This window comes from Salvia splendens, chromosome 2, assembly GCF_004379255.2.
Source record: "Salvia splendens isolate huo1 chromosome 2, SspV2, whole genome shotgun sequence".
Taxonomy (NCBI): Eukaryota; Viridiplantae; Streptophyta; class Magnoliopsida; order Lamiales; family Lamiaceae; genus Salvia; species Salvia splendens.
In genome coordinates, this window is record NC_056033.1 from 11452163 (window position 1) to 11595665 (window position 143503).

Here is a 143503-nt window from a genome sequence, read left to right on the forward strand (position 1 = left end):
GAGAGGGGACCTACATTTGCGAGGAGAGTAAGGAAATGCATCTCCATAAACAGAATGAAGATGATTCCTCGAGTGACCATTGGAAACTTTAACACCAAGTGCCTCAATTTTTTGAGGCTGAGAAACATTCTGGATGATGGATTGGATGAGGCGATTATGAATAGGGAGATTCTCTCTCCCAATTGTCTCTATGCAGCTCTTATCAAACTCAGCCTTGCTCAGCTTTGAACTCAGAAATCTCTTCAGCTGATCAAAGTAGGTCTCACCTCTTTGTTGGCCGATCTTTTCATAAATAAGCTCTTTCAGCTCTAGTGTGTTGATTCGAGTAAAATGATGGCTTGCCACCATTTTCATTCCAACTCTGTCTGAATCTGCTCAATAGACAAGATCTCACAATCTAAATACTGAAAAGGCACACACAATTGAAGTTCGGTTAAGCCAGAGTTTTTCCAATTTGAACACCACCCCATCTCGTCCCCAAATTAAAGATTCAATTTTTATTGCTACCATCAAATTGCATTTCAACTTTCATAATCAAACGATTAACTCAGCAGACAGCAGATTATCAACTTCAGAGAAATCGACGACAAAATAAGGGGAAACAAGAAATCGGGAAACATCATAAATTGCATAATTAGATCAAACCCAATCGACATAGGTGCGAATAAAACAATACCCAGAAATCAAATGGGCTAATCAAGGCTACCGATACCCAATTTACGAGAAATTTCGATCAAAATCACAGACCCCACTTCGTGATTCTACAAGGACAACAAATTGTAGAAACTGAAAATCAAATTCGAGTGGAAATAGAAGTATAAAGCGAGAATTGACCTGGTTTCGGAGAGTAGGAGTCGACGACTACGAACAGCGTGGTTTTTTTTCCCTTTTCCTTTCTTTTTTTGCTTTTGTTTTTGGTATATTTATGTATTGGAAGGGGTTTATAACTGTATCTTTCCTTTCCCCAAATGTGGGTTTGTGTTATAAGTCCAAAATTAAAACATTCAAATACAAATATTAACAAAATAGAGAGTCCATATTAATGGAAATTAGCAAAATAAAGTCCATATTCTTGGATATTTCTCACGTGTTGATTTTCAATGTCAGTTTGTCAACGTAGTGACGTATTTTAGTTTCATGTCTGTGCAGCTTGTTAGAGTTATATTCTCATGGAGGCAAGTTTTAAGATAGCGAATAGTATTATAATAAAAGTTGAGGGCGTATTATTTGGGTTTTGATGTTAGATCTCAATTGAGTTAGTTTTTTTACTTCTAATCCAAACACTTGGAACTGTATTAAATATGCATCTCACGCACATTTTCTCTTTTTCAGGTTTCTACGTTTTCGTTGTCTTAGATATTAAGGCGAGGGATAAATGATGCTATAGTAGAGAACCTAGTGGTGCAAGAAGAGGAAGGAACAATGCACTAACATATTTATTCCAAGTAAATTTATTGTTAGTTCCATAAATAAAGCTTGTTGGAAAGCATATGTTAAATAATTGTAATGAGTCAAAAACATATAGCTAAAAAGGTTAGGATCTTGATCATTATAGTCTTACACACATAGATACTAGTCAATAAATATATAATACACAGTTTTCAATTCCAAACATACGAATCCAATCCCTTCTAAAAAATCAGCTTTTTAAATAGATATACTACGCAGTTCTCAATTCCAAAACATACGAATCCAAATCCCATCTAGAAAATCAGCTTTTTTTAAGCATTTGACTAAATAGTACTTCCTCCGTCTCAAGGTAATTAAGACATTTCTTTTATCATGATATTTAAAGAAATGATTTGTTAAAAGTAAAAGTGAAGAGAGTAAAGCAGATGGAATAAAGTAAGAGAGATAAAGAGAGAGTAATATAAGATAATGAATAAAACTTTTACCAAAAAAAAGGAAATGACTCAACTATCTTGAGATGAGGGAGTAGTAAGTGAATGAATATCATATTTATTGAAGCAGAAGATGACAATAATAGTCCTTTATTCAAGTTCCACGTTTATATAAGTCTATTTGAATGGATTGGGATAGGCGACTCAAGTCTGGATGGAAACATGTGCATGTCACTCTTTAATTTGACACAAATTTAAATTGCTAACAGTTTGTATATAATGTACAGTTTTATAATTACATGAAATACTATGACATTCTTTGTTTCACTAGGTACACAGATTATAAGATATAACTATTTACTTAATTAAGTAAAACGATAATAAAGTAAGAAAAATACTAAAGTTATTAAGCGAAGAAAGACTAGAAAAAAAAAAAGAGAGAATACAAATAATTAAAGAGACATTGAAGAATAAATAAGAGAGGTCAAATGTGATTTTTGCCAAAAAGGGAAATGGTTCAACTATAGTGGAATGACCAAAAAAGAATACGGATCAACTTAGAGTATAAATACTCGAAAATAGTTTGAAATTATGGTAAAAATAATATACTAGTGGCCTTGTTTGGGATAGTCTTGGATCATGTCTTTTTTATCAATAAGCTCAGCCTTAACCCGTATAGTTTTACTTTTAGTTATTCTATAAAATTCTTGATTGGGCCGAGTGTTGGGGCCTTCGGGGTCAACACGAATGTATGATGCTCTATGCTCTACATGAATCGGGGGGCCTCCGTGCTCAACATGAACGTGGGACCCACCATGGTGACTCAAATGCGGGCTCCTACGAGGTCAATGGAATTGACTCCTATTATGGAGTGAGTTTGGATTTCTATTTTCAAAAGTATTACTCCCTCTGTCCCAACTAAGCTGGAGGCAAAACTTTAGGCACGGAGATTAATAAATTATTTTAAATGAAAATAAAATAGTATAAGAAAGGAAAAAAGTAGTAAAGATAAGAGAGAGTAAAGTATTTGAGTAAATAAAGTACTCGATTTGTCACAATGCTCACATTTTCTTTTTAGTTTGTCTCACTCAAAATGTCCACTTGCTATATTTGGATATAAATCACCCTCTTCTATCTCCTCATTATAATATTCAACTATATTTTTCTCTCTACTTACTTCACCCTATAATTCCTCCTAAAATCTCGTGTTACTCAAGTATGCAGACATCTTGAGTGGGACAGAGGTAATAAAAATAATTGAATATTTTGTATTTTATCAAAAAAGAAAGAACTCTATTTTATTAGTGCGTTCCAAAAAGAAAGAATTGGATTCAACTTAGTTTAGTTGAGGCAAAGGAAGTAGTATTCAAGTAGATCAAATATTTCTAGGCGTTTCCACTTCTTTTGTTGTTCCAAAACGTTTTACAGAGACCAAAATTTGATTCGCCTGTTAAAATTCGCGTTTGCATTTTTATTTATTTCAAATTTTTAGAATTGGTTACACGCCATCAACATATTAATTTCCAAGTCGGTACTTGATAGTGTAATTGTTGATTTACAGTCATGATTTAATATTAAGCACGTGAACTTAATAAATCAAATTGGCCTAGTAATCTGCTGCCTAAGTAATCCTTCAGAAAGTAAAAATTAAGGGGCAGAATGTGAAAAATATGAATTCAGAAGGCACCACCAACAGTAGCTTATGCGTGTTAATTTTCCGATGCTTCCCCCTCCGCTATTAATCTTTTGTCAAATATAAACAGAAAGGACTTGCCTCCAGAATTTCTCATAGCCTCTCTTCTTTCTCCCAGATCCAAACAAAAACTACCAAAAAAGCTATCTTTTCACTGAGTTAGTAACTTTGAGTCGCAGGCCACAATCTTGAGACAATCAACAGTTTCCTGGCCTTCCTCACTTTTCACCTGAGCATTTTGTAAAATGAAAGTCCACACATTGTCACAGAACCGGTAGGTATGAAGATGTCCCTGCAGCAACAGTCATAGAGAAATATAAAACAACCTACACATTGTAAACAAGATTCTAGTCCTACCAGAGAAGAGACACCCAGAAATGAGAACAACTCGCAAACTGAAAGATTGTTCCATACCATCTAGATGTTGACATCACATTGTCTTTCTAAATGGCATAAATAAATTCAAAAGTATAAACAAAGTCAACGAGCCCCACATAATTCCTATATACAAATCCCACAGAGAAAATAAAGCAGGCACTCCCTGATAGGTAGTAGGAGTACATGATATGATTCTGAGAGCCCAAGCAACCACTAGTAGCCCAAATGAACCCAATTCATTCTTCTTTTCAGAAAATAAAGGCCAAATCCTATATCCCAAAGGCAAACCACTGATAAGAAAATTAGTATTTCTTTGGTAGGCAAATTTCAGAGAGAATTCATTCTCCGGTAGGCAAATTTCACAGATATTATTGGATTACATATACCTGAGAGTGTTGGCAAATCTACCATGTTATTATAATGAATTGCATTCAGATTAATGCTGATAAATTCTTGTAATCTGTAGAGATCATGCTTACATACATGACAACCTCTGAAAATGACCAAATATCTTGACTATGTACATATTCTTTGAATTAATTTATTGTAAACCATTAGTTTCTGTCGAAGTAAGAGCACAGTCAACATGACATTTCATCGAACTAAGTAAACTAAATAAAACAAGACCACCAAGAACAAAATAATAACCACAATACAATAACAGTAATGGCACTAATACTATGGGCAGAGAAGCAGTGAACTGCTTTATGCTTCAACCAACAGATGCCCTTTTCGCACAACCCAGAAAACATATAATGTACATTACAAGCATAGAGTAACAGAAACTGAAAGTGTCAGATTTCCCTATTAGTGAATTTCACTCGGACAGTCATTTGCAACGCCCATGGAGAAACTACTGTATATAAAAAAATCTAGTCACCTTAATGGAAACCTTGTTCTTCACCTCGGTCTCTAGAGCTTCAGTCATTGACTGTAAACGAATGAGCAACATTAGATATAATTCCAGTGCAGAGCTGGCATGCAAATAACATATCAAACTATAGCTAGCGATATCAACTTGCAATCCCATTACTATGCATAGTTATCCAAGTATCAACTCCATCAAGAATATCAGATTCTGAATTCGTTCCTGACTTTAGGTAATCTCCACACGGAGTATAAATTTTACCAACTGGCAATTGATTTTTTATTGCAACTTAAAAACATTGATGGAAAATGTTTTACTACCTGTGATTAAATTAAAGTCTTTACCTGTCTCACCACACTGAATTACATGGAAAAAGTTAAACGAAAATAACAATCTTTGGAGGTGAAAAAATGTAGTATGAATGCTCACTTCAAAATCAGTCTTCCGACAATCAATTGAAATTCCTCAATATAAACTGATTCAGAAAAGAATCACACCTCTTATCTGACAATTGAATTAACAACCAAGAATATGATCCCAAATCAGTTGAGAACAGTCCACCCGTATCATAAATAATCATATTGACCAAGAAACAGATAACCTTGTCGAATTGAATTAAAACTTGAATGGCGAGTTCGGGGCTCAGAACTCCGGTAGAAACCATATGATCCAAAGTTTCCGTCAAACACATTCCAATCGTTGATCTCCGATATAGCTCGAAGGTCGCCATTCTTCTCCAACAACAGTACTACTACACCCACACTAACAGATTCATAGTGGAAAGAGAATAATCACGATCAAAATTCAGTCCTCGTCTAACAAATCAGAAAGTGAGAAAAATAAATAAAACTAACAAAACAAGGAAATAAACTCACCCGTGTTTCAGATTGATTGATCGTTGGCGATCCAGAAATCTTTACAGAGAATCTCCGCGTGAGAGAGAGAGAGTGCGAGATAGGAAAAATGAGAGGGAGAGGAATTGGGCCTTTTATACCCTAGATTTTAAGATTGGGGATTTTATAGCCAGCGGTGGAATAGCAAACATTGAAAAGACCATCTTACCATTCCGAATTTTTCCTACTTTTACTGGGATTTTAATCGAATCATGAGCTCTCGCCGGAGGGTATATCTGGACTTGCGCATTTATTGGTCAAATGTTTATATTTTAGTTTATGTTGTTTTTAACAACCTTGAGATAACATACATAACTATAGAAAACTGAAATTAATTAGATGACACAGTTATATAAATTGGTGCAATTTAGTTAGTGAAACACTTCTCATCCATTTAATAAGTTGGAAGTTTGAGTTTATTTGCTCTTTGTTCGTACATCTGTAATTTCTCCTTATTTAATTATTATGTTTTTCTCTATTAATTATATTTGGGAACTTATGTGTTTAGTTTGGACGTAGTAATTTTCTCACAAGTTTCTTACATAGTTTGTTTAGTTTTTTCAATATATATACAAGCTCGTTATATTGTATAAAAACAATTCATCTCAATAATTTTTATTTGAGTTATTGGTCTTTTAATTTACACTTGAGCTGAAATTTAGTTCTTTTTATAAGCTTAAAACTAGGTCGCAAAAATTATACACTTATGCAATTTAAACAATATCTTCTACTCCTTTGTTCAATTATATAATCTGACGAGCGACATCAAATTTAATTCAGAATTCAATAGAGCTCATGAAAAAATCACAAAAATGATTAAGTTTATGATATTAGCTACTAAATTTTATATTTGTGAGAATTTTTTATAAAATTTGTTCTTTTTGGGGTCATTGCCCCTCTAAATTTTGGGAAAATCGGATTTGGGCCGATAAAAATGCGAAAATAAGCCCAATATTGAATAAGCGCAATGAATAGTTGTGGTTGTTAAAATCGATTCGTATGTAAGTGGAGAAAAACGTTTTGGATTAATTGCATAATTTTTCGAACTGTTGGCTTCATTTCACAATTTCAATGGCGTCTTCTTCTCTCCTACTGTCGCCCCTCTCATCCACAACTTCCTTAGATAACCGTGACTTGCTCGGGAACTCTGCTTTCCTGCAGAACCCCAAGCTTATTTTCGCAGCTAAGGCCCGTAAAGGCGCGATTCGGAGATGCGGATTCAAGGCTCCGGCAGCACGGAACTCTCTCGACCATATACCCAAACAATTTCGCCAAGAGAATCTCAAAGATGGATGTATGTGAATGTGATGCTATTATCTTCCGTCCCATTTTTTCAATTTATGGCTGTATTTTTTTGCTTGTTAACTTTTGTGGTAGTTTAATTTTTAATCCTTGCTCGCTGGAGACTTTCGTGGTTTTTAATTCGGAGGCGAGAACTAGCGTATGTTTTGAAGATTATCGTGGAAAAACTAGAACATAGCTGATTCTGATTGCTACAAAATTTTTCCTCTTTTCTTTTTCCTAATGCATTGTGCTTTAAGCTCTTCCAAACTGCAACTTCTGTGAAGCTAAGTAAGAGCAGAAGATACTGTAGACGATATAGTGAGGTAACAAGGCCTTAGTTGGATGTATTAGACGATAGGCTGTGAAGTGATATAAGATGTTGCTAACTGTGTCGATGATATCTGGTTGCTGAGGAAGGAACTTATTTATATCCAGATCCTCTGAGCAGAAATCGGGCTATTTTGATGAGATCGCCTGTAGTTTAAGTTTTATTTGAGATGGAATACATTGTTGGATGCATATATGCCTTTACTTTGTTTCTCTGACGATAATCTTGATTTTGAAGTTTAAAGAGGGATTCCATAGAGCTCAGACCTTGAGATAGTAGAGTAGAGTGGGCTCCACGAATAAGTTACTAACATTTTTAGCATCCAGGCATTAACTTTCTGATTAGTCGATTAGTTAAATGTAACTATTTGAGATGTTAAAACAATTATGACCAATCACATTGGGTCATGCTTGTCTTTTGGTCATATATAGTTCTACTGTGCATTGCTTTTAGTTGAGCTCTTTTCTTTGACTTATTTCATCATTCAATGTTTTGTGGAAAAAAAACTTTTATCTTGCATTAAAATGTCTCAACAGTTATGCAGCATGTAACTGAGGTACCATATCTTTTGTAGTAATGCAAAATTACAAGAATGCGCCTCAGTATCTATACGGCCTTTCACCATCGCAGATGGATATGTTCATGACAGAAGATAACCCTGTCCGCCGACAGTCAGAGAAAGTCACAGAGGTACAAATCTTTGTGTGTGTTTGAAATATCATATACTCCTTGTATGTATACTTATGTCTCCTAATCATATTTAATATCCCATGCCATTTCCTTAGTCTGTAAACTGGGTGATACCTTCTTCCTTTCCTTTATTATTGATGTACTGCTTCATATGGCTGTGATTTGCAAAAATCGTGATTAGAAGGTAGAGGAAACACTTGTTCTGCTTGAGGAATCTTTCTTCAAGAGAATACTGATTAGCTATTGTTTACTCAGGAAAGCATTTCATCAGCCTGCAATTACTTGAGTAATGGTGGAATGTGGAGCACAACTGGCATGAGTGAAAGAGGTCCCTCCAAGTATAGCATGAGCGTAAGCATGTACCGTGGAGGGGCGAGAGGATATGGAAGGCCTAGAACTGCTCCTCCTGATTTGCCATCTTTGCTTTTGGATGCCCGGATTGTGTATTTGGGGATGCCGGTAGTGGAACTCTTACTTTAAGGCTTGTAGTCTTAATTCTTCTAAGTTACATTTCTTTGTTCTTACTGTTTAATTCTGTCTGTTGCAGATTGTACCGGCTGTGACCGAGCTTCTTGTTGCTCAATTTATGTGGTTGGATTATGACAGCCCAACGAAGCCAATATATCTGTATATTAACTCATCTGGTACTCAGGTAATCTGTAATCACCTGAATGTCTCGCATAAATTAGTATTCGGTATTACTTTTTATTTTTATTTTTTATATCTTACATTTTTCTTTTCTGGCCTTGTTTATTTTCCCAGAATGAGAAGATGGAGACTGTTGGATCTGAAACCGAGGCTTATGCAATTGCCGACACTATGGCTGTAAGATCCTGATTATAAATACTTACTAACTTAAGTTACTGACTTGGCAGTTAGCTGCGGAGACACCTCTTTTAATTGTATTCCTGGTGTTTGGCGTTTGACATTTCATCCAACTGCTCTGTCGTTAGTATTGCAAAGCGGATGTCTACACTGTAAATTGTGGAATGGCGTACGGGCAAGCAGCAATGCTTTTGTCTCTTGGAGCAGAAGGCTATCGCGGGTTACAGCCGAACTCATCCAGTAAGATATGACCTGTATATGTCATTGCTTATGAATATTATGTTTATTGGTGCTTCTTACATTTCTTGTGTCTCAAAGAAACTTTATTATTTATTATTATTATTATTATTATTATTATTATTATTATTATTTATTTAATAATTATTTATTATTATAATTACACATCAGCAGCTTATCTCTCCTGCCCTAGGAATCACAACCAAGCTGATGGTTGGCACTTGGCAGGCTTACTTGGCTAGGGTTGTGTGGTTATCTAAGGTTCCATAACAATATAACAGTGCGAGTTGATAGATGATGAAGTGAATAATTTTATCTTGGGTGTATTTTGAAGCCCCTAATGATTGATTCTATGGCCCTAGCTCCTTTTGTAGCAACATATGAATTACTTCATTCTATAACAACCATAAACCCAATTTCTTCAAGAAGAACAGGCTACATTGTGTTGCTACTGATTATACACATGAGCTTTTGTGCTCTGTGGTTTGTTTTTTTATTATTTGGATCCTGCTGGTTTGGCCTATATTAATAAGACATTTTGCATGTTTAACCTCTGTGTGTGTGTGTGTTATGTCAAACATTTCAAGCTTTACTATTCAAGATACAATGAAAATGTCATAGGAAACTGCTTGTGTGCTTTGCCAACTGAATTGGTATTACTAGTTGATTTATTTGATGCCTCCATGTTAGTTGTAAACTTGTATGCCGTTTAGGTTTTTACTGTTTTGCTTCTTGTTGCAGCAAAATTGTACCTCCCAAAAGTAAATAGATCAAGTGGAGCTGTCATTGACATGTGGATTAAGGTCTCTCTCTCTCTCTTTCACACACACACACACAGAGAGAGATGGTTGTTGCACTGCATGCTTAAGCACATGTCTCGTATGTTGCCTCAGGCCAAAGAACTAGAAGCAAACACGGAATATTACCTTGAACTCTTGGCCAAAGGAATCGGAAAGCCAAAGGAGGAGATTGAGAAGGACATCCAACGCCCAAAATATTTCCAAGCACAAGAGGCCATTGACTATGGCATTGCTGACAAGATCATTACTTCTCAAGATTCTGCCTTTGAGAAACGGGTAAAATTCGTAACTTTATGATTTGATGTGCATAGTTTTTAACTGCCTCTAGAAAACACACCATTTTGTTCTAACAATGAGTTCCCTTGTCAGAACTATGAAGAATTGTTGGCACAATCGAAAGCAATGAGAAGAGGAGCTGGTCCTCAAGCAGCTCCATCAGGGTTTAGGTAAACTTGTGAGAGTTTTGTGGCAAGGTTGGCATGCCCTTGCTATTCTGAATCTATGTCTCATGATATGTTGCTAGCCATTTAGATATTGCTTGGTACTTCAGGAAAAGCATACACTATGCACAAGTGTAGTGCTTTAGTGCTCATCCTCTTCATGGCTATGCACAAGACAAGTGTAGTGTGATTTAATGCTCATTTTTTTCAACTGTTGTATACTGGGACGAAGAAAGAAATAACAGAAACTTGAAGTATAGAAAGAAATGTTTTGGGCTGAACAATGTGTTTCAATTTTGCGTAACCATTTGCAACACTTGAAGTAGGGAACACTTTTTCGCTGGTTTTCTGTTAACAAAAATCTACTATACATTTGGATTTGGATTTGGATTTGAATTTTAAAAGTGATGATCGTTTATTAGAATGTCTAAATTTACTCCTGTAGACTCGTACTAAATCTTTTTAGCAACATGGGGTGTGGGTTGGGATGTTGGGACTGGATCGAATATTGCTGCAACAGCAGCAGCCTACTTTCGTTTTTACTAAAATCATCTGTTCGATTGTATTCCGAGTATGCTACAAAACAAATACTATCAGACATAATAATTCCATATAAACTAGTCATCAATGAGTAAATGATTTCAAATAAGGTCTTCGATCTCAGCTAAAATTAGAACACAGTACAAGCAACATCAGTCTTGCCCAACTCATGAAGCAGAGTTGGGAAGCATTTTCGGCTTTGGCTTGACTTCTACTTCGTTTACGCTGCGGACGAAGATGGCATCTGGCTCGTGGCTACAAATGTGATCAAAGTAAGAAATTAAAATGCATTAGAACAGAGAGAGAGTGAGAGTGGGAGAGGGAGAGAGGATTCTCACGTTTTATCTCCTTCTTCATATGTGTAACTAGATGCAACAGCCAGCAGTCTACCGTCTCTGCTAAAGGACAATGCTGCAATACTTGTCGGGTACTTCGAATACTTCACAATGTGACCAAATAGTAGCAGATAAGAGGAACTTAGTAATCATGTATTTTGAAACATGGCAACCTAAGTTAAAAATTAGAATTAGCATCTTCAACCTGATAAAGCCTTTTCTTGTTGTTTCCATCCCACACGTTAACATAACCGTCGCAACCTCCAGTAGCAAAGGTACCATAGCTACACGAAGCATTATTAAGTAAGAAAACTATGAACAGAAGTTACATACCACCAACAATGACCTTAATTAATCACTAATCAAGCTTCTTTTCAGGAGGACATATCTGAAATCTACAGAAATTTACAGATTGGCCAATACAAAATGCTTTAGTATAAAAGCACTACAAAACATTATTGTTTAAACTTCACTACTGTTCTGCTCGTAAGTTTACCCTTCTCCTAATATATAGTGCATGATGACAGACAGCAGTTTATACTCCTATTTTCTAAACTTTCTAGAAATTAACCTTACTGACAGCCTCAGCCTTATTAAGAATAAGATGAAGTCAGATGTACTGATCCAGGAGCACAAATAAAAATAAAAAAGCTTACATAGGGTGAAATGCAATGGCATTCACAGGGTATACAATATCTCTTCCTGCTTCAGACTTCCTATGGCACTTGAATGCATACCTGCAGATGAGAAAATTATCTAGAGAATTATGAAACAGTTAAAATTCTGCAGTTAGGTTAACACTTCAATTAAGTTTACACACTTCCAAGATAAAACATAGTCACAAAAGACTGATCCATAATTGGTTAGCATTTTATAAAGATAATGGAAAATGATACAAAGTAGATATACATAGAGATTTTCACCCAAAGTTATATTGTCATGTAGTTTTTCAGGAGGTTTTTTCCTACTTCCACATTATCAAGTATTGGGTTGTTAATAGTACATACTTTTTAGATTGGCCTGTCTCTGACAGGTCAAAAAACTCCATGGCTACTCGTCCTTCAACACTACTAAGAGCATAACCTGGAAAACATAAACTTAGAATCAAATGAACAGTTATGGGAGGACAATATCCAGAATTCAGAATTATCTACAAACTTAATGTAGAAAATCTTAGTTGAACCGAGTATCTGTTCCCAGTGGGATCTAAACTAAGAAGTAACAAGGTAGCATAGTTCCATCATTCAGATATAGTAGATTTGTCACGACTCAGTAGAAACCATCAACCAACAGCCACTGATATTATTTGATATTTTCAGATAAAAGATATTCAATCTGTTTAATAACTACTGGTCATTATGGATAAAACATGCTGGAACGACAACTCATTTTACCCACAGCAACCTATGACAAATTTAAGTTGATAAAGCAGCACCTGTCCCATTCGGATAACATCGGACACATCTTGTTTGGTATTTCAAAGAAGATTCCCTCCGTTGTTCAGGTTGAGACATGTTCCGAAGATCATACACGTTTACATGCCTTCCAGCAGTAGCAACCACTAAGTGATTTCCAACAACAGACATAGAATAAACACGCTCCGGTTGAGTATATGTTCCAACAGAGCGATCCTGGCCACTGGAACTTCTTGGATCCCAGCACTTCAAGGTTTTGTCCCAGCTACCCGTAATAACTTGACCTAAAACAAGATAATGTATAAGCATAACATAAATAGAACCATCAATGGCTCCATGCATGTGTAGTGAACCAAGCTGAAGTTAGCATTAGATAATCACTAAGAACTTCTATTTAAAGTTTTCTAACTTTTTCGCTTATAGCTTGTTCAAATTTGAGAATGAACTACAGCAACCTCAAGAGATTGTAGTAAATACCATATAATTCAGAAGTTAATAACAAGCATTCATGTGTAGACAATGGTCCAATTATCAGTGAAGTGATTTTGGATATGAAAGAGAGTATTAAGTCAAATGCACTGAACAACGTATGAAAATATTAGGCCTTTTATGCTTATATTATTGCTCTTAACAACTTTTGCATTTTGTCAGTTCTCACTTCTTCTGGCTAAATGTGCTTCAAATAATTAAAATAACTTTTGCTTCAAAAAAAAGTCGTTATTTAAGGAATTCTTTCGATGACAAAAATGTGAGAGAAAATTATATCGAAGTATAGCTACAAACAAATAAAAATTATAATGGTGATGAAAAACCAACCAGTTGCATATGAGTATTCAACACATCGCACAGGTCCATCATGCAGCCCCAAAACATCCTCCTTGTTGTAATTAAACACAAGCCTGGAGCATAACAACCACCAATTGCCACATAAGTCAACAGCAAGCAAAATACTCAATCAATGTGATACTATCGTTTGAGAAGAACTAAAATCCATCACATTATACTAATAAAGCAAATTAAACTAATAGATCCTGCCAGCGAAACTAAAACAAAATAGTGGACCAATTCATTAAAAATGACCATAAAATGTTGTCCAATGTGAATCAGAATAAAACTGGAAATGACCTTCTAACAGTATGATCGGCAGAAGCACTAAACCCTGAGGTATCATCATGGAAGCAACAATCCAGTACAGCGCCGCCGTGCATAAACTCCCCTCTGAGCGCATTGGCACTAGCATCGTACAATCGAACACTCTGATAACCAACCAGAACGATAGGGAAAAATAAATTAAATGGAGAAATCAGTCAAAATTAGAGTTCGCATTCAACGACTAAGAGAATAAAACTAAAAACCTTATCCCATGAGGAAACAAGGAGGTGGTCACTGTGGTTGGAGAATCGGAGGTTAGAAATTCCGTCAGTCGGTGGGCTCAATAGCTCCCTTCCCGTCGACGGTGGTGGCGCTGAGGCCATGATTACCGCAATTTGCAGCTCCTTGTAAGGGTTCGGCGGAGAGAGATGCGAAGGTGATCTGATGAGTGATGATTTTAGAGAGAGGAGAGGAGAGGAGAGGAGAGGAAAGAGAGGCGGAGGAATGAGGTATTCAAATTCAAATCTACAAGAGCGTAGCCGTGAATCTACAATTTTGGGTTGGGCTCCTAAACGATGAAATACGTGAAAAGTGTGATATTCTTTGGCTTACCATATTCAAATTCTAAACACTAAAGTCCAACCTTTTTTTCATGTTCAGTTTGAAGATTTTAATTTATAATCTTATGTTTACTAGTTTTGGGTTCTTAATTTTATGAATGGGCAATTGATCATTTTTTCATATAAAATAATGATTTCGTTAAATTTAACAGTTAAAATAATTTTGATCCGATTACTAATGTAAACATTAGGCTAAAGTTTATTTTTAGTTCCAAACATAAAAAATTCATATTTTTTGTCCTACACATTGAATAATTAACAATTTTGGTTCAGGCAATATGTTTGCTAGCTTCAGGTTTGAAATAGTAATTTATATATATATATATATATATATATATATATATATATATATATATTTTATCAATAATTGTCGAAGTTGTTAACTTTGTAGATGTTTTTTAGCTGATATTGATGGTGAAGGGCCGCAAAATATTAAGGGTTTTAAAATCCGTCATTCAAGCTTCAAAAACTCTCACAATGTCGAGCCATGAGATCATGCGTCGACAGTGAATTTTTCAAAGGCGAAGCTAAGCTATTGCCGACAACCTTCAGTCAATGGATGCTGGCAAGCAATACCTTCTATTCTTATAATTGGTCATGCCAACAGCATCCGAGCAATGGATGTTGCAACCGACTAAGACAAAAACGGTGGTCGGGGTTATAAAACACGGTGGTGGCACACTTATGAAGGGTTAAGGGATGAGGGCTTGGCTTAAACCTTAATTATGAAAATATTAAAATTTTGAATTTATTTTTATTTTCTTATAAATTTAAAAATTAACTAACAATGTTTAATTGTTTATCAATAATGTCCTAAAATTTGAAGAGAAACAACATCGTATGCGTGAAATTATTCACTGGATTCGCCTTCAAAGTGTGTCACTTGACTTACAATTTCTTGTCAAGTATTTGAAGAGTTTTGAAGATTGGATGATGGAATTTATAATTTGTCTGGTTGTCTTTCCACTACACATCCGACTAAAATTGATCGATTGGTCAATCAGAAATCACCCTACTAGACATATTCATTAGGCATATAAGCATTTAATGTACATATTTTAACATGCTACAATTTGTTAACAATAATGAAAATTTGATTTCTAACTTATTGTTTAAATGTTTAGAATGTTATAGGTATCTAATGTTTTGTTATAAAATTTACTTCATTCAATCTATGCTACATTAGTTTTTATAAATACAATAAACTAGTTAATTCAAACTTTATTTGAAAAATATTAACATAAAACAATTTCCATTCCTATATTGACAAAAGAGGGGAAATTTTCTATATTAAAAGCAAATCAAATGTAATCAAATGTTGAAGCCTACTTAAATGTGATTATTTATTGAAATTTTTGGGAAAATGTAATCGCACGGACTCATAAAAGCGAAAATAAATAAATACGTAATGAGGAAGTAAATTAATTGAGTTTTGTCGACGATTCCTAACCAAAATAAATCAGGAATTCTCCGACACGGCGAAGCACCGAATTTCATTTCATAAACTTGCTAAGAGCATCCGCAATGGCTAACGTCAACGCGGAATTCCCACGGACGTGTCGGAATTCCGTGGCGGACGTCCGCCATTGTGCATACCGGGCGCGGATACGGAATTCCGAGGAGGACGTCGTAGGTCAGCCGAGTTTAGCGAAATTCCGTCCTGACGTCCGCCATTGCGTGGACTGTCACGGAATTCCGCACGGAATTCCCGTGTGTTGCATTAAATGTTTTTTTTTCTATAAATACATCCCGTTGAACTTCATTTCATTCACATTGTTTAATTTTCTCCGTATATGTGTCGAACTTTTTAATTCCGTACATTGTTTAATTCCGGAAAGTGTTTAATTTGTGAATTTTGTTTGTTGTGGGAATTCCGTCGGGAATTCCGCAGGGAATTCCACCACTGTGCAGTGGGAATTCCGTATGACGTGGCAGAGCAGTGTGAAGTCCTTATAACGTGGCAGGAGGTGTTTTTGGGAATTCCGCGGGGAATTCCCAAAAACACCTCCTGCCATATCATACGGACTTCTCACTGCACTGTCACGTCATACGGAATTCCCACTGCACAGTGGCGGAATTCCCCGCGGAATTCCCGACGGAATTCGCACAACAAACAAAATTCACAAATTAAACACTTTCCGGAATTAAACAATGTACGGAATTAAAAAGTTCGACACAAATACGGAGAAAATTAAACAATGTGAATGAAATGAAGTTCAACGGGATGTATTTATAGAAAAAAAAAAAACATTTAATGCAACACACGGGAATTCCGTGCGGAATTCCATGACAGTCCACGCACTTTTTGATGGTCAGTTTTGTAATCTAGGCTCTAGGGTTTTCTTGATCTACTGGATTTGATGAATCATATTGTAGTCATATGTTGGTGTGGCCAAAATCTGAAAATCTTGAACGAGGCTACTAATAATTTTGGCTCTTACCCTTGTATATTTGCATAGGTAGCAATACACCTTAGGTGCAGTGGTGTGAACCCTTGATTTCTGTCCTGCAGAACTGAAGAGTTTGGTTGTAGCCTCAACCATAGGTTAAAGGTGTCTTATTATTTATTAAGAAAAAACAAACGATGAGTTCGCTGGGGACTCAACAAGCCCTAACTTCAAAGCTATTTAATGCGCTAAGAAATCGACTAAAATACGAAGCAATAGAATGGGAAATAACTAAATAGGAGATCCTTCTGCCAAACCTAAGGCCATGCACAACCAGCCCATCAATGCAACTCGGACCAGCCCCAGAGACCGCCTCCAAAACATTCTCACCCTTGCTTATCAATACCTTCCTTGTCACCCTCAATCTCCTATGTCCTGCTTTTGCAAATGAAGCCATTTTGGTTGGATACTTGGGCCTTTTACCAACTCCAGTTATTTTATGTTAATTTGTTCAGTTTTCATTCTACTATAACTAGAACTGGAAGCCACAATTAAGCATGCTACCTGGTTTTGTTACTATGATTTTTTTGTACCGAAGGTTCTTGGACATGGATTACTACAAGTCGAAAATCAATGGTTTTAATCAGGTTAAGTGAAATGAAACAATAAGAAAAGTTTGCGTAGGTTCTCTGACTTTTACATATAGCCTAGTTTTCACCTCACATCTAGATTGACTGCCCATGTTTGATAACTTTGATGATATAATTTTTATCCTTGAATGCACAGTGCTAAACCAGGCGTGTTGAATTATGAAATGTAGGTTCATTTCGCCACAAGTTCCTCAGGTCATTGCTGCCTTTCTGGTCTAGTGCATTGACGACTCTACCAGTGACTGCACCACCAAAGAAAGATACGTCCCATGGGGATGATGCCTCAGAATGTTGAGATTATCCACCTCACGTGGAAGCAGCCGCTATAGTTGAAAAAAAAAAAAGGCTTGTGAAGATTAGCCAACAAAAGTTGACTAAAATGGTGAAGAAGAGTTGCAGCAATTTATTGCAAATCTGCAGCCTTTGAAATACTCTCACAAAATGAAGCTATAGGACGGTTGTAGAGTTGGCTATAGGAGTTGAAATTTGCAGCTCATTCCTTCTATAAATAGAGCTGCAATTCATCGATGAAGAGCAGTGCAAGAGCTGAGAATCACAGCAGCCTGTGAGAGAGAGCAAGAGAGTTTCGGTGAGTACATTTTGAGAGAAGAAGAAGTGAGGAAAAATTCCTATCTCCCTTAAAATTGTAGTTCACTCCTCTTGTGTGTATTCCAAGTTATTCAACTTGAGATTTGTGTTTCCCCTATAGAGTGTAGGGAGAATTTGTAAGCCTACTATATACATAGTGGAAGATTTAGACTTCGGTCTCGTGGTTTTTTCCCGAATTGGGTTTCCACGTAAAATTCTCGTCTCACGTTTTTATTCTGCACCAAAATTTGCTTTCTTGGTTTGGTCCCATTATTTAATCCAGCAAGAGGGAAAAGAATTATCCTGGTTCCGCTGTGCAAGTATCAATTTATTTTTGATACTCCTTGATAAATATCACCACTTTTCCCAACAAGTGGTATCAGAGCCATCGTGGTTCTGAGGCGGATTAAAAATGGAGGAATCATCTTCGCTTGGTGGCATGTTCAAATTGAGCGGATCGAATTACTCAATTTGGAAGCCAAGCATGTTAGATCTCCTCTACTGTAAGGATCTCTATTTGCCTTTACAGGGAGATGAAGCCAAACCAAAGGATATGAGTGATGATGACTGGATCATCATGCACAGAAAAACTGTTGGTTACATCCGGCGCTTCATCGAACACAGTATCTTCCATCATTTCGCCAATGAGGAAAAGGCTGATGTTCTTTGGAAGAAAATAGAAGCTATGTTCGAGAGGAAAAATGCTTTGAACAAAGCATCCATCATCAGAAAAATCGTTCGATTACGATATGTGGAAAGTGCCAACATGACGGAGCACCTCAATGCATATCAGGGTCTTATCAACCAATCTATCAACATGAAGATTTCTCTTGATGATGAAGTGATAGCTTTATTGCTACTCAGTTCGTTGCCGGATAGTTGGGACACTCTTGTGGTGTCAATCAGCAACTCGGCTCCAGGGGGAGCACTGACCTTGCAGATGGTCAAAGATTGTCTTCTTAACGAAGAATCCAGAAGAAGGGAGCAAGATCATTCTTCTGAGACAAAGGCGATGGTTGCTGAAAATAGTGATCGAGGGAGAAGTAAAAATAGAAACTCTCAAAACACGAGAGACAAATCCAGGGGGAAGTCTAAACACAAAAAAGACTTCAAATGCCATTACTGCGGTGGTCTAAACCACTACGAGAGAGACTGCAGAAAGAAGAAAAGAGATCAAACGCGGGGAAATAATGAAAATGCTGAGAAGGACACAACGGCAGTTGCAACTGATGGCGATGTCGTCGTAGTTTGCGATGATGCCTGTGTGAGTTCGTCATGCCAACAAACAGACTGGATCGTTGATTCGGGTGCATCATATCACATCACACCATATCGTGATATGTTTGCATCCTACACCGGTGGCAGCTTTGGCAAAGTCAGAATGGCCAATCACGGCGTGACAGAAGTTGCTGGTATAGGAGACATTCATCTGCTTACTAACACGGGGTGTAAGCTCGTCTTAAGAGATGTTCGACATGTTCCTGATATCAGACTCAATATTATTTCCACCGGCAAGCTCGACGACGATGGTTACATCAACCATTTCGGCGAAGGAAAATGGAAGCTGATAAAAGGCTCCCTCATTGCAGCAAAAGGTAGAAAGCAAAATTCGCTCTACTTGATGCATGCAACGTTGTCCAATGGAGAGGTAAATGCAGTCGTCAAAAATTCCTCCATTGAGATATGGCATAAGAGGCTTGGACATTTGAGCCAGAAAGGTCTGGAGATCTTGGCTAGAAGAAGCCTCATCCCTGAGGTAAAAGGAATGCATTTGGAAACTTGTGTTGATTGTTTGGCTGGAAAACAACACAGAGTCGCATTCAAAAGCTTCTCTCCCTCAAGAAAAGCCCAGCCTCTTGATTTGGTGCACACTGATCTGTGCTACATGAAAGACAGAACTCTTGGTGGCGCATTATATTTCGTCACTTTCATTGACGATTTTTCGAGAAAAGTCTGGTGTTTTGCTCTGAAAACCAAAGACCAAACCTTGGAGGTCTTTAAGCATTTTCAAGCAAAAGTCGAGCGGCAGACGGGAAGGAAGCTGAAGTGTGTTCGTGCAGACAACGGCGGCGAGTACCAAGGCCCATTTGAGCTGCACTGCAAGAACCATGGTATCAAGCTTGAGAAAAGTGTCCCAAAGACTCCACAACACAACGGAGTGGCAGAGAGGATGAACAGAACGATTTGTGAAAGAATCAAATGCATGCTGTCGCATTCCAAATTGCCCAAATCCTTTTGGGGTGAAGCTATGAGGACTGCAGTTGACTTGATCAACCTTTCTCCATCAACTCCTCTGGGCGGTGACGTTCCAGACAGAGTTTGGTCCGGAAAAGATGTGTCTTACAAACACTTGAGAGTGTTTGGCTGCAGGGCGTTCGTGCACATTCCAAAAGATGAGAGATCCAAGCTTGATGACAAAACCAAACCATGTATCTTCTTGGGATACGCTCATGAAGAGTTTGGTTACAGATTATGGGACCCGGTTAACAGGAAGGTCATCAGAAGCAGGGATGTCGTATTCCTTGAAGATCAAGTTCCTGATGATGCGAAAGAAAAGCCTGAATCTAATTCAGAAGTTCCTGTAAACTTAGATCCAGTTCCTTCACCGACGGTTCAGGATTACGGGGGAGATATCCAACCGGAGCAAGGCGATCCGATTGATGATGGAGCAGGCGACGAGGAGACTCGGCCTGCACAAGATGAAGTTCCTCCAGTCAGAAGGTCAGTCAGAGAAAGACAACCTTCTACCAGATATAGCCCACATGAGTATGTAATGCTCACTGATGGAGGAGAGCCACAGAGTTTTGCTGAAGCCATGGCGCATGACCAAAATGAGAAGTGGTTAGAGGCCATGAAGGAGGAGATGAACTCCTTACATCAAAATCACACCTATGACTTGGTGCAGTTGCCAGCCGGCAAGAGACCACTGAAAAATAAGTGGGTCTACAGATTGAAGGCTGAGGAGCACAGCTCACAACCAAGGTACAAGGCCAGACTGGTTGTGAAAGGTTTCAGTCAGAGAAAGGGTGTTGATTTTGAAGAGATTTTCTCACCAGTGGTGAAGATGTCTTCAATCAGAGTCGTGCTCGCGATTGCTGCCAGCTCAGACCTGGAGATCGAGCAACTTGATGTGAAGACGGCGTTTCTGCATGGAGATTTAGATAAAGAAATCTACATGGACCAACCTGAAGGGTTCAAAGTCAAAGGGAAAGAGAACCTTGTGTGTAGGTTGAGGAAGAGTTTGTACGGCCTAAAACAAGCTCCCAGACTATGGTACATGAAGTTTGAGTCCTTCATGTCGACCCATGGCTACATCAGGACCACCTCAGATCACTGTGTTTTCTTCAAGAAGTTCGCAGGGGGTGAGTTTATCATACTGTTAGTCTACGTTGACGACATGCTGATTGTAGGCCATGATGCCAGCAAGATTTATGAGCTGAAGAAAGAGCTAAGCGAGTCTTTTGCAATGAAAGACTTGGGCGCGGCTAAGCAGATTCTTGGAATGAAGATCTCCAGGGATAGGAAGAGCAAGAAGCTCTGGTTATCTCAAGAACAATACGTTGAGAAAGTTCTTGAAAGGTTCAATATGAGCAGGTCGAAGCCAGTCACCACTCCACTTGCGGGTCATATGAAGCTCAGCTCTGCGCAATGCCCGACAAGTGAGACAGAAAAGAAAGAGCTGCGGAAGGTGCCATATGCTTCTGCGGTGGGCAGTCTAATGTATGCTATGATATGCACCAGACCAGACATAGCTCACGCAGTTGGTGTGGTTAGTAGATTTCTCTCTAATCCTGGAAAAGAGCATTGGACCGCAGTGAAATGGATATTTCGGTACCTGCGAGGTACTTCTAAACTTTGTCTGAAGTTTGGCGACAACCATATCCTACTAGATGGATATACGGATGCAGACATGGCTGGTGACGTAGATTCCAGGAAGTCCACGTCCGGATTCCTGATGAGACTTGCAAGGGGAGCTATCTCGTGGCAATCGAAACTTCAAAAATGCGTGGCATTATCCACAACGGAGGCTGAGTACATAGCTATGACGGAGGCTTGCAAAGACCTATTGTGGTTGAAGGAGTTTCTACAAGAGTTGGGCTTGAAGCAAGAGAAGTATGTGCTTTACTGCGACAGTCAAAGCGCAATTCACTTGAGTAAGAATTCGAGTTTTCACTCAAGAACGAAGCATATTGATGTAAGGTATCACTGGATACGAGAAGCACTTGACAGAAAGCTTTTGCAGCTGGAGAAGGTGCACACCGATGAGAACGGTGCCGATATGCTTACCAAGTCCTTAGCCCGAGATAAGTTTGAGATCTGCAAACAAGAAGCGGGTCTCGTTGAATCCCCACATAAGGTGGAGGGGGAGAATTGTTGAGATTATCCACCTCACGTGGAAGCAGCCGCTATAGTTGAAAAAAAAAAAAGGCTTGTGAAGATTAGCCAACAAAAGTTGACTAAAATGGTGAAGAAGAGTTGCAGCAATTTATTGCAAATCTGCAGCCTTTGAAATACTCTCACAAAATGAAGCTATAGGACGGTTGTAGAGTTGGCTATAGGAGTTGAAATTTGCAGCTCATTCCTTCTATAAATAGAGCTGCAATTCATCGATGAAGAGCAGTGCAAGAGCTGAGAATCACAGCAGCCTGTGAGAGAGAGCAAGAGAGTTTCGGTGAGTACATTTTGAGAGAAGAAGAAGTGAGGAAAAATTCCTATCTCCCTTAAAATTGTAGTTCACTCCTCTTGTGTGTATTCCAAGTTATTCAACTTGAGATTTGTGTTTCCCCTATAGAGTGTAGGGAGAATTTGTAAGCCTACTATATACATAGTGGAAGATTTAGACTTCGGTCTCGTGGTTTTTTCCCGAATTGGGTTTCCACGTAAAATTCTCGTCTCACGTTTTTATTCTGCACCAAAATTTGCTTTCTTGGTTTGGTCCCATTATTTAATCCAGCAAGAGGGAAAAGAATTATCCTGGTTCCGCTGTGCAAGTATCAATTTATTTTTGATACTCCTTGATAAATATCACCACTTTTCCCAACACAGAACGCCGTGCAAGGCACCACAAGACTTCACGAATGGACCCAAGGAAGTTGCTCTTTATTATAGCCATCATGTAAGATATCATTACCTGTAGCTGTTTCTTTTGGTTCTGAAAATTATGTAGAAAAATGTAGTACTCCATATATTCTTTGCATATTTTACTTCACACATGTGGTTGAGCTTTTTCTAGGAATGGTAGTTTGGTACCTAGTCAATAAGTGATTGGCAGATTGCTATCAAATTTTAGGTGATTAGGTTTTTCGACTCAAATTTTTTGGTATCTTGATTGCTTTGATGATGAGCATGAATTAATTTACCAGATCTTTATTCTTGTTTTGCATAGGGCTTGCATGGCAACAAAGTGTATACTATATTACAAAATTGCACGCGGTCTGGGTGAAGAATTAGGTGATGATGAGCCACAATGATCAAGTGAGTGATACGGTTGGGTTAATAGAGCAACCTCTGTTAATTTTTTGTTTTTAGCAGACAACACAAAATCTTCAACATGTAATTTTTTTTTGGTTATAGCAATGTTCGATACTTGTGCATAACCCTTTCTCTCTCTGTTCTAGCTGAGATGTATTGCCAAAGCAGTATTGAGCAATTAATCATATTGTTTGTAGTGATTTTTCTCCACCAACAACAAGAAATTAAGCGGCAGACATGATGTAAAAGGCAAAGGAATTGATGAACAAAGCAATTTTCAGTTTCTGCGAGAGATGTGAAACCGTTAAATTTTTAACCTTTGATAAAGTGAGCCTTATTTTTCACAAATAATATTTTCACTATTTTTTCTTTATTTTTCTTTTATTATATTAATTTTATATTGAAACTCGTGTTATTTTTAAATATTCATACGACACTTTTTTGTTGTTGATGGAGGTAGTATTAAAACCTTTAAAATGCTGAGACAAAAGAAACAAAGACTCCTCTCAAGTGATGAACAGATCATATTGAGAAATTCAACCATATTGACATTGCGAATGTAACATTTAAAAAAATTGTTAAAATTATGTCGTTTTCATTTTTATCGTGCATTCACTTTCGTGTTCTTATAGTAGACCGAGAATACTTACTGTAGCTGTAGTAAATTATGAGATGAAAAGGTTAGAAGCTTGTCCGATTGTCAAACTCAAAGATAAAGAAACCTAAACAAAAATAAAATGCCAAGTACAAAATTTTATATATCTCTAGTGATTGTTTAATTTGCCTCATATGTGGTATTTTAAATGGATTCATATAAATTCCCTTGATATAAATTTTGAAGGACAATTCTTAAGATAAGAGTGTAAATACAGTTTTAGTAGTAGATGCATTTCACCTAGATAATGGCAATTAGTAGTAAATTAGTAACACTCCTAGTAATGTTGTAAGGGAACACTTGTTTTCCTTCGTTTATTAACCTTTTTTTAATAAACATTGGGTCTCTCAAAACTTTGATATTGAATGCACCAAACATTAACGTGCACACTGCACGCGATCTAGAATCTTCAACAACCAATAATATCATTATTCAAATCTCACTCAGGTTTTCCTTAACATATTTATATGAATACCAAAATCTAACGTTCCAAAATATTTCCATCTATAGTATTGCATTATTACTCCCAAATAGTCGCATTGGCCGGCCCCATTATTAGTAAGCTACTTTGAAATACATGAACAAATGAACAATACATCAAAAAGATGCAATGAAGTATTATTTTCCCATTAATATGTCATCTAAGATGGAATAAGGTCATTTATACAAGCTTGAAATGTTCAAACAAATGAGCTTTTTTCTTTTCCTTTTAACTAAAAAAACTTTCAATTTATTTCCCTCTGAAAAACTTTTATATGTGCAGACGTGCAGTAATATATAGTATTTCTAAAAGTAAAATGCATGATATTCTTTTTCTTGAAAAAGCTTCATAATTTTAGAATAAAACAAGTTAAACCACACAGTTTTGGTGGGAGGATAGATTATTCAAAATTTAATACTATGTTAAATATTTTAGTGTAATATTTAATAAAAAAATGGTCTTAGTAATTTCCCCTATTTTAAAGCGGTTATATTGTTGATGGCGACTTGACGCGTGTTTGACAGAAAATCGGAGGAATCTTAGAGCATCCGCAATGGCGGATTTCCCGGCGGACGTCCGATCGGAGTGCCGGGTGTCCGCGCGGGACGTCAGCCATTAAACGTGAGAGGGGCGGATGCGGACGTCCGCTACGGACACCGCATATCCGCGGCCTTCCGGCGACGTTCGCTATTGCGGTGCCACGACGGACGTCCCGATTTTTTAAATTTAAAAAAAAACTCTATATATACGGCTCGTTGAACTTCATTTCATTCGCACCACTTGTTTTAACGAGTTTCTCTCTCTATACTTTCATTTCTTTTGAAGATAAATGGAGCACCACGATAGTGATTCCCCCGCCACGAGCGAAAGTAGTTGAAATTTTGTTTGAAATAAAGTGGTTGCATTTTCTCCGTGTCGAAATTTTAATTCCGCAAATTGTTTAATTTGGTGAATTTGTGAATTTTTATTATTGTGGATGTCCGTCGGGATGTTCTTGGGGTGTCCCCCATTGCGCAGTGGGATGTCCTTATGACGTGACAGGAGGTATTTTTGGGAAGTCCGTCGGGATGTCCGTCGGGACATCCGCACCATTGCGGATGCTCTTAGAGCATCTCCAATGGCGGACGTCCGGTCGGACATCCGCGACGGGCGACCGGGACGTCCGCCATTGTAACAAAGCAACTCGGATACGGATGTCCCGTATGGACGTCGGATGTCCTCGGATATCCGGGCGACGGGCGGGCGGACGTCTGCCATTGTGGCGTGGGTCGGACGTCCGAGTTTAATTTTTTTTTTAAACTCTATATATACGGCTCGTTGAACTTCATTTCATTCGTTTCTCTCTTCTTTTACTACAAATTTCATTTCTACTTAATGGAGAACGACAGGAACTCCCCCACCACGAGCGAGTCGCAGAGTCAGACGTTTCCCTCCGGACTGGAGGGAAACTCTAGCGAAAATGCGACAACGGTTCCGGCAATGTCGGGGATGCAGTCCCAAATGGCGTGTGGGATGGGTGGAATGGGTGGGATGGGTGGAATGGATAGGATGGGTGGTATGATGTCCCCGTACTTCAATATGTACAATTGGATGGGTGGTATGATGCCCAGGACAGCGAGGATGGGGGGCATGACCCCAAATATGCTGGGGATGGGGATGGGGGGCATGACCCCAAATATGATGGGGATGGGTGGGATGATGTAACGCCCCGTTTTTCTAAACCTAATTTGAGAACCCTAAAGTACTTGTAATTAATGCTATTATTTTTTTCAAAGTCCGTGACTTAATTGATGGTGAATTAATTGTTGTTGGACGAGATATTTGTGAAATAAATGATTATGCGTATAGATAATTCCTTTCCGTGAGGAATATATTTATTGGACTCAATTCCGTGTTGGATCCGATAAATTAAATAATTAACATAAAAGTCCAGTCCGTGATAAATAAATTGAGGACTGCGCGTTTTAAAATAAAATACAATGGGCGGTGAATTAAACTAAACTGATTAAAATAAAATATCCTTGGTTCCAATTTTAATTAAAGATGCTGCGCAGATTTTCCTCCTCCGTGAAAAGATATTCCTCTTCCGTAATCTGCAAATAAAATACCAAAAACAAATATAATTTCAGCCAAATAACGTCTATTAAAAAGGAGGAAGAATTCGAAATTATTCTCCTAACCCTCGTTGAAACCGTCCTCCACTTCTCCCACAAATCTCTCCCATATCCCCAACCCCCTTCCCACTATATTAAATCCTATATCAGTTATTCCTTCCCTAAATCGTTCTCTGCAGTCAATCCGTCTTCTTCAACTTCTATCCAAGGTAAATTATGCTCTATCGTTGGTATCTAAATTTTTCTCCTGCTTCAGAATCTAACATCAAATTGTTGCTATCGACAGTAATCAAAATTCTCCAGCCCCAAGAACCTGCTTCAGTCGTGTGAACTTCAACCAAAATTCAATTCAAAGGGGTATATTTCCTACCCAATTTTAAAACGTGAATTACTGCATTCTGCTCCATACACATCATTATACTTCACTCCCCACACAATTTAATCCACAAGCATCACCGATCAAATCGCACAGTCAAAACCAATCGCAACTTTTAAAATCAAACCAGGAACAGAAAGAAACAACCTTGAATAAGAACCGATCACTTCGGTTGAAATCGGGGTTAATCGGGGCTGCGTGGTATCTGTTCGGGGTTGGTTTGGTGATGAGCGATGGATGAATTGGACGACGGCAGCGGCGGCTCGGCTGAATTGGGCGACAGCAGCCTCTTCCCGACGAGCAGTAGCAGCAGCGGCGCGGATCTGTGCAGTGGCAGCGGCTTCTCCCGGCGACGTACGGAGGGCGGCGGTCGACGGCGGAGGTGGAAGGCGACGCCAGAGCTGCTGCAATCCTTAATTTTGTCGAAAGAGAGAAAGATAGGGAGAGAGAGGTAGCGTGTAGATGATGGGGAATGTTTGGGCTCACTTTGGAATTTGGGCCTCTTTAATAAAAAAAGGTGCTTATTAGTTGGGCTAGGGATTAATTGATTTTGAGCTTTTGCGTTGTCATTAGGAAAAAAAAAGAAGCTTTGTTTGGGACCTTTTAATTTAAATGGTAGGATTTGGTTAGTCGGGATCCAATTAATTTTGTTTAGGCTTTTCAATTTAATTGGAGATAAAAGGGTGGAGAAATAGTTAAGTGGAGCTTTTAAATAAATCTTTGAGTTGATAATTAAATTAATTGTGGGGAATTATTTAATTAATTCCGGAATATTTCAACGAATGAATAATTATATCCTAAGCCCGAAATAAATATAGTTCAAGGGAAAAAGGTTGCGATAATTTAATTACACACTTTTATAATTTTGGGGATTTTATTTCGATATCATTAAGAAAATACGAGGAGCCAACGGAGGAAAATTGGGGCATAAGCGGCTGCCGAATAACCGAAAACCGAAATAAACCGAGATAAAAGACGTTGCTTAGGATGCATGCATTTTTGGTTATTTGTTTGAAACAATGTGTTGATTTATCTATTATATAAATTGTTAAAGGTGAATCATCGCAAGGGAATCGTGATCGCAAGGGAAAGAACGTAATTTCAAATTAAGCACTCGAGGTGGGCTTTCTTTTAAATAAGGACAATGTCCTAAATATTTTATCGATGCAAATGAAACTGTGTTTATCATGCCGTGATTTGATTTTTACGTGCCTATCTGATATGGCTATGGGCCATTGTTATATAAATCGAATTCGGGTCCTCGTAGGGCCGCAAACCCTACTTGGACTAGTGTACACCTATGGTAGATCGTGTGCTAGCGTACGGGCTGGCCGGTCTAGTGGCTTGGTTTGTGGCCACATTCCAAGTCATGTATTGGCAGATATGGCTAACGTCTATGGGAAAATGACTGATCAGTCGACTTTTACTATGGGAAAATGATTTTAGTGCCTCGGGCCTTTCTAAAGCTAAACCCCGACGGTTACTTAAGTATGGCATGATAAATTGACAACTTTTATTGAAAATGTTTTCGGCGTGAGCCCATTGAGTATTCTTATAGTACTCAGCCCTGCATGTGTTTTCCCTATGTGCAGGTTGAGCGGCGACGAGGATGTGGTGGTGTTGAGCAAGTGAACCTAATATGTTATTGATGTCTTTGAACCTTGAGTGTCGTTGTGTCGTCACACATGACGTCACTCTTTCTCTTGGTCGTTTCCGCTGTGACGTGTCGTTAAATTATGATTTATTTGGGCCGACAACTTTAATTGTTGGGGTATTGGATGTTCTGAATTTCTTGTTGGATAATATTAAACTCTTGCTTATTTATTTGGATATTAATTGTTGGTCCATCTTGTGTTGAAACCCTAATTCTTTTCGTCTTTCTATTTAATTCTTTTAATCACGATCGCCCGTATTTATTAACCCTAAAGGGCGGTCGTGACAGATGATGCCGGGGATGATGCAGACCATGCCTGGGGGAGGCGGTGGCAGGGGCCTTGAACCACTTGCGGAGAATGTCTATCGCCCATATATCGATATGCTGTCTACTGATTCCCCCTCCAGTATTGTTCCGGAGACTCAGTTCACCGGCATTGAAACTTTCTCTTTTGAGGAGTTGGGGCTATCCCCGGTCAGGGAGACTCCCGATGATGTGGGATCAGCGGCAAGGGGCAGGGCCAAGGGGAAAGCCACGGGCTCTTCCTCGCGAACGGTGGCAGAGGAGGATGAGTAGGAGACGGGAAAGAGGACGGTCTGGAGCGTGTGGGAAAACGTCGCACTTGCGAAGGCTTGGGTTTCAATAGTCGAGGATCCCTATGTCGGTGCTAACCAGCATATTGACAGACTGTGGCATCGCATCGCTGAAGCCTACCTCACACATAAACGGCTGGGGCGAAGCGTCGCAGTCCCGAACAATGCCGGAAACAGTGGGAGCGGTTGAGGCCTAAGCTTAGTCGATTTGCTGGCCTCTACCAAAACAACCTCCGTCAGGCAACCAGCGGTATGTCCGAGGAGGATGTGAAGAACTGTGCCTTTGCGCATTACCCCGACAGAGCCTTGAAGTTCAAAGATTTCGACCAGTGGGAGGCCTATCTCGTGGTGAAGGATTCCCAAAAGTTTTGTGCGGGTGGCGAATCGGGCTGGCCGAAGCGGACGAAGATCAACGCTTCAGTTGAATACAGCAGCAGTGCTGGTTCGCACGAGCTCCCAGAAGCCGAGGAAGTGGCCCCGCTACCTCAATCAGACTCCCGTCGTCGTCGTCGCCCGATTGGGCAAAAGGCTGCGCAGCGGATGGCTAGGGGAAGCAACAGCGGTAGCGGGTCGTTCGAGGTCCAATCGGAGGCCCCTGCTCCCCCCCAGAAGAGTACGGCCGTCCCGCCCGCGCGCAGATAACGACTAGCTTGGTCCGGACCATGCATAGGTGGCATAGCACGACCTATCCTGTGTACAAAAGGATGTTGAAGGATGTCATCGATGGATGTCGGCGCGATTTGGGGATGCCACCCATTGGAGATGATGGCGCCGAGATTAGCGGCGGGGACGACGGGGGCGGCACGGGCGATGGCGACGGCGAGGGCGGCACGGGCGACGAGGATAACGCGGAGTGAGTCGAGAATGGCTTTAGGTTATATTTTTTGTATGACTATATATTTTTCTTTTTTATTATGTAATTTTTTAATGAAGCATTCTCAATTTTTCCGTATTCCGTGTCAAAATTATAATTCCGTTACGTAATTAAATAATTGTGATTTTTTTTATTGCGGGAAGTCCTAGTGGGAAGGGCGATGTGAATGACGGATTGTGCAGGGGAAGTCCTAGTGACGTGGCAGTGGGATGAGAAGTCTTAGTGACGTGGCAAGATGTGTTTTTGGGAAGTCCTAGTGGATGTCCGAGTGGGACATCCGTGCATTGGAGATGCTCTTAGGTCGTCTTTGGCCCCCTCCACAAATGATTTAATATCGCTAATTAATTTATTTACAAATTTAATAGTAGTAGAAATTAATTGTTTATAAAATAACAAAATTTGTTCATTTTGGCTTGTCCATACTAGCATTTCTTAAATTCCCTTAATTTGTTTCGATATTTTTATTTTCTTAATTAAAATAAGTAAATGAAAAGATATTGACCAATATTGATGAATTTGATATTATTTTCTTCTACCAATTAGAGTTTCTTAGTTTATTTCCTTTAAGTTTAGTATTATTTTTTGTGTTTAAAATTTTCTTTGCCTAAATAAATTTTCTTGAGTTTTCTTTTGAATTTTCAATTTATTGGAAAATTTTATCTTGACTTTTCAAACGAATTTCACACTTGTTTCCACAACTTATCAAATAGTTCTTCCATCCGGTTTGTGGCGTCATTCATCCAGCGTATCAAGACTCTTCACTCTGTTCTTCACAATCCTTGTCGTCCATTAATAAGCAACAAAGATTATATCAGTTGGTATCAGAGCCACAAACGATATATGGTCCTTGTTGGTTGTTGAAAACGGCGAGGATTTTGCGAAAATGGAATATGAACTGTCTAATCAGTTGGGGGAAGGGATGACACTGCAAATAAGTGTGAGAAGGAAATAATATCAAACCAATTAACTAGAAAAGCAAATAAATATTGAAACAATTTAAGATATTTAGGAAACTCTAATTTATAAAAGAAAATGAAATCAAAGTTAAATAATTTCCACCATATATGCCGATGCATCGTGTGCACTAATTTAGCACTGGAGTTGCCATAAAAGAAGTTATCATAGGACAATTAAGAATTTTTTGTTTACATTCAAATTTTGAAAATTGTGGAACAAATAAGTACTACTACGTCTTTTATGAATTTCTCCCCTCCAGAAATAATACACATAAAAAAAACTATATAAATGTATCTCTACCTCTAATTTTCCAGCTCAGGCCAGTCTGTTTAGATTTAATTATTACAATCTGTACAAGAGATGTAATTTAATACTACTACTTACAAACATGATCCAATGTGGCTCCGACAAATCAATGCATTATGCAAATCCATGTATCACCAGTAGTGTGATAGAGCTACTGAGCTACATATATCGTACTAATATCTTTGATCCCTTAATTTGAATAAACTTCTTCCCTGTTCAATATTAATATTTGCCTAGCTGTTGAATTGTAGTAATGTAATCTTGACCTAATGTGGTATCCATTATAAGCATATATTATGCCCATTTACGCGTGTTTGAAGCGTACGCCTCAAATAATTTTTTTTTTTTAAAAGTATACTTCTCTCTCATCCGAAATGCAGAGTTGAGGAATTTATGTTTGGATACATATTTTTTTGGTTACATATTTTTTTGGTTAGAGCATCCACTATAGTGACGGATGTCCCGGCGGACATCCCAAAACACCTCCTGCCACGTCATAAGGACACCCCAAAACACTGCCACGTCATAAGGACATCACATTCCACAATAGCAGATATCCACAAGGACATCCCGACAGACATCCACAATAATCAAACTTCACAAATATGCAATTTTACGAAATTAAAATTTCGACATGAATACGGGAAAAATGCAACCATTTTATTTCAAAAAAGAGCATACATATTTAAATTTTTAAAAAAAATACATAGTTCACCAAAAAAAACATCCTAAACCAAAAAACGATTCAAACAAAGTACATGTTATGCCTTGAATCTATATAGTTTGCCGCTAGCCGAACGGGGGTCCCGAAGATATGATATGTTTTTGTTTTAGGCCTTCATTTTTTACGATAATACATGAGTTAGAGCTTTTTAAAAAATCGTATTTATAGAGTTTGCAACGAGCCGTATATGTTAAATTCTCTAAAAATTTTGTCCCACATCGACTTGATGAAGATTCCATCTAATCTATATAAGTGTGGATAACCCTCCCCCTTATAAGGTCTTTTAAAGGGTGAGTGGCCCATTTCTAATATGGTATCAGAGCGGGCCCAAGTCGATGATGGTTTTCTCTTTATCTCTTATCTACCTCTCGAGTGGAAGACTGATGTCCTTTGCGGCCAACATCGATGATGGTTCTCTTATCTCTTGCATTGCCTACCCACGTGATGGAAGACATATGTCCTTTCCGGCCCACACGTGAGGGGGGTGTTAAATTCTCTAAAAATTCTGTCCCACATCGACTTGGTGAATATCTCATCTAATCTATATAAGTATGGATAACCCTCCCCCTTATAAGGCCTTTTAAGGGGTTAGTGCCAATTTCTAATAGTATATATAGAGTTTTTTTTTAAATCAAAATTTGGGACGTCAGCTGAAACCGACGGACGACCTCGGTCGTCGCCGACGTCCGCGTCCGTCGTTTTTGGTGCAATAGCGGACGTCCATCCTGACTTCCGCTATTGCGGATGCTCGGCATCGTCCACCCCATCCTCCGCCCATCGTGGGCGACGCGGACGATAGCGCGGACGATGCAACGCGTTTTTATTTTTTTTTCTTCGAATTTTTGTCTATTTATACCTCGTTTGTCATTCTATTTTTCATACGAACATTTCTCTCATCTCTCACATTCCATACGAATATTTCGATAATTTCTCACTAAGAAAAATGAACCACGATGACGACTGGAGGTGGATCTAGCTCCAGCACGGCGACCGCGCCCCACGCTCGAGGATTACCGACGGGCTTCAATAAGGTTCTGTCTAGACAGGCCTCAATGCGCAACCAACAAGACCATGCTCAGCTTATGAACGATATGATTGAAGAAGTTTGAGCCCGTAACCGCCGTCGTTGAGAATGCGTATTTTTTTAATTCTTATTGTAATGTAATAATTTTAAATAAAATGAAGGTTTTTTTCCAATTTTTATAATTATTTAAATATTTAAATAAAGAAAATGCTTAGGGCGGCTTATAGGGCGCTCCACTGCCGACAGCAGCAGCCAAGCTGGGAAGATATTATGTCTAGTTATGTAGTTGGAAGATATACCCCCACGATCGTTAACTGTCATTCCACTTATTTAGGCATTAATTTAATGCTTCGAAAACGACACCCACGTTGTCCAGATGTCATTCCCTCTCTACTCACCAAATCTAGACTCAAAGATCTGATGTCAGTTAATCATAATTTGATCAAATGATTGGTTTATAACAAAGGTACCACGGTACGGTATACCGCACCGAGAATGCCACATAGCATATCGTACCGCAAATTGCGGTATGGAAAAATGCCATACCTATACCTTACCGAATTTTTTAGTATACCGCAATTGTCATATCGCATACCGTACCGCAAATTGCAGTATGAGAAAATGTCATACCTATACCTTACCGAATTTTATGGTATACCGCATGTACCAAAAATTCGGTATGATTATTTCCGATACCGTTATCATACCGTCTATGCGGTATACCGTACCGTATTGCGGTATACCGTACTTTTATGTTATACCGAAATAAGCTATGACATACCGAGTACGGTATACAGAAATAAGGTATGACATACCATTATACTTGTGTTTCATACCAAAAAAATTCTATCTAGCCAAATATTTAAAATAAAATTTCACCTATTTAAATAATATCCAAAATATTTAAACTACACCACAATCAAATCTATACAGTGGACTTGATTTGCATCTCAGCGTGAGTGTGTTTGGGGTTGGGGGATGCTGAACTAAACTATGAAAGCAAGGTTAGGGATTTTAACATATTAACTATTTTTTATATAAATTTTAAATATAATATATATATCAAATTTTTGGCAAATATCGTAAATGCGGTATATTGCGGTATACCGCGGTATAGGAAAATCTATCGGTAAGGTATCATACCGTACCGCAACTTGCGGTATACCGCAAATTCGGTATTTCCGGTATTTTTTCGGTACGATAATTGCGGTATTTTGATATTTCGATATATTTAGCCAACCCTATTTATGATATTGGTTAAATCTGTGTATCAGGTTGTCTCAAAGCTTTTGAACTAAGTCTTCTCTTAGCTGTCTAATTTTAATAGGAAATACTCCACTTAGCTAAGAGTATAAATATATATGTTACCTTGATTCATTTTCTAAAGCAATTAAGAAAACAAAAGACCTAAGGCTTAATTGTGATTGATTATATATGGAAACTGTGGGAGCAATCTTTGAAGGGGAATGGAACTCTAGCTTTAACGGGATGTGCTCAGACGAGGCGGACTTCATGGCTCAGCTGCTCGGGAACTGCTCTGTCCCGAGTGGTGCTTTCTGGGACACCAATGCCACCACCATCTTTTCCTTTTCTCTTGGAAACAATAGCATCACTTTTCCCTCTTTAAGTCACAACACCACCTCTTTGATGGCAATGGACTACTCTCTGCTTGAAGCCAAGAACAGTGTTTTCGAAGGCGATTGCTTCCTAAACTCAGACGACAAACTGCTCCCCGGAGAAGTTCTTCAAGAATCATCACACATCACCACCTATTCTCATCATATATCCAAGAAAAGGCCTCAAATCCCTACAGGAGTAAGTAAACTAACTAGGCCTCTTCCTCTCTCTCTCAGTCTTTTTTTGCAGTGTATTGATATCTTGTTTTGCAATGCAGTCTCAAAGAATCAAGAGGCTCAAGAAATGTGCAAAGGCTGAAGATGAAAATGACACCAACAATACTACTAGCACTAATCTGGTGCTTCACAGACAGAGCTCATTGAGCGGCTGCTGCTCAGAGGACGAATCCGTTAATGCTTCAAAGTCGAGCTCGAGCTCGAGGAGAAGTGGAGCTCAGGATATGAAGGGCAAGGCTAGAGCTAGTAGGGGATCAGCTACTGATCCACAGAGCTTATATGCAAGGGTAAATTCCAATCTTTGTATGACCACCATTTTCATCTTTTCAATCACCTTATGTTGTTTCACAATCTTATAGAAAAGGAGAGAGAGAATCAATGAGAGATTGAGAATCTTGCAGAACCTAGTGCCAAATGGAACTAAGGTTGATATTAGTACAATGCTTGAAGAGGCTGTCCAATATGTCAAATTCTTGCAGCTGCAGATTAAGGTAAAAAAAGTACTACTAATATTGGTTAATTAATGTTAAGGTTTCGGGATAAGCCAATCTTGACACTGAGCACCATTTGTATTGTGGATATATGCAGCTTTTGAGCTCAGATGATCTATGGATGTATTCTCCTATTGCCTACAATGGAATGGATTTAGGACTTGACTTGAAGATTCCCTCTCCAAAACCACAATCATGATGCAGATGATGATGAGAACGAGCTTTTCTGTGAATAAATACCACATCATAGACCTAATGGAAGCCATTTCTGCAATGGATTCTTGATTTTCTTTTCTTTCTTTTTGGAATACATGTACACTAAAATATAACCGAGGCAAAGACGACATATTATATCTCATTGATGAGGACTGATAAATTTTTTAGGTTCTCTCATAAAAAGCTCACTGTTCTTATGGAATAAGCCATGAAGGATGAGTAATATTCAAATGATAAGAGTTTCTGTGTATTTCTTTTGTTGGAGGGAGAGTGTCTCAAGGCATTGTTTTAGCAATCATACTTTTAGTTTTTAATGTTTGATATACTTAATACTAAGTAATCACAATAACCAATATTTGACTAGATTCAAAAAATCAGCATACTTAACGCATTCAAATAAATGTTTCAATCATCACTATTCATCCTAAATATCCATAAACATACCCTAAAAAAATCATTTAAAAAAGTTCCATAAAACACCCTAGTTTTTCACCACGTTAAATTAAAACAAGATTCACTTTTGTGATAACAAGGGCGTCTCTCCTTACATCAAGAAAAAGGCAATCGGTATTTTGATGCATTATCTATTGTACACAACTGCTATCTGCTAAAATGTACACAGTTCAAACCTATCACCTTTCTTTCTGTGCACCAAATACATTTGAGGGTCAATTTCATTGTCCCAGCAAAGTTTCACTAATATACATGGAGTAACTCTTATCTTCCCAACCTTGTTGGAGCGCCCTACATCACCCTTGCACGCATATTCGCCATCTTCAAGCATGCTCTTCGTTTACATGATTTACGACTCCGTTTTGGCTGTCAAGGGGCATGTATTGTGCCATTATAGCCCGTATCTCCGAGTCCATATACGACTGAGAAACATTAAGCAAGATACCGAATCATGTCACTACTAGAAAATTCACATACTATGACATGTATAAATGCAATTAGAAAACCATTATCTTGACACTTTAGGTGTAATGGCACTTATTGCACGTGTGAAGAAAAAAAGTGTGATAACAAGTAAAGTGTGAAGATAAATCCTTCTTTGTTACACTAAAAAAGTGTCAAGAAATAACTTTTGTCATCACAATGTATGGTGTCACAAACTATTAGTTTAAACTACACTATATAAATGCACGAAAATTTACAAATAAACCCCACAAATATATATTATTACAACTTCCCACCTATATTTATTTGATTTATACTTTTGACCAAATTGCTATAATTTGTATTTGCATCCTATAAATATTTATAAATTACATTTAGTCCTTCAAATTTTTATATTTACATCTTTATTAAATATATAATTACATTTCCACTTTCAATATAAAAAAGTCATTATTAAATTGCTATTAACCATCCAACAAAATTTATATAAACAACTGATTCAAATAAAATGGTAAATTTGAATAACAAAAATCCAATGTTATAATGATCTTACATTAAAATCCTACGTGCATAAAAAGTAGTAGTACTAATAATTGAGGTCCAAATATTTCTTAAAAAGTGCAACACATATTTGAAACATAACAGTTCAGCCTTGCAAATCTGCCAACCTGCAAATCTGCAATAGACAAGAGAAGTAGCAGAGCATTAAATAACATAAACAAGCACATAATCAATAACTCATCATCTTTACTATGTGTGGCCATCACCTCTCTCTCTCTTTCCATATTCTTTGCAGAGGGGATAAATTAATGGCAATGACAAATTTTGGAGTAAGAAAACAAATCTGAACAATGCCACTACTACTAGTCTACTAGTAGTTATAAACCTTTGTAAATTATTGCATATGCAGAAATAAAAATTCTACAACATTGAATGATAAGTTATTTTCGTACCTCACTGTAGCTACTAATTAGTAGCTACAGTGAATGCACAAAATATAGATCACATTGATTTTTTAAAAAAGAACAAAGAAAATTATAGTGTAGATAATAAAAGATCTATCAGGTGAATAATATAAGGCAAAGAATCAGAATTATCAAAATTTCATAGATGTGACTAAATCGAAGATTTAAAGAGGGGTTATTAGACCAAATAAACAGTGCATTTGTTCTCACTTTTTTCACTATGGTGTCACAATCCATTAGAACACGTATTATAACAACTTAAAACTAATCATAGGCATTAATGCAAATCTATAAAATAACTACAGAAAGTAGTACTCCCTCCGTCCCGGACTACTTGCACTTATTTCCTTTCTGGGCGTCCCAAGTTATTTGCACTCTTTCCATTTTTAGTAAAAATTATCACCTACAGCCGTAATATTTGACTTTGTCTATCACTCATTCCTTAATCTCCGTGCCGAAAAGGAAACGTTCGAGTAGTCCGGGACGGAGGGAGTATATAAGTAATATCAGCATACAAAGGCCAGACAAAAACAATACATGTAGAGATCTTATATAGTGAATTAAAATACAGATGTCCAACTGAAATTGAATGCAATAATAGTAAGTCCACACACAAAGAGAATGCAAATGTCCACTAAAAAGTAGTAGTATAAATCAAGACAAGTAGTTCAAACAGTATAATTAGTAATCAAATTTAGAGTACCTGTCATCTAAATGTGGATCGAGAAATTATAAAAGAATTTGTACACCAGATATGCTCCACAGGTAGCCGTAGCCAACCCGAGAAAAATGACCCAAACAGCAGTCCAGGCAGATCTGACCTCGGTAGCCCTCTTACCTGCACAAGAAGCATATCAGAATAAAAACGGAAGAATAAAAGTGAACCAGTGATTCAACAAAAAGAAGAACAGATATCATGGTCCCTGATGTACAACAGGTCTGCGCTACAGGAGCACTCATAACTGCCCCATGTATTCTTGCAACTGCATTCAGGGCACTGACATGCCTTTTTTTCGCTACATTCATCAACATCTGTATGTAGAAAAGAAAATCAGGGAAGGACATATTCTTTTCAAGAAAACTGTAGACTTGGCCAATAATAGAAAGTGATGATATTTAGCCTCACATTCACAAATTTCAATTTGCAAGCAAGATTTGGCCAATAATCATACTCAACTCTCCGTAGATGACATCAAATTCTATATTGCATCCTGAACTTCTTAAAATTGTTCCATAATGATAGCAAAAGGGAATTGCAGAGGCATCAATCTTGTGAGTGAATCAGTGAAACAGCCTATGAATGTAGTATTATGTGTGTATGACTTTGTAACTAGCATTCTTCATAAATTGACTTATTGATTAAACATTGAACAGTACACGCAACAAGAAGGGCTGAGAAACTAAGGTCTTGCAGTAGTCGTATTTGTTAGCATCAGTTGTAATTTTTTCAGTGGGTATATTTTTTCAGCCCTATTATTCATTTTCAGATCCAAGCAAGACCTAGCATACCAACAGAAGAATGTGAACTACATTATTTTACTAATCTTAATGCTATAGCTCACTGTATGATTTTTTTTCAAAAAAAATCTCAATTCTCATTCACCTATACGGAAATATCGTAGAGGTCAAAAGTTTTTATTTGTGTTCCTGGAAACATGCATCAGAGAGCATCATATTCCCCAGTTATCTGTTTGATCATATGGACCAAAGCATTTGGAAGCAAATGGATAAATTTAGAACTACAACTCAACCAAAATATTTAATGAAGTTAGATCTGAGAAGACATTAAATTGCAATTTATCTTAGTTGAAGTCATATAGGCCGCTTACTAGTGAAGTGCTATGATTTAATTTTATAATTTTTTTGTAACAAAACTAAGTGCAGTGGAGTTATTCAGTCACCGAAGAGAGGACATAAGAAAAGTGTGCCAGGACAGACACAGACAACGACACAGGTATAAAACCTATCCAGAATACATCAAAAGCTCAAGGTCTCCTACCTTCACAGTTTTTGACACCGTCACCTTTAAATCCTAGTGGGCATATGCATTTCCCATCCGCACTATCCTGTTAAACAGGAACACCAAAAAAGTTTCTATCTGGCCTAATATTTAATTTTGGAAATAATATCCAAACATCACAAGAAATCAACCACACAAGCAGAGAAAGTGATCCCATTTTTGGTCTTGTGCCAGCAGCCACCGTTACTGATTTTGCAGCGCCCAGGTCCACTTGCTGCGCATGGGAACATAAGAAAAAACTTCATTTATGTTTAGTACTCTCATTCATTATTAGAAAATTTTAACTTTTAGGCATCAATTTGATGTGTCTAGGAACATTGTCACTACAAAATATAGTGAATATGCTTGTTCCAGTGTACATGCCAACGCAAGAGCTATAGCCATCTCCCTTAAACTGTACGCCATTAACTACTGGGCATTCACACACTCTTCCTCTAAATGTATCCTGGATGTGCATAGAATGGATGTTAGAATTTAGCAACTACTCCAAAGATCAGAAATCCATGGTCAAGCACCTTGCAAGCGGTAATATTAGTTGACTTGTCTTGCCAACAGCCTCCATTGTTATCCAAGCACTCGTTTGTTTCAACTTCTGCAGTTTCCAGAGCAATAAATCCTAGTCAGTTGTAGATATAATCGATGTAATTGGTTATGGTACTATTTATTCTAAAATTATGTTACCACCACTTAAACAAACAGATGGCTCTGTAGTTTTCTCAAAACCAGCACATAAAGGCTTCAATACAGCACCCTTTTCCAACTTTCCTGTACAGTAGACATATTAGATAACTATAATATGAGGGGTAATATATTAAACACTGGACATACCCCTATATTGTCGATTATTCACCACGAGGGTAGGCAATATGGTTACATCACCGCGTGAGCCTTTGCCGACCTGCAGGACTTGTATATCTCAGAAATTTTATTCAGTCATCCTAGAAAAAAAGGTGGCACAAACAAAATTAATGTTTCACTTTAAAACTATTTCGAAATTTCATAATACTCACCTGAACATCCTGCTCTTCCTTCAGAACCGGACTGTCCGAATCAACATCTGGATTACCCATGCATTTTTCAATGTTTTTCAGATCAAGCCCTGATATGCAAGCAATATTAGTAGATGATTACAACAACAAAGACATGTGAATTAATAAGAAAGACATCAATAACCACCTAAAGATTTGATGACACCGTCAGCACATTCCTTATTGTATTTCTTCTCCTTCATGGGGCATCTAATTTGGAAATCTGTAACATAATCCCACCACATCCAAGGTTTTTTAGTTTCATTGGCTACTTTGAACACACATAGCTGCCTCAAGTTTTCAATGACAACGTCTTTTCCCTCGTAACCTGTGCTGAAATCTTGCTCAGGGTCTGGAGCACAATATCTTCCATGGTTTATGCATTGAGACTTGCACTGCTTGCTAACGGTAAATGCCTGAGGTCAATACCATGTGATATAATGTGGCGTGAATTGAGTATAACCAGACTTCTCGAGAATCTGAGCTGCACCCTTAAAATCCTTCACAAACTCCATCAGCATATCACACTTGAATCCACACTCATCGTTGCTATTAGTCCACAGTTCATATTCAACCCGATCATCTGGATGGGGAACAGCTTCTCTCCAATCAAGATTCACATTTACCATGTCACCTTTATTGATCGCCTCCTTCAATTTTTCGCCAAAACTTTTGTCGATCAATGCAGATGGAATTGTTATGTTTGTCATATATTTTTCAGGTTTTAGAACTTTCTTCAGGCGAGTCCATTGTGATCAATGCTTCATCGATGTAATCAGCCACTAAAACTGGCGCAGCACCAGCATTTTGGGCATTCCAAACCTTTAAAGCAAAAAAACAATCTGCAGCGGACATGAAGGATAATTAATAACAGTTGAATTGAGTCTAAAACAAAGCAGGGAAGCATCCCATAAAATTGATGAGAAAATGGCGCTTTTAACCCACCAACCAAAAAATGTACAAATAAAATTCCAAGACGTCCTAGAAATCAAAACAAGAACATTATCTGTCAACTGACTAAATAACCATTGTAAGATAAGAACTGTCAAAATCAGATGGATATAAAAATCAATAGAATAAAACGAAGCGACTCAGTCCAAACATCAAAAAAGCATCACATAAACAGAAAGTCTCTCACGTGACCAAGACTTCGAAGTTCGAACTGGCACCCAAAAGTAATATCGGATTCAAAGCAGAGTTAGAAAGCAAGTAAGATACTCCTACAATCAAATTAGGTCTCTTGACTAGTTGGGATGTCGGTTACACCTTAACATTGAGGTGAAGAAAGGAGCGTACCTCCCCGATCGAGGAGAACAAAATTAGGCATCGCTCCAGCTTTAGCCTTGAAAGAAATCCCAAAATTATCAAATTCCTTGCATCCTTTCTGATTATCCTTGGGATACACCACAGTTCCAGCCATGCTTCCACCATATTGTGGAATCCCAAAATTGCCAATGGCGGTATCATGAGTGCCCTTTATGCTATCTGGCGACATCACCCTCAGGCTGTTCTTCTCCACCACGAAACGACCCACCACTGATTCCGTGAAAATCAGTAACGTAGCTCCAATAAAGATTGCAGCATTTAGTCCCCGAGAACACCCCATTTGATTGGATTTGCAGATGAATCAATGAAATCGGAGATCAGCTGGATTCTCCAGATACACATGGGTGTTCTTCCTGCTTTGTAGGACCTAGTTTCAAATATGAAGCTCTATGATCTCTCACACACTCATCACTTGAGTAGTGCGTCATAAACATTGACCAGGAGACTTGCGCAGAAGATGGAAGATAGCGATCAATTAGCTGAAAAGAGTATCAAATTAAATTCAGCGTAAAAACTGATTTAATAGTTTGTGAATATTAGTATTAAATTCAACGTAATAAACTGTAAGATGGAAATCAAGATGATTCAATTTTTAAAGTGTGTTAACTCCTCCATAAATTATGCACGTGGTCAAATATATCACCATCTGTAAAGACTAAGATGGAAATCATGATTATTCATTTAATGATCGATAAATTATGCACGTGGTCCTTGCATTAATAAAACAACTACTATCAAATAATTAAAAATGACTCTTCATACGCTATTCATACTATGGAGATAATTTTTTTAGTTTAGAGTCTCGTGCATGCAAATAGTTTAGTCCAGAGACGATAAAATTTACTTAAAAAAATGAAAATATATACTCCGTCACACACGATCCCATAAGAATATATGCGTTTGGTTAGACATGAATTTTAATGCATAATTAATAAAATAAAAAAGAAGTAAAATGAAAAAAGATATTATATACTTCATCCATCCTACAATCTTTTTGGGCACAAGACTTAAGAAAAAAAAATTATGTTTAGTGGGTTAAGAGAGTAAAAGTGTTGATTTTTGATATATATATATATATATAAACAAAAAAAATTAACACACTTGTAGACTTATGGTGGGATATTCTAAAAAAATCAGTTAAGATGGAAGGAGAAATTACTTTATATATGTGTGTGGTAGCATTACAAGGAATCAACTATCCAAAATTAGATTAGCTCATCAGGATTAAGAGTCGTTGACAATTGTCATTTGTACCATTACAAATACGAACATACATTTCATCATAATATTAACTTGCTAGAATTAAGGGTAGCTCACAACTCTCATTTGTACCATTATAAAATTTGAAAATGCATTTCTATATAACATTGGATTTATTTCACCAACCATAAGTCCATAACATTAGATTTGTTTTAGCACTTAGCATAAGATGGAATTTACTCCATTATAATGATAGTTGACAAATATATTTATGTATTATACTATTTTTTAATGAAAATTTCTATGAACTTATGCAATTAAAATTTCATTATAATCATAAAATCACTTTTAATTTGACATATGTTATACAAGCAAAAAAAATAAATCAATAGAATTACATTAATTTAAAGTTTTTGAATTATTTTAGGAATGTCAATTTTTGTCACAAATTCAAAAAAAATACATAATCATAACCGTAAACTTGTTTCACCATAACATTGGATATTATAATTAGTAAAAAATTATGTGAATTTGATCGATCTCACGAGAATTGGAGCATTATCATAACTGGTGTTGTATTAATTGACATAATTACTTTTGATCGTTTAATAACAGTTTCAAAATTTATGATGTTAGTTGATAAATGTAGTCTACATTTTTGTTGTTTGTAGTATACACATTCCAATATCTTGTTTAAAAAGATACTAGTAATACTTGTTTTTAACTTTAAAATGTAAAGACACAGAGTAATTTAAAAAATAAAATAAAATAAATAAAATCAGTTACTCAGACGGGTTGGGTTGGCTTAGGAATTCAAAGTTCAACACTTTCACCACCGCGGCTAAGAACAAAGTGGCGGCGCAGCATAGTCGTCGAGAAAGTCAGTAAAATTAGTACAAAAAAGTATATATAAGAGAAAGAGAAAAAATATGTAAAATAGAATTAGAATAAAATTTTATTTCAATATAAGATTAATTTTAATTGACGGACTACCTATATTAACTGAAGTATTCTTTTTTTTGAATTACCATTACTAAGAAAAATCAATTTTCAGTTATGTTGAAATGAAATCCAAACCTTCGTCGCTCACCAGTCTGACTCGGTGGTCTTTAAATCATAGTAACGATCTAAATCAATTTTCCTCTTTAAATCATAATAACTGATGATTTCTTCTTCCTCTTCTTTGTCAGAACGATTCCTTGCAATCAAGTGGTAATTCAGTTGGGGAATCATGACGGAGGCAGGGCAGGAGGCGGTGGATTTCGCTGCTCTCGTTGGGCGGGCCGCGGAGGAGTCCTATGTCGCGCTCAAGGAATTGGTCGACAAATCCAAGTCTTCGGAGTCGCTGCCAGACTCCGAGAAGAAGATCACGATTCTCAAGTACATTGTTAAGACTCAGCAGCGGATGCTCCGTCTTGATGTCCTCGCTAAGTGGTGCCAGCAGATGTTTTCTGTTTATCAATTTAGTTTTATTTCTCTGCTGCAGCTATTTTCAGCATTGATATGTATCACAATGCTTGTTTAGTTTCTCTGGACTTGTGGTGGATTTGTCCAATTGAAATATTGAGGAATTTAGGTTATCTTGGATAGAATTGATGATAGATTAAGTAGCTGAGTTATGAAATTCTTGATTTCCTTTTTGTTCAGTTAAATAGGGGGTGGAGGGCAGGTTTTTTCAGGTATATAAGAAGATTTTTAGCTTAACTTGTGTGGGAGGGAAGTTTATGACTAAATATGATATGTGTATCTTATAAATTTAGGAACTGGGACTTTATTGATGATTGAAGTTATTGGTAAAATTGGTGATATAGTCATAAGAGTTGCTTGTGAGATAGTGTGCCTTCCTGTGCTGATTCTGATTAGAGGATCTAAATTTCACTTTTTTCTGAGGACCCACATAGTGAATTTGTTTAATCTGGTGGAACTACCCTTAGCTTGTATATAACACAATTTACAGTGTCTGTTGCAAATTGTTTCCTATTAAACAGTAGCTCATCAGATAGGTGGCTGACGATTTACACAAGCTACTTTTTCCTAAATTTGCCGATGATCATATTGTATTCCGTTATCATAATTTCAGAGAAGAGTAAATATCCTATGTTTGATACTATATGTTATTTAGCCTGCTCATATTCTTTGTTGGGTAAAGAAAGCAAGTGTTAATACAATTTTTTTTCTTTTCTCTTGCTATTGGAATCACAGGTTCCTTTGATACAATATTGCCAACAACTTTCATCAACTCTATCCAGTCATGAAACTTGTTTCTCTCAAGCCGCAGATTCCATGTTTTTTATGCATGAGGGACTACAACAAGCTCGTGCTCCCATCTATGATGTTCCCTCTGCCATTGAGGTTCTTCTCACTGGAAGCTATCAGCGTTTACCAAAATGTGTAGAAGATGTGGGCATGTTGGGCACATTGAATGAGGACCAGCAAGGTCCGGCTTTAAAGAAGCTGGATACACTTGTTAGGTCCAAGTTACTTGAAGTTTCACTGCCAAAAGAATTTACTGAAATAAAAGTCTCTGATGGGGTTGTCTTGCTTCGTGTTGATGGGGAATTTAAAATTCTAGTTACACTTGGTTATCGAGGTCACTTATCATTGTGGAGAATATTGCATTTGGAATTGCTTGTTGGTGAGAGAAGTGGACTTGTGAAAGTAGAAGCATCACGACGACATGCTCTGGGAGATGATTTGGAACGTAGAATGGCTGCATCAGAAGCACCATTCATGACATTGTATTCTATTCTACATGAGCTCTGTGTTGCCCTTACTATGGACATTGTTATAAGACAAGTGCAAGCACTTCGACAAGGCAGATGGAAGGATGCTATTCGTTTTGAACTCATATCTGATGGTACTGTAGGGCAGGGAGGGAGCACCGCCTTTGGTCAAGATGGAGAAACTGATTCTGCTGGGTTACGGACTCCTGGATTGAAAATCATATACTGGCTAGAGCTTGATAAAAGTATTGCTTCATCTGAAGCAGGAGCATCCCCATTCTTAAAAATTGAACCAGGTCCTGATATGCAAATAAAGTGTGTGCATAGCACATTTGTAATTGATCCTCAAACTGGCAAAGAGGCAGAATTTAACCTTAACCGAAGTTGCATCGATGTTGAGTTTCTACTACTCAGAGCCATAAGTTGTAATAGATATACACGCCTGCTTGAGATATACAAGGAAGTAGAGAAGAATGTAGAGATCAATAGAACTTCTGGAGATGTCCAAATTAAATTTCATTTGGATGGTTCTGAAACTGAAAATGAAAAGGTACTAATTTTAATGATGGTGTGCATATGTCTTATGCTTCTTTAATCTTTACTAAATGAGGTTTCTGTAATCAGTAAATACAAAATAGTCCCTTTAAACAAATGTCCTAATTTTAATTTAGAATTCGTTTTTGTGTTTCAGGCAGAGCTTCTATTATCGCTCTAAATAGTGACTATGGTTTGCTTAGGCTTATATCTAGTGAGAGAAGATAAATCAGCCTGTGTTCCCCCCAAAAAGCCGAAAAAACAAAGTCTGTCTGTTTTTTTTTCTCTTTCAGAATTTACTCTAGAACTACAATAATTCAATATTATAATTTGACTCAGATTGCCATTTGATGCTTTACACTTAATATTGTATCAGTTGATAACTTTAATAAAACTATTGGATCGCTGTTTTTCGACTCAGGAAGATTTTTATTGTATCCAACTCACAAGTCACAACTATTCCTTGATTTGATGGTGACTCTGTTCAGTATAATGTTTCCCATCTAAATTTAGTTGGTAATTTTGATTACTACTGCCTCCGATCCACTTTCCTTTTTGGTTTGTCCCAACCAAGATGACCCATTACTGTAATTGGAAACACCTTTTACTTTACTCTCTTTCTGGGAACACTAGATTATGTGTACCGAGAATCCATCCCCTGCCAAAGTGATCCTCATAATCAGCTAAGCAGTTGCAAATTGTTGATTTGGGTTGTTATTGCACCATATGTGAAACTGTTCTTATAGATTGATCTCTAGTTTCCCCTCGATTTGGTTCTTATGCATTATTTTTTTTCTAAATATCATTATTATGCACTTTAAACCATGATTTAATTTTTGAATTAACAGATGGATAGTGCGTTTGATTCACAGGAACAGGATGATGAAGAAGTTCTCTATTTGCGTGCCTATGGTTCTTCATTTTTCACTCTCGGAATAAACATAAGGTTTTGCTTACTTCCTTTTCTGTTGCCAATGCCTACCCTCTTTGAATTTTCCACTAGGATATTGACAATATAATATGTCGATCAGTTGATCGTTTTTAGTTTGTCTGATTACTTTATAAGGTGAGGATTCTTTGTTTTCTTCTTAGAAATGTGGTGCTCAGATAGGTCATTGGATAGCTCAATTGATGAGTCTGTACGTAAGATGTTTTGAGATCTCTTTAAGTTTTTGATGAAGTTATAAAAAATCTTATGAACTCAACTGTAATGTGTGAGGATCTGATAAGGTTTTCTTCAGGACAGGTGGATCTAACTTATTCTGGGGGGTGGAAAATAGATCGTTATTTAACAAACTCATTAAGTTTTGATACAACAAGCTCCAAAAATGATCTTATACTATGTCACAATCTTCAAATAGGGATACTAATAAAGACTAAAGACTATTTTCCCTTTCATCTTGTAGGAATGGCCATTTTCTTCTTCGTTCCTCAAAAAATATCATATCATCGAAAACTCTGCTAGAGTGTGAAGAAGGACTGAATCAGGGAAGTATTACTGCAGCCAAGGCTTTTATCAACTTAAGGAGGAATAGTATTCTACATTTATTTGCATGCATTGGGAGATTCTTGGGTCTTGAGGTATGTATAGTTTTTAAGTACCTTTAAGTTGAATTGTGATATTGTCATATTGCTATCCCAAAAGAAGTTATAGAGATGCTAAATTATGAACGCAGTCAGAAAAATGAACTGTAAGATACACAGTTATACAAATGCGCTTTCCATTTACCTACTACTGATGCCTAATATTTTAGGTATCTATGTTATAGCCATTATTGTATAAGAGTGATGAAACACTTGACATGGAATTGAAATGCATCTGATGCCACTTTTAGCAAATGACACACAGTGGGCCCATGTAGGTAATAAACTAAAATGTTGAAACCCGTGTCATTTACAAATTTGTCTACTCCCTCGGTCCCCAAAGAGTATGCACTATTTCCTTTTTCATCCGTCCCCAAAGAGTATGCACTTTCAATTTTGGAAACTCTTTTCTCTCTAATGAGGTGCGACCCATTCTCCACTAACAATACTTAAAAAACTTTCTCTATCTATCTCTCTCTTACTTTACCAATAATGCATTAAAACCCGTGCCGAACCCAAAGTGCATACTCTTTGGGGACGGAGGGAGTATTTTTTTTGGACGGAGGGAGTAGTAGCTATTTTACTTTGTCTACACAAGAGGTTGGACACCCAATAGGCATATTTTCCATTAAGTATTATCTATTTGAGGAAACTAATTAGGTGTGCCCATATCTTCTTGCAGGTATTTGAACATGGTTTTACAGCAGCAAAATTACCTAAAAACCTAGCAGAAGACTCAAATTCTTTGTTCATGGGATTCCCTGAGTGCGGGGGTTCTTATTTCTTGTTGGTGCAGCTTGATAAGGAATTTAAATCCTGTCCCAAGTTGATTGAAGTTCAGTCTGAATCATCGGGGAAAGCTGAGCCATTTGGTGACATCTGCAAAGTTATTCGAGTGAAAAACCTGGACATTTGTGGGATGCACATGTGTGAAGATGAACTCAATTTGAGCCTTCTTGACCGTAGAAAGATGCTATCAATTCCTAATGAAGTTAATGCTAATGGGACTTCTGAACATGGTATTTCTTCTAACTCAAGCTTGGATGGCTCATTGCTTCGGTCTAATGACCCCATTAGTTTTTCCTCTATTGTTGACGAAGTTTTTGAGCTTGCGAAAGGGTCAAATGGACAGAGCTCCTCTTCCACATCTGCTCTGGCCTCTTCATCCAATTTTGGTCCGGGTATCATGAGCATTCACAGCATAAAACCTTCCATGTCATCCCCTAACTGGGAAGGACAAGCATCACAAAATGCACTGAGCAATTTTAAGAGCTCAACTCTTTGTGGGTCTACCAATTCGCTACCCACCAAAAGCCAAGCTATCAAGAAATTAACAGATTCAAAGTCAAATCAAGATTTGGCTGCTCTCAGGTCACCACATTCTGGTGGCTTTGGTTCTTATGGTACAATAGATGACCAGCTTACAGTATCTGGACTTCACTCACCTCGACCTTTGTTTCCTGCCCAGCGTCCTGGCCCTGCGATCTCAGTAATGGGCATGAAGTCTAATGAATCTAAAGCCTTTTCTGTTGAGGCTGTGTCTGGTAGCTTTTCTATCTCTGGATCTAAGCCATGGGCCGCTTCTCACACAGGTAAGGGTTGATCCATATAATTTCTTATTGCTTTTGTTTCTTTGACTGCAATAACCCTCTTGTACTCTTAATCATATTTTTAATGCTTGCCTCTTCCCTTGTTCTCAGCTTCCTCACTGGATTCTGCTGTTTTCGACAACTCAAATCAAGAAAATGTTACCAAACAAGATGGCAGACCTCGAAAGCGCACTGTGTTGGATATGTTAAAATCTATTCCCACACTCCATTCTCTAGAAATGAATGAATCATCCAACAAGAGAAGGAAAATCAAGGAAGTTCCACAAGCTCAACTTCCTCTCACACAGTCAACAATATCTTGTGACCATCCTAATAAAACTGGAGGACCCAGTTTTGCAAATCTTATAGCTGAAGCAAATAAGGGCAAAGCATCTCCTAGTATTTATGTCTCTGCTCTTCTTCACATAGTAAGGCATTGTTCACTGTGTATAAAACATGCTCGATTGACCAGTCAGATGGAGGCACTTGATATCCCCTATGTTGAAGAGGTGGGTCTGAGAAGTGCATCTTCAAACTTGTGGTTCCGCCTTCCTTTTTCTAGAGGTGACACATGGCAGTACATATGTTTGAGGCTGGGCAGACCTGGGAGCATGTACTGGGATGTCAAGATTATTGACCCTCACTATAAGGACTTGTGGGAGCTTCAGAAAGGGAGCAATGCTACTCCATGGGGTTCTGGTGTTCGAATAGCTAATACATCTGATGTGGATTCTCATATTCATTATGATTCAGAAGGTGTTGTATTGAGTTACAACTCTGTGGAGGCTGATAGTATTGAAAAGTTGGTGGCTGATATACAAAGATTGTCAAATGCTAGGACTTTTGCTCTTGGAATGCAAAAACTACTTGGTGCAAGGACTGATGACAAGATAGATGATAGCAATGCTAGCTTAGATAGCAAATCATCTCCTGGAGCAAAATTTGCAACAGAGGGTTCTGAAAAATTCTCTGAACAGATGAGAAGAGCTTTTAGAATTGAGGCTGTTGGACTTACTAGTTTGTGGTTTAATTTTGGCTCAGGAGTTCTCGCTCGCTTTGTTGTTGAATGGGATTCTAGTATAGAGGGCTGCAGAATGCATGTTTCTCCTGACCAGCTCTGGCCTCATACTAAGGTCTGTTCCCCTTGTTTCCCAGAGATCTTCAATTATATTTTGTTTAATCTCTCTGTGTTCCACATTTTCACCACTCGTTCTCACTTCACGGAAGGAAGTATATATCAAATATAGCTTGTCGTAGACGCATAGCCATACAAATGAAGTTTCATAATTCTATAGGAGGACGTGACATTAAAGATTTGGTTATGGGCACATTCTTTATGTTTTAACAACTCTTCCTTCTTATCTTGTGGCAATCTTATTCTTAAATGTCATGTCATATCTAAGAAATTGAACATTCTTCTCCAACTATAAAAATGCAGAAATATGTGTTGCATCTGTGTGTGTTTATTCTTTGAATTACTAATAGTAACTTAACTTGATGGATGAGTTGGTTATACTTGGTTTCTCAATTGCAGAATTGTTTTTTATGCCCCCTAGTCCCTGCAATCGTATAATTTTTCTGTATGTTCCTCATGTTTTTTCCTGTACAAGTACATAAACATATGGGCTTTTTTTTTAATAGTTTCTCGAAGACTTCATTAATGGAGGTGAAGTTGCATCTCTTTTGGATTGTATTTGATTGACCGCTGGACCATTACATGCTCTTGCTGCCGCTACAAGGCCTGCACGAGCTGCTCCTGTTTCCGGACTCCCTGGCATCACAGCTTCTATTTCTTCAACTTCAAAGCAGACTGGATATGTGCCATCTCAGGGTCTGCCTAGCAATGTGAATGCAAACGCTAGTCAAGCTTCATCTGGTCCTGGAGGTAATCCTGGCATGACCCCTCAATCAGGCCCTGTTGGAACTCGCAATACAGCAGCTGTGTTGGCAGCGGCAGCAGCGGCGGCAGCCAGAGGCGGTCCTGGAATCGTTCCTAGTTCATTGTTGCCTATTGATGTTTCTGTGGTACTAAGAGGCCCGTATTGGATTAGGATTATATATCGCAAAAAATTTGCAGTTGACATGCGGTGTTTTGCTGGAGTTCAAGTTTGGTTGCAGCCAGCTACCCCACCAAAAGTTGGTCAACCTATCGGAGGATCCCTTCCGTGCCCCCAATTTCGACCTTTTATTATGGAGCATGTTGCTCAAGAATTGAACGGCATAGATTCTAATTTTCCAGTTGCTCAACAAGCACTTGGATTGCCTAATCCAAATAATCCCAATCCATGTTCAGCTCCACAGTTGTCAGGTGCATCGGGAAATAGTGCCAACCTCTCAAGTGCTACTGCAATATCTGGAACCGGAAATGCTCTAGCTGCTCTAAACCGAATAGGAACTGCTCTTCCAGGAGCACCCAATTTACATGTGGGTAGCCCATTACGTAGGCCACATGGTTCTGGGGTCCCTGCTCATGTTCGGGGGGAACTGAATACTGCTATTATCGGACTTAGTGATGATGGTGGTTATGGTGGAGGGTGGGTCCCCCTCGTGGCACTTAAAAAGGTCCTGAGAGGCGTTCTTAAGTATCTTGGAGTACTGTGGCTATTTGCACAATTACCAGATCTTCTAAAGGAGATCCTCGGGTGAATTTTGAAGGATAATGAAGGTGCTTTATTGAATTTGGATCAGGAGCAGCCAGCCCTGCGCTTCTTCGTTGGGTAAGACACTCAGTACAAAAGCTCTTGCCTGCGTTAGACACTCATAAAATAACACAGTGGAACATGTTTCTTTTTCTGCAGTCTTGAGTTATTTATTTAGTTTCTGATATAAGCAACTGGTTTTGCAGAGGCTGTGTGTTTGCAGTCAGCGTTCACAGAGTTCAGCTTCTTCTCCAAGTTCTCAGTGTGAAAAGGTTTCATCATTCTCAACAACAGCAACAAAACCCGGCCGCAGCCCAAGAGGAACTAACTCAGTCCGAAATAGGAGAGATATGCGACTACTTCAGCCGACGTGTTGCATCAGAGCCATACGATGCTTCTCGGGTTGCTTCGTTCATTACTCTTCTGACCTTGCCAATTTCAGTCTTGAGAGAGTTTTTGAAACTCATTGCGTGGAAGAAAGGATTAGGCCATGGGCAAGGAGCCGAAGCTGCCCCCACACAAAAATCCCGCATGGAGCTGTGCCTGAAGAATCACATGGGGTACAATAGAGAAGGGGTCTCTGATAGTTCGTCAGCATCCAAGAGCAATATACACTACGATCGAGCCCATAACTCTGTTGACTTTGCATTGACCGTGGTTCTGGATCCTGTCCACATACCCCATCTGAATGCTGCTGGTGGCGCTGCCTGGTTGCCTTACTGCGTCTCTGTCAGAGTAAGATACGTATTTGGCGAAAACCCCGCCGTGTCCTTCCTCGGAATGGAGGGCAGCCACGGAGGCCGTGCATGCTGGCTGCGTGGCGACGACTGGGAAAAATGCAAACAGAGAGTGATGAGAAATGAGGAATCGAACGGATCATCAGCTGGCGATGGAAATCAGGGAAGGTTGAGAGTGGTCGCAGACAACGTGCAGCGAACATTACATGCGTGTCTTCAAGGGCTACGAGACGGCATCGGGATGACGTGACCGGTCCATGTATCGTCGACGACTCGCTTTTGCAGGAAACTAACTAGGAGTAGAAGAAAAGGTGACTAAATTCAAACTAGTACTAACTTAATGTTTGATGTACCTTGTGCATAAAAATCCCACAACTCCCACTCGTCGGTCTCTTATTATGTCAGATTAAAAGCAAGTTTTAGTGATTGGTGTTCTATGTCATAGGTTTAGGGTTAGAAATTTGAGGTAACTGTACTGATACTTTCGTTTTGAGTTAAGATGTGATGAAAAACAAATTTTGAATTTGTAGATGAAAGCTTCAGTCTTTATATTACAATTAATAATACAGTATTAAATTCCATTTTTGGCAAATCAAGTTTTTGGTCCTAAATATTATGTTCGGTACTTTTGTTTCCAAATAATATGACAAATGTAATATAGCAGGTCACTAATCCCGTATGATGTCTTTTTTACCAATGATTAATCCAACTAAATATTTTTTGGGGTTGATCTTTTTCAGTTGAATGTTTTCCATGTATTAGCTAAGCCCTTTATTATGAAAATTTAAAATAAAAATCCGATAAATTTAAAATGGGGCATTCCGAGAATCGAACTCGGGACCTCTCGCACCCGAAGCGAGAATCATACCACTAGACCAAATGCCCAGGTTCCTTTATACTTATTGTAGTTTATTATACATTTTTTCAACCCAGGTGTCGGCTAATAACCTTGTTTAACCTTTTCTAGTTGGTAATAGCTTATATGAAGTTCAATTCACCCAAAATTCATGAATTTAGTTGAATAACCAATAATTGATAGAATTATAGTTAAATACTTATGATGTGAAAAAAAAAATCACAATCCAGAAATAAACCACAATTAGATAGGATTTACCTGATCTCACAGAATTTGCTTGATACTAGTATAAGTTAGTTCTCTTTGTTTAGTTTTCAACTTTCATTATTTTTTAAAACTTTTAAACGTCTAGTAAAATAATTTGTTTGAAATGTACCTGAAATATATTTAAATTCATTATTTAATAGCTATACTGATTATTTTTTAATTTTAGTCTTATGCTTATTATAAAAAGGACATAGGGGTGTGGTCGAGTGGCATGAGATTCGTTTATTCTTTACCAAATGATTAGAGATCGATCCCTACCTTTAGGTATGAAGCAGCCTTAAACCCTTGGGTCAATTATCCCATCCATTGAGATGCATATAAATCAATGCGAGAAATAATAATTGAGCTAGTGGATACTCTTGGTAATTAAAAATAAAAAGGTTAAATATAAAAATGAACATTGTTTAATAAAAAATGTATTCTCGTATATTTATGAGTTACATGTTCATTTTTAGTTGAGATAACACTCATTTATATGTGTATTCACTCATCTTAAATAGTTATGAGTAGTTGAGCTTGATCGGTTCAATGGAGATCTACAATTTATAATCTGAATGACCTGTAATTAAATAGCTTGACAATATGATTTGCCCGATTGGCATTCTAGATTCCTAATAGTATATTTAGGTATAGTATAAATTACACAATCTTTGTACTCATTTTCTCATCAAAATTGAGAAATGTACACCAGTTTTATTAATGCTACTTCTACCTTGTAGAGATGAAAATAATAGAAGGGGCATTCCGAGAATTGAACTCGGGACCTCTCGCACCCTAAGCGAGAATCATACCACTAGACCAAATGCCCAATCTGATGCTAGATCTTTACTTGTATATATCTTTATTTAGGTGGTGTTTTTTCCTATAATGCTATAATTTATTACTAAAGTTTTTTATTTTTCTATGTTTTGTTTGTTCCAATTTAGTAATTTCTCATTTTCACAGTAGTAGAGTCATTTTGCCATAGTAAATTTCATAGTAATAGAGTCATTTCCGCCTAACACATTTCTTCTCACCTTTATTTAGCACTACTCGCACCTTTCCTTTTGGACACGGAGATTAAGGAATGGGGATAGACAAAGTCAACAATTACGGCTGTAGGTATAAATTGTTACTAAAAATGGAAAGAGTGCAAATAACTTGGGACGCCCAGAAAGGAAATAAGTGCAAGTAGTGCGGGACGAAGGGAGTATACATTACACACTTTTTCCTTAATTTTCGTGCTGAAAAAATGTGTATAAAACGGAAGAGTAGTACTCTATGATATTTTGAGGGCAAAGGAAAAAGTAATGTTGGATTGATAAAGAAGGTATATTTCTCCGCCGCCGAGAACTATTCGCAAGTTGCACAAGAAGTAAGATTTTCATCCACTAGTTGCAAAGGTATGATTTGGCTTGTAGCTGGTTTGAAATGTTCATTTAATTAAATTATTCTCTGTTATCACTTAATTAAATAATTCTGAATAGGTATATTATACATATACCTATTCAGAATTATTATTGTACGGGAGGATAGATTCGTGTTAATGAGGTAGGTAAATCACAAATTTAATTGAAACTTGACTTTGTGATTTGAGTTTTTGAGTTTTTAATTGGAATCTGGAGCATTTCAAAAGACTTGAATGAGTTATGACTGACAGTGACAGTAGGTAAGTGGATAGTCAAAGATGATAAAAGTAAAAAAGGAAAAAGAAGAGGAAGTCAACATTTGTGAATGGAAGGCATCAAGTCGCATAACTGTATAGATGGATGAGGGCATTCCAAAGCGAGAATCATACCCCACTACACAAAATCCCCTGTTATTAACTGGCAATTGGCAAAAGCTTCGCTTCCTTTTACATGTTTCTCTTGGTTTTACGATTTTCTTATGAACTATAATGCAATTATTGTTTCTCTTCTCCCAACTTGCTTTTTGTGATATTGCAAATACTTTTAAATACTGTATGATTTATTATATATGTAGCCATCTTCTAGGAATGATCCCAATCAATATTTTAATGATTTGTGATAAGGTTGAAGTTTGAGATTTTTGGAGTAACTGGCCTATTATAATTACTTGACAAAAGTGGAATTAATCAATTTGATAATGAAATAGAAAAGAAATGAGTTTAGTTGTGGAATACAATGTACCCTAAAAGGGGGGGCATTCCAAAACCAGACTCGGGATCTCTCAACCAAAGCGAAAATGATAACACTAGACCAACTGCCCTGTTGTTATCTGTCTTCTTAAACATATTCTGCACTAGACCAACTGCCTGTAGTACACAATGAATAACACCCAAGGGCTTGATTTGGAGATGACTAGTTGGCCTAGCTAGGATTTTTGTGTTTTGACAACATATAATACCTGTACTCTTTGATAGACATCATGGAGTGATATGGTGAAGGGTCAAGTGAATTTGAATGACAGCCATATCAATTTAACCAATGTTCCGTTGCTTTAAGAAGGAAAATAAAAGAGTCAATTTTGTTAACCGTCCATGTACCTAACCCGAACCCATATCTTGACACTGGTATTTGGACTGGCATTATGTAGAAATGGGATTTTAGTATCTCTAGCTACTAATTGTGCTTCTATAACTGCCATTGCCAAACAGACTATCCTCATACTTTTCTTTAGTCTGTTTCTCTAGCTTTACTTCTATTGGCAAGTTATTAGCAAGTCTCAGTGATTTCAATTTGGCATTGTTAATGACCATATTCTGCTTCTCTGGAATGCTTTCGGCAAGTTCACCTTAAAGCTTAAAAAATAATTTCTGAAAATATCTGATTTTCTTTCTCATTCATGGAAGATTGAATACCTATTCTCCAGGTGTTATTTAGACTGTAATGTGATATCAGTTTCAGACTTCCAGTTTTACTTGCCACAGTTGACCACCTTCTCATATAATACAACACATAGATAAGGCTTATATATTCATAATTAGAGCTGGGCACTCTGTGAATCGGCTAATGACCTTGTAGCTCTTGCACCACAGGGAGAGTCATAACACTAGGCCAAATATCCAATTGTTTGCTTAAAGCTCTTAATCAAAGTTTTTTAACTGGAAATCAGTCTCCCTCGAGCTCCTTACACCATGTTCATAGATCTCATGTTTTAACGTCATTATTTTAGAAGCCCTGGCATATTTTAGAAAATGTCCTATCAAACTAATAGTTCTAAATGCGTATCTTTTCCTGATGGCTTTAGGGTGTGCTGCTAAATTGGTTCCTCGGTTTTTTTGCGTGTGTGTGTGGTTGTTGTTGTTATCTAATGTGGCTTGATACCTGTTGACTCTTTGGATGGCTAGTTTGTTTAACTGTTTATTCTTATCTAATTATATAATCATGTATAGTGCACTTCGTATCTAGTATCTACATCATAGTTATATCTGTTGAGGGATTTATCTTTGTTGCTGCACTAATGCACCGTGGATCATTTTACATTTAGTGAGGCAAGTGATTTCGCAAATCACAACCTATATAGCTGTTAATGAGTAACAATTCTGTATATGTTAAAAACACATTTTCTTTGTTTGACATTTTTTAGATCTAAGCGATTATAGTTTTCCTAAATGATCTCCTAAAAATTTGTAGTCAAATCTGAGTTTTGCTTCATCATGGACCACATATTGCTATTTAGGAATTGTTTCTTGTCAGACTGTTTTCTTTGATAGGTATAAAAAAATAATTATTTGTAAATTAGCAGAAATAAATGCAGGAGATGTCCATCCAATCTCTCATCTTTCAGATCGAATCTCTCATCTTGTATATGACTGTATACAGTGCTGTATACTTTAGTAGCCATGTAGGAGTCATAGTTAATTTGGTTAAAAAAAAAGAAATTAAGGTTTTCATACAGTGCTGTATACTTTAGTAGCCATGTAGGAGTCATAGTTAATTTGGTTAAAAAAAAAAGAAATTAAGGTTTTCATGCTCACTATTGGATTGGGTAATTCTGAGCATAAACTTGGGACTTCTTGTCTCTGCACTTAAAGGAAGATACATACATTACCACTAATTATATCAGATGCCCTAAAGTTTACTAAAGCTCTTAAATCAACCTGTTGTCTGAACTCTGAATACTTAGTTTGCCATAAGTTTATTGACTAGATTTATATTATCAGTGCACTTATGCATTACACAGTTGACTTTTATTATATTATTATACTATCCTTATTATCTTGTCATTTAAGGCATAAAAATATTTTCTTAGAGGGGCATTCCGAGAATCGAACTCGGGACCTCTCGCACCCAAAGCGAGAATCATACCACTAGACCAAATGCCCTGCGATATACTAAAGCTCTTAGTGAATCTCTTTCTCTTGGAAATGATACATTGTCAGTTATATTCTTTCTTGAATGCTTTTACTAGCAACAGTAGAATTTTATTGATGTATATTTTTCTAAAAAATATAACTTGTCATTAGATGCCCTAATTTCTTAATAAATTTACTTGTTCCAAATATTTAATGGCTATCTTCTCCTTTTGGCTTTGAATGCCTCAACCGTGTGCTTTCTTAGTTTTCTACAAAGTACTAGTACTTGTGAGCTTTTATACTAAAACCCCTTCTCGTAGCATGGTGTTTTTGATACTCTATCAGATATTTATAGTTCATATTAAACCAAGTTGGTTTTATTCATCACAGTTGTTTCTGTTGGTGGACTTTCTTGGTTGTCTCTGTAAATTTAGGTATTTGCAAGACTAGAGGAATCTAAAATCTGTACCGGCTATAATACTAGCTAATACTTGTATAGCCATGGAGTTATTGTCTGTTTCACCTGCATCCTTCCTCTAGTTAATAAATTGTGAATCTATATCACCTAGCTATATGTTGGATTGCCATTGATGAAATCCTCTGGCATTTTGCGTCATTGATGCTACTTACAAGTATATTTCGATGACGGCCTGGATATGCTTTCAGTGCTTATTGATGGTTGGGCGAATTTTTGATGGTGATGAATGCAGGAAAATACAGATCACGACACAGAGATTTACGTGGTTCGATTTACTGAGGTAAATCTACGTCCACGGGAAGAAAAGAGGGCAGAGTTGTATTGCTTGATCTGTTTTCTACAGCTTACAATACAGACTTGCTATTTGATATTTGATCTCTAGAGAACCCTTTCTCCTATCTGATCTAAGTTCTATTTATACATTGAACTAAGATCGTGGCTTGCATCACCACTAACTAGGTCGTGGCTTACATCATCTCTAATTAGGTCGTGGCTTACATCATCACTAATTAGATCGTGGATGTCGTGGAGGTCATGAGATCCTGCATGGGTCCACTACTAAATAGATCGTGTAGTGGAGGTCGTGGAGGTTCTGCATGAGTCCACTATCTCCCAGTTCGGTCGAATACTGAGACCGAACTGCTGAACTATTGCCGAGCAGCTTTTGCCGATCTGAGAGTAGAGCTTGATTGGTCGGCTTTTACCGAGCTGTAGGCTGGGCCGAACTCTTTGGTAATGCCGAACTGATTGGTCGGCTTTTACCGAGCTGTAGGCTAGGGCCGAACTCTTTGGTAATGCCGAACTGATACTCTTCCTTGGTCTTTGGGCTGATGGGCCGTCACTGCTATTGGGCTTGTTTAGTACGTACCCCATCACTACCCCCCCCGAAAAGCGAAGTGAATCACTTCGGCGAAGCGAGTCACTTCGGCATTCTGGATAAAGGTGCGGGGGAGGCTGACGTTAGGGGACGTGCCTTGCGCGTGACTGCATTAAATGCGACAGTAAAATCCGGCCGTTGAATCCTGAAAAGGTGGGATTCGAAACGGTGCGATGATTTTGAAATCTTCTCCGAATCTGATAAATACGTCCTTTCTTCATCAGTTGAACACTTTTGCTATTGCTTCTTCTGCATTCTCTCTCTTTTGCGAAAAAATTTTCTTCCGCTTTCAAGAATTTTTTCAGAATTTCTTCAGACTTTCAAAGAGTAAGAACTATGTCTTCTTCTTCGTCTTCTGAGTCAGGTAGCGGTAGGAAAGGGGGTAAGGGGTCTTCTAGCCGGAAAGAATCCGGGGAGAAGACCGTAGAGTATTTTCACAGCATCTTGAGTAAGGATACTGTGATATCCTTACACGAAAAATATTTTTTTCCTGGGGGAAAGGTTGCGATTCCCGACGACCTTCATAGGGCTGACTCGCCGCCGGAGGGTTACGCCACCGTTTATGAAGCCGGCTTGGAATGCGGGCTTCGTTTCCCTCTTCCCCCTGCCTTTGTAGAGCTGCTAGATTTTTTTCAACTCCCTTTAGGTCAGGTGACTCCGAACTCTTGGAGGCACTTATCGGCCTTTGCTGCCGAACTGCGTAGGCTAGACAAGGATCTGTCTCTGAGGGCAATCCTTAATTTCTTCCAGTTTAAGAGGAAGGGATCTTGGTTTTACTTGATCCCTTTACAGCCCTTTAGAGCCTTTTGTAAAACCAAATGGCCGAAATGGCAAAATCGCTTCTTTTTTTATAATAGGACTTCGGCTTCGGACTTTTCCTGGAGAGGGCCGAAGTCCGTTATTCCTCACCCTCGGGTAGAACCGTTGGACGAGCTCGAGGCCGAGCTCAATAAGATTCCCATGATTAGGAAGCAGTACTCGGAGTCTGAGCTCGTCAAGGGCGACTTCTTGTTCGACTCCTCGTCTTCGGACGAAGAGGCTGAGGGTGAGGATTTCTTTTTTATGCATTACTGCTTTGACGACGAAAACTAACCTTGTTTTCTTGCTTTTTGGCAGTGTACATGCTGAATAAGATTAGCCGCAAATCCTCCGAGCTTAAGGAGCCGGAGAAAGAGAAGGCTACCAGCTCGGCGCCTGATGCCGAGAAGAATCCGAAGAGGCAGAAGACCTCTTCTTCGGATCCAAAAAAGCCGGAGTCCACTTCGGCAAAGGGGAAGGGGAAGACTCAGAAGCCCCCAAGAGCGCCAGAGAAAGACGTGGTCTTGGCGCCTCCTTCGGAACATATCTGTGAGCCATTTTTATGGCCCACGGACTTCGCCGAGGTGAATTCTCTTCTTGATTTTCTGGCCTTGCTTTTTTCCTGTATTTTTTGTGGCCCCTCTGTTGACTTTTTGCTTTTTCCATTTTCAGAGGAACGATATGCTCTCCAAGCTCGTCGCCGTCGAACTCTCCAAAGCGTCCAACGACTATGCTGAGATGCAGAGGAAGTTGGCGGCTGCTTGTCACCGGGCCGAGCAGGCTGAGGCAAACTTTGAGAAAGCCAGAGCTGCTAGGATTTCGGCCCAGGATGAAGCTCAGTTTGCCAAAAACCAGCTCGTCATCCAGCGAGAGCAGACGAAATGGAGGGATGCTGCCGCCGTGGTTGCCCAAGGAGAGGCTCTCCGTGCTTTCGCGGAGAAACTCTTTCTGAGCAACCAATTTTCAGCCTTTGTCGGTGATCTGCTGAAACTGATGACCGATAAAGCCGAGCAGGGTCCCGAAGTCATCCTGCCGCTGTACGGCCGAGAGATAGCAGCTCGGCTTCAGAGTGTGCCGGTGCTTGAGGAGCTTGCTTCGTCCTCGGTCCTGCTTTCTGCTGACCAAGTTCGTAGTTGCCGAGCTGACCGGGATGAGAACATGGAGGCTATCTTTGCCTCCTTAGGGCCAGTTTCACCCGCTCCAATTTTCCACGGAGAGGGTGAGACCGAGCAGCATGAGCGGCAGACCGGCGATGAGCAGGCCGAGCAGGAGGCGCAGCAGATCGGCTACGGTGGCGCCGAGCAGGCTGGGGAGAGCAGGGAGGCCGAGGCTGAAGCTGAAGCAGACAAGGAGAAGGAAGCTGAACCTCACCGAGAAGGCGGAGACGAAGCTGGCGGAGTATGATTTCGTCTCCCTTCTCTTAGTTTAGTTTCTTCCTTCTTGTAAAACGGCCTTGAAGCCCTTGTGTAGAAAAATTTTTTTCTTATGAATGAAAAAATTCTTCTTTCTGCTCTTGTGTCTTCGTATAGCCTTTCGTACTCTCTTTTACTCCTGTTGTGGTTTACTACCTGCTCCGTAATCTGAAATGCCGAACTGACATAGCTGCTCTATATTCTGAACTCTTAAGGAGCTGGAGGTCACTGGAAGCGGCTGTACTCTTCGGCTTTAGACGAAGCTGAGAAAAGAGCCATAGCTGACCAGGTGAAGAATGACGAACTCTTGGCTCGTTCAGTGAAGCTGGAGGCCGACAATAAGGACTTAGAGTCCGAAAAGAAGGATCTGGAGGCCGAGCTGAACACTGCCGTCGCTGAGAGGACTGCGTATGAGGATTTCATCTGCAGGCGTGGGGGAATGACCATCTCTGAAGTTCAGGAACGAGTTGACGAACTGTGGGAGGAATATCATGTACTCCGGAGGAACAATGCGCTGGAGAGCTCGGCTTGCCAACAAGTCGTGAAATCATTGCGGCGCTGGGCTTCTCGGTACAACATAGTTCTTTCCCGGCGTCCCTCAATTGAGAGATTCCTCAGGCATTTCCCGCCAACAGATGCTAGTACTCCAGCTCAAACCTCTGATTCACTTGCTCAAAACCCTACTCCAAGTCAGCAACGAACTCAGGGACAACCAGAGACGTCAAGTCGAGGACGGACTGAAGTTCGCAGAGGAGCTGTGGTTATGAGTGAGCAAGATCGGCAAATGCTTCGTGAAGAGACTCTTCGCCGCCGAGGTGCTAGGGCTTCCCGGGCTCAGAGAAGAGGTGGCAGGTCGATTAGAGCATCTCGTCGACCTGCTTATTCTGCAGCTGCCTGGAACGCCCGAACTCAGCTTCACGAGGATTTTGTGAATAGATGGCTCAACTTTAGCAACCCTGGACAGTAGAATAGTCCTTTGTAATAGCGTAACGCCATCTCGTAGGGTAGCGGAGTTGTGTGCCGAACAAGATTTGAAAAATGAAATTTTGTTTTCGCTTCTAACACTGTGTATTTACAGCTTAGCGAAAAAATTTCATCGTACTTGTCCTCGGTCTTATGAAGTAAACTTCTTTGACCGGACTTGGTCCTTGGTCTTATGAAATAAACTTCTTTGACCGGACTCGTCTTTGGTCTGATGAAATAAACATCTTTGACCGGACTCGTCTTTGGTCTGATGAAATAAACATCTTTGACCGGACTCGTCTTTGGTCTGATGAAATAAATTTCTTTGACCGGACTAAGCTTGTGTCTTAATTTGGCGAGTTTTATCGCTTGGATCGGACTTTCCCTTGTCCTAATTCGGCGAGTTTTATCGCGTGGATCGGACTATCCATTTGTTGCAGTTCGTTTCAGACGAATTGCTTGTTTTTTAAGCCGAATTGTGGTCTTGTATCTTCTTCAGAAGCTTGGACTCATAATCGTTGGCTTATTGTTGCAGTTCGTTTCAGACGAACTGCTTGTTTCTTAAGCCGAATTGTGGTCTTGTATCCTCTTTAGAAGCTTGGACTCACAATCATAGGCTTATATATGTTCTAAAAAGGGGATCAGCCTTCGAAGAACAAGATACCTCAGCAACATTTGTAAGAGACGACACGCACATAGACAAAACACACCTAGACAAATAAAAAGCACATAGAGACAAAAACGCACATAGCCTTAGGACCGAACTAGACACAAGACTGACAGACCGGACTGTCTCTTACAAATGGAACTTTTTGAGGTTGGAAACGTACCATGTTCGGGGTACTTGTGCTCCTGACACGTGAGTCAATTTGTAAGACCCTTTGCCGAGGATTTCTGACACCCGATATGGACCTTCCCATGTGGGTTCGAGTTCGCCCAGCTTTTCTGCTCGGCTTACTTCGTTGTTTCTCAAGACGAGATCTCCCACTTGAAATTGCAGCTTTTTCACCCTTTGGTTATAATACCGGGCTACTTGCTCCTTGTACTTGGCTGCTTTTATGCAGGCCAATTCTCTTCTTTCTTCGGCCAGATCTAGTTTGGCTCTCCGTCCGTCATCATTCATTTCTGAGGAGAAATTTAGAGTTCGGGGACTGGGTATGCCGATCTCAACCGGAATCACGGCTTCAGTCCGTTTGCTTGTGGGTGGGAGACCGAGCTTTTAAACCTCTGCTCTATGACTTCAGAGACGATTTAGTCTTCCCGGCAGGGAGAGCGTCAATAGTTAGGATTACTCCATCATATTGCGGCTCGTTATCGTCTTCGGGATCCTGTTGCCTTTTCGGATCCTGAGGAGCGCAGTTCGCACCTCCCTGCTTTTTGTTCTTTTTCGGCTGCTTGCTTTGGTATTTTTTTAACGTCCCTGCTTTCACAAGGGCATCAATACCTGCAGCCAAATGTCGGCACTCCTCGGTATCGTGACCGTAGTCTTGATGGAAGGAGCAATATTGATCCTGAGGTCGGCGCGCGGCCGATTTCGTCATCCGCCTTGGCTTTTCGAACATATCGGAATGCAGTTCGAAAATTTCCGCTCTTGACTTGTTCAATGGTACGAACTGAGCGGGCGGCTTCTCAGGATTGAGACGTGGCCCCAATCGGTCTTGCACCGGAGTCCTTTGAATCCTTTCAAAAGGAGTTCGGCGAGGATGTCCCTGATCGCCAAAAGGAGTTCGGCGAGGATGTCCCTGATCGCTATGATCGGGCTTCCTCCTGTCTCCTCGGGATGAGCTGTCTAAAGACCGTTTGCGACGGTCTGCCTCATCGGCACGGGAGAACTGGTCCGCAATGTCCCACATCTCTTGAGCTGTTTGCGGACTGCATTCCACGAGCTTTCTGTAGAGAGCTCCGGGCAGGATTCCATTTTGGAATGCCGAAATGACAAGTAGATCGTTGAGATCATCTACTTGTAGGCATTCCTTGTGGAATCTCGTCATGAAGTCGCTGATCTTTTCGTCGCGACCTTGACGTATAGAAAGCAGCTGAGCCGAAGTGATCCGGGCTTCCGCTTTCTGAAAGAACCTCCTGTGGAAAGCATCCATTAGATCTCGGTAAGATCTAATGCTGCCTTGGGGGAGGCTATCGAACCACCTTCTTGCGTTCCCGATAAGCAGTTCGGGAAACAGCTTGCACATATGGACCTCGTTGAGACCCTGGTTCACCATGTTATACTGATAGCGTCCCAGGAAGTCATGAGGATTCACTAACCCGTCATAAGTCATCGACGGAGTTCGGTAGTTCTGTGGCAAGGGAGTTCGGGTGATATCGTCCGAGAACGGAGTCTTCAATGCTCCGTACATGGCGAACCCGACATCTCTTCGGTATGGAGGAGATGGAGTTCTCCTGTGATTCCGGTACCGAGGAGGAACAGGAACATGTCGGGGTTGAGGATTCTTCTTCCTGGAAGACACGGCACTACTGCGGTAGTGACTTTCATGTCTGGATGAGGAAGGAGAATCCACCGTTTTCGTCTTCGGTTCTTGGCTCTTTTGCAGGAAGGCTAAGAACTCATCCTGCTTCTCAGCCAAGAACAGCTTGACAGCCTCATTCAAATCAGGCTGCTGGGAAGACTCGGTGTGTGGACCTTTTGAGCGGCTTGTTCCTTCATCGTGAAAACTGGAAGTAGATGTCTCCCGAGGCTGTTTTCCGGACCTGCGGGCTGGACTAGCTTCCTCATGGTTTTCACGAACGGTATTACGGGTAGTATGTGATCTGGTATGCATTTTTTTGGGGTGGAAAAAGGGTCAAAAATTCGCTTTATCACAAATTTGGTTCTCTGTTTCCCACAGACGGCGCCAGTGATGGTTGGGCGAATTTTTGATGGTGATGAATGCAGGAAAATACAGATCACGACACAGAGATTTACGTGGTTCGATTTACTGAGGTAAATCTACGTCCACGGGAAGAAAAGAGGGCAGAGTTGTATTGCTTGATCTGTTTTCTACAGCTTACAATACAGACTTGCTATTTGATATTTGATCTCTAGAGAACCCTTTCTCCTATCTGATCTAAGTTCTATTTATACATTGAACTAAGATCGTGGCTTGCATCACCACTAACTAGGTCGTGGCTTACATCATCTCTAATTAGGTCGTGGCTTACATCATCACTAATTAGATCGTGGATGTCGTGGAGGTCATGAGATCCTGCATGGGTCCACTACTAAATAGATCGTGTAGTGGAGGTCGTGGAGGTTCTGCATGAGTCCACTATCTCCCAGTTCGGTCGAATACTGAGACCGAACTGCTGAACTATTGCCGAGCAGCTTTTGCCGATCTGAGAGTAGAGCTTGATTGGTCGACTTTTACCGAGCTGTAGGCTGGGCCGAACTCTTTGGTAATGCCGAACTGATTGGTCGGCTTTTACCGAGCTGTAGGCTAGGGCCGAACTCTTTGGTAATGCCGAACTGATACTCTTCCTTGGTCTTTGGGCTGATGGGCCGTCACTGCTATTGGGCTTGTTTAGTACGTACCCCATCACTTATCTCAGTAATACTAGCTGAAGTTTTGGAAACTTTTGTTATTTCTGGTCATGTATTGGTAAGATCATCAGGAATTAGGCAAATATGTCTTGCTATGCTACTCAAGGTTCATTGAAGGATTGCTATGTAGAATGCAGGTGATCGAGAAGTAACGTGACTCTGTTGAAACCCACTCTTGTAGGAGTATTTGTTTCCTAAGTACTATTGTTTGTGTTCGTATCTTCATTTCAATAACTATAAAAAATCATTACTTCAATAAATTGGCTAACTATTTATGTTTTTCTTAGATATCTCATTTGCACAGTGTCTTCATCAAATTATTGCAGAAAGAAGAAAAATAATACAGACACATTTGCCATGTTCCATAGACACGGAACATTAATTTTCTTTTTCTCTTTCTAAGAAGTGATTGATTTGTTGGACTAACCAGACGATAAGAGATTCAAATATATACTCCCTAAAAATAGTCTCATTTTTTCATTTTGAAATGTCTATGAAAAATAGTTCCATTTCTAATGTCTATGAAAAATAGTTTCATTTCTAGAAATAGAAAGTTTCTCTCTCATATTTTACCTACTTTGAAATGTCTATTAAAAATAATTCCATTTCTAATGTCTATGAAAAATAGTTCAATTTCTAGAAATAGAAAGTTTTTCTCTCATATTTTACCCACTATTTCTACTAATAAGCAGAAAAATAAAAAAGGGGATGTCTATGAAAAATAGTTCCATTTCTAGAAATAGAAAGTTTCTCTCTCATATTTTACTCACTATTTCTACTAATAAGCAGAAAAATAAAAAAGGGGCATTCCGAGAATCGAACTCGGGACCTCTCGCACCCAAAGCGAGAATCATACCACTAGACCAAATGCCCTATTCTGTTCAGATGGATTACTCAACTTCTCTTAATATCGACACTGCGGGAGTATTTTATATGATGCAAAAATATGCAAACCAGAAATCATCAACGATGTCGCTCGATCCATCAATATTCGAAACCACAGTCCCTTCCCGCTACATCAGGGTTTTTTCTATTTTTGTACTAGAATAGAGTTAGCATTCCTCGTTTGTTCTAGACTTTTTATTTGTTCCGGGTTTGGGAGAGACGCATGAGCCTCATGCGTCTCCTTTTAATGAGACGCATGACGATTATGCGTCTTTCATAGAGACGCATGAGGGTCATGCATCTCTCTTTTTTTTCGTTTTTTTTTTAACGACGCATGAGGGTCATGCGTCTTAGGGAGAGACGCATCTCCCTCATGCGTCTTAGCCCATATATATTTCGTCTTAGCCCATATATATTTAATGGGCTTTCGAATTTATGAAACCATTCTTGGTTGTTTCTCTTTTATAGAAACATCCTTGAATGTTTTATGTTTCACTTTCGATGTGGGACAAAATCATTCTTGGTTGTCTATCTTTTATAGAGACATCCTTGAATGTTTATGTTCCACTTTCGATGTGGGACAAAATAATTCTTGGTTGTCTCTCTTTTATAGAGACATCCTTGAATGTTTATGTTCCACTTTCGATGTGGGACAAAATAATTCTTGGTTGTCTCTCTTTTATAGAGACATCCTTGAATGTTTTATGTTTCACTTTCGATGTGGGACAAATTACACTATTTCATAATTGACATGGTCCACGCTTACAGCATTTAGTCCTAATGTATGAGGACATACTTCAAACATCCAAAATAATCTAGTCAAGACAACAATCTGAAGGTATTCCCATATTGTATAGATGAGACAACCAAGAATTATTTTGTCCCACATCGAAAGTGGAACATAAACATTCAAGGATGTCTCTATAAAAGAGAGACAACCAAGAATTATTTTGTCCCACATCGAAAGTGGAACATAAACATTCAAGGATGTCTCTATAAAAGAGAGACAACCAAGAATTATTTTGTCCCACATCGAAAGTGGAACATAAACATTCAAGGATGTCTCTATAAAAGATAGACAACCAAGAATGATTTTGTCCCACATCGAAAGTGAAACATAAAACATTCAAGGATATTTCTATAAAAGAGAAACAACCAAGAATGGTTTCATAAATTCGAAAGCCCATTAAATATATATGGGCTAAGACGAAATATATATGGGCTAAGACGCATGAGGGAGATGCGTCTCTCCCTAAGACGCATGACCCTCATGCGTCGTTAAAAAAAAAACGAAAAAAAAGAGAGACGCATGACCCTCATGCGTCTCTATGAAAGACGCATAATCGTCATGCGTCTCATTAAAAGGAGACGCATGAGGCTCATGCGTCTCTCCCAAACCCGGAACAAATAAAAAGTCTAGAACAAACGAGGAATGCTAACTCTATTCTAGTACAAAAATAGAAAAACCCCCGCTACATCACCTTCACACTCCCCCTCCCCCATCTCCTCCTCCGCGCCGCCGTCCTCGATTCCCCATCCGCCTCCGCCCCCTCCACCGCCGCCATATGGGTCCCACCAGGCCGCGAATCCGACTGGATTTTCTCCACCTTCTCCGGCCTCCTCCAGCTCCTCCTCTCCTCACCCACCCCCCACCCACTCTCCCGCCTAATCCTCCTCGGAAATCCCCCATCTTCCCCCAATCCCACCTCCTTCAGTTCCACCTCCCCGCCACCGCCACCGCCGCAGAATCTCGCCCCCTTACTATTAGGGCTTTCCCCAAAATCCGAATTTCTAGGTCACAGTGAAATCCCAGAAGTGCCCTTGCTGGTTTACGAGGATGATGTGGTTAAAAGTTCAATCTTGGAGATCTGCAATAGGCCTTGTGTAGGTGAATTTCTCATTGAGAATGTTGAATTGAAGTTTGATGATGGGGTTACAGAGTTTAGGAGAAGGTTGAGGTTTAAGAGAATGCCTAATTTTGTCCAATCCCAAATTAGAATTCGGCCTAAAAAAGATTCAATCTTGGATAATTTAGATGATTTGGAGTTTGAATTGGAAAAGGGGGTTTTGGTTCAGCCATATTTAAGCCCCATGGTAGCTGGCATTGCTGTGATTCACCGCTTCTTGGATGAACAATCGCTGCCGAGAGCGTTGTGTTTGGGAGTTGGTGGAGGTGCATTGCTCGGATTCTTGGCCGATCACCTCAATTTCGAGGTTGATGGAGTCGAGGAAGACGAGGTTGTGTTAGAAGCTGCCAGGAGGCATTTTGGATTAAACAACGAGTTTATCCATTTGTTTGTTGAAGATGGGATTAGATACCTCAAGAGGATTGCCAACAAGTATGACATTGTGATGGTTGATTTGGATTCGCGTGATGTGATGAGTGCCGTCTCCGCGCCACCTGTGGAGTTCGTGGAGGGCTCGGTTCTCAGGGCTGCGAGGGAGGTTCTTCGGGACAAGGGTGTCCTTGTCGCGAACGTGATTCCCTCGAGCAAGATGTTCTTCGAGAGGTTGGTTTGTGGAGTTGAGGAGATTTTTGAGGAGGTGTATGAGATTGATGTTGGGAATGAGGAGGATTTTGTTTTGATTGCAGCAAAATCAGGAGTTGGAGAGGGTTGGGATGGGGATGGTAGTGCATTTTTGAACAAGTTGAAGTTAGTTGTTTCTTGTTCTTACATAGATTCCATTAGGAGAATCTCAAAGATTAGATGATCATGTGACTTTCTTGCTTTGCCAAGATCATGAGTTTGAAATTTGTTTGGTTTTTTGCTACAGTAACATGTGGAATATAAACACACCGGTCATCTTCTTGTTTGGTTGAGAGGAAGAAAATGTTCAAGAGTATAGTACTATATCTTTTATAAAAATTGTAGTAAATGTTTTTAATGTTTGCTAAAAAAAACTACATAAATAGTGAATGTACAAAAATTATACTAGTAAAATCCATGATTTACATGTTTTCCTTTCATAAAAATATTTGAATGTCATATTAGATCAACAAGAAAAAAATAACTCATTACAATATATACTTGGGCATACAACAAATATGTAGACGTCACCACGGTTCAGGAACCGGCGGTTCACGGTTCGGAACCGCCGGTTCCGGTTCGAGAAATGATGGAACCAGAACCGGCCCGGCCAAGGTTCGGCGGTTCCGGTTCGTGAACCGTGAACCGCCGGTTCGCGTGAACCGCGGAACCGTCGGTGCAAATCCGGTTCCGAGCCGGTTCAGCCGGTTCGTTTAATTTTTTTTTTGTAAATTTGTAATTCAAGTAAAAAAAAAATTTGAAAAAACGGCCGAACCGCCGGTTTTCGTCGATTTTAAAAATTCAAATTTTTTAAATTACCGTTGGAACCGCCGGTTTATCGCCGGAACCGGCGGTTTTTTCGGCCGAAACCGGCGGTTTCCGTCAACAGTTTCTGACCAAACCGGCGGCCGGGGGAGCGGTTTCTGAAAAGGCTAGGAAGTATGCCTGAAAAGGTGTCGGGAACCGCCGAACCGGCGGTTCCGGCGAGATCGGCGGTTCGGAACCGCCGGTTACGGTTCTTCAATTTTGTGAACCTGAACCGGCCCCGCGGTTCCGGTTCGAACCGCCGATAACGGTTCCGGGCCGGTTCGTCCGGGCCGGTTCGGTTTGGAGACCTCTACAAATATGGTACTATAACAATTTTATGATTTATCAATGACTTGCAAAATGACACGTTGACACAAAATTATTAGGAATTTAATCTCTAGAGATAATAAACGTTATTAATCCTAATATCCCTTCCAAAGACTAAATTTCAACTATTATATTTAAAAATTGAAAGGATGAGATTGAAAAAACAAAGATGTCATTTTAAGATCATTTTAATTGTTTTAGTTTATACGAGAGATATGAACTAAGACGATCTAAAATTGACATCCGTATTATGAACCGAACCATTAGAGCATCAGCAGTGGAACGGAATTCCCAAAAACACATCCTGCCACGTCATACAGACTTCCAACTGCCCTGCCACATCATACGGACTTCCCACTGCACAGTAGCGCAATTCCCTGCGGAATTCCCGACAGAATTCTCACATTAAAAAAATTCACAAATTAGACAATTTCCGATATTAAACAATTTACGGAATTAAAATTTCGACGCGAATACGGAGAAAATGCAACCACTTTATTTAAAAAAAAACATACTTCATTAAAAAAATAGATAATTACTAAAAAAAGTACATTATTATAAAAATAAAAACCGGCTTCTCACTCCTCAGATTCCTCGTTGCCAGTCCTCTCGCCGTCGGCGCCGCCGCCCCCCTCGTCGTCTTCGTCCGACATCCCGTCGAACCCCAAATCGCGACGCATACTATCGAGGAGGGGCTTAAGCTTCCGCTTGTAATGAGGTCGGTCGCTTGGCGCCATTCAACCATCGCATGTAACAAGGTTTCATGTGCGGCGATGCGGGCGAATGAGGGGTTCTCGGGATAGTTTTGGGGGTGCTGCCGATTGAGCCTCTGTGGATCCGCTGGTGCTTCCCTCGACATCCATGCCGCGGACTTTTGCCCAACCGGGCAATGGCGGCGTGCCGACGATGTGGGCGTGGGGAACTCTGCCTCGGCGGGGGAGTTTCGCGGAACCAGCACTGCTACTGTACTCTCCGGAGGCGCTGATCTTCGTCCGCTTCGGCCAGCCAGATTCAACACCCGCAGTGAACTTGGGCGAAGACTGCACCATAAGTAACACCGGCCAATACTTGAATTCTCCGAAGCCCTTCTCATCGTCGGGGAAATGCTGGTGAGCCAGTAGCTTCACATCCTCGGCAGACATGCCGCTGGTTGCCGAGCGGAGGTTGTTTTTGTAAATGCCGACAAATCGGCTGAGCTGCCTCTTCAACTGTTCCACTGTTTCCGGCATTGCTCCGCATTGTGCGCCTTCCCCCCTTGCGGTTTGAACTGGAGGTAGCTTTGGCTAATGCGCCACCACATCCGGTCGAAGTGCTGGTTCGCCCGACGTATGGATCCTCCACTACACTGATCCACACCTTCGCCAGCGCGATGCACTCGTCCATGCTCCAGACGATCCTCTTGTTCCCGCTGGATCCCTCCCCCACCTCGCCTCCGTATATCGGGACGCCCCGTCCCCTGCCCATAATTCGCCTGGTCCTCCCTGCCCTCCCCGTCGCCGGTGGTGCGCTGGCGGGAGTATCCCAGACCGGAGAAAGCCCCAACTCCTCAAACGAGAACGTGTCGACGCCAGCGAACTGAGTCTCGAGAGGAGAGCTCGTCGGGTTGTCCGTCGACAGTAAATCCATAAAGGGCCGATAGACGTTGTCCACCGACGATTGGGGGATCCCCCTGCCTACTCCTCCCCGCAGCGACAAGCGACCCATGCATCTGGGACATCATCCCCGGCCTCGCCCCGGGCATCTGGGGCATCACCCCATACCACTGCGGGTACACGTTGTAGTACCGGGCATCATTCCCGGTGGCATTTGAGACTGGGGCATAATCCCCGGCATTTGAGGCATCGCAGCGGACATCAGCGTACTCCCGCCGATGGGAAAATGGGGCGTCGGTGACTCGCTCGAGGCGGGGGAATGGCTATCGTGGTGCCCATTGTTGATTCGAAAGAAAGATATTTTTAGAGAGAGAGAGAAACTTGTTAATACAAGTGGTGCAAATGAAATGAAATTCAACGGGATGTATATATAGGAACCGAAAAAAAAATATTTAATGAAAAAAAGTGAAATTCCGCGGGCGTCAACGCAATGACGGACGTCCGCACGGAATTCCCCACGGAATTCTGCGGAACGCCGCAGAGCTGCGAATTCCTTCGCGGAATTCTGTATTCGTGCCTGGGACGCGCAATGGCGGACGCCCGCCACGGAATTCCCGCACGCCGTTGAAAATTCCACGTGGACGTCCGCCATTGATGATGCTCTTATAAAAATGACCTTATTGTTATCTTTTGTTTAGGACCAAAAGGAACGTAACTAATGTATAATACTAAAAGTTTTTTTGTTGACAAATTTAGAGTACCAAATACAGTATATTTGGTTTTATTTTTTATAAGTATTTTATTCCATTAAAACCTTTTCTAACGCAACTAACTTCAATTTAATTAACTAATTGGCCCAATGTTCTATATTTTTTTTATAAAAAAATGTTTTTTTCTTATAAATTCTAAAATTCTGATTATATAGCATTATTTTAATATTCTTTTCAATGGCAATATTTTTAAAGCCCAACTAGGTCGAATTCAATTACCCATTGGCCCAATCATTAAATTAATAAATGTGACAAGCCCATTAGCCCTTTAAACCAATATCATATGCTTAAATAAAAAAATTCTAAACTCTACAACCCTAAAATTCGCAGGCAGCCATTCTTCTTCGTTCAATCAATCACGCTGTAAGTTTTCTGCCCTTATTCTCTTCGATTTGGACTTGAATTTAATTTCACTTTTAAAAATGCAAAAATTTACCGATTTTCGTTACGCACGATTGGACACGATTTTTCATTGTATGGTCTTAATCGATTGGAATTGAAATATATGCAGCTAAAATGGGATTAAAATCGAAGAAGAAGGTAGCTGCCAAGAGCTCGAAGAAGGCTGCCGTGCAGTTTTCAGCTTCAAAACCTAAATCCGAAGGCGCTGATTACTTGGTACGTTATTATAGTAAAATAATTTGAACTTTATTTGCAATGCTGATTGCAATTTTTTGTCGCTTCTTTTGGAATTAATTGTTTTGCTTGTATTTGTGAAATACAGCCTTTGGAGGGCGGTCCGGCGAAGAGTATTCCGAAGACCGAGAATAAAGAGAACAAAGCAACCGTTTTGTATATTGGAAGAATTCCACACGGATTTTATGAAACTGAGATGGAAGGTTTGTTTTGCTTATTCTATAATTACATTCGCTTGAATATACTGTGCTTGTTTAACTCAGTGAAATCGGCTTTTTGCAGCTTTCTTTCAGCAGTTTGGTGCGGTTAAGAGACTTAGGATTGCTAGGAATAGGAAGGTTAGTTGCTTTTTCGTTTTTGAATTGCAAATATGCTTTTGGATTGGGGAAGTTTGATTGTTTGGTTGCTGTATGTTATGTTGTTATATTGGTAGATTGTGCCTGATAATTATCTTATCTATAGAAGAGGCTTAGTATTTGGTGGAGGTTTTGGCATAAAGTCTATACTCTACTGCTACATCTGTCGAGTTGTTCTGGTGCTATCTAAGTAACATGTTCTTGCAACTGTCTTTTCTCTCTATTTATGAGTTCTGATACATTAGTTTAGGGCTTTATACTCAACGGAGCACTTTATTTCTCCACTTTGGTTACTCCTGCTTGCTCTAAGTAGATGTGGACGTAGACAGTCTACTGATTTTGCTGCATTGTTGCTTTAGGCAATTGTTGGTTGAGTATTATAGCTGCAAATCCAGTTGTTTCCTCATAGTAACATGTAGCACGTTAGACCAATGATCAACTTCTTTTGACAATTTAACTACCCATGTCTTGACACTAAAAATATTGAATGTGTATGTGTGAGATTGAGCATATTTTTTTTCCTCTGTTGAATTATGTGCATTACTGCATTATGAAGTTGATATAATTGTACCATTCAAAATGACAAGAAATTCTATATCTTCTTTCAGTTCCTCCATTTATGTATCTTGTTTCATTTTTCTTTTTTCACAGACGGGGAAATCAAAGCATTTTGGATTCATCGAGTTTATGTCTCCTGAGGTAGTACAGTTCTATTTAAGATAAAATAATATATTCCTTTGCATGCTCTCTGTTTGACTGTTCCCCTTTCTCACAAACGAATTTTCCGGCCGATGCAGGTTGCCAAAGTTGTTGAAGAATGTATGCATAACTATCTAATGTATGAGCACCTCCTCCAAGTTAGCATCGTTCCTCCTGAGAAAGTTCATCCAAGATTGTGAGTACATTCTTTAACCGACCATCAATCTAGGTTCTTCAAATATACTGTTTTGAAATCAATATTTTGGTCGTTGGAGGATTTGAATAGTGCCCTTAGAGTTCTTTTAGTGCGTCTTTCTAACCAGAAATATTTTTCAGATGGAAAGGCGTGGGCCGCTCTTACAAGCCAGTGGACAGGGTTCACATTGAGAGGAAGCACCATGACAAGGTGAACAACACAACACAGACTTCTCCAATCCCTCTTCTTTTGATTTCTCTCCTTCTCATACTCTCTTCTCAATCAAATATAATTCATAGGAACAGACCCTAGAGCAGCAGCAGAAGTTAGTTACTGGCGTGCTGAAACGGGACCAAAAGAGAAGAAAGCGGATTGAGGCAGCTGGTATTGATTATGAGTGCCCAGAAATGGTTAGATTTTGTGATCTCTTATCTTTTCCCCCTAGTTTCGTTCTGTTGTTTTGAAAGTACGTACTTATATTTTCGTAGTGATTTTTTTGTCATAACCTTGTCACGTCATTAAACTTGGCTATATGAAATTGATATGGGATAGTTTCTCAACGAAGGGCGGACAAAGACGATCGATTTTCGTTTCACTAATGGTTTTGGTTATTATGTTATTTGCAGGTGGGCTGTGTGCAGGCTGCTCCAAAGAAGATTAGATTCACAGATTGAGTGAGGAAATATATATATTAAAACTAAAACAATTGGAGCCAAAATTTTGTAACTGACTGTTGAGATTCTTGAATTAACCATTTTATTTTCATCATTTTAAAGTTGAGTCTTATGTCTCAATCTTCAAAGGCTATTGAGCTTTTTAAGGGTTATATACATTAGTCGAAACAAGTATTCGATTAATCTAAACTAAGATTCTATGGATCTAAACAAAACTACAAATAGTTGAGGGTGTTCGATCAATGTATCGTGTGATGCAAATAGGCTTCTTCAATTAATAAGTTCACGTTTAAATTAATGGAGTCATAATAAAATGTCATTATTGATACTTTAAAAAATTGATGCGTTCTCAATTTTTTATAAATATAGTACTCCCAAAAATGGCTCAACTTAGTTGGAACATCCCAAAAAGTAATATGACTCAACTTAGTTGGAACGGAAGAAGTATATGATTTAGGGGTGGCGAAACGGGTTACCCGCGGGTACCTACCCGATTTAAGCCAAATTTATTGTCCCAATACCCGCCCCGCAACATTTTGGGATTACCTGATACCCGTGTCGGGTATCCCGTACCCGATATTGTGGGTACCTGTACCCAACCCGTAAATAAATTTATAAGAGAATAAATTTATGGAACATAAAATATTTGTTACTAGTTAACTAAACAAAAAAATTGAAAAGCTTCATAGCCGACAATGTTTCCTAATTAATTTACTGTATTAATTTTGATGTTAAGCTTTGAATAGATGAGAAATAAAAGTGAGGGGAAACTATATATAGCTAATTCTGGTGAGTTTTTAACTAAATATTTATTGGAATATAAAAATGTTTCAAAAGATCTCTTAGAACACTTAGATTCTATAAAGTAATAAAAGATTATAGATAGCTAATACTAATAATATCGGGTAATATCAGGACTAACGGGTATACACGCGCGGTACCCGCTACCCGCAAAACTCTAAAACATACTACCCGATCCCGCCCCATTTCCCGCTAACGTCGGGTAGCGGATACCTAATACCCCTGGGTATCGGGTCGAAATGGGAATTACCCATTACCCGCTACCTATTTTGCCACCCTAATATGATTAGTAAAGAAATGTATTAGAAGTCTCTAAATTTTTGTGTCAGGGTCTTTAAATTTAAATTTATTATCCATCTAAAAAGTTTAAATTCATTTATTCATTAAAAAAAATATAAGTGTTCAACATTGAGATTTGAGAATATTACCAATCACGATTTTAAAATATGTTCAATGTTCTATACACCCAAAATCACCATAGAAAAGCCTCAATCAAATCCATCTGAAAACTGCAACAGTTTCTCAGTATTCTCTTAAGAGCATCCGCAGCGGTGCTCGCTGGCAAGGACTGCGTCTGTGCCGCTGGCGCGGCTGACCCCTGCTCGCCGCTGTGCTCTTCCCGCTGGTACGGCACTGCTCGATGCATCGAGCACATCCGTGCCACTGAGCAGCTGACGTGGGCGGCATCTGATTGACTCGTTTTTTTTTTAAATCAGATTTAAATTAAAAAATCTGAATTAAATAAAAAAAATATTTTCCCACTTCCCAATAAATTATATCCGTTTTCTCCCCACTTTTAATTTGTTTTTCAATTTTTCCCCCAAAATTTACATTTTCATCTATAAGTCAATCTCCAACCATTTACACCAAACCCAAACCCATTTTTCCGGTTCTGTCACATCAAACAGTAATTCTACTCCAACCATTTACACCAAACTCATAATCCAAAAGAATATTCCATATCCACTTGCTTTTTTTACTTTTTGAATCTTAACTACATATTTAATTAAATTACACATTCACCCCACAACACTTTGTCAATAATTTCCTAAATATAATTAAATAATTTGATACAATTATTTATAATAATATATTTATTAAAAAAATATACTAACATATTTATTTAAAAAATACACTAACTTCAAAAACTAACATACATTAATTGTACTCAAATATAAATACTACAAATGTTTTTTTTAAATTAACTCCTATATAAGGGAGGAAATTACAAATAAACTTCTATACTATAGATAGGAGGAAATTACGACTGATGTCTCAAATATAAATACTACAAATACTTTTTTTTAAAATTAACTCCTATATAAGGGAGGAAATTACAACTGATATAAATACTACACATACTTTTTTAAAAAATTAAAATATAAATACTACAAATACTTTTTTTTTAAAAAATTAACTCCAATATAAGGGAGGAAATTACAAATAAACTCCTATACTATAGATATGAGGAAATTACAACTGATATAAATACTACAAATACTTTTTTTTTATTAAATTAACTCCTATATAAGGGAGGAAATTACAAATAAATTACAACTGATATAAATACTATGTCTAAGCTCCTTGCCGCTAGGACAAAAGCTCTGGACAAATACTTAACCTTGAATAAATACTCAAATATAAATTTAAAATTCAAATATATTTAAACAAATCCTAATTATATAAACTCAAAACTCTAAATTCGTGTAGTGTTAAAATAGTTAATTAGTACTACTAAACATAACCAAATATCAATATTAGCAATTAACTATCTTAATCTTTTACTAATTATTTAGATGATCATATTTAAATTGAGGCCCACAACTATCAAGCCCATATAGATACACCTTAATAAAATAATTAAATAGTCTTCACCGTCTTCTTCATATCATACGAAGAAATACAGAACCAGTCGTCTATCTCTCTACGGCTCTTGTTTCCGCCATTTCCTCTTCATCAGGCCACATGCATGTTTCTTCCCCTAATAAATACATAAATAAGAAGGGGTGTTTTGCAATTTTTCACAAATTATGCAGTAGCTACAGTGCTATCGCATATTTGAGTACCTACTGTTCAAAAAACGCAAAAATGGGGGATATGAGATGCGTTTTGGTGTATGGTTGAGGCTGTTCTTTACCGAAAAATGGGTTTTCCAGTATGGTTGGAGTTGCCCTAAATACTCCACTTCCACATCAAAAATTTCACACCACACTACACCATTCTCATCTAAATTCTCTGATCTTCTCTTAGTATTGTGGAAATGTTTTTATTTAAATTGAATAATAGAATGATGAGACCCTTAAGCATGTCCTTGTGGAAGAGCATGAATGTGAGTGTTGTGCTCTTGCCTATGAACAAGAAATAAAAAAGTAATAAAAGTGGGTTCGGGTCCACATCCGTGAGTACGGATGGGGATGCTCTAAAGCTCTCAAAGATTCAATAAGAAACAGCTAATATCCGATAAATCTCATCCCAGAGTTCATTCATTTCGTTAAAATACATCATAATCAGGAACAATCTACACAAAATCAAATAAAAAAAATCAGAGAAGCGTGATGAGGATGAAGACGAGAAGAGCAGCAACGATGGTGTATTTGAGAGCGGCGAGCACGATCGCCGCCGATATCACGACCAGCTGCCACAGCACCTGCACGCTCGCCCACGTCAGCAGCCCCGTCAATCCCACGGCCACGATGTTGTCCGGATCCGGATCCAGCAGGAGGTCCTTCCACCTCAGATTCAGCCGCGGCCGCCCGTTCCTCTCGTTTTCATCGCCGGATTTCTCCTTCGGCAGCTCCTTGCCATTGTTGTCGCCGTTGTTCTGCGCGTGAATTAGGGTTCTGTTTGGGCGGGATTTTTTGGGGAAAATTGAGATTGAGGGGAAATTGTGGATTTGGAGGGGGAAGGGTTTGGAACTGAAGGAGGAGATTTGGGGCGGCGGCTTTGGGGGGAATTTCAGAGATAGCATTGATTTCGGATTTCGATGGATTCGACTGCGTGTGAGTGAGGGGTGAATTGGTTGAACAATATGAAGTAGGAAGAAGATGACGAAGATGTACAATCAGTTGTGCATAAAGTCCAAGTCTTCAAGACCTATTTCAGCTGTGTTTGTTTAGAACTTGTGAAACGATGTACAACTAGATATGCACAAGGTCCAGTACATCTCGACTTACTACCCAAAACGAAAGAAAAAGAGGAAGAATCTCATTGTATTTATTTATATGGAAAACTAATCATAACTACAAATTTGAACGAGCTACGATAAGACTGAACTCAAACACGATACGATAAGGATATCCTCGACTGAATACGAACATGATTCGTATAGCCAAAAGCATTAATTTTTATTGACACAATACGGTATCGATCCAATATAATATGATAAAATAAAAGCTCAATTTCATATGCCATAATAATCATACAAAATCTACATTCTCAAAGTTCAAATAGTAATAATACTCTAATAAACTACAACTAGTAAATAGAGAAGACATGAACACGATAATATTTGACACTAACCAATTAATTCCGTTCATGTATGTATTGTTTATGAGGTCCAAAGAGAAGGAAATTTCTTCTTGCTTACCCCCTAAACTTGCCAAAAGAGTATGGAAAAACATTTCAAAAGTAAAGTGAAAATTCGACCACAGTGGGAGTCGAACCCACGACCTTTTGATCCGAAGTCAAACGCGCTAATCCACTGCGCTATGCGGTCTTCTTGTTTTTCATGTCTTATTTAATTCTATCTAGATGCAATGGTTGGCTGGTGGCTATCATCATTGCTTCTTAATTTGAATAGTGTAATAATGCAATAACAAATGTACTCCATATAAAAGAAATTTGACCCTTCCTAATAATGCAGTTTTTCTTCTTATTTTTATTTGTGAAACATCTAATACCATAGTACGATGTGCTTATTTAAAGCAAAACATTTCAAGTTCGGACATTTTTTCGATTAATAAAATGCTCAAAATCAAAGAAGATGACGACGTCTAGAAAACTTCGAATCACACAAACAAATGGGTGAAATTTAGAAAGGAAACAAGTGCATTGTTATACACTTGGGAATTGCATAAAAGATTTGCACAATAGCCTTTAGAATGTACTCCTACTACTATATGTGCGTGTATAATTAGAACTAAGATTGGAGATAATCAGCAGTAATATAATAAGTAAGGAGTATTTGAAATATGCCTCATATAATTTGGATTGGTATGCATACGGTTGCAATTATTATACACCGAAATAAGCTTCCACATGAATAAATATTAGACATATTTATTATGACAATATACATGAGCCTCAGATTGGAAACAGAAGAGCTTGGAGATCGGAGCAGAATTTCAGTGCACCCCACACAATATTTGTGGCTGTTTCAATCTCCATTTCCATCACTATATAAACCTTCAACCTCTGCACACCAATGATTTTCATAATCGGAAGCAGGAAGGAGAAGAAACAAGGGGAAAGAGAACAACTGAAAGCTGTTGAGACAGCCACGTCGTTCTTGATTGGACGAGTGTGTTGTTTTCTTTCCTCAAATTTCCTCCTTAACAAACATGGCCTCCTTCACTGGCACCACCCAGAAATGCAGTGCTTGCCAGAAGACCGTGTATCTGGTCGATCGCCTCGCTACTGGCGACCGCGTCTTCCACAGGGCCTGCTTCCGCTGCCATCACTGCAAAGGCACCCTCAAGCTCGGAAACTACAACTCTTTCGAGGGGGTGCTCTACTGCAGGCCCCACTATGATCAGCTCCTCAAGAGGACTGGCAGCCTCGCCAAGAGCTTCAATGGTGCTTAATTATATATATATATATATATATATATATATATATATATTCAACCATTGCTCCCCCCCCCCCAAAAAAAAAAAAATCTAATTAATTCCTATGGTTGCTTGCAGGAACACCAAAGGTAGTCAAGACAGAAAAGCCTCTAGAAAACGAGGTATTGTATTGTATTGTTATGTTTTGTTTTTTTCAAAAAAATAAAATAAAATAAAATTGAATTAGGTCATTAATTTGAATTTGAATTTGAATGTTTTGTTTTAACAAAAAAAACAGAATGCAGCCATGATCGCATGCATGTTTAATGGAACCATGGAGAGATGCATCGGTTGTGTTAAGACTGTTTATCCCATTGAAAAGGTACATCACATGCTACATTAATTAAGCTGATGACTATTTATTTAAAAGTGAATTTGTGTTAAAAAGGTTACTGTGAATGGGGCTGCATACCACAAGAGCTGCTTCAAATGCAGCTACGGAGGGTGCACGATAAGCCCATCCAACTACATTGCGCATGAGGGTGTGCTCTTCTGCAAACACCACCACATGCAGCTCATCAAGGCTAAGGGAAACCTCAGCCAGCTCGAGAGCGAATCCATCAAAGAATCAGCACCGGTCGCCCCAACTTTTGTTGCTGAGGTTGAATTTCAAGATGACGAAGCTGAAGCTGAAGCCGAACCTCAATGCTGACAATTTGTTTCCACCTCAATGCTGATCTGTTTCTTTAGTTGAGATTTTTTTTTCTTTTTCGGATGTGAATTTTGACATGATTGGTAGATGGGTTTTGATGTAAATTGTATTTTCGTTAATATAATTGGACGTCCCCTTTTATCCTTAATTGTTGTTGATACAGAAAACATGCAGGGAGAGAGAGAGAGAGAGAGAGTAATCCTCCATATATGCAGTATGCTGATATGCATTATGAGAGTTATTGTCATAAAAAATTTAAAGACTCACAGAGATCCGAATCCAGAATTGCCTATTCTTCCTCGTGAGTAGAGAGACTCAAATAAATATATATGCAAAAAACAAGTTGTTATGCAAGTATTAAATCAAACTTTTATGAATCCAGCATTTCAGGTAGCACTCGAGTTTTACTAGGAGGATCACAATTCACAACTCGCATTAGGATCGTTGACAGTAACAATATTGACCCTGATACGAATAATGAGTATTAAAACTCCTTGAAGCTCTTAATCCCGATCACGTCCTCACACTTATTAGTCTCAAACATCCTTGGTATTGATTTGATGTTAATAATTTTTATGTCCAAAGTGTTAAGACTTATCTCTCGATTTTTGTTAGAACACAACTACGGGCGAATCTAGAAATTGATATGAAGAGGGGCGAAAATATACTCCCTCCGTATTTTAAAAATAACAACTCTTTTCATTTTAGTCACTTCTTTAAAAATAACAACTTTCAAACTTTCTATTTTAGGAAATCTTTACACCCCTATACATTAATTTATTTACCACTTATACCACTAATAAAGTGGACCTCATAATCCACTAACATTAATTTTTGTCTCCATCTCTCTTACTTTACCACTTTTTTTCTCTCTTACTTTACCAAATTTTCTGTTCCTCTCTCTTACTTTACCAAATTGTGCATTAAAACCTGTGCAGTTTCAAATGTTTCTATTTTTAAAAAATGGAGAGAGTATTATAAATAAGGTATTGAGAAGGGCCATTTAAAGAAGAATTTCAAATAAATTATAAATTAAAAAAAAATTGTATAGATCAAATTTTTTGAGGAGCGGCAAATGCCCCACCATTCTTCCATGTGGCTCCGCCCATGAATACAACAAATCAATCAGTTATTGGCCAAAAAATCTCATGCATAACCGTGAAGAACTATACAAGTAAAACAAGGTCCGAAAATTGGATAAATGAATTTTTTTAAAAAAACAATCAAAGTCAACTACTCCCAAACCCTCTAAATCCATGAGTTTAGATACTAATGGAAAAATAGCTTAAAACAAATAATAGGAAAAACAAGTAGTAAAACATAAGACAAACTAGATAAATCCTGTATGAAGAGATTCGTCGTCGATCGTATATATTCTTCCTTGAAATTCTTAATCCTTCTCACTTGATTGATCTCAGTGGTCTAAGATGAGTTATGGAAACATTTTGTGTGTTGTATGAACTAATGGGATACTCCCTTTTCAACATGGATATTTAATTTAATTTACTTTTTTATAATTTAGTTAAATATTAATTTAAAACCTCTAAACTTCCTCGACCTTTTTATGTTATAATTACAGTATATTTTAATAAAATTAATTAATCACATAAATACTTAATAAATTAAAAAATAATAATAGTACATAATTATATGAACAAGTAATAATAAAAAAAATTAAATTTCTGTAATGCAAATATTTATAGGATAAAAGTATACACATAAAATCAAAACTAACAGAATAGCACACAAGAAATTTAAGAAAAAAACACAGACAACGAATTAAAATCGACTTCAATTAAAAAATTAATTAAATGGACAAGGTCGAATTTGGCCAAAGGAGAGAGAAAAAAAGGTAAATTGCATAACATTTTAAAAAGAAAATGGAATTTTATTTAGGCACATATTACGACCTCAGCTTAGATATTATTTTTACCAACTCAAATCTATTTTTGTTGTACTAGAATTTATCTAACTAGAATCACACGTGAAAAAGTAGCCACACCCTGAAATTGTAACGTCCGACTGTTACGGAAGCATCGTTGTTGTAAAGTAAAAATGAGCATCACACATAACCCGAATATGAGTGTAGCCCACACAATTTAGTATAGATTTGATGAGCTATATAAAGCAAAAATGAGATGCAATGCATCCATTAATAAGCGATCCAGAGAAGGGAAGAAGAAAGGGAAAAAAAGAATAAATTAAAGGGGTGGAAAGAAGGAAAGAGAACGACGAAAAGGATAATTGTTCTCTTTCCTGAAAAAGCAAGCAAAAAAAAAAAAGAAGCAATATAATGGCGACGGTGGCAGCAAACGTTGGACCCCAGAAATGCACTGCTTGCGATCAGACAGTGTATCTGGTTGATCGGCTGGCCGCCAACAACCGCGTTTATCACAAGGCCTGCTTCCGCTGCCACCACTGCAAGGGCACCCTCAAGCTAGGCAACTTCAACTCTTTCGAGGGTGTCCTTTACTGCAAGCATCACTTCGACCAGCTCTTCAAGCGAACTGGCAGCCTCGACAAGAGTTTTGAAGGCATTCCAAAGTTTGCCAAGCCTGAAAAGGCTGAAAATGAGGTACAATATTAAATTACGAGAGAAAATAAAGTTTTTGCCAAAAAAGTAAATGACTCAATTATCTTACTAGTTACTACGTTGGGACAATTCAGAAAGGAATATGACTGACTTAACTACCTTGGTGTATTGAAACAGAACGCAGCCAAGGTTTCGGGCCTGTTTGTGGGAACCAAAGACAAATGCCGGGGTTGTGAGAAGACAGTTTATCCCATTGAGAAGGTTTCTGTGAATGGAGCTGCGTACCACAAGAGCTGCTTCAAATGCAGCTACGGAGGGTGCACGATAAGCCCATCCAACTACATTGCGCATGAGGGTGTGCTCTTCTGCAAGCACCACCACATGCAGCTCATCAAGGCTAAGGGAAACCTCAGCCAGCTCGAGTGCAATGCCAGGGACCCAGGAGCATCTCCAACGTCTCTTGAGGTCCCCACTCAGTGAACGAATTCAGTCGTTTCCACCTCATCGTAGCCTCTCTCTCTCTCTCTCTCTCTCTCTCTCTCTCTCTCTCTCTCTAGATCTCTGTGTTTGGTCCTCCTATTTTTTGATCTTTTTATATGTTTATTTTGTTCAGATTGTATTTTTTTATGGTGTGAATATTGAGGTGTGATTGCTAGAGGCCATAAGCAGGGATTTGCAGATTTGTTGTTGTTAATTGTTAGTTCATCAATATAATTGTTCCTTCTTCTGGTAAATATAATTGTTTGAATCAGTACTCATATATAGCTACTACACATCATGAAGATATGTTTATCATAATATTGCATAAACCACAATTCACATGCTCTACTCACCATCTCCCAATAAATTAAAGGGGGAAGATGTTATTGGCTTATGTAAGCATTATGCATTTATGTAGTATATTGGTAGAGAAAATAAATCAAATCACACCTAATCTACTTAGCTTGTTGTTTAATTTCCCATGTCCATGTAACTTACAGCAAATATGTGTTGTGGAGTTCAACTTATAGCAGGCGATATGAATTTGACATGGCAATAGATATCTTAGTGAGCTAGCTTGACTCTATTTTTATGAATGCTGCGGCTGCTTGAATCGTTGCTGCTTCTGCTTCAATCAGTGCTACTTGTGCTTCAGCAACCCACTTGAGCTGAAAAGGCAACAGCTTCTTTTAGAGACATAGTCCTCACAAAAGCAGCCTCCAAATTGTGGACAGGTCATAGTCAATTCTTGGAGAAATCATATTTCTTGGGAATAATTGACAATTATGGAAGAAGAAGAAGAAGGAAATAAAATTTAAACGGGGGAAATTGACAGCCAGAAACAAGGGTTCTTCCCAGTTAATTGGTAGGGAAGGGATGTTAAATGGGCTTGAGTTAAAGGCCCATTCTCATCAGACACGGACGGCCCGATTGATTATCAAAAGCTTGATTTCAAATAAATGGGCCTGCTAGATCTTTGAGTTGTCTCGATATATATGGAAGAACAACTAATTGAATAATTAAAGATTAGCAGTATATTTTATGAAGAAATTTTTTTGGATATAGTACGGCTACCAGAAAGATTAAGGTTTGCTGCTTGATCTCGCATTAATTGTACATGTTTATGATAATCGATCCAGTACAACAAGATTTTGAAGACATCATCTTTACTGAAATTAAAGTTATGTAGAGGAATGGAACACCAAATGAAGATGACATAATGAAGAAAATAATGTGATAAAACAGTGTCATGCCACAATACATGCGCTTGTTATGATCAGCCATAATCGGGCGGATATGATATTCTAGCTTGCTTGAGGTCAAGATAGGATTTGTAGCCCGAAATTGGGCATAAGCGGCCTAAAGTTATTGCATTCAATAACATGTACGCCAAGGTCCTTATTTATCGCCATATATATTCATGAAAAAAAAGGCTTTTATTAGTATAAATGGTCAATCAGCTGGAATAAAACATCAATATACTACTCTCTCCGTCCCGCACTACTCGCACCTTTCCTTTTGGGCACGGAGATTAAGGAATGAGTGATAGACAAAGTCAACAATTACGGCTATGTATAAATTGTTACTAAAAATGGAAAGAGTGCAAATAACTTGGGACGCTCAGAAAGGAAATAAGTGCAAGTAGTGCGGGACGGAGGGAGTATTAAGAAACAAACTAGTGACTGTGTGATACGATCATATCCCAATTATTTAGTCGCATATTTGATTTACCATATCTTTCAAATTTATATTTAGATATTTGTTTCTTATTCAATAAGTTAGGGTAGTAGTATTCTAGTATTATAAATATGAGAGATTATATCATTGTAATCAATGAAACAATGAAATATCTTCCCTAAATTTGACTTGTGCAACGAGCATATTATCGTTCCCTATTGCTGCTCATCGGAGAACGTCCGAGAACCGGCAAATCGTGAGCTTTCCTTCGAGCACGTCGAAGGTTTGGTCACAGCAACTCGCGCGAAGATCGCCATCCGGTCACTTTACGGAGGACGTCCGTAACAACTGGTGCTTTCATTGAGAGCTCATCCTCCGTCTTCGTTCATCCATATCCCCCAAGCAAATCACCAATATATATATAAAAGTCAGCTGCATCACCACCATCTCTACCACACCCACGCTTCAGCCCGTCGACATGTCATACGACTACGCCGGCTACCGCCGTCGTCAATACAACTTCCCTCAAGCCACACAACCATTCCGTCCCTACCAGCCGGTCCAACCTCGCCGTGTAACCTGTTGGGACCCTCCGAGCAGCCGGGTGGAAGTACTCATTCCGCCTTCGTGGCCTGATCCAGAATCACCCTACGTCTCACACCACTTGGATCCACCCGATCCGTCGCGTCGCTTGTCGGCGATGCCCCGCCGCGGGGATGGTCAACCGGTGCTGTTCCTGCGCGATAATCCAGAAGGCAGCAATCCCTCGCGCGCCTTCCTGGGATCGAGCGAGATTTTCTCCGCCGGGCTGGAGAAGATCATGGCCCGATTTGACAAATTAGAGTCCAGGCTGGAATCACGATGTGAAGAAATCGATGTGAAAAATTTGCATGCGTCAAAAGCAGAGTATGGACGACAACCCTATGCGGATTTCGATTCTGGAGCGCCTAGGCGTCGTCCAACTGGCTGGGATCCGGCCTTCCAAACTTCCAGTCACTGTGTTGGAGAAACTTGTGCTCCTCCGCTGCCGGAACCACCGCTATACCGGAAGTCACCCTACACCGACTTGGATTCTTCATACGAGCAGTCGAGGCAATACACGACCTCGACCTTAAGGCACCCACCCTATTCGTCGGACGTGCCCCCACAAAATCCTCATGCCGTGGAATCCCGACGCCTCTCACATCCTTATCTCTGTCACGATCCATCTAACCCCTCGCTACCTGTTGTCGCTGCTGTTCCGCCTTCAACTCCACCAGCACCGTTGTGCTGCCCTGACGTCAGTAGAGATGAGGGCGAATTGTTACACGATGACCCGCCCTCACCGGCCCTAATTTTGCAGCTGTACAACCCAGATATTAGTGAAAGAGGAGGAGACATTGCTAGAAGATAAAGAGGAGGATGGTTCTATTGGTGAAGTGGAGAAGATAATCGCATCGTTCAATGTTGCTAAAATGTCATCGACGGATGTTGAGAATTGTTGGTTTAAGAGAGGAGGTACTCCATGTTTGAGCGTTCTGAGAGGTGTGAACAAGCTTTTTGTTGTGGCATGGAATTTTGCCAAAAACATTAGGTCTCCTTTGTTGATTTTTGACAAAGGTGATAAAGGGAGACATTCAGCTGTTCGGTACGTGTTTAATCCAGGAGGAGACGCCTTGCTAAAGCTTTTGCTTTCAACTCTCGTCAATGGTTCGTGGTTCCCACCTTGAGGACAAGGTGAATTTCAACCGTGGGGGATTTGATACGATCATATCCCAATTATTTAGTTGCATATTTGATTTACCATATCTTTCCAATTTATATTTAGATATTTGTTTCTTATTCAATAAGTTAGGGTAGTAGTATTCTAGTATTATAAATAGGAGAGATTATATCATTGTAATCAATGAATCAATGAAATATCTTCCCTAAATTTGACTTGTGCAACGAGCATATTATCGTTCCCTATTGTTGCTCATCGGAGAACGTCCGAGAACCGGCAAATCGTGAGCTTTCCTTCGAGCACGTCGAAGGTTTGGTCACAACAACTCGCACGAAGATCGCCATCCGGTCACGTTACGGAGGACGTCCGTAACACTGTGCTTTGTTGAAAGGAAGCATAGATTTTCAAGTTCGACCACATTTCCCACTGCCTACCACGCAGGCTTCATTAGTTCACTCTTTTTAACATCTAGTATAACTATGGACCTTCATTAAAGTTCCAGCTGAGTACTCTTTCTTTCCCTTTTTTCTCTATTCTACTTTTCAAATATGATATTATTATTAATAATTCTATTTACTGTTTTTTTATTTATTTTTTCTTTTGATTCTTATATGGGTTAATATCTAACAAACTGATTTATCTTATAATATAAGGAGTAAGATGTACCTATATTTAAAAAAAAAGTTTTGAAATTTAACTCTCTCGAATCAAAGTGATAATTGTATTCGAATAAAAATTATACTGTTATCATAATTTTAAGAACAACAATGAAAATTGTAAATTAATGTGAGGGGCATGGAGAGAGGGCATCTAATTGTTGGAGACTTGGAGTTAGGCAGAGAGGCGTGGTGAGATTCCTGTAGTCCTGTTATAGTCTTGTAGATGCTCTAATGCAAGATTTTGGTAACTTTTCTAACTTACAGCTATAAATTTGTGAAAGATACATTTCTCATAGCTCAATAAAATAAATCAAAGAATGCTTTAAAAAATGCAAAAGCTGAAAACATGAAAGACAGCTACGACGAAACCGAGCGAACGATGACAACTATGACGAAAATGAGATGATGGATTCCAGCTCCATTGATAGAAGAAACGAGACAATGATGAGAGCATGCACTACTATCCCCCATCGTCTCTTAACTGCCCCTTAAACTACTATTTGAGGGACCCATTATACTTTTTTACTTCATCCTTTAACTAAGGGACGGAACCTGCAACGCTCCGTCCCTGCAGGTTCCGTCCCTTAAATTACTATTCATTCAATTTAATTTTTTATTTATATTTCCAACCCAATTCAATTAAAACAAACACATTTCATTAAAATTAAAATAACATTACAACAAAAAATAAAAATACAACTTAAAATTCAAAAAAAATAAAAAAAGACATAATTAAAATCCTAAAAAATAAAAATGACATAATTTAAAATATAATTTTATAGAGACATCCTTGAATGTTTTATGTTTCACTTTCGATGTGGGACAAAATCATTCAAGGATGTCTCTATAAAAGAGAAACAACCAAGAGTGAGTTTGTCTCACATCGAAAGTGAGACATAAAACAGTCAAGGATGTCTCTATAAAAGAGAAACAACCAAGAATGAGTTTGTCCCACATCGAAAGTGACACATAAAACATTCAAGGATGTCTCTATAAAAGAGAAACAACCAAGAATGAGTTTGTCCTACATCGAAAGTGAAACAAAAAACATTCAAAGATGTCTGTATAAAAGAGAAACAACCAAGAATGATTTTGTCTCACATCGAAAATGAAACATAAAACATTCAAGGATGTCTCTATAAAAGAGAAACAACCAAGAATGATTTCATAAATTCGCAAGCCCATCAAATATATATGGGCTATTACGAATTTCTTGTATTCATTTATTTGTAAAAATTGTTTTTATATTTATTGCGTCAGCGTGACGACGCCCACTCGCGGGCCGGCGAGTGGGCGTCACGCATGGCGCAGGGGCGCGCCACGTCGCTACGGCACGTGGCGTGACAGCCCGTCCCGTGTCTCGCATGCACGGGTCGCGGGACGGGATCGGGACGGGACAATGTGCCGCAACGCGTCGCGCGAGCGTTCCGTCCCTGACGCGCCGCATTGCGGGTGCCCTGACAAGTATGATGAAAGAGACAATGGAAAATAGCTCCAACGTTTTCATTGTGTTTGACTGAGTATAAGTAAATGAAAAAAAATAGTATCCATGCTGGAGTATTTTTTAACTTACAAAAAAACTACTCCTATGATGAAAAATTGAAAACAAATTAGCAAGAAGAAGAACCATATTATAAATACCGCCTAGAATAAAAAGACAATTTTCTCCATTAATAGAAATTTACACCAGCAGAAAAAGAAATCATTACTCACAAATGGAAGTCAAGTCACAAATGGAAGTCAAGTCCAGAAATTACATAAAGGGAGGAAAGAACATAGGAAAATGATGATGGTTTTAGCATATAGAATGAAGAAGAATGCATCAAGGAATCAGAAGGCCTCAATTCCCGAAGCAAATCCCCTTTTCACAGTTTCTTCAATCACTCATCAGAAGCATGCATCAAGGAGACAGCAGCAGCAGAGAGCAGCCAAACTGCAATGAAATCAACATTATTTCATCTCCAAATTAATACCCACGAAAAACAAGATTCAAGGAAATTAATATATGCATTCATGTTAAGATTTGCACAGACATTTGCAACAGAAGCCAAGGTTAATTAGCAATAACGAGAACAAAAGAGATCACTCGGAGAAAAATCATGTAATCTGTATCAATCATGCACGCATTTAAATATAAATTCAGAGTGTGAACATATAAATTGCCAAGTCAATTACATAATCTACCACAAGCCAATCCTAAAATAACAGTAATTAGGGTTTACATCAAATTAACCGTGACGCAATAACGGACGCGTTGACACGGCGTCAACGCACAAAATTTCAGATCTGCCGATTCATAATCGGCATAACGAATCCGATTAATCAAATCAACAGAAAACTTCCAGAAAAAATTAGACAGTAAAAAGTATAAACTTACCATCCTTCCAATACTCCGGTACTGCCACTGGAGTGTTGTTGCTGCTGCGGCGGCGGATGGCCGTACTGGGGGGCGTACTGCGGAGGATACCCCTGGGGTGGGTAGCCCTGTTGCTGCGGATACCCCTGCGGCGGGTATCCAGCCGGCGGATATGCATCTTTCGGGTAGCCTTCCGGCGGATAACCTACATTCCAGATTCCAAAGAAACATTTAACTGACAGAAAAACCAATATCCGATGATTTTGGTGAAGAATTTGAAAAGGAAGAAGAATATTAGAATCAAAATTGGACTTGCCTTGAGGCGGAGGTACACCCACTGGCGGCTGATTCTGATTATAATAACTCATGATCTACAAAAGAATTTCTCTCTTCACAGATATTGTATCAACTGATTGACTTGACTTCTGTATTCGCAGATCGCAGAGAGATATTTTATCGGTAGAGAGAGAGAAAGATGGAAGACAGGGGAGGGGATATTGGAGTGACTACTTTTTATCACCAACTACTATTTTCTGTTTCATTGGGCCGGGATGGCCTAGCCCAATCCACACCAAACTAATTAATTGGGTCAGATCTAGGTCACTAGAAAAAAAGTAATGGGTTTGGACTGAACCATATAAAAAACACCCAACTTCACTCCTGGGGTCTGGGCCGAGGAAACCTTTCAAATATCTACACCAATGCTACTTCATTTTATATTTCAATTAACTTCCTTTTTTAAACAAGTTTATATTTAACTTCATAAAAGTAAATTGATGAATAAATGATTTTTTAAATTAATACATAGTTAAAATTAATTCAAAACCTCTAAACTTCCTAGAATGTATATACATATCACTTATTTTTATGTTTATAATTTTATTTTAATAATATTAAATTAATCACACAAATAACTAATAATTTTTACAAATACTTATCAAATATGCACAAGTAATGATTAAAAAAAATAATTAATTTCTGTAATGTACCATATTTATAGGATAAAAGTATACACATAAAATCAAAACCAAAAGAAAAGCACACACGAAATTTAATTAAAAAAACAGATTACGAATTAAAATCGACTTCAATTAAAAAGTTCATTAAATGGACAAGGTTGAATTTGGCCGAAGGAAATAGAAAAAAAAAGGTAAATTGCAGAAAAAAATAAAAAGAAAATGGATGTGAGGCCCACTTGGTAGATTTTTATTTTACCACTTCACGAATAATTGTTAATCGCCGCTGATCCGTAGTGTGTGTTAGACGATTAACGTGTTTCATGTTTGTATAGATGATTGGGTATATAATACATTTGTAAGTTGTAATATTATAATATTATGAAACATATAGCCTTTATGAATCAAAATTACTACTACTACTATTTTTGGCATTATGTATACCACTTTTCATATAATTAATCAATACAAATCGTAATTATAGACAATATTGAGTATATTTGATTTAATACTACACTCTACCAAACAATGGATTAATATTAAATACTCTTTTTTAGTACATCAACTATCCCAAATGAGCAAATTTGGTCTGTAACATTTCATAATATCTTTTGAGATCCATTAACTATAAATTAATATCAATTTAACTATTTTTTTGCTATTTCCAATATTTTCATGACCAAAGTACCCTTAAGGCCATGAAGAACAATTCAATCTATTTATTCATCCACTTTTTTCTGTCTTCTAATTTATTTGGGATTAAGTTTAATAGATCTTATACTATTATTATTAACATATACCATACCTTATTTGAATATTATGATATTACTTTCTAGTGCTAGTTAATACTTTTATATGGTTACATTCTCAATTATTTAGATAAAACTAAGATAAATATTCTATTTTAATGAATCTTGTAATTTTATTAAACTGAAAATTTAAGTTAATCATAATATATAATGTATACTACATTTAAATAAAATTTTAATAAAGTAGAAAAAATATAATTCACAAATAGTCAAGGGAATAGATATGAGAACTATGAATAGTTCTCATAATATCGTAAATGACCTAATGATAATATTAAGATGCAACATTGTGGTATTAAAAATTGATAGAAACTATTTTTTTATTTAATTAAACAATCATAGATATGAACTAATCATATATTCCACTAAGAATGTCATTGTCTTTTTTATTAAACTGATTATTGATAATTTCTAACTAATTTTTTTAGACTACAATTACTACATAAGAGTATATAAAATAAAACTTAGCTCTTTGAGTTATTTAAGATTCTATGTATGTTAATAAATTTTCATTTATTTTTAATCATCAATTTTGTATTGCACTTAAAAATAACATATTCTATATATAGATTTAAGATTGAAAAATTAATATTCCATCTAATAAATTGAACTACTTTTATATACAAATATTGTATAAGTATAATGTTTACATATATTTATATCTATGTTATTTCACTATTAATATTAAATATAGTACAATGATTTAAAATATTATAAGTAAAACTAAACGTAGATAATTAATAGTAATAGAATATTAATATCATGAAGATATTTTTATTTTGAAATTAAAATTAGAGGGAACATCTTTTTTGCTATATCAACTATTCCAAATTACATACTTTAATGAAAATGAGAGAGTAAATAGATTGAATTGCCCTCGTTGGCCTTAAGGGTACTTTGGTCATGGAAATATTGGAAGTAGCCAAAAAGTAATTAAACTGATATTAACATATAATTGATAGACCTTAAAATATATTATGAAATGTTACGGACCAAAATTTGCTAATTTGTGATAGTTAATATACTAAAAAAGATGTTCCCACTAAATATTTTAATACATTTCATCAACACATGACATTGATATGTTAATATTATACGGACTACAGAGTATAAAATATTCCAAATAATTTCTCACACTAATCTCATACTACTGTATAGTAGTAGTAGATACGAAATGAGCCCTAAATATACAAGTGACCCACCATTTTAGTAATTTCTAGAATAACATATTTGTATTCACATAGATATGTTGCTAACTCTGCTAACTCATTAATGCAATATATTAAAAATATCAACACAATATATAGAAGTTCAACAAAATTATGTGTTAACATTTTTAATACATTGCGTTAATGAGTTAGCAGAGTTAACAACTTAAATAGTTAGCAATTGATTACACCATTTATTCACAACTACTAACAAAAGCATAAATACATTAAAAAATAGTGAAATAGTAACTGACTATTCGAACGTGTGTAAATAGACCAAAAAAAAACTACATTTGGGTTTAGACATATTGGTACCCTCTACTTTATAAATGCACAATGGTTGATATTGTAGGTAAATTTGGCAAACATTATGGCTTGTTTAGTAGGTGTTGGGCTTAATTTGTAAAAATGGTCTAAATAGTCCCCCACCACAGCTTTCTTATACTTATTGGACTCCCCATCACTCACCGGCTCAATCTCCGCTCCCCTTGGTGGCCTGTAAAACAACGCGACCGAGAACCGGCCAGTATCCGGTTGCGCCACGAGCTCCGGAGCCTCCCATCACTCATGATTTCAATAAGATCTCCGACGTTGACAAGCAACGAGTCACATGGCCATGGAACTGTGGATCCATTGATTGCCCTTGAATACTTGAAGCCCATTTTCGGATCCGAATTGGGTCAAGAGAGTTAGAGCACTAGCTAGCATGGGTGTGTGGGACCAAGCCCATTGTTAAATCGGGGCGGGGGCAAGACGGGTAATAGTTCACCCGAACATTAATCTCGCTCGTGTCTGGATCAATTGAAAGGATATGAGCTAGATTAGATTAATATGGATTAAATAGTTATAGTTGGGCTACAATTATAATTAGTCCATAAGCCCAACAATCATGAAACCCTAATGACTCTTTGTCTATATAATGGTTATTTATTCTCCATTGTGGGGGATGAGAAATAGCGTAACATTAGAGAGAAAATACGTAAAGCTTTGTAGAGAGAATTCCTAGCTTTCTTCTACGGAGCAATTGTACCGGGATAGTTTCTGCATCGGATTGGATTGCACGTGGACCTCGATAGTAGTGGATTCAACTTGCAGGACACAATCGTAGAAGAAAACACAACAACAAGTAAGATTTAGTTCCGTTGTGTATTACGTGCTCAACTTGCAATATGATTATGAATCTAGATCTGTTATTCTTGTATGCAATTTCCGCTGCGCTCATTAGATGAATACAAGAATTCCTAACAGTGGTATCAGAGCTCAGGGCTCGATTCATAATTATTTTGTTTACGAATTATTTGTGGATTAACCGTGGTAATGTAGTTGGATTGTATAGTCACATGAGAAATTAGATTTCAAGTTGGAAAATTGAAATTAGATTTCAATCAAAATTTACGTAATGTAATTGGATTTTGATTTACGTAATGCAATTGGATTTCAATCAAAATCAATATTAATTTGGAATTAGTATTAAATATGAATAATTATATTAATTTAGAATTAATATAATTAAATCCACATTTAATTAGTGAATAAAATTTGATTTTATTTGTTGAGCACTATTTGATATCCTATGTGATAAGCATGCTATTTGATTTATGCTTATTTATTTAACTATAGTAGTTAGAGACCGTGTTATATTATGTCTGGGTAGGCGGCGCCCAGTATGTGTAGTCCGTGTTATACTATGTCTGGGTAGGCGGCGCCCAGTATTTGTAGTCCGTGTTATACTATGTCTGGGTAGGCGGCGCCCAGTAATTGTTTAAGATTTTAATATTAGATATTAAATTGACAATTGTACCGGGATAGTTTCTGCATCGGATTGGATTGCACGTGGACCTCGATAGTAGTGGATTCAACTTGCAGGACACAATCGTAGAAGAAAACACAACAACAAGTAAGATTTAGTTCCGTTGTGTATTACGTGCTCAACTTGCAATATGATTATGAATCTAGATCTGTTATTCTTGTATGCAATTTCCGCTGCGCTCATTAGATGAATACAAGAATTCCTAACAGTGGTATCAGAGCTCAGGGCTCGATTCATAATTATTTTGTTTACGAATTATTTGTGGATTAACCGTGGTAATGTAGTTGGATTGTATAGTCACATGAGAAATTAGATTTCAAGTTGGAAAATTGAAATTAGATTTCAATCAAAATTTACGTAATGTAATTGGATTTTGATTTACGTAATGCAATTGGATTTCAATCAAAATCAATATTAATTTGGAATTAGTATTAAATATGAATAATTATATTAATTTAGAATTAATATAATTAAATCCACATTTAATTAGTGAATAAAATTTGATTTTATTTGTTGAGCACTATTTGATATCCTATGTGATAAGCATGCTATTTGATTTATGCTTATTTATTTAACTATAGTAGTTAGAGACCGTGTTATATTATGTCTGGGTAGGCGGCGCCCAGTATGTGTAGTCCGTGTTATACTATGTCTGGGTAGGCGGCGCCCAGTATTTGTAGTCCGTGTTATACTATGTCTGGGTAGGCGGCGCCCAGTAATTGTTTAAGATTTTAATATTAGATATTAAATTGACAATTAGTATCACAAAATTATTCCCCACAAAATATAAGTCTCGTTTTGAAACAAACGCGTCGTCCATCACAATTGTTTGATGCTCCTAGCCTTTTCGACCACGAGTTTTACGCCCTCACGTTTACTCTAAATCTACAAGGTTTAGGCTCATTCATAGATGCATGGTTGGCATCGTGTGATGGGGTTGACTTGCTTAAATTATTTTGAGTAGCTCTCGCAACCAGAATAATTTATGGACTTATATTAATTAGATTAATAAACCAAGAATTGTAAAATTGTTGTTACAATTGACTTGGAGGCCTACCTGGTGATATTATTGTAGTCATCAGCCCTCGCAGAGGCTGCAATAATATAGACTTGGATCTTGGACCACTAAAATTTATATTAGATATAAATTCGTATTTTATGTTTGGGGGACATAATATATGTTAAAATTAGTGGGAGCTAATCAATACAATAAACCCTTGTTTGATTAGTGATGCGATTGTGATCTTTGTATGCTTTTCTAATTTGCTTTTTCGTTTTATTTTCTGTTCAGATAATATGTCAAACTTATCTTATGAGTGTATGATGGAAACAAACAAATTGACTAGGTCAAATTTCACGAAGTGGCAGAGAGACTGCCCAAAACTCAAGGCACAAGGTGCAATGAGTGGGAGCTCAGCCATGTTTATCATTGAGATAAATATGTCTATGAATAACTCACAATCCTGGGTATTGGATACCGCTTGTGGTTCACACATTTGTAATAATGTGCAAGGTTTAATTGACAGCAGGAAAGTGAGGCCTGAGGAAGTAGATCTACGTGTTGGAAATGGAGCAAAAGTTGCTGCCGAACGCGTGGGAACTTATAGATTAGATCTTCCCTCAGGACATAGACTAGATTTACATAATTGTTATTTCAAAGAATATTATTTCCATTCCGATGTTGGACATCGAAGGTTTTTCCTTCCATTTTGCAAACAGCAGGTGCTTGTTTTCTAATAATGGATTGTTTTATGGAAATGCCTCTTTATAGAATGGATTATATATGCTTGAATGCAAACGGGATATTCTCAATGTGTAAAATAAAAGACTTAAGCTATGTAATACGGATAATGCTACTTATCTTTGGCATTGTAGACTTGGTCATATCAATGAGAAAAAGATAGCGAGATTGAGAAAGTTAGACTATCTAAATTCATTTGATTTTGAATCATATGGTACTTGTGAATTCTGTCTCAAAGGAAAGATGATTAATAAGCCACTTTCTGGGAAAGGGGTGCGTGCTAATGATGTGCTAGAGTTGATCCACACAGATGTGTGCGGACCGTTTCCAACTCAAGTAAAAGGTGGTTATTCGTACTTCATTACTTTCACTGATGATTTGACAAGGTATGAATATGTGTATCTTATGAAACACAAATCTGAGGCCTTTGAGAAATTTATAGAGTTTAAGTGTGAAGTTGAGAAACAACTTGGGAAAAGTATAAAAACTCTTCGATCAGATCGAGGAGGGGAATACTTGAGCCGAGAATTTCTTGATTACTTGAAATCGCATGGAATTCAGTCGGACTGGACACCTCCTGGTACACCACAAATGAATGGAGTATCTGAAATGAGAAACCGAACATTATTAGATATGGTTCGATCCATGATGAGTTTAGCTAGTCTTCCTTTATTTCTCTGGGGTCATGCTTTATTGACTGCTATTTACATTCTGAATAGAGTTCCATCTAAATCAGTTGAGAAAACACCATATGAGTTATGGTATGGCAAAAAGCCTTGTCTTAACTATATGCGGACCTGGGGTTGTCCAACTTTTGTTAAGAAACAAATGACTGATAAGTTGGAATCTAAAAGTGAGAAGTGTTACTTTGTGGGATATCCTAAACAAACTAGGGGATACGATTTCTACTGTCCTGAAAATCACAAGGTGATAACATCAAGGAATGTGACGTTCCTTGAAGACAGTTATGTCTGCAAGGAACAAGGTCAAAATACAGTAGATCTTGAAGAAATTCAAGAACCACAAGTTAACAATGAGGATGATGTACTGTCAAATGGTTTGAACAATAACTCCGTGGGAGTTTTTGATGATCTATTGGGAGGGGAAAATACTATTAGAGGAGACTTTAGAGGGACTCTCGAAGAACCTCCTCAAGACAATGAGATGCATCAAATACAAGATGATACAATAGTTGCATCACCTCTACCTCAAGAAGATCATAGTGATATTCCTGGGCCTACTCACAATCAGAATGAACAGCCCGAGCCAGAAGAAAACAAACTCAATAGGCCTAGAAGGATTCGTCGTGCACCTGAGAGACTGAATCTAATGGTTGAGAACTAAGATGATGAAGTTGATTTAGATGATGATGAGCCTAAGACCTATACCGAGGCGATGTCGGACACCGATCGAGAGAAGTGGCTTGAAGCCTTGATATCTGAAATGGACTCGATGTACTTCAACTTAGTCTGGGAACTAGTTGACTTGCCAGATGGGGTTTACCCCATAGGTAGCAAATGGATCTTCAAAAAGAAGAGAGATGCAGATGGCAAAGTACAAACCTACAAGGCTAGGTTAGTGGCAAAGGGTTATAGTCAGCGCGAAGGCATTGACTATGATGAAACCTTTTCGCCAGTTGCTAAGATCAAGTCCATTAGGATATTACTTGCAATTGCTGCATACTACAATTTCGACATTTGGCAAATGGATGTCAAAACCGCATTTCTCAATGGAGAATTAGAAGGCGATGTCTATATGACACAGCCAGAAGGTTTTGTATCGAAAGAAAGGCCGAATGCAGTGTGCAAGCTAAAGAAGTCCATCTATGGACTTAAGCAAGCTTCGAGGAGTTGGAATATTTGTTTTGACAGAACAATCAAATCGTTTGGTTTTGTCAGAAGCAAAGAGGACCCATGTGTTTATAGTAAACGCGAGAATGGAAACGTTGTCTTCCTCATCATATATGTTGATGACATCTTGATTATGGGAAGCGATCGTTCCATGATGCAATCCGTGAAAGAATGGTTGTCTAGTTCCTTTATGATGAAGGATCTGGGTGATGCTTCCTACATCCTTGGAATCAAGATCTATCGAGATAGACCGAATAGGATGTTGGGATTATCACAATCCACTTACATAGACAAGTTGCTAAGGCGCTTCTCTATGGAGAATTCTAAGAAATGTTTTCTTCCTATGGGACATGGCATTGTATTGTCAAAGAAGGATTGCCCTTCTAATGACAAAGAAAGAGACAACATGAAAAGGATCCCGTATGCTTCGGCGATAGGATCTATTATGTATGCCATGATTTCTACTAGGCCAGATGTGGCCTATGCGCTTAGCATGACAGACAGATTTCAGCAAAATCCCGGTGAGGAACATTGGAAAACTGTTAAAACTATTCTTAAGTACCTTAGAAGGACTAAAGAATATTTCTTAGTCTATGGTGGACAACCAGAGTTATCAGTTACTGGGTACACTGATACTAGTTTCCAAACAGACCATGACGACTATAAGTCTCAGTCTGGATATGTTTTTGTCCTCAATGGTGGAGCAGTGAGTTGGAATAGTTCCAAACAAGGTACAACTGCCGATTCCACCACCGAAGCCGAGTATATTGCTACATCTGAAGCTTCCAAAGAAGTTGTTGCTTTGTTAGAGTTCGTTAAAGAACTGGGTGTCATTCCGAGTGCCAATAGTGCAATACCTTTGTATTGTGACAACACTGGTGCTGTTGCGCAAGCAAAAGAACTAGAGCTACGAACTGGAATAAGCATGTTCCCAGAAGATATCATCTGATCAGAGAAATAATTGAAAGAGGCGACATAAAATTAGAAAGAGTACCCACTGATGATAACTTGGCTGATCCTTTCACCAAACCGTTATGTATAGCAAAACACAACAAGCACTTTGAGAGCTTAGGTGTTATGCATGTTGGTAGATGGCTTTGAATCAGTGGGAGTTACAGTTTTATATGTCTTAGAAACATTTTGTGTTGAGACAATATTACTTGATCACATTATATGAAAATTTCATTTTCTATGGGTTTTGTGCACTTATTGGAATAATTGTTTTAAATGTTTGATTTTATTCTAAATATTTGTTCCCTTGAATTGTGACTGTCGTTAATGGTGTGAGACATTAATGATATAGTATAATTCTAAAATAGCCCTAACCAATGATCATCAAGAATGAGATATTGGTGATATGTTATAGGTTAGCATGGGGTTTGCATCACATTCTTCGAGAATGTAGTTGTTCTCACAACTATGAGATATTAGATACTCGTGATGGACACATGGTATACTTTGGAGAGTATTGGTATACCCTGCTATTAAACTGTTTTGTGAAGTGTCTACAGTTTATTAGTACATGAAGTATGTAATAGTCCTTGGATCTGAGGTCATTACACATTTTGTTTGTTGAGTGATGTGCTTTGACCTTGTACAACGCTTTGCCTCCTCTCGGAGGATTAAGACACGGACTTGTGTTGGGTACATCATAAGATAAATGGAAATGGTAGTTGAGCCAAGAATGAGATTCATTCCTCGATTAGAATTTCGAGAGAACACTCAAATTCTCTATATTACTTGACCATTAAGTCATTGGCCAATGCAAAGATATATTCAATTAAAGTAATTGAATATGATCGAATGGGTCATTTAATAAAGATGAGATAAAGTGATTGAGCTATTTGGATGACACATGACAAATCTTAGGCTCAATCGGGTGGTTCGTGAATGAAATGATATTACTATAAACTTTGTGTAAAGGCTTGTTTACCGAATTCACGTAAACGTCCTTCATATATCGAGCTACGCTGCCAACGCAGTCTAGGAGTTTTGTGCAGACTTCGATTAGATCGTCGTCGATAATGAGGGCCTAAAGGGTCACACTATAAGTGTATTTTGATCCGCTCAAGGGTACAAAGTTGGAACTGCGTATTATATCTAATGCTAGTCCAAGTGGGAGATTGAAAGGATATGGGCTAGATTAGATTAATATGGATTAAATAGTTATAGTTGGGCTACAATTATAATTAGTCCATAAGCCCAACAATCATGAAACCCTAATGACTCTTTGTCTATATAATGGTTATTTATTCTCCATTGTGGGGGATGAGAAATAGCGTAACATTAGAGAGAAAATACGTAAAGCTTTGTAGAGAGAATTCCTAGCTTTCTTCTACGGAGCAATTGTACCGGGATAGTTCCTGCATCGGATTGGATTGCACGTGGACCTCGATAGTAGTGGATTCAACTTGCAGGACACAATCGTAGAAGAAAACACAACAACAAGTAAGATTTAGTTCCGTTGTGTATTACGTGCTCAACTTGCAATATGATTATGAATCTAGATCTGTTATTCTTGTATGCAATTTCCGCTGCGCTCATTAGATGAATACAAGAATTCCTAACACAAAATATCGCGAGAATGAATGTGTATTGCATGAGATGGCTTCAGCAAGGGCTTCTAGAAGCTAATTCCGGCCGTATCCCATGTTATCGGCATCCGTGTACGTTCCCACACTGGATTTTTTGTCCTCGAAGAAATGCTTGACGACTTGTTCCACCTCCTCCAGAGCCCGTGGATCCAACATGCCCCATTCCCCGCTGATGCTGGCAAGTTTGCGGAGCTCCGACCCGACTTGGTCCGGAGTTTGGCCATGTCTATCGCGTCAAAAAAGGTGTGGGAAGGAAACGGGTGGGCTGCGACCGGGTTTTGGATGAACTCTCCGGGTAGGATCTTCAGCCGGGCCAAGTCTTGAACCACTGGAATTTTGATTGTTTGTAGGTGCCCATTTTGGTCGATGAATTTGGTGGTGAATCCTTTCAATATTTTCTATTTCCTTTTCTTTCGAACCACTGCTGAGAATCCAAATCTCTGTCTTACTTTTAAATAATATTGTGATCTTGAAGCATCCACGTGTTCTTTTCTTCTCCCATTTTTCTTAATTTATCCATTTAATATTTTTAAGTTTCTCAAATTTAAAATTTTATTAAATGAAATGTTTGCCTGTTATACTTTATTATTATTATTACTAAAACAAATTGTCTCCGACTATCATTTCAAACCTAAATTTAGACCTTAAACCCTGTAGTTCAAATAAACCCAAATTCGATTTTGAACTCAGACACATACGTACACATCATGCACGTAGTTAATTAGGTTGTTTACTTAAAGTTTGCTTTAGCTATACGCACTATAAGTGTTTTATCTCTTACAGTATTTTTACAAGCACCCTAATCCTAAAGCCTCTCTTAAATTTGGATCCAGTTAGCATAGGCAATTATATAGACTATATATATATATATATATATATATATATATATATATATATATATATATATATATATATATATATAGGGTCATGATAAAATACAAACCCCCCAAGATATAAACTATGCAAACTCTAATCCTACACATTTATACAAAATAATCTACGGTTATTATAGATTGTTAATCTAATGTCAACATTACCTATATAATTGTTCACTAAGGGTAATTTAGAGATCTAACTAAGCTGGCCACATATTTAGGTGTGTAGTTGTGATTATAATCTCGTTGGTTACGCCAATTCAACATTCACCCCTAATTGACTCTTCATCTCTCCCCCTTTCCTCCACTCGAAGGGATCGACGATCTGTCATTCTCAATTGCCGAACTTCAAGTATCCCAGCCCACGGGAATTCTTCGCCAGTGTTGACGCGGCAACAGCTCCGGTGTCATGTGTTCTACGAGGCGAGCGGGTCAAGCGGCAGGAGAGTCTTCCGGAGGTAAGGTTTCTGGCTAAAAATTAGGGTTTTCAGCCGGTGACATTATGAACCTTTGGGTTTTTTGCTTAGATTGTGTCAGGCACTAGATTTCGCTTTATTTTTTCCTGAATTGCGAGGTTCAACATGATGCATGTAGTGAACCTCTCAGAAAGTGGTGTCATTGTTGTCGGAATTTTTGGTAGTCATTTTGTTATTGACATTTTGTATAGTATAAGAGTATTTGTTTCTGCTGTTTAGAGCTTTTGTTTTGTGGATGATGGTGGAGGTTAGGTTTCTGGCTGTTGACATTGTCGACTGTTTTGTCGATTTGGGTATTTGCTGTTGACATTGTTCTCCGCCATTGTGTTTATCCAGCTAGTTTGTAATTGTTTGGTGGATCCTTTTTAGGTTTATCAAGGCTTGTTCTGGTGGACAGGTTTTAATGTTTGAGTGACATATTGTATGTGTTTGGTGGAATGGTCAGATGACCTTGCTTTTATAGTGGTTTTTATTTAATGCCCATGGTCATAATACGCATGTCTGGGTGTTGATGTGCGTTCTTGCAATGTTTTTATAGGTTTTCATTTTTCTTTATGTTCATTTACGTCACTGACTGACGGTTGTTATTTGACCAGCGAAACGTCTACGAAAAGGGAAATCTGTAGACGATGGGGAGTCGAATGGGAAGAGGACAAGGCTGGAAGCAAAGCCTTCAACAACTGCTCTAGGCGTCCCTGTACCAGTCAAGAGACCTCAACTGAGGATCAAGAGGACCACTCGTTTTTTCCAGCGCATCCAGAAGTCGTTGAACGAAAGGCAGAAGACTGCTGTTAGGCAGCTCGGCTTCGGTGGACTACTCGACTATGATGTGGCATCTGTTCCGGGAACATTAGCGTATTGGCTATTAGAGCATTTTTTACCACCGACGGTGCAGTCTTATGCTTCCTAACGGTGTTGAGGTAGCTGTTGGCACGAAGGACGCTGAGCTAATTTTTGGTTTCCCAAATGGTGGGATTACAATTGATCGATGCGACAGAAACACATGCATGAAATACCTGGAAACCGTTCCACTTGATGAGGAGGCTGACGTGAATGCTATGCAGACCAAGGTCCTAGAAACGAAGCTGCTACAAGAAACTTGGGGGGGGGGCGCTCTTTTTAAGAAAATATTCCTGTTACTGCTGGAAACGGCTCTCATTGAGACCTCCCCTTGTGGCTATGTGAGACTCCGGATTGTTGGCATTCTCGGAGATTTACAGAAGGTAAAGAAGCACAATTGGTGTAAGTATTTGCTAGACAATCTGTTGAGGACGCACGAGCTATGGAAGAATAACAAATCAAAGGTTTTCAGCGGGCCAGTAGTTTTCCTAGTGGTATGACGTTCGTCTATTCAATCCATGACGTTGAATTGTTGAAATTATGTTGACATGGTTTTGTGTGTGAATAATTATTTGTTGTTGACATTTGGGGTTGAGCACAACGTTTTGGGTTTTTTTTTTCTGATTTTAGGGGTTAGTGATAACAATTTTGATGAAATGATTTTGTTATTTTCTGTAGTCCTTCTACGTCGATCGAGTAGTGCATTGCAGGAGATGTGTGGCACGTGCCATTCCTAGAATAAAGGGGTGGACGGCCGAACTATTGAAAGAGAGAGAGGAAGTTGAAATGAAAGAAGCTGATTTTGGGCTTGGACGAGTGACTTCACAGCTGGATGAGAATGAAATGGGTGGTGCAGAAATGACAACAGAAGTGCAAAGGCCAGCTGATGAAGATGTTGCTGATGCGCAAGATACTGAAGACTTTGTTGAACCGCCACCAACTGACCATGGTGAACCGTGGTCCACTAAAGATGTTGTCGAAGAGATATATACGTCGGATGAAGTGGTGTATATGAGGGGTGTTTGGGGGGAAACCAAGCACATAGGCGATGGTCTGAAGATGCTTGCCAAGGAATTAAATAAAGCTCCGCCAGAAATAAGGAATGAGACAACTTTAGAATAACTTGTGACACTCTCCGGAGGGCGTTTAGGTTGGACGATAAGGACTTTGACCCTGTGGAGTCAATGACGCAGTCACAGACCGCGAATTATAGTGCAGCTGAAGACTGGTCAGAGTCCTTGAAATCTCTGTTGGACGCGGCTGATAAAATGGAAATTTTAGAAAACAAGGACGATTACCCCAGCTTCAGCCTTGGGTTCGATACCAGCCAGGTTAACTATATATCAAACATAGATGGTTGTTATACAAACACTTCCAAGATAACATGTATGTTGGTATACTTAATCAAAGTGTGATGTTGTGTACATTGTAGGATGATGACGCTAGACAACCTGAAACAGAACCTCAACCTGTGGCAGACAGTGCAGCACGTTATGAAGAGGTTTGATGGCCACTGTTTTTTGTATTTTTTGTCTTTTAATTTGATTGCTTACTACATCATCCTATCTTACTCTCCATGAAGGGAGATGCGTCGGAGTACGAGCTTAGGGAACCAGCTGACCTTTTTTTCAGTGGGGATGATATGGTATCCCAGGAAGGGGAGAGAGATAACACTGGCGATTTGGGAGGTTGCGGACTGGATTTGGGTGATGCCGGTGACATTGGATGGGAGTTTGCAGACATAGAGCCCGTGGCTAATGTGCAAGTAGGAACGATTGTGAATGAGGAGAATGCAATCGACGTGGCTAGTGCTATTGCGCGTGATGTTGTGTCAGAGGTAAGCAATTTAATATCATCAAACTTGTTGGCTCTAATGAGGGGTATTTACATTTGCCAACAATTAGTGACGTTGTATACTTCCATGTTTTCAATGATCCAGCACGACGCCGTAGACGTAGCCGTTTGCTCTGCCGTGGAAGCAGTCCTGGAGTTAGGTGATGCTACCTTCGAAACACAAATAGATACGGTGGGTGCTGATGCATGTATATTATCTGTACGTCGAGATGCAGAGACGAATCGTGCACAGGGCACGTATGCTGAAATACAACCTGCTCCAGCAAGGAGACTCAGACTCCCTACCGGGAGAAGAGAGGGTGCAGCATCAAAGCGTATCAGCCCAACATAGACTCAAGAAGAGAGAGATTGTTACCAATTCCTTCTTGCGACGCCCTACATGTGGACGTAAGAAAAAATTGTTATGCACTTTTGTTGTTTTAATCAAAGTGACCGACGTGAATAACCTATGGTTGAAATGTAGGGATCATGTTATTTACGCTGACGTGGTTGTGGAAGTCACTAAAAAGAAGTTTAGCTCGTTGAAGCCACATGAGGCTGTACACGCTGAAGTTATCGATGTTTGGGCTTCTTATCTGAATGGCGTGGGGGTACATAAACCAACACAGAAGCCCAGAAGATTGTTTGTCACAACGGCTGCGACAGTGAGTGTACTGTTAATGCGATGTACTTTTTTTATTTTGGCTACTGACAATATGTAACAATTGCAGACATACAATGTGGTTGAACGGAGCTCTAGTTGGGAAAAATCAGATGCCGAATTAACATTCTGCGATGAAATAGATGGGCAATTCAACGGTGCTAGAACTTTTGACATCACACGTTATGATTTGGTACTTGTTCTCTTGATTAACCAAAAGCAAACTCAGTGAAATATGAAAAGCTCATAAATTGTATTGTCGTATGCAGATTTGTTTCCCTATATATTCACAGAGACATTACTATTTGGTGTGCTTCTCATTGAAGACTGGGGTTGCCGATGTTCTAGACCATGTTGTGCTCGAGAACGGTACTCCAGATCGGGCCAAATATGGGATTGACCTAGACCTACTTGTAAGTTTACTATGACGTTTAATTACATAGCACTGGTGAAGTACCGACTCTTGGATCCATATCATGACCTTTTTTTGTTGAAATGTCATCACGGAATGTCAACCACCGAATTGGCAGATTGTCATCGCAAACTATATCAGATCAACACATTGCATCTGTTTAGACATTTGTTTACATATGTTGACATTGCATCTGTTAACATCTGTCATCGCATCTGTTAAAATCTGTTTAGACATTTGCTTACATATGTTGACATTGGAGAAATGTGTGCACTGTGGTGGTATGTGGTGGTAGGTGTCGACATTGGTGGTATGTGTTGTTATGTGTTGACATTGATATGAATTCATCGTCTGCTGCAATATGTTTACATCTGTTTACACATTTGCTTACATCTGTTTACGTTTGTATCTTTGTTTTGTCATTGGCTATTAACATTTGGATTGCATTGACATTTAAAAGTTTACACAATTCTTCAATGTGCCAAAGCTGACACAAATTATCTAACTTAGCCCCTGCTCTGTTTTACAGAGGGATTGTCTTGCTTTTTATCTCAAGTCAAAGGGATTCAACAAACTGACTGATCTCATAATCAAGGAGCGTAGCATGCGCTTGCTGGAATTGCCATGGAAAACGACTCAAGCCACTAATGATTCGGGGGTATTCCTGATGCGCCACATGGAGACTTACTTGGGAAACCTGGCCAATTTAATGACAATGGGTCTTTTCAAGGAGTTAGTGTGAGGCTTCTGCAGGTTTTGAGGGGGAGATATTGCAAGGACATGCTCCTTGCACCGTTCAACGAGTGCAGAGAAAGCTTCTCGTCTTACATTAGTCATTACATCAGCGTGACTCCCAACTTCCGGACAGATTATGCGAGGCAAGTTAATGGAATGTTGAACATGGCGCCCCTCAACGAGCAACCCAACCATCCGGCAAGGAAGAAAAGCAAGGCAACTTGAGTAGATTTTGAATTCCCTTGTTGCCGTTTAAATGATACTTGCTGTTTTGGCCTGTGGATGTTTTTTTTGTTTAGTTTAGCATCAACATTAAGAATAGCTTTCAGATAAGGAAACATGTACTCCAATGGTTCTGAGGTTTTATTGGTATTGCATCTTTTTTGTGTCTTGTTGTTTCGTATCTTTTTCAGCATGTTTCATGCCGCATCGTGTTACAGCTTATATGAAGCCAATTTATTGAGGGATGTTTGTATTTGGAATGAATTTTGTCAGTGTAAAAGTGTGTAAATTGAAGCCGAATTAAATATGGGGTGTTGACATTTGGAATGAATGGTGTCATTAGGATATATGAACCTCATAACACACTTGTCAAAATATTGTACATCAGAAAGTAAAGCATCCAGGTTGAAATAAATCAACAAAAACTGAAAATACATAGTAATAGATCGTACAACATCTAGGTTTTAGAAAACAAAAGAAAACTGATAAACTTAGCTAAGTCAACTAGAGCCCTCTCAATTGGAAAGCAATACAATCTATTTAGTTTTGAATTACTGAATGATGGTAAAGACATTGGCTTTTGAGAAATGAATTCATTAGGACACAAACACTCACACATTACTCAATGCTGGTAAAGACATTGACTTTTGAAAATGAATTCATTAGAAAACAAAAGCAAACTGATAAACTTAACTTAGTCAACTAACATTTGATGCAACACGCACGATTAGAACGAAGAAGGGTGACAATGTGATACTTCAACCTTGAGACTGAATAATTAGAACTAAAACCAAACAACGTACGATCTCTTGTACTGACTTTCAATGCTAGAAAAAATGGCTTACATTTAATTGCACTATTGATATCAAAGATTAGGATTAAAAATAAAACCAAGTTACAAATGAACAGCAAATCCACATTTTGCTACATATTTGACTTTCCTTTCTCCCTGCCACAATTCCTTGCATCGTGATGACCCATTTCTCGACACTTTGCACATCGCCTCTTAGGTTTGTTCTGTAATATGATAGCCTTCTCTAAGGATGATTGAATTCTTTTTCCAGATGTGCTGCCGGATCCCTTTGTACTCACTACATTAAGAGGGTGCACGGTAACAACATTCGGTCGAGCTAGCCCATACAGGTTCTCAATACTCTGTGCTTTACCCATTGAAGACACGGAAGGTACTGTATCACCAAAGAGTTTATGACTTAATTCTTCCATTCCGTCGAATAATGCAAAAATGTCGTTTGCATTGCTCTGCGCTCGTTGAAATAAACGAAAGTATAAGGAATATAGTTTCGTTGCTACAACACGTTTTGCATCGACCTGTGAATCTGCGTAAAGCCAGCATCAGTAGGATAGCACCATGGTGACATTACATATGAACGAAGCAATTGGAAAAAAAAACAAATGGCATTGAAAACGAACCTGCAGATGTCGATGACTCCTCACTCGGATCATTGTGCACTGATTTCAACAAAAGGCGTCTTCAACCACCTTGTACCAATATATGTGGATGGTATTTCTTTCACGTCATGGTTTTTGAACAACCAAAAAATGTGTGAACATAATATTCCACGACGCAGAAACAACTTGCAATCGCATTGGTACGATTCGGTGCTAACTTCATGACGGACGACACCTTTGTTTCGATGGCTGTCCATTATCGTGTAAATCTCAGTGTTGTCCTCCAACTCAAAGTGAGACATTCTGCAACGACGATGAGCCTCGGCGATCTCATCTTGAACTTGCTGAAAGATGCGATCTGTATACATAGCAGCTGCGTGTTTCTCGAATAAAAGCTCTGTTGACAGGATGGGGACTTTTGAAGCATCAGAGAAATCGAGCCTCTCAGTTATGTTACGCTGAGCATCCAACGCGCTATTGTAGTGCATCACAAAGTCAGCGAGATTAAAATGCGGGTTTGTGTACCTTTTGAAAAAACTGTTCTCGGACTCAGAGAATGAAGTTTTCTTCAACAACGACCCCATTGGGAAATCCCTAAAATATGCTGGAATCCAATACTCTCGATGTGCGAACATGGTAGTGAACCAAGCTTCATTTTGTAAACCATATTGGTCGACAATAGTCAGCCAAGTTTCTTCAAATTCCTCTGGCTCCAACAATTCAGACCATATGCAAGAGTCCAAATCCTTCTTCAACTCTTCGTTGGCAAGTATTCTTTTGGGAACCTTTTCAGGAAGCTTCATCATTATGTGCCACATGCACCAACGATGCCTGGTACTAGTTAGAACCCTTTCTATAGCAAGTTTCATGCCCCAATCCTGGTCGGTAATTATCAACTTAGGTGCGAAACCCATACAATCGACAAACTCACTCAGCAACCAAGAAAATGAGTCAGCTCCCTCATTTGACACGAATCCGGCACCAAACGTAACAGGGCATCCGTGGTTGTCTTTTCCAGTGAATGGCCCAAACACCATGCAATACCTATTCAACAAGCATATCAAGAAACGATCATTACCAAACCGTGAAGAAGAACAATATATGAAGCCTTGAAAATGTTAGACACAGGTTATTACTTGTTTGTTGAGTAGGTAGTGTCAAATGACACAATGTCACCGAACATTGTGTAGTTCTTTCTCGACACAGCGTCACACCAAAAAAGGCTTTTTAACTTTCCATCAGTACCTTGTTGGAATTTGTAATGGAAACCATCACATGCGTTCTTCTTTACCTCCATTTGATTTAAAATCATTTGGACGTCAGCGCCTTTCATCTCTTGCAATATGTCGCGCTTGCAATTCCGTATGTCAGTAACGGTGCAACCCACCGCATCGTACCCACCCAAGAACTCCTTCAATAAATTGAAAGTCCTTGTAGGTCCAATGTTGGCCTTTGAGCAGTCCTGCATGAATTTATAATGGATATCCCCAAGGTTACGGTTGGATTTCATGTATCGGACGTGCTTTTTATCAACCATCTCGTGATTGTGTAGGTCTACAAAGTTGCTGACAACATAGCAAGGACTGCCAGGATCGGTCGAATACTTCAAAGTAAGTTTGGCATTGCAATTACACCTGCTAGAACGGCGTCTACGTTTGGTAGAACTCGCCTCTTCGTCGACATCCCACTTTTCACCTTGCCGGCTGCATACAATAGTCTGCCAGGTTTTGATGTCGTTCGAGTATTTGTGTCTGAATCTACGAGTATCAAAACGGCATTCGTTGGCGTATGCTTCATAAAATGAAATTCCTTCGTCCAAAGTTTAAACACCTAGCCAATGTAAGGCTTCATGTCGGGTCTGCAATCTGGGATAAGTGCATCTATAAACAAAAGAAATAAGTGTCCAAATGTCATCACAGAATGTCAGCACGTGCGAATTGGCAGATTGTCATCGCAAACTATATCAGATAAACACATTGCTGGTAGTTTATGTATAGAGCATCATAATAAGCATAAACAAGTAGACAAAATTGAACTAATTTTTCACCAAAAAAAACGTAACAGATTCATCACAGATTCAAATAGGGAGCGAGTATTGTTATTAGATTTTCACTTGAAAAAAATCTAATCTAAGTTGATTTAATTGAAATTCGGTTCATACTAAAAATCCTACAGATTCTCTATTGAAGAATTCCTTCATCATGCTAAAACTGTACACACATCTAAAGAGAGATGAAAAGGAAGCACAACAGCACAACCTCAAAGCTTAGAAAGAGAGTTCGTTTAGAGTTTTAATTTCAAAAAGATCCAAATGTGTGTAGGATTTAATGTATTAGGCAGAGAATATTAGTACAAAGCCCACATTCTGTAGGAGAATAGCAGAGGATAAACCTCAATAGTAACAAAGCCAAGATTCATCAACCATTTCGAAATATAACCTAACGCTCATGTCTTCTACTCTACCTGTTTTGTCTTCTCCGGTCAAGCACAAGAAGTTCTACACTAGATATTCAACAATTTTTTCAGCAAAACACCGACAGCAAACTCATCAAATGGAAATCAACCATTTCGAAATATGCCCAACTACTCAATCTCATCCATCAACAAACGTAAAAATGTCGAGCATAATCGTCATTGGTATCAACATTATAATACACCTATATTCAAATTAGCAAGTAAAACACGACAGCAAACGCATCACATGGACATCAACCTTTTCGAAATATAACCTACTACTCAACCTCGTCGATCAACGAACATAAAAACATCGAGCCTCCTACTACTCAACCTAATTCATCAAACAACACAAAAACATCAAACATAATCGTAATTGGTTTCAACGTCATGATACGCCTCTAGTTCAAATTATCATGAAAATTACCTTGAGCTTCGTCAAACATCTCCATTTCAAAAAACACGCGGACTTTGAGCTGACGCCGGACAAATATACTTCGTATAATATCGCGGAAGAAGCTTTGTTAGATCAATTACAGTGGGATAAATTTTATGGCTGAATGAGAAAGAATCTTCGTATGCATTAAATCTTGGTCAAAATTGGAGATAATGGTAGTTTTGGATGAATGGAGATTAATTAGGGAAACATTGTTGACCATTCACGTCGGTTAGGATCTACATAATTATGCTGACAAAGTTATGGAATATTTGGAGAGAAATGTGGGTTTTATTGTAACCGCCGAATGATTCACATTCCATAAACACCCCCAGTGACTTGATTTGTGTTAATCGGTGACATTGACATAAGTATTTTATCATGAACCGTTGATCAATGCTTATAAATGTGTAGGATTAGAGTTTGCATAGTTTGTATATTAGGGATTTTGTATTTGATCACACCTCTATATATATATATATTCTATTTAATAGTTAAAACATCGGTAAAAACTAATCATAATTGATAGAGAAGCAAAACCAAAGAAATAAAATAGGAGTAGTAGAAAACACCACTTGCTCAACAACTAAAAACTACTACTAAGATGCTACAAGCATGGTTTCTCAACAAACTTGTTCCCAAAAATAGTGTCCACCATACTATTTAGCTAACACATTTCTATTTTTAAGGTATCAGGACATTCTTCCGAGTTTTATGTGCTACTATAATTACTGGTCTTATTTAATTTGTTACTAATCCCACCTCGTTCACTTCCACTTCAATTTCCACTTCCAAAAACAAAACATAAAGAAAATGGCTAATCAGTTGGGGAATTTGGCAGAGACGATAAAATCCAAGGTTCGGTCGTTAAAGAAATCAAAGAAACCGTACGTGAAAATGGACAAGAGCGCGAGCATGAAGCTCGAAATGCGCAGCCGGAAAGCCAGCGGACAACATTTGGGGGTGGTAGGGGTGGCGGACGCGGGATAGGCGGGGTTGGGGCGAGCCCGCGGCTGTGGAGAATTAGCCGCGCCTATAGGCGCGGCGCCCATAGGGGGTGGACAACCGGCGCGGCAGATTCAATTTCGAATTATTTATTTATTTATTTATTTACCTCTATAAATATCACTCCCCACCACCTATTTTTCACAATTTTCACAAAATCCATCCACTCACTATCTACACAATCACTCTCTAAAAATACACCGAGGCGACGACGAATCACCCGACTCTCAGGAATCGGGCTATGGCAGCAATCCATCACATCCGTCGGGCTATCCTTCACAGCCATCGGGATTTGGCGGTGGCGGAGTTTTTAGAGCATAAATAACCCCGTCCCCATTTCCGGCCCTAAGTCCCCTCCACGTCATCATTCCTCTACAGTTGCGGCCCAGGCTCCAACTGCTCTAACCCTGCAGGCCGCAACCCGGGCCGCAACTAATAATTGACACTATTCACAACTTCAACCTATTTGATTCGTAAATGCAATACGTTGGACAATTGAAACCGGAAAAATAAATTGTTCATTCGAAAAAAAAAATTACAAGTTCTAGAAAAAAAATACAAATGCAAAAAAACAAAAATTATAACATAAAATGCAAAAAAAATCAAAATTATAACAAAAAAAATGCAAAAAAAACTAAAAATTAAAACATACAAAAATGCAAAAATGAAAAATTAGAGAATTGGATCTGCCGCCCCTCTTCTTCCTCTTCCTCCCTCTTCTTCCTCCCCCCTCCCTCTTCTTCCTCGTCGAATTGCACCAGAAATCAGAAAATTGGGCTCCGTCACCCATCTCCCTCTCCCTCTTCTTCCTCTCCTCCCTCTTCTTCCTCTCCTCCCTCTCCTCCCTCTTCCTCCCTCTTATTCCTCTTCCAATTTTTGGCAAAAATTGCTTCCTCCGTCACGTCCCGTACTAGCTAACGCGGGGCCGGGCCCCCGTGACCGTCACCAGGCAGCAAACGCGGCCTCGGGACCGGCCCAGGCCGCAAGTCGCCCCCCTCTTACGCGCAGGACGGGCCGGGACTCGCGATTTGCGGCCCGACCCTCCGCGTTATTCATGCCCTTAGTTGTATTTTATTTTAATTATTCGTTGTATAATTTTACCGGTTTGCAATACAACGAATATTCGACCCTAATTACCTCGTTTTCTATTTATTTACACTGCGATTATTTTAATTATAAAATTTGTGGGCTATTGGAGGTGTCCACTATAGTGGCGGAAATAGAATTTTGGGGCTGTGGACAACAAAACTGGGGCTATGAACAAAAACTGGGGCGGGGCTATTGGGCGTGTCCGCCTTATAATGGATACCCTAAGGCCGCTGATCGCCCCGGCATGATCTACGTCTCTTGATCCTTTATCCTTCTTCCTTTTTCATCAATATTTTCATTTATTTACAACTTTTTTTGGTTATCGAGATCCATCCTTTTTTTTCGCGGAGATTAAACCAAGAAGCGATTGTTTTTTTTCTTGAGGATTCTGGAGATGGAAATTCAACGGCGATAAATTATAAATAGAGATCACTATTTTAATAACTGTCGTATTACACCAGTCAACTCTTCTAACATCTAAATCTCAACTTATATATGTATATAAACACTAAACAGAGTACACTACATAATACAAGACTGATTCTCTATTTTGATCAAGAAATTAACTAAAAATATGATACTATTACAAAATTTAAGATATGTGACATGTATTTATACATATAAATAATATTCCACGTGTTAGAAAAAAAATGATCAAGGCTGCTTCTGTTTCTGCGTGTAGATATAGTCAATATGAGCCTCAAGCGTACCTCTCATCAACAATTCGTCTTCTGCTTCTCCGCCTGCTTTCTCTACTTGATCATCACCCTAATTATTATCAAATAAATATATACAAATTCCTAATTATTATCATGTGATCATGTCATATACAAATACTATAATTTTCTGATGATGAATTAGAGTTAGACATGTGCGTATAGCTAACCTTGCAGTGTATTTCAATGGGAGTGACGTCGGCAAACTGGGGCTCCGGCCGGGCCAGCATGTGGCCGGAAAATGTTAGGAAGGTTATGATGAAAAGAGAGACGATCTTGGCCATGTTTTTCTTTAATGCTTTTGCCCACTTGAACTCTATATAGTAGTACTATAATGGGGAATGAATTGAATTTATAGAGGTAGGGATCGTTTAAGAAATTTATAAGAGTAGGGCAATTTTGTCATTTTCTAAACAAATACTATTATAGTACTCACTCCGTCCCTGAAAATTTGTCACTTATTTCTTTTTTCGTTCGTCCTTAAAAATTTGTCACCTTTCAATTTTACCATTTTTTGTAGTGAACCTCACATTCCACTAACTCATTCCCACTCACATTTTATTTTAAAACTAATATATAAAAGTAGGACCCACATGTTACTAATTTCTTCAATTCACTTTCTACTACATTTCTTAAAACTCGTGCCGGGTTAAATTGTGCCAAATTTTAAGGGACGGAGGGAGTAGTACTAGACTTGTAACGTTTGTACAAAACGACATATTTTTATAAGTTTGCCCATTTGATTGTCCATGGACAAAATCATAACTTTGACTAATCGTATTTAAAATTGCAGCAAGCAAGTTCAATCGGAATTGTAAATAAACGCATGGAATAATACTATTGTACTAATAAGTAGATTTGAGTTTATAATAAAAATAAAAATAAAAATTGTGTATTTGATTGCTAACTTTTCAAAGTTGTAAAATTGCAAAATAATTTAGAACTGATTTTATTTAGCAATTTTCCTTAAAAGTAAAACACACTCAATTCTTATAAACCAGAAATTCGAACTATCTGGAAAATCCATTAAAATAAATCATACGCATATAAATAGTCGAAATCAGTTTATAGATATTTTGAGAACCCCAAACTACAATTCTTTTTACAAATTTTTTATAAATACAGAGTTTATTATTGTGGTATATAATTTTTTTTCTGTTTGAGGATATGAAACTATAAGGGGAGTTGACAATTCATTGTGTATTAACAATTAATGGTGGGGTAGTTTGTTTTGAAAATGAAAGAGTAAGAATTTTAATACTAAATCAATACATGCACATAAAGAAGCTTTTATGGCCAGAATCCAATTGTCTAACTTTAAGAAAATAAAATTTTCTTTTCTTTTTAGTTTATTAGTAATGTTTTAGAACCCTCTAACCAAATTTCATTTTTCAGTCTTCACAATTATTGTCCACATTTATTAATCAATTGTATTTTCTGAAATATCTTCTCTTAGCAATGTAGTCGACATTTAAGTGATAATCAGAGACTTCGTTACGTGGCTATCTGGGATTCAAACGATTAAAAGTATTCTTCGTTACGTGGCTATCTGGGATTCAAACGATCAAAAGTATTTTCCTTGACTTAGAAACAATTTTATGTGATTGTTTGTTATTTCCTCCTTTTTCTCATTTTTTAGACCATTTTATGTTGGATACTAAGTTTTTTATTGAAAAAATTAGTGAAATATGAGTCTCATTTTATATATTATATAGTTGTGTAATAAAATATAAGAGGAATAAATTAGTAGAATATGAAGCCTATTTAATTACTATTTATGGTAAAAAAAGTGAAAGTGGACAATACATGGTGAACAGACGAAAATAGCAAAAGTGAAAAAAGAAGAGTGATGGAGGGAGTATTTTATAGGTAAAATGTGCTAATTCACAGGGTTAGGGCCGGAAATTTCTAGCCCGATTAACCCGCCACCCGTTAGGGTCAGACCCGAAAATCCGATGGGTTGGCCCGATAACCCAATAAAATTTCTATTATTCTATTTTTTTACTCCTAATTCGATACTTCATTGACTAATTTTATGATATACAGTTAATTAAAAAAATAACTTTCATTTTTATATTAAATATACAAATTATATATTAAATTTTTATTAATATTATAATTTTTAAATAAATTAAACTCACTAAAAAATTATTTAAATTTCTAAAACATGCATTAAAATTTCACGAAATATCTGAAATATTAGTATTTGATCATATTTATGATTGAATTTAAGCATTTATCTCAAATTTATCATAATTAAATATTTTGTATTTTATAAATATAACTAATTTTCATTATGATTTATTGGATTGTTAGTATCTTAATCTTATCGGAACAAACCGATTAACCCGCTGGACTAGCCCGAAACCCGAGCTTTTAGGGTTAGAGTCGAAATAACCCCAAAAAAATACAACCCGGTTAGCCGGGCACCCGATTGACCCGCAACCCGAGTAGGGTTGACCCGAAACCCGATGGGCCGGCCCGATTGGCATCCATAGATGATTGTTTAAGTCAGTTATGATAACTGTAATTATAATTTTTCTATCTTGTACTCATCTATTCTATTAACCGGAGTTAGAAAATGAAAGAGCAGGATAAGAATTCTATAATATTCCACTAAATGGTCATAACCGCTGCATGCTTTAACTTAAGTTAAGCAAATCCACAAAATTCTACAAATCTATAATACTCGAGCTCACGTTAAATAAAGTTTATGCTAAATAATTTGTAAAATAGACCACGTGGTAATGTTAATTTGGTGAGGAGACTATTATTAACTTGATCATTTAACAAGTTATTACCCCACACATTTGTCACGCCAATCCACCACCAATACAGAAATCTTTGTATATATAAATATGTATCTGAGCATTTTTATATATGAAACTTGTTAAGGTTTAGAGGCCAAATTAAAGATTAGAGAAGTTTCGTGAGAGCACCAGTATTAAAAAGGATGTTGACAGCAAGTTACAAAATACTGGTTGTTGTATTAGTCAATAACTCAAGATGAAGAGTTTCACAATCATCTAAAATTTGAAATTTCAACGATCAAGTTCTGCCACAAATTTTCAATCGCTGCTGGTAAACGAAGAAGCTTCCTGTACGCAGACTCGGATAGGTACGTCTTAAATTGGATTAAAAATTATTCAAGATCTAATCAAGTAACTTTAAATTAAGCAGTGTTCCATTTTGATCAAAGGTCAAATTACAGAGGCTACTCATCAAACAAACACAGTATGTTCCAACATAACCAGCCTACAAAATTCTAATTAGTATATGATCTGGACCACATCAAAACGAGGTTACAATTATTAACTAAAATCTAAATGGTAAACTGTAGAGGCTTACTCAACAGAGCAGTTCAATTAAGTTTAAATTCCTAAGTATTCAGAAACTAAGGAATCTTAGTGGAGTTATAATATACAGTACTTGTAAACAAACAACAAAAAATAAATAGCACAATCATATTAGTTGCCACATACAAAAGCTACTTGACCTCTCCATCCTCACCAAATTCCCCAATTTTCTGTTCCTCTCTATTATTATTTTTATTAGAACCATCCCCCTGATCCTATTCCTCTTCTGTTTCTTGCTTTGGCTATCCGTTTCTTCTTCAGCATTCGACGACAGAATAGACCGGCCAACGCGTAAGATGGTGTACTATCTGCCAAAGGTGTACACTAGTCCGAGTAAGATTAGTACCCTACGGGGACCCAAATTCAATTAAACATAGTACATGACAAAATCACTTCAAATGAGTTCCATAAAAACAAAACATGACATGATAAACATACTTAGGACATAATCGGTCTTTTTTAAAAAGAAAGTCCACCTCAGAAGCTTAAGTTCCTTAATTCAAACCATTCCCACTTTGACCTCAATTTGCTTGCGGAGAAAATCCTTTAGATAATAAATAAAATACACATCAACTTAGGGAAAATATTCAAATAAATTAGAATGCATGCATCCTAAGGCTCCTTAGGCTTCTTAATTTTCTTGTACTTGGGAATTTTCAGAAGAGTGATGCTAAATGGCCATAATGTGGCCGGCCATAAAGAGTTAATTTAGTCCATTTACATGTATAAAAAAATTAGAATTACCGATATAAACTTATATGTGTGTGAATGGACTTGTGAGTTGATACTTATCTTTGAATTCCATTACGTAAAACACAGTAATATCACGAATTACTGTATACGTTGAGCAACAATCAAGAAATGACAGTAGTAATAAGTTGAGCAAAAACTATGAAAGAGCAACACTAACATGTTGAGCAACATATAATGAAGATGATATAAAAGTAAAATCAAGTAGTATTAAACTAAAAATTTGAAAAAAAATCAATTTTTTTTGTTATTTAATTAATTTATGGCTGGCCATAATATGGCCGCATAGCATTATTCTTTTCAGAAACTCGTAAATTAATTAAAACATAACATTTAATTCGGTGTATTTCTTTTAGTAAGATTAAATTTCCTTTCGAATATTCGCGGCCGCTTGCATTCCCAGAAAGAAAATTCCACTTCTTCGCCCCCCTTTCGAATATTTCTTTTGGTCCTGGCTTAGGGTGTCCACAATGGGGGAGCCGCGGCCCGCGGCTCGGCGCGCGGCCCCCCATTGCAAAGGCCGAGAGCCGGGGCGGAGAGGCGAGAAGCGTGGCTGAGCCACGGCCGCGGCCTTCACGCGGCTGAGTCGTGTGAGCCGCGGCCCTCCCATTGCAAGCGCCGCGAATCGCAGCTGGGCCGCGGAATATAAATTTTTTTTTATTTCGAAATTTTTTATAAATATACACTCTCATTTCCATTTTTTCACTTCATTCTACACTTCAAATCCCTTCATTTTACACTCTCAAACACTACAAAAAGGCAAGGTGGAGATGGTAATTCCCCGGGGTATGGAGACTCGGGATACGACAACTTCCCCAATCAGACGTGGAGTCCGCACTCGCCCCAATTCCGGGTCCAGCCATCCCAGCAGAGGAACTTGGTTCGCCAACCATCGGGGTTCGGGGACTACCGACCGAATATGGACGCGATCAACAACCCATCCCAGCAATTCCAATCCTCCCAATTCCAATCCTCCCAATTCCAATACTCCCCGTCTCCTCTGTCTGAATCTGATAGATTCACATGGGAACAGTTGATGGGTACACCGGAGACCCCGACATCCGGTAGTGTGGAGATGGAGGCCCCCACCGGGGGTCGCCGAACCGGCGGTGGTGGGGGGTGACATTAAATTAAATTAAAAAATAACATTAAAAAAAAGCAAAAAAAAAATTAACATTTTAAAGGGCCACATTTGGTGGCCCTTTGAATTTGCATTGACTTTTTTACATTTGTCATTACAAAGGCCATATGGGAGCCACAATTGGTGGCCGGGCCACAAATGGTGGCCTTTGAAGGCCACCATTGTGGACACTCTTAACTCCCTGGGCCCCACATATAAACACCTGACCAACATATATTTATTCTTATTATTTCTTAGGTGGCCCAAAACTAAATAAAGGAATTCAGTCCAACATCAATTAATTTTATTTAGTCACAGGCCCAACACTATAATTAAAACAAGGTTGGCCCACCCAACAAAATAAATAAAACTTAAAAAGTAGTAAAATAAATAATTTGGAAAAGGGAACGGGAATACCCAAACCAGGGAGACCTAAGAGCATCCACTACGCGTCCCGCGCATGGCTCGCGTTCCGTCCCGGAGGGACGGTTCCACCGCGGGACGCGTTGCAACGTTCGTCCCGTCCCATAGCCCGTCCCGTAGCCGCGAGACAAGGGACGCGCCGTCCCGTCACGCGCCCGGGCGACTTGTCGCGTCCTCGATGCATGCGTGACGCCCACTCGCTGGCCCGCGAGTGGGCGTCGTCACGGATGACGCAATAATTCATTTTGTTTAATTCGAATTTTAATTAAAAAAATATTTTTTTAACGATAATGTTACCGTTAATTTTTTATTTTCTTTTTTTTATTTTTTTTATTTATTTACTCTATAAATAATCCTATTTCATACTCATTTCACACACAAACACACATCTATTCCTCTCAAATCCTCTCTATAACCACTCTAATATCATCTTATATCAACTCAAACAAATGGATCCTTTTGAGCAAATGCGTCAACTAATGGAACAACTACTTGAAGGAGATCGACGCCGAGAGGCGGAGGAAGCCGCGCCGCCTCCACGACGCTCCCGGACATACATCCATCGCAACCGGGAGGAAGCCGCCGCAAGGTTAGTACGCGACTACTTCTGCGATAACCCGATTTGGGGAGAAACCTACTTCCATCGCCGTTTCCGCATGAGTAAACCGCTATTTCTCCACATCGCGAATACTTTGGCGGCCCGGGAAGAGTTCTTCCAAGAAGGGTTCGACGCGGTCGGGCGTCCCAGCCACACGACGCTGCAGAAATGTACTGCAGTAATCCGTCAGCTTGCGACTGGACAAACGGCCGACATGTTCGACGAATACCTCCACATCGAAGACACCATTGGGTGCATGTGCTTGCTCAAATTCTGCAAAGGCGTCCGGACAGCCTTTACCGACGAATTTCTCCGGAGGGCAAGCACGACCGATTGTCAGTTCCTCCTCGACCTGCACGAACAAGTGCACGGATTCCCCGGGATGCTTGGCAGTATCGATTGCATGCACTGGCAATGGAAGAATTGTCCGGTGGCTTGTAGGGGGTCCTACACGAGCGGCCACAAAGGCACCCACCCAACCGTTGTACTCGAAGCCGTTGCCGACTACCGGCTTTGGATCTGGCACACGTACTTCGGGGTCCCTGGCTCGAACAACGACATAAACGTGCTCCACCAGTCCAACCTCTTTACCGAAGTTTTGGATGGTAAAGCGCCGGCCATCAACTTCGTCGCCAACAACCGGCTGTATAAAATGGGGTACTATCTCGCCGACGGCATCTACCCGAAGTGGACGACCTTCGTGAAGACGTGCAACAGGCCTGCGAACCCAAAGCAGGCTCTTTTTGCGCAGAAGCAGGAGGCTGCTCGCAAGGATGTGGAGAGGGCGTTCGGGGTTCTCCAAGCGCGCTTCAACATCATCAAAGCTCCAACTCGTTCGTGGTTCATGGAGAGCATGGTCGACATCATGTATACGTGCATAATTTTGCACAACATGATTGTCCAAGACGAAGGACCCGAGGCGGGAAATTGGTTCGACCCCGAATCCCCCGGAAGCTCAACCGCAAGTAGTCCGCCGCGAAGTGGAGCGCATCCGTCAATACAAGAACGTGTGTCTATTCGGGCAAGGACACACGACTCTAGCGCCCACGCCCAACTCCAAGATGATCTAATTGAGCACATTTGGGAAAACTTTGGCGGAGAAAATTAAATTACGTCATTTTTATTTTTTTAGGATTTTAATTATGTCCATTTTCTATTTTTTGAATTTTAATGTTGTTTTAATTTTAATAAAGTGTGTTTGTTTTAATTGAATTGGGTTGAAAAAAAAATAAAAAATGAAATTTAATGAATAGTAATTTAAGGGACGGAATAAGGGACGGTTAAGGGAAGGAGCGTTGCAGGTTCCGTCCCTTAGTTAAGGGATGGAGGAATAAAGTACAATGGGACCCTCAAATAGTAGTTTAAGGAACGGTGGGGGACAGCGTAGTGGATGCTCTAATTCAACTCTTCTCTCCCTCTTTCTCAACCAAATCAGCACCCAACTGATGCAAATCCCTCTCCGTCGCTATCATCGGCCACTACTGCTGCCCGCCGCTACTCATCCCTATCTCTATCTCCATCAACTCTTCTCTGCCTCTGGTTTGTTTTTGTGAAATGAGATTTTTTTGTGAGGCGAACAGATTAGGGTATGAAAACTGTGTATTGAGGGAGTAATTATTGGGAGTTGATTGTCAAATGATTTAGGAGAATCAGGGAGATAATTGTGAATTTATTTGAGTTTAATTTTGGACAAAATTTGTAGGTTCAAAAGGATTCAGTGTGGAAACCGTTTGAATTAGGACGCTCTGGATTCATTGGGAAATTGATCTCAAAAGTTTTCATTCATTTCTTTTTGTTTAAATTGATCCCAAGAGGTTGTAAAGAATATACGTAAAGAATTCTTTTATTTCTCTTTTATTGCCAACAGTATTATTTGTCTTATTCCAGGTACAAAAATATCAATTAAATTCTTTTAGCTGGATTGAACAAAAGGTACTAGTACGTCATTCAAGATATCATAACTCACAACAAGACATGATTCAACATAAAGTCGTTCATACAAAATGACATACTTCAAAAACACTCCAATCACCGAGATCATCAAAGCAAAAACATAACGCAGACATGTTTCACTTATTTTACCACGTTTCGTAATTTAAAAGGGCACGAAAAAGACAATCATTACATAAACATACATATAAATAATATTCCACCTGTGTTGGAAAAATGATCAAGGATGCGGCGGTGACTATTGTCTTGGAGGCGGCGGGGGCGGCGACAAGTCACGTTGGCTTGGATCGTTATTGTAGGTATAGTCAAGACGAGCCTCAAGCGTACGTCTCATCAACCACTCATCTTCTCCTTCTCCGCTTGCATTCTCTACTTCATCACCCTAATTATCATCAAACAAATATATAAGTACTTAGCTAAATTAATCTAGTTGCAGCAGGAAAGTTCAACTGAATTGTGAAGAATCGCTTGGAACGTAGATCTGAGTTTTAAAAAAAAAAAAAAATAAATAAAATTGTGTACTGTTTGATTCCTAACTATTCAAAGGTGTACTACTAAAATTGCAAAATATAATTTATAACTGATTTTAGTTTAGCAATTTTCCCTAAAACTCAGTTGATTCTTATAAATAAGAAATTCGAACTATCTAGCAAACCAATAAAGATAAAGCATACGCATATACAGAGTTTATCATTGTGATATAAACTTTTTTTTTCCTGTTTGGGCATATGAAACTATAAGGTCATGCTTGGTACAATGAAATGAAATAAGAAAAAGGAATGTAATGCATGTGAGAATGAAATGAAGATGAAAATAAAATAATTAGTATTTCATTTCGTTCTCTTGCTCGATTGTAATAAGGAATAAAAATAAATAAAATTGTTATTCCTTAGATGATTTAATTTCTATGCTTGATAGACTACAAATAATATAGGAATATAATGAAATAAAAATATAAACTATGATAATTAATATTTTAGTTCTATAAAAAAAATTCAAAAATATTTTTGAATAGTGATCCCTGGACATATACGCGCGCGCACACATATATTTGAGTAGACGACATATTTGCATAGTGTATGTAGATAGGTTTCAATTGGATAAAATTGAAACCTATCTACTCAAGTGGCCATGTGTTTTCTTCAATGCTTCTGGTATGTGTGTGTGCAAGTGGCCATGTGTTTTCTTCAATGCTTCTGGTCTATGTGCACACGCACAATTACGTGTATACAAATCTATAATGAGTGTTCCACTAAGAGCATTAGCAATGGGGCGCCCTTAGGCGCGCCCTAAGGCGCCGCCACGTCATCATTTTTATCCTCATACCCTCCCATCTGCAGTGTGACGCCCTAAGGCGCGCCCTATGCATTTTCTTTTATTTGAATATTTAAATATATACAAAAATTGGGAAAAAAAACTTCATTTCATTTATAAAAATTAATACATTACAATACGAATTAAAAAATACACAAACTCAACGACGACGGTTACGAGCCCACATTTCTTCAATCATGTCGTTCATGAACTGGGCATGGTCTTGTTGGTTGGGCATTGAGGCGAGATGTTCGTATGAACAAGTGAATGAGAAACGAGGTTTAAATAGACAAAATTCGGAAAAAAAAAAATTCAAAAACGCGTGCCATCGTCTGCCGAGCCCACAATGGTGCCCGATGGCGCGTACGATGGCCTATCGTCCTCGACCATCGTCCGCCGAGCCCACAATGGTACCCGATGCCGCCGACGATAGGCCATCGTCCGCGCTTCTTCCGCGCCCGAAGCTTAGGGCGTGGGCATGGACGCGCCCTATGGCGAGCACCCACAATGGAGGCATCGTCCGCGCCCGAGGACGATGGCACGCGTAGGGCGTGCCATCGGGCGCCCCATTGTCTAAATTGTCAGGAGAAAATATTCTAACTATTCAAGCATACCAAGAATACAAATCTATAGTGTCTTTCAAATGGAGTAATATTTAGAACAAATCGATCTTACATCCAAGTAAAGGGTTAAAATAATTATATTAACTTTTCTATAAAAATTGACATTATTGTGAAATTTTGAAACTATCCAAAATTATAGGAATTTTTTATATATAATAGCATAAAGTTATATATACATACTATATTAGGGTTATGTTAACTTGTTAGCTATATTGATAACTACTAAAAAATCTAGTCCATCCAATCTGAAAATAAATGGTCAATATCAATCTAACATTGTTTGTTTGGTTTTATATATATAGTTTGATTCTAATACATTAAAAATGTTATTGAAAATTTTAATTTCACAAAAATCAAAGCTCAAACCGCTCGTTTTCTCTAAAATTTTTAAGAAATGAATAATATAAAAATCAAACTTTGATTTTTATGAATTTTATAAAAATAAAAATTTTAATAACATTTTTTAATACATTTGGATCAAACCAAATATATGAAATAATAACAACGTTAAACGCGCGTCGTAACAATTTCAATCAAAGTGTACTGATGATGTCAGTAAAAACATAATCAACTTGAACTAAGTTGAAAGCATTCAAAGCATTTTCGCCTCCAAAACCAGAGCAAACAAACGGAAAGATATAACTTGCAGTCAATTTGAAGTTTTGAAGTAATAAATGAGTAACAGGAATTGTATCCAATGTTCATCGTATTATCAACTTGACACCAGCCTATAGGAAAAAGCTAAAGCTGTTATACCTACGCATGCACACGGTTCAAAAACCGCCGGTTCCGAACCAGAACCGGTGGTTCACGATTCCGAACCGGAACCGGCGGTTCACGGTTCAACATTTTCGTGAATCGGAACCGGCCCGCCAAGGGTTCCGGCGGTTCCGGTTCCAGTTCAAAAAATCGTCGGTTCATGGGGCGGTTCAAAACCGCCGGTTCTGGGCCGGTTCGGCAGTTCATAATATTTTTTTTTGCATTTTCTTATTTATTTATTTATGAAATGTGCGTAAATAAAATTAAAAAAATCACGATGAAAATTGCAATTTTATTGAGATTACAAGTTACAACAATTACAAATCACAAAAAACTTGAAGTCTTAAACAAAAAATTTAAATACAACGACACTACTAGTCTACAATGAAGCTAATTACAAATTACAAAAAAGACTTGAAGTTCTGAACAATAAATTTGTAAGTATATATATACTCTTAGTCGGCGAAGAGATGTTTCTACATAACTAAATTGAAGACACCTTTAGCAATTCAACCTTAAATGTTGAGTTTAGTCTAACAATCAACAATTATAGTAGAATTGTCAAAAGTTTCCCGGATTTAGCTTTATAGAGAAATCTACTTAACCGACTAGAGAATATACAAATACAATTATTTAATTGTATTTGCATATTTTAAAAGTAGAAACAAATGAAAAAAAGAAATAAAAGAAAAAGGACTTGAGCTCAACTTAAATTTAAAATTTAAGTTGAGGTGCCTACGTATCCCTAATGCTTATTTGCATTAGGGAATCAAAGCCCACGTAGTTCTCTTACCTTACTTACCTATTAGGATTGCTTGGCCGGTGGTTGACGGTTGGCCTACGATTCATCCCCGGTGAATTCTTCTTGTGATTCCTCCTGACGATCATCCCAATCATTTTCTTGTTCTCTGACGTCAGCTTTGGCCCAATCATCAAGTAACATCACGGCTTCCATATTTTTCGCGGAGAGCTTACTTCTTGATTCATCCAACACACGTGAACCAACACTGAAAGCGGACTCGACGACGACAGTGGAAGCCGGAACCGAAAAAATCTCCTTGGCCATTGACACAAGTATGGGAAAATCTTTCTCATGTGTTCCCCACCAATCGAGGACGTCAATTTGGGCGGGAGGAGTAGTACCTTCATCACCAAAGAAAAGAGTGAATCGAAATATAAATCTAACTCACTTACCATACCTGAGGTCGACCTTCCGCCGGTGCTGTAGCTGTATAGGTCGGCTAATTGGGATTGCGCGTCGCGGTCATCATAATCAGTTTGAAATGCGAAGCCAAAATTATGTTGTTGAGGAGGGGTAGGTCTTCTGACTTGGTGGGTACTGTTATACTTGGTTTCATATTCGGTGTAGAGAGCACGCAAGTTAAATTCGAAGGTTTGTTGGACAATTGACCGGTACGGGAGGTTTATTTGAAATGTTTCAGTTATGTTTACTCCATATTGATCATTGGTATCCGCTTGCAATGCTTGAAGTGGACCAAGATCAATAGAACTCAAATTGTTATAATAAAAATCTAAAATCATGGAGGTACCGGCTAATTTCCATTTTGGATCCAAGACCTTTGCAATCAAAAACACCGTTGGAATCTCACTGAAATACTTAAGTCATTTTTCAATCATATAATATACACACATATCAATTCAGGAGAAGATGAAGCATTTTTCATCGCAGTTTTAAAACCAAGTGATATATACATGCAATGCTCTAAAACACGATAAACAGTGCAATAATAAACACCCGATAATTCAACAGTCGTATTTTTGAAATATTTGAACAATTTAAATAAACCCATGTTATGATCCCAACAACTATGCGACAGATATAAATCAGAAACGAGATAGGTTCTAAAATAATCACACAAAGAATCTTTATGCGTCAAAGCAGAATTCAGACAATAATATGTCGAATTCCATCTATGAGACACATCCATGGTAAAATTCGTATATCTTACCTTCTTTTGATGGCAGTACTTCTTCCAAGCTTTGCCAATAGGCAGCTTTTGGTGGATTAATCTAACTGCAGTTCTAATAGGACTAACATGCTTTTGCCATAATTCAAGCGCATATTGTACACATAAATTCAAATATGACATATGTATTGATAAGTCGTATTCTAGGCCTTGGTTACTGGTCAGTATAATGTGCATAATTGGTATATATTCTGCAAAACAGTTGCTAAAGTGTGCAGGGAAGTGTTCTAGCCAGTAGGCAAAGCTTCTGATACTTCAGGCGAAAAGGGCGTCAGGATGTTGTTATCCTGACCAGTATGCATGCCAAAAAGGCTCGAGATGGAGAAGAAGGATAGCTGGGAAGATCAGCCGCAAGCAAGGGGGCAAAAGAGTTATTTCATGTTCGAAGTCTACCCTAAAAATCAAGGGAGGCCTCCCTATAAAAGAAAGCCACTTGGAGAGATAATCAATTAGTTAGTTAACTCCTACGCTTAGTTAGCAATTTCTCTTCGGTAGATCCCTCCTTCAGCATTATCCTTCGTAATTCTCGTTCCTCGCCACAGCTATGGTCACTTGAAGATCATCAGTTTGCCGGAGTTCCATTCTCTCTTTCCAGTCAGCACGATCGTAGTTAGCAGTTCCATCGCCCGGAGTGGCAAAAACAAGCTTTATTTGCTTTCTAGTTAATCTTGTTTGTTTTCTCTACGTTGGATCTTTCGCATTTCCAGTATTTTGCTTACTTTGAAGTCTTAGTTGTGATCCAAACGTTTTATTAAATATGAAGTTGTTTTCCAGCATCGGTTCATGTTTGCTTTCGCTTCTTTCTGCCTAGATAGCTTAGATCTAGCTGTTACGGTAATTTCCAGTGTGGATTCGCATGCTTTAACCTCTGTAGTTAATATCTCTGAGTTTGCAAGTCTAGATAGCTGTTAGATTTTAGATCTGAATTAGTTAAGTGTGAAAACCCAGTTTACGTGATTTCTGCCACCCTACATGTTCACCAGTAAGATTAGTTGCAGTTTCAGTGTTCGATCTTTTGATTTGAAGTTTTAATCGTAGATCTGTGTTCTTGAAGTTGTTAATCTGTGTTTTTATGGCGATGAATCTGGTTTTGCCTATCTGATTTGATTTATGTTGAAGAAGACAACATCTCCATCCAAGTTTGGGACCACTCTTACTTTTTAACAACTTTTTTACTTTTGTCCTTACTTTTCAGCTGTTACTTTTCAGATCTGCAGGTCTAGCCACCTAACTACCTCTTTCCCTCTGATATTCCGTTTAGTCTTTTATAGTAAACTTGTACCTTCTACATTTATTAGCCAAACATCATGTTCACCACTCACATGTACACAACCGTCTGTTTAACATCTCTCCCGCCTCCTAGTCAGTAGAGTACTACCTTAAATTCCAGCCTAGATAAGTCTCAACCCAAAGCGTGGTAGCTAACCAAACCTTTCCAGAATATCACCACAATTCCCAAAACGCATTCATCTCTGTGGGATTCGACCCCTACCTTCACTATACTACCCAGTAGAAGAGGGTTGAATTATTGATACCAGGTTCAGGTTTAGCAGGGACTTCCATACTGATCAGTAGGATACACCCTTTGCTTGAAACGACACCTGACGCAAACCTGCTATTTCAAATGGCGCCGTTGCCGGGGATGAATGACGTTATTAGCTGTTATTGTGAGTGATACTTTGGCGTATATACTGTTCATAATTTTTCTCTTTTCTTTTCGTTTCAGTTTATGAGCAGCAGCTCGGCTCCTGACCATCGGGGACCGAATATACTCCAGCGAGGGACTATACTCGTAACCACTCCGTCTGACCTGTCAACAACTTTGTCTGACTTAGGTTCGAGTAGTGACGAGGAGCAATACACCATAGAAGGACCAATACCGGAAGAGATACCAAGGATAGAGGGAAACCCGAGAAGGATGGCCGCTCAAGGAGAAGAAGATCCTGAGATCGGGACGCTGAATGCACATACCGAGGGAGAACCACCTCAAGCCATAGTTATGACCCCAGGGCAAACTGTTTGTGATGTGAAGCCTCATGTGATCGCAATTTTGCCTACATACTGCGGGAAGAGTTACGAAGGGTCGTATGAGTTCCTTCATGAGGTTTGTAAAATTTGTAGGGCGCAGAGGAGGCCAGCAGGGGCAACCGAGGATGACTACAGATTGAAGGCTTTGCCGTTCGTTTTGAAAGGGGAGGCAAACACCTGGTTCATGCGCCTGCCCCCGACTCCATTGAGAGTTGGGCTGATTTCAAGTCAGTATTCCTAGGCGAGTTTTTCCCGTCATCCAAGACAAGCGCGCTGAAAAGGGAAATAACCAGTGTGAAGCAAGGGTACGATGAGCCTTTGAGCGATTATTGGGCGAGGGAAATAACTAGTGTGAAGCAAGGGTACGATGAACAACCAATAACCGGAGCACAAGACGCAATCAAGTCATTAATACTTGCAGTGTTAGCAGTTGCATTATCAAAACCAACAGAAAATATCTTATTGCATAATTGAAATTCATTCAAAACTTGAATAATTAAAGAAGCAATTTTGGGTGCAGTGTGTGGTGTCTCAAATTCTCTAAAACCAATCAAACGCTTGTTCAAAGTCCAACTATTGTCCATAAAGTGAACCGTAATGCCCATGTATGCATGTTTATTAAAACAATCAGTCCATACATCTGAGCAAATGTTCACTTTGTGTCCCAAGTTAAGTAAATAATGTGATAATTCAACTTTTTTCTCCGAACATTGTCGAACGGTAGATCGTTGAACGGTCATTCGACCTACTCTTTTGACAGCCACGTTCAAACCACTTTGCATAGTAACCTCAAATTTTTTGTCATCTTAAACATTAAAAGGAAAATGCTTCATTGCAGCCCATCTAGTCATAACGTCAGCAAAATTTTTAGGATCATATTTAAAAAGAGGCGTACCTGACGAATCTGAGCCACCGGGTTGGAAGTTTAGTTGGGTTTGGGTAGAGGCAATGCCACATTCTACCGGATGCTTTGTCACCAAATGACGACGGAGGGTGCCATATCCCCCACCACTCGCAAATTTGTACACTTTATCACAATAGTGACAATATGCATGAAACGCCGATGTCTCTTCTTGAGAGAGTGGATCATTAGGACTTGGAATTACCACTGGGACCTTCTTGTAGTGTTTAACAAAAATATCATATTTCAATGCTTTTTTAGTGGGTGTAGGGGGAGGCATCTCCTCATTTCCGCCGGTGCTAGACGGAATACGAGAATGAGATCTATCATCATTGTTGTCCGAGTCCGACGATATAGACACGTCGTACTCGTCATCTTGTTGTTGGGAACTACCACCGCCCCTCCCCCCCACCTTGATGCATTTCAACGAGTAGCATGTCCATTATATGATCTTCTTCTATCTATAAATATTATATAAGTTGAAGTTTTAATTAGAAACACAATTTTTTTTTTAAAAACTCAATCTTATGAAATTATGAATTGTAAAAATAATTTTATTTTTTAGAACTTACTTGCATGCGTTCAGCCGCCACTGGTGAAACCTCTTCTATAACTTCTCAACGACTAGGTTGCTTTGATATTTGGGGACGACTACTTTGATCTTGGACAATTCGTTTGCCCCGATTACCACGTCCCGGTCCACCATGAGAAGAAGACATAATGCAAAATGAAAGTAGTATGGAATATGGAGTATTGAATAAATGGTAAATTACGAACACAACAACATATATAGTAGTAAACAACTTGAGCAATTAGAGAAAATGGGGATAGAGAATAGAGAAATTGAGATTGAGAAGGAAATCCTTGTTAACACAAGAATGGTGTGAGTAAAAATGATGGGGGAAGTGGGGTATTTATAGAAGTAAAATTGGAAGAAATAAAATTAAAAAAATTAAAAAAATTCAAATTTCAAATTTCGGTCAGTTTACCGCCTGAACTGTCTGTTTCGAACTGAACAGGCCGGTTTCGGAGAAGGGTGGGTTACATTGTATGGCATACAATGGATTCTTAGACCGACATAACTAGGCATTTAATTATTAGAGAATTGAATTTGTGGGAAAAACAGACATCACAGGACAGTAGAGATGGAAATCAGGCTGTGGAAGTGGTGGTCCTTGAGGCAAACCATACCCAGGGAGACCAGTTCTTGGTGGCTGTGATGGTAAAGGTAGTTGAGATGGAGGATGTGGCTATGATGGAGGCAGCTGCGTGTAGAGGTGGAACTGCTTGAGGATACTGGAGTTGGGAAGGATGAGGAGCTGCGATGGTAGAGGTGGAAAAAATAATCAGTAGCAAATAAAGAACTAAGAACAGAAAGTAGCATCATAAGTATTGCTGAAAGGCTTTGATGTTTTATTCAACTTGTTTAGTTCTTATGATTTACACTTCTTAATATAGGATATAGACTATACACAATTAAGCTAAAGATTTACCCTAATTCCTAATTGCCTATTACATGGTAAGTATCAATGACAATATCAATTTCATATTCCCTTGATTTGTTCCATTGTGACTTGATTTCTTTCCAACACACCCCCTCAAGTTAAGTAAGGGGATCGTCCATACTTAACTTGCCCAATACTTCATGAAAATTTCTTGAGTCCACAGCTTTGGTCAGAATATCTGCTAGCTGATCTTCGGATATGACAAACGGTAGTTCTACGACCTTTGTTTCTATGTTGTCTTTGATGAAGTGTCGATCTACTTCAACGTGTTTCGTCCGATCATGCTGCACTGGGTTCTCGGATACACTGATGACTGCCTTATTATCGCAGAACAGTTTGCAGGGTCCTAAGGGAATCAACTCCAAATCGGTCATTAGCCGTTTTAGCCACAGGATCTCTGTTAATCCGCTTTTGATCCCTCGAAATTCCGCCTCTGCACTTGACAATGCTACCACCTTTTGTTTCTTGCTTCGCCAAGTAACCAAGTTGCCTCCAACAAATGTAAAGTATCCTGCAGTTGACTTTCGATCACTTGGGTTTCCTGCCCAATCTGCATCTGTGTACCCACATATGTCCATATGTCCGTGCTTCTTAAACATTACTCCGTGTCCTGGTGTTCCCTTCAAGTACCGAACGATTCGTATTGTTGCTTCCCAATGGGCTGCCTGAGGCCTATGCATAAATTGACTCACTACTCCGACTGCATATGCTATGTCGGGTCTAGTGTGGGACATGTAGATCAGCTTTCCAACTAAGCGTTGGTATCTTGTACGATGAGTGGGTTCTGCTCCTTCTACTATCTGCAAACCATGGTTCTTGACCATAGGAGGGTCTGCTGGCTTGCAGTCCAACATTCCAGTTTCTGCTAACAAGTCAAGGACGTACTTCCTCTGATTTATGAAGATTCCCCGTCGGGACCTTAGTACTTCTATCCCTAGAAAATACTTTAGTAATCCATGGTCCTTCATCTCGAACTCCGAGAAAAGATTTTGTCTCAATCGTTTGATTTCTTCTTCATCATCACCAGTGAGGATCATATCATCCACATAGATAATAAGACATGTGATCTTCTCTTCCCTTTTCTTCAGAAACATAGTGTGATCGGAGTTACTCTATTTATACCCGTACTTCTTCATCACCTCGGTGAATCTCCCAAACCAGGCACAAGGCGACTGCTTCAACCCATACAACGTTTTCTTAAGTTTGCATACTCTTCCACCTTCAAAATCCGCAGAGAAACCTGGTGGGGCCTCCATATAGATTGGTTTTGAGAGTTCACCATGCAGGAAGACATTGGTGACATCAAACTGGTGTAGAGGCAAATCCTTGTTTGCCGCAATGGAGAAAATGACTCTGATCGTGTTCATCTTGGCAGCTGGAGAGAATGTCTCGGCATAATCGACTCCATATGTTTGAGTGTACTCTTTTGCTACCAATCTGACCTTATATCGCTCAATTGACCCATCTGGTCTCCTTTTGATGGTGAAGATCCACCTGCACCCCACAGCTTGCACGCCTTCTGGACGGGCACATACTTTCCATGTTTTGCTTTTCATCAGCGCTTTCATTTCTACCATCATCGCCTTTCTCCAATGAGATATTTGCATGGCCTCTTCAGCTGTTTGAGGGATCTCCTATTCTTCATACATGGCTGTTGTGAATGCTCTAGCCATTTCTGCGAGGTTGGCTTTAGCTAGATTTGACATCGAGTATCTACTTTTACCCCCGATCTTTTCTGGGTTGTATCTTTTAGGTGGGACCCCTCGAGTGCTTCGTGGGGAGAGAATGTATCGGCCAGTGTCCCCATCAATAGCAGTGATCTCATCTGTCTCAGAAAGGTCAGGAGTAATGACTGTGCTCTCAGGAACGGGTTCAGAGTTTACCTCGGATATCACTGGAGGAGGATTGGTCTGAGGCATGGCTGGCTGAGGAGGATCCACCGTAGATGTGACCTGCTCGGCGGTGGTGCTAACTTGTTCTGTTAGTTCCGCTTCGGAGTTGCTTGATTGAGGCACCAACCAACTTGGAGGTCCACTCATATCCCTTAGGGTATTCCTACTCTCCCCCTGACCGCTAAGTTGGGTTTGATAGAAGTATTCACACTCAAGGAAGTTACAATTCATAGTAGTGATTATCTTCCTAGAGGATGGATCATAACATCTATACCCCTTTTGATTAATCACATATCCCAAGAAGACACATTTCACGGCGCATGCAGAAAAGTTAGTGCGCTCATGTTTCGGTATATGCACATAGACAGAGCATCCAAAAATCTTTAGTGGAAGAGTAAATGGTTTATGAACTTTTGTCAATTTTGAGAGAACTTGAAGAGGTGTTTTCATATCAAGAATTTTTGTAGGAAGACGATTAACTAAGTACACCGAGGTAGCAACTACTTCAGGCCAAAGGAATTTTAGAACATTTGAATCAAAAAACAAAGCTCGAGTTATTTCAAGAACAATTCTATTTTTTCTCTCCGCTACCCCATTTTGTTCCGGTGTATACGGGCAGGTGGTTTGTTGAATTAACCCATTCTTCTTAAAAAATTCTTCCATGTCTGCATTAACAAATTCACTCCCATTGTCTGACCTAAGAACCGAGATAGTTTTGTGAAACTGTGTCTGAATCATTTTGAAAAAGATGGTAAATTTTTCGAAAACTTCACATTTATGTCTCAAAAAATATACCCAAGTCATTCTAGTGCAATCATCGACAAATAGAAGAAAATATTTAAAACCATGATCACCAGTAATAGGCGCAGGGCCCCACACATCAGCATGAACAATGGAAAAAATATCTTTAACACGCGTATTACTGGGTTTAAAAGATTGTCTATGATTCTTAGCCAAAACACATGTCTCAGAAGAAATGTCTTTAAGGTGAGAAAATTTTGGGAAAAGCAATTTGAAATAACCCGCGGAAGGATGACCCATTCTACGGTGCCACAGCCAAGCTTCTCTATCAGTAGATCCGTGAGCAAGCATCGCGGCGCCCCCTTGGTGAACTATCTCATCCACATAATATAGTCCCTGACGCTCAGTGCCACGCCCAATTATCCTCATCGTCCTGAAATCTTGTAAAACACACAAATTCAGATGCATCAATAAGGTACAATTCAGTTCCTTCGTCACGTGACTAATAGACATCAGTTTGTGAGACAGTTTGGGCACATAGAGGCAATTTTTAAGTTTCAGACTCGGGGATATTTCAATAGTTCCACTTCCATCCATAGATGTCAATTCCCCATCAGCGGTTTGAATTGACTTTTCGTTGCATCATTAAAAGTAGTGAAATCTCTTTTATCATATGTCATAGTATCTGTAGCCCCACAATCAAATATCCACTCACTCCCAGTATTACCCTGTAATTTTTTTGCCATGCACGCAACATGGGTATTTTCAAGAGGTGCAAAATAATTTGGGCCAATAAACGATTTTCCTGAAGCTGGGGGGTTAATTTTCACATTTTTAACTCCCGGAGGACTCAATTGCACATTAATTTCATCATGGGCTATCTTATGCAATAAATAAGAATCGTGGGGTATATCATGGGGTAAAAAACGTGATTTAGCAGTCTTGGAGGGTTTAATTGCTAATAACAAAGTAGGGTTAGGGTTTGTAAGCCCTAACCCTTTACCTACACATGACCCGCCGCCTCCAAATGATCCCCCGCCTCGTCTGAAATCGGCGATCGCTACTTCCCCGATTGCACCACCCTTGTTCTCCTGCCGACCGTGGGTGTCGGCGGCCTCCTGGTTGTCCGCTCCGGTTGCCGGGAACAACCCTCATCCATTTTCGGCTATTCCGATCGCCAGTTTCGCCTTGGCCTTCTGGTTCTCGTCCCACCATTCTGGGAAGCCGACGAGGAGGAAGCACCTCTCCTTGGTGTGTTTGTGTTTCCCGCAATGCGAGCACCATAATTTTGATTTGTCTGGTTTAAATGGACGTCGATTTGAGGGGTTGGGTGTACCGGTTCGGTGCGGCGGTGGTCCACCCCGCTGCTGATTTCGAGCCGCGAATCCAAGTTCGATACCGCCAGATGATGTGACGTCGCTGGTTGCACTGGCTGGTTCGGTGGAGATTGCCGGCATGATTTTAAGCCGGGCGGTCTCCCTTTTTATCCAGCCGTATGCGACCTCGGCTGAGGGCCATGGTCGTTCCTTGAGCATTTCCCGCTTCAGCTGATCGTATCTCGGGTTGAGTCCGGTTAGAAACTTGAATAGTCACCGAGTTTCGATGTATTTTCGGAATTGGCTAACCCCTTTGTCACAACATGTGACCGGCTGTTCTTGGCATCGATCTACATCTATCCACGTCCCATGTAAGTGCCGCCAATATGTCTCCAGGCTTTGTTCTCCTTGCTTGACATTTTATGCCTTCTCCTCCAGGTCGAAAAGTAAGAAGGGATCGGATGTGCTTTCTAATGTCACGGCTAGGCTTTTCCACAAGTCCTCCGCCGTTTGATGATGGGCGAAATCAATGACAATATCAGTTTCGATGTTGTCTAGAATCCATGAGAAGACAATTAAGTCTGTCTCCTCCCACTCCGTGTAATCAGCCGCCCCTGGTTCGGGTGGTGGCGGATTGCCGTTGATGTGTCAGAGTACCCTTCTACTCCCGATCTGGATCTTCATCAGCTGCGCCCATATCGAATAGTTCGTTCCATTGAGCTTCACGGCAACGGTAACATTTTTGCTAACTCCCAGTTTGTTATCGTCTTAGAATTTGGGTTTGGGTTTGGGTTCTCTGTCTTCGTCGGCCATGGCTTAATTCTGCCTTAGGTCGAGAAAGGTATATCTAGGTTATGATGAATTTATTTCAGAGCCTTTGCTCTGATGCCCTGTTGAAAGGCTTTGATGTTTTATTCAACTTGTTTAATTCTTATAATTTACACTCCTTTATATAGGATATAGACTATACACAATTATGGTAAAGATTTACCCTAATTCTTAATTGTCTATTACATGGTAAGTATCAATCACAATATCAATTTCATATTCCCTTGATTTGTTCCATTGTGACTTGATTTCGATCCAACTAAGTATCAATTTCATATAATAAAAAGGATGTAAAAGCAAACTATGAATCATAATGTTTTCCTATAAACAGCAAGATATCTTAGAAAGAACAGCTGAAAATATTTAAAAGGAAAAGCATCTTGTGCGCTCCTACCTTGAGCTACAGACTCAAAAGTTACAACATACTTTTTACATACTAAAGAATCAGGGGAACATATTTAAGAACCTTGAAATGTGACACCATAAGTGTAAATGTTAAACAACGAGATTTTGAATAAGGTCTGAGAGCAGTATTTAGATTACATCCTCCCTCTGTCCCAGTTTAGGAGTGTGATAAGTCGTATTCTAGGCCTTGGTTACGGGTCAGTATGATGTGCTTAATTGATTATATTTGCAAAACAGTTGTTTAAAGTGTGCAGGTTAAGCATTCTAGCCAGTAGGGAAGTTTCGGAATGTTCAGGTGAAGGAGGCGCCAACATGATCTCATACTGATCAGTATTCGTGCTAAAACAGCTTGAGATGGAGAAGACGGATAGCTGGGACGGATTACCCACAATTAAGATCAAAGAAGTCAAATTGCAACGAGGATTTACCCTAAAATCAAGGGTAGCCTCCCTATAAAAGGAAGCCAAATTGGAGAGAGACAAGGATACACACATAGACAATTTCACTCATTCACCACCATCTTTAGGTAGAAAGTTTTCTCGGTAGTTTCAGTCTTTCAGCCGTGTCCCGCTTCTTGCCTCGCCGTAGCCATGATCACTTGACGTTCAGATGTTCCCAGAATTCCAGTCATCGTCCATTCCAGCCCAGCAAGATCGTAGTTTAGAGTCTCATCGCCCGGAGTGGCAAAACACTTTTACATTGCTTTCGTAGTTTTAAATTTCTCGCTTTCCTTACGTTGGATCTTGTTTGCCTTTGGATATTTTCTGCTTTGGAAGTACTTTGTTGAAGATCCGAACGTGTTTATGCTATGAAGTTGATTTCCGTTTCGTTTATTGTGGTGTTTCTTAATTCCCTTGCCTAGTTAGCTTAGATCTAAAGTTTCTCGGTGTTTAAAGTGCTGAATCTCTCAATTCCGTTTACGTAACTAATTTCTTTAGGATAGATAAACAAGTACTGTTTGATCGGAAAGTAGATTGTTGCATGCAAAGCTTAGTTTTAATTTCTGAATCGTTCTTTCATGTTGACCAGTATGCAGAAGTCCAGTTTCAGTGTTTGATTTCAGATTTGATTTCTTAGTTTTGGATCTGTGTTTGTGAGTTGTTAATCTGAGTTTTCCGTGTTGAATCTGGAATTGTTATCTGAATTTTGGAAGTGTTTGTTGAAGAAGATGATGTCTATTTCAATTGGAGGGGACCACTTACTTTTCGAGATGCTTTTGCTTTTGTCCTTCACTTTTAGTTGAGCTCTGTCAGCCTAGTCATCAAACTTCCACTACACTCTGAATATTCTGTTTAGCCCAAAATAGAAACCCGTACCTCCCAAATATTTTCTGTTACAAAATTGTCTCCCCATTCCACGTACACAGTTACATTCCAAATGTTTTCCTTACCGTCTGACCAGTAGAACACCTCCTTTAAGTTCCAGCCTAGGTAGAAACTCAACCCAAGCGGGGTAGCTAACCAAATCTTCCAATTGTCACCGCGGTAGTTTAAGAACGCACCATCTCTGTGGGATTCGACCCTTACCACCACTATACTGATCAATAGAAGTGGGTTGAGGAATCTTTGAAACCAAGGTCTAGGTTAGTTAGGATCTCTATCCTGATCAGTAGGATATATCCTTGCTTGAACGACACCTACACACTTAGGTCCTTTCAAATGGCGCCGTTGAGGACATGATGGGTGAAATGCTAGCGTCACAACAGAGCATTAAAGGAGACTTGCAATCCCATAACGAGATCGTGCAGGGGATGCAAAATGCCCAGAAAGAACATAAGGCGAACATGGATATGATGAATAGGCAGTTAGCCCAACTGGCCAGTTCGGTGGGGGATTTGAAGGGAAATGCAGGTAAACTCCCATCTACAGTCCAAATGCCCGACAAGGCAAATGTGAGTAAGGTTACGTTGCGGACCGGAACTACTTATGACGCGCCTCAACCCAAACGACCTAGTGGAGGATCTAACGGAACGAAGATAGGAGGCGATACCGTTTCAGCGGAAGAACTAGGGAGGCCTATGCCTCAGATGCAGGATCCATTCTTCTTGGATGCTACACCAATTGTAGGAGATGAACCCGAAACCCTACTGACCAGGAAGGAAGCTCATCGAGAGGAAGAGCCCAGAATGGAAGCCCAGACTCAGGAACTACCCCGGGAAGACTCCAAGAAGGTTGCTAAGGGACAAGTAGATGAGAAAAAAGGGGAGAAACCATTCCCATTCCGATTTGTTACAAAGAGGAAGAAAGAGAACCCGGTTGACTATTTGTCGATTTTTGGGAAGTTGGATGTCACCATACCATTTCTCCAAGCCGTGAAACTACCCCCTCTTGGGAAATTCATAAAGGACTTCATAGCCGGGAGAGCCCAGAAAGATGGCAAGATTATGGTGGAAGGGATAGCGTCAGCAATAGTGCAAGAGACGTTACCACCCAAGAGAGCCGACCCAGGTATGTTTACCTTACCAATAACTGTTGGAGATGTGAAGGTCGAACATGCAATGTGTGATTTGGGGGCGTCTATAAATGTCATGCCATTGTCTATCTATAACCGGTTGAAGGGAGTGAGGCTGTCAAGTACTAGAGTATTGATCCAACTGGCTGATAGGTCGTGCATAAGTCCGGAGGGAGTTTTAGAGGATGTATTAGTTAGAGTGCATGATTTTACATACCCTGCTGATTTTTATGTGATCAAAATGAGTGAGCATGAAGCGAGGGAGTCTAGTGGAGTCTTGTTAGGAAGACCATATTTGAGAACGGCCAAGACGATCGTGGATATGGCTGAGGGTACTATTTGCATTGACTTTCATGGGGAGAAGTTTACCTTTGATATAAATGATGCCATGAAGAAACCTATTGATTCTGAAAATCTATGCTATGTTGATGTGATTGACCCTTTAGTCCAAGATTTTCTTGAGACCGAACTTTTGCAGGAGAAACTCCAGGCTTTAGATGTTTATGAACAGGCTGACGTAGAAGCTGCTGCATGGTGTGATCTGATCAGTAGCCAGGGGTTGACCGATGAAGAAATTGAAGGAGCAATCAAGGATTTTTGTCAAAAGTCGGAGTTCATAGGAGCCGCAGGGGCTCAGCTACCAGTCAGTATAGAAGAACCATCAGAAGGAGATTTAGAAAAAGGGGAAGAGTCCGCGAAAAACCCCCTAACCGAAGACACACTTCCACCCCAAGTTGAGCTGAAGAAGTTACCCTCGAATTTGAAGTATGCCTTCCTCGGAGGTGAGAACTCCTATCCAGTGATCATCAGCAGCAGCCTTACGAAGGAACAAGAAGCTAGGCTACTGACCGTGCTGAGCAAGAACAAGAAGGCGATTGGATGGAGTTTTACAGATTTAGTTGGAATTAGCCACGACGTCTGCATGCACCATATTAGGCTGGAAGAGGGAGCAAAGGCACATCGAGATGCCCAAAGGAAAGTAAACCCTAACATGCGAGAGGAAATATTGAACGAAATCTTGAAGTTGTTGTCGCTAGGGATTATCTATTCAGTGCCAGACAGTGAGTGGGTCAGCCCGATCCACATAGTTCCAAAGAAGTCGGGAATCCAAGTCGTCCAAAATGAGATGAATGAGCTGATTCCAACGAGGCTAGTCACGGGTTGGCGAATGTGCATCGATTACCGCAAGCTGAACAATGCAACAAGGAAGGATCACTTCCCTCTGCCTTTTATCGACCAGATGTTGGAGCGACTCGCTGGGAAGAAGTACTTTTGCTTCTTGGATGTGTACAGCGGATATTTCCAAATCTACGTGGATCCTGAAGACTAGGATAAGACCACCTTCACTTGCCCATTTGGAACTTATGCATACCGGCGCATGCCTTTCGGCCTATGCAACGCTCCAGGTACGTTTCAACGTTGCATGATGAGCATATTTTCTGATTTGATTGAGGATTGCATAGAGATATTCATGGATGACTTTACGGTCTACGGAGACTCGTTCGATTCTTGCCTTCATCATTTGGATATAGTTCTTGAGAGATGTCAAGCGAAGAGTTTGGTTTTGAACTTTGAGAAGTGCCATTTTATGGTCACCGAAGGGATTGTTCTGGGACACGTGGTCTCGGAAAGGGGAATCCAGGTGGATCGAGCAAAGGTGGACGTTATATCTAAATTACCGTTCCCTACTGATCAGAAGGGGATTAGGGGTTTTCTGGGGCATGCCGGATTTTATCGACGATTTATTAAGGATTTCTCCAAAATCGCCCAACCCCTTACCAGGCTACTTCAAAATGACGTGGAGTTCGTTTTTGATGAGCAATGCAAGGCTGCTTTCAATCTTCTCAAGGAAAAGCTGATATCCGCACCTATCATACGGGCTCCTGACTGGGACCATCCTTTCGAAGTAATGTGCGACGCCAGCGACTTTGCGGTAGGGGCCGTGCTGGGTCAGAAGATCGATGGGAAGAGGTACGTAATTTTTTATGCGTCCAAGACTTTGAATCAAGCCCAGCGGAATTACGATACCACTGAAAAGGAGATGCTGGCAGTGGTGTATTCTTTCGAGAAGTTCCGGCCATATTTGTTGGGATCCAAGGTCATAGTATATACTGACCATGCAGCCATTAAGTATCTGATTGCCAAGAAGGAATCCAAACCACGCTTGATCCGATGGGTACTCTTGTTACAAGAATTTGATTGGGAGGTGGAAGATAAGAGAGGAGTCGAGAACAAGGTGGCAGATCATTTGAGCAGAATAATGCAAGATGGAAACAGTGACGAAGTGCATGATAAGTTTCCAGAGGAACATTTATGTGAGGTGATTTTTGCGCCCAGGAAAATTGATTGGGAAGAAGTGTATAAACTTACTGGTCAGAATGATACAGCAAAAGGAAAGGAGAAGGTAGGGCAGGAGCCATGGTATGCGGACCTGGCCAACTACCTAGTAACTGGAGAACTTCCAGAAGCACCAAGTGTTACCAAGGCACAAAGAATGAAGATCAAGAGTGAAGCAAAATACTACTTTTGGGACGACCCCTACCTATGGAGGGTAGGATCCGATCAAGTGATAAGAAGGTGCATTCCTGACTGGGAGCAGCGGGATGTTCTAACCCACTGCCATTCGTTAGCATGCGGAGGACATTTCGGATCCAAGAAGACGGCAGGAGGAAGAGTCGCGTTATTGGAAAGGACGGTTACTGAATTGGCGGAGGAGAACAGACAGATGAGGGCAGAAATGATCCGATTGGCATCAGTAGTGGAACGGGTGTTGAAGGAATCTGCGGAGCAGAGGATACTGACCCAGAGGCAAGCGTCTATGGAAGTGATCGTGACTAATTTAGGAGAACAGAACCACAAGATACAGACGGAGATGAATAGGATGTTGTCCATGATCGACAATATCCTA

At 38.9% G+C, this 143503-nt stretch overlaps 11 protein-coding genes, 2 long non-coding RNA genes, 5 other non-coding genes and 2 pseudogenes across 18 annotated transcripts in view; 8 read left to right on the plus strand and 12 right to left on the minus strand.

The window, feature by feature from the left end:
* The window catches only part of LOC121760992, a 1910-nt gene extending 950 nt beyond the window's left edge, over positions 1-960 (minus strand). Inside the window, exons 1-2 of the mRNA XM_042156574.1 lie at positions 835-960; positions 1-371 (exon numbers count right to left, since the gene is read on the minus strand). The exon at positions 1-371 is cut by the window's left edge and continues 950 nt beyond it. Coding sequence (XP_042012508.1) covers positions 1-354 — 354 coding nt within the window. The 5' untranslated portion in view covers positions 355-371; positions 835-960. The remainder of the gene's footprint in view (positions 372-834) is intronic.
* Positions 961-3339: 2379 nt separating this feature from the next.
* On the minus strand, positions 3340-5761 carry LOC121761001 (transcription initiation factor IIA subunit 2-like). Its single transcript, XM_042156586.1, has 4 exons — positions 5656-5761; positions 5382-5542; positions 4793-4843; positions 3340-3826 (listed from the first exon to the last, which is right to left on the minus strand). Exons 2-4 carry the CDS (start codon positions 5508-5510, stop codon positions 3686-3688), a joined length of 321 nt encoding a protein of 106 aa, XP_042012520.1. The 5' UTR covers positions 5511-5542; positions 5656-5761; the 3' UTR covers positions 3340-3685.
* Positions 5762-6699: 938 nt separating this feature from the next.
* Positions 6700-10558, plus strand: LOC121761010 (ATP-dependent Clp protease proteolytic subunit-related protein 1, chloroplastic-like). The gene is made up of 9 exons (XM_042156596.1): positions 6700-6967; positions 7860-7975; positions 8231-8434; positions 8523-8627; positions 8738-8800; positions 8929-9040; positions 9779-9840; positions 9931-10113; positions 10207-10558. The coding sequence occupies exons 1-9, from the start codon at positions 6745-6747 to the stop codon at positions 10285-10287; spliced, it is 1149 nt and encodes a 382-aa protein (XP_042012530.1). The 5' UTR covers positions 6700-6744; the 3' UTR covers positions 10288-10558.
* A 255-nt stretch (positions 10559-10813) lies between these two features.
* On the minus strand, positions 10814-14241 carry LOC121764079 (mitotic checkpoint protein BUB3.1-like). Its single transcript, XM_042160163.1, has 9 exons — positions 13923-14241; positions 13693-13823; positions 13384-13466; positions 12588-12851; positions 12160-12235; positions 11809-11889; positions 11358-11436; positions 11156-11256; positions 10814-11072 (listed from the first exon to the last, which is right to left on the minus strand). The coding sequence occupies exons 1-9, from the start codon at positions 14040-14042 to the stop codon at positions 10985-10987; spliced, it is 1023 nt and encodes a 340-aa protein (XP_042016097.1). The 5' UTR covers positions 14043-14241; the 3' UTR covers positions 10814-10984.
* Positions 14242-26611: 12370 nt separating this feature from the next.
* LOC121762850 lies at positions 26612-27529 on the plus strand. The gene is made up of 2 exons (XR_006042293.1): positions 26612-26835; positions 26913-27529. It is a non-coding gene; the product is annotated as an uncharacterized LOC121762850 (long non-coding RNA).
* Positions 27530-34401: 6872 nt separating this feature from the next.
* On the plus strand, positions 34402-35814 carry LOC121772001 (transcription factor bHLH84-like). The gene is made up of 4 exons (XM_042168917.1): positions 34402-34949; positions 35029-35274; positions 35347-35478; positions 35576-35814. Exons 1-4 carry the CDS (start codon positions 34569-34571, stop codon positions 35675-35677), a joined length of 861 nt encoding a protein of 286 aa, XP_042024851.1. The 5' UTR covers positions 34402-34568; the 3' UTR covers positions 35678-35814.
* A 419-nt stretch (positions 35815-36233) lies between these two features.
* LOC121788095 lies at positions 36234-42464 on the minus strand (annotated as a pseudogene).
* Positions 42465-44183: 1719 nt separating this feature from the next.
* LOC121788105 lies at positions 44184-53465 on the plus strand (annotated as a pseudogene).
* Positions 53466-53749: 284 nt separating this feature from the next.
* TRNAP-CGG lies at positions 53750-53821 on the minus strand. Its single transcript has one exon. It is a non-coding gene; the product is annotated as a tRNA-Pro (tRNA).
* Positions 53822-54795: 974 nt separating this feature from the next.
* Positions 54796-54867, minus strand: TRNAP-AGG. Its single transcript has one exon. It is a non-coding gene; the product is annotated as a tRNA-Pro (tRNA).
* Positions 54868-58254: 3387 nt separating this feature from the next.
* TRNAP-UGG lies at positions 58255-58326 on the minus strand. Its single transcript has one exon. It is a non-coding gene; the product is annotated as a tRNA-Pro (tRNA).
* An 8834-nt stretch (positions 58327-67160) lies between these two features.
* Positions 67161-67232, minus strand: TRNAP-UGG. Its single transcript has one exon. It is a non-coding gene; the product is annotated as a tRNA-Pro (tRNA).
* A 96-nt stretch (positions 67233-67328) lies between these two features.
* Positions 67329-69956, plus strand: LOC121773703 (eEF1A lysine and N-terminal methyltransferase-like). Its single transcript, XM_042170613.1, has 2 exons — positions 67329-67382; positions 68706-69956. The coding sequence occupies exons 1-2, from the start codon at positions 67329-67331 to the stop codon at positions 69954-69956; spliced, it is 1305 nt and encodes a 434-aa protein (XP_042026547.1).
* A 3604-nt stretch (positions 69957-73560) lies between these two features.
* Positions 73561-75930, plus strand: LOC121763675 (uncharacterized RNA-binding protein C1827.05c-like). The gene is made up of 9 exons (XM_042159738.1): positions 73561-73631; positions 73780-73886; positions 73993-74107; positions 74187-74242; positions 74912-74959; positions 75058-75155; positions 75296-75365; positions 75455-75565; positions 75782-75930. Exons 2-9 carry the CDS (start codon positions 73785-73787, stop codon positions 75827-75829), a joined length of 648 nt encoding a protein of 215 aa, XP_042015672.1. The 5' UTR covers positions 73561-73631; positions 73780-73784; the 3' UTR covers positions 75830-75930.
* Positions 75931-80271: 4341 nt separating this feature from the next.
* TRNAR-UCG lies at positions 80272-80345 on the minus strand. The gene has a single exon. It is a non-coding gene; the product is annotated as a tRNA-Arg (tRNA).
* Positions 80346-81081: 736 nt separating this feature from the next.
* Positions 81082-82256, plus strand: LOC121769965 (LIM domain-containing protein WLIM1-like). The gene is made up of 4 exons (XM_042166753.1): positions 81082-81424; positions 81535-81578; positions 81695-81778; positions 81845-82256. The coding sequence occupies exons 1-4, from the start codon at positions 81190-81192 to the stop codon at positions 82106-82108; spliced, it is 627 nt and encodes a 208-aa protein (XP_042022687.1). The 5' UTR covers positions 81082-81189; the 3' UTR covers positions 82109-82256.
* A 2031-nt stretch (positions 82257-84287) lies between these two features.
* Positions 84288-85375, plus strand: LOC121770355 (LIM domain-containing protein WLIM1-like). The gene is made up of 2 exons (XM_042167099.1): positions 84288-84683; positions 84819-85375. Exons 1-2 carry the CDS (start codon positions 84402-84404, stop codon positions 85119-85121), a joined length of 585 nt encoding a protein of 194 aa, XP_042023033.1. The 5' UTR covers positions 84288-84401; the 3' UTR covers positions 85122-85375.
* A 5429-nt stretch (positions 85376-90804) lies between these two features.
* On the minus strand, positions 90805-92001 carry LOC121765339 (cysteine-rich and transmembrane domain-containing protein WIH2-like). The gene is made up of 3 exons (XM_042161455.1): positions 91832-92001; positions 91537-91720; positions 90805-91092 (listed from the first exon to the last, which is right to left on the minus strand). Exons 1-3 carry the CDS (start codon positions 91881-91883, stop codon positions 91047-91049), a joined length of 282 nt encoding a protein of 93 aa, XP_042017389.1. The 5' UTR covers positions 91884-92001; the 3' UTR covers positions 90805-91046.
* A 17460-nt stretch (positions 92002-109461) lies between these two features.
* Positions 109462-111484, minus strand: LOC121773710 (protein FAR1-RELATED SEQUENCE 5-like). Its single transcript, XM_042170627.1, has 3 exons — positions 111084-111484; positions 110166-110991; positions 109462-109797 (listed from the first exon to the last, which is right to left on the minus strand). Exons 1-3 carry the CDS (start codon positions 111482-111484, stop codon positions 109462-109464), a joined length of 1563 nt encoding a protein of 520 aa, XP_042026561.1.
* Positions 111485-115343: 3859 nt separating this feature from the next.
* Positions 115344-115973, minus strand: LOC121771426. The gene is made up of 2 exons (XR_006044040.1): positions 115818-115973; positions 115344-115699 (listed from the first exon to the last, which is right to left on the minus strand). It is a non-coding gene; the product is annotated as an uncharacterized LOC121771426 (long non-coding RNA).
* Positions 115974-143503: the final 27530 nt, after the last annotated feature.

Bases quoted from the DNA above. Each gene is read 5' to 3' on its own strand.
- LOC121761001 (XM_042156586.1), bottom strand. From the start codon at position 5,510: ATGGCGACCTTCGAGCTATATCGGAGATCAACGATTGGAATGTGTTTG. The intron at 4,844-5,381 runs GTTATCTGTTTC...ATTCGTTTACAG, and splicing joins TTTTAATTCAATTCGACAAG to TCAATGACTGAAGCTCTAGA. The intron at 3,827-4,792 runs GTGACTAGATTT...CTGTTGCTGCAG, and splicing joins AGAACAAGGTTTCCATTAAG to GGACATCTTCATACCTACCG.
- LOC121761010 (XM_042156596.1), top strand. From the start codon at position 6,745: ATGGCGTCTTCTTCTCTCCTACTGTCGCCCCTCTCATCCACAACTTCC. The intron at 6,968-7,859 runs GTATGTGAATGT...TATCTTTTGTAG, and splicing joins AGAGAATCTCAAAGATGGAT to TAATGCAAAATTACAAGAAT. The intron at 7,976-8,230 runs GTACAAATCTTT...TTGTTTACTCAG, and splicing joins AGTCAGAGAAAGTCACAGAG to GAAAGCATTTCATCAGCCTG.
- LOC121764079 (XM_042160163.1), bottom strand. From the start codon at position 14,042: ATGGCCTCAGCGCCACCACCGTCGACGGGAAGGGAGCTATTGAGCCCA. The intron at 11,437-11,808 runs GTAAGCTTTTTT...TGCTTCGTGTAG, and splicing joins GCCATTGCATTTCACCCTAT to CTATGGTACCTTTGCTACTG. The intron at 11,257-11,357 runs GTTGAAGATGCT...CACATTGTGAAG, and splicing joins ACAAGAAAAGGCTTTATCAG to TATTCGAAGTACCCGACAAG.
- LOC121772001 (XM_042168917.1), top strand. From the start codon at position 34,569: ATGGAAACTGTGGGAGCAATCTTTGAAGGGGAATGGAACTCTAGCTTT. The intron at 34,950-35,028 runs GTAAGTAAACTA...TTTGCAATGCAG, and splicing joins GGCCTCAAATCCCTACAGGA to TCTCAAAGAATCAAGAGGCT. The intron at 35,479-35,575 runs GTAAAAAAAGTA...GGATATATGCAG, and splicing joins TCTTGCAGCTGCAGATTAAG to CTTTTGAGCTCAGATGATCT.
- LOC121773703 (XM_042170613.1), top strand. From the start codon at position 67,329: ATGTCGCTCGATCCATCAATATTCGAAACCACAGTCCCTTCCCGCTAC. The intron at 67,383-68,705 runs GTTTTTTCTATT...GTACAAAAATAG, and splicing joins TCCCTTCCCGCTACATCAGG to AAAAACCCCCGCTACATCAC.
- LOC121763675 (XM_042159738.1), top strand. From the start codon at position 73,785: ATGGGATTAAAATCGAAGAAGAAGGTAGCTGCCAAGAGCTCGAAGAAG. The intron at 73,887-73,992 runs GTACGTTATTAT...TGTGAAATACAG, and splicing joins CCGAAGGCGCTGATTACTTG to CCTTTGGAGGGCGGTCCGGC. The intron at 74,960-75,057 runs GTAGTACAGTTC...CGGCCGATGCAG, and splicing joins TCGAGTTTATGTCTCCTGAG to GTTGCCAAAGTTGTTGAAGA.
- LOC121769965 (XM_042166753.1), top strand. From the start codon at position 81,190: ATGGCCTCCTTCACTGGCACCACCCAGAAATGCAGTGCTTGCCAGAAG. The intron at 81,425-81,534 runs GTGCTTAATTAT...GGTTGCTTGCAG, and splicing joins CCTCGCCAAGAGCTTCAATG to GAACACCAAAGGTAGTCAAG. The intron at 81,579-81,694 runs GTATTGTATTGT...CAAAAAAAACAG, and splicing joins AAAAGCCTCTAGAAAACGAG to AATGCAGCCATGATCGCATG.
- LOC121770355 (XM_042167099.1), top strand. From the start codon at position 84,402: ATGGCGACGGTGGCAGCAAACGTTGGACCCCAGAAATGCACTGCTTGC. The intron at 84,684-84,818 runs GTACAATATTAA...GTATTGAAACAG, and splicing joins CTGAAAAGGCTGAAAATGAG to AACGCAGCCAAGGTTTCGGG.
- LOC121765339 (XM_042161455.1), bottom strand. From the start codon at position 91,883: ATGAGTTATTATAATCAGAATCAGCCGCCAGTGGGTGTACCTCCGCCT. The intron at 91,721-91,831 runs GCAAGTCCAATT...TCTGGAATGTAG, and splicing joins GGGTGTACCTCCGCCTCAAG to GTTATCCGCCGGAAGGCTAC. The intron at 91,093-91,536 runs GTAAGTTTATAC...ATTTCATTGCAG, and splicing joins ACCGGAGTATTGGAAGGATG to TTTGGCTGCTCTCTGCTGCT.
- LOC121773710 (XM_042170627.1), bottom strand. From the start codon at position 111,484: ATGGTTGATAAAAAGCACGTCCGATACATGAAATCCAACCGTAACCTT. The intron at 110,992-111,083 runs GTAATAACCTGT...CTTGTTGAATAG, and splicing joins ACTACCTACTCAACAAACAA to GTATTGCATGGTGTTTGGGC. The intron at 109,798-110,165 runs GTTAGCACCGAA...CAACGAGCGCAG, and splicing joins AAGGTGTCGTCCGTCATGAA to AGCAATGCAAACGACATTTT.